We start from the raw sequence: 130,039 nt of genomic DNA, 5'->3' as shown, positions 1-130,039 counted from the left end.
CGAGCGACTTCCTATCTACTGTATTGCTAAATTTACTTCGTTCGTAAACGAACCTAAAGAATTTTTATGTCCTGGCGCAGTTGGGAGGGAAAAACACAGCGGGCGGTTCAATCCTAGAAGTGTCTACTCGAAAGTAAAACCCAAGTGTTCAATGGCACTTTCTTTCGAGAAACTTGTGATAGGGTTAAGTAAAAATTAGAAGCGGAAAATCTTTCATACGTTATTTAAAAACATGGGAGACGTTTTCATTCCCTTATGTTGTTGGAAATAACAATTCTTTGCTTTGGTTTTCCAGCTGACCCCGGACATGGAAGTGGATTTGTTACACAGTGCCTTTGTAAAGGGGATTTAAGCTCTGTGAATATTAATTTATAGTGATATAAGAAATTAGGGATTCAGCGAGATAATTTAAATGGTGCCGAGATCTCGTTGCCTGGAAAATTAGCCCTATCTTAAATCAGCTTTCAGTATTTTACTTCCTCCAGAAAGGAGGGGAATACTGCAACATTATGGGCTCCCTCTCTCTTTCTCGTTCAGTGAGTTCAAACTCCCATTGGATTGATTACGTTTTCTGGTTTTAATGTTCTTCTGTGTGCCTGGCTAAATTATATGTGTATTCTTCAGTGGAGGCAAAGATGTCTGTTTTTAATTTTTTTTTTTTTAAAAAAGAAATACAGATTTCCATTTTTGATTAGAAAGCACTGATCCAAGCAGGATCACCAGCTTAGAAGCAGAACGTTTTAGAAGGGTGTTTTGGAGCAAAAAAGAAAAAAGGGGAGGAGGAAAAGATTCCTTTTTTAACAAAAGAAGAAAAAGGTAAACCAAATTCTCTCCCCCCCCCATGAAATTCTCCTGCTCCAGCCAGTGAGGCTGTATCTCACAAAACTAGCCACCGAGACTGATGGCTTGTCTCTTTTATTTAGTTCTTCTGTTTAATGGGATTACTCTAACCTTGCTGCAGGGAAGGGCTTGAAGACACCGAGCAGAAGAGATCATTAATTGGATAAGGCACATTAAAAAAAACAATTGATTTCAATACGGCTATTCAGCAATAGACCCCTTTAGATTCAGTGGGACTTATTTCCAAATAAGTCTGTAATTTTACACACTCTTAATGGCGAGCCCAACTGAGGTATGGGGCTCACTATTACGGTTTGCGACAGAATGTGATGTCAACTCAGCATAGACGCCAAAGGCCTGCCCGAATAGGGGAGGGGGCAAACCTGCCTGCAGGTGGACTCAGTGAGGAAGAAGGCAGCCCAGCCCTTCTGACATGGCAGCCACCAAAAAAAGCTCTCTCTCGGATCTTCACCAAACATGCCTTCTAGAGTGCAGGGAAAGAGAAGGGCCTCCCACTCCAGTAGGATTTTAAGGTCCTCGCAGGCCAAGAGACTTGAAGGTCCCGATGAAGTCTCCCTAAAGCTGGACCAGACTTTATTTAAAGTGTTAACTCTTTAGTTTGCGGCTTTATATTCCTTCCTTTCTTTAACTCAGAAACAAGCTTAGTGCACCAATGTGCACTTCATATTTTTAACATGCAGGCCACAGAATTAAATAGTGGTGTATTATGTGGAAGAACTGGCTGGATAACTCATTGGTTTAGGTCTCTGGGTGAGGAACCAAAGATTGGGAGTTTGATTCCCCACTGTGGTTTCTATGAGTAAAGTCAGCCTGTGTAGCCTCAGGCAAGCTTCACAATTTGGGGGGGGGGAGAGAATGCCCCCAGAAGAAGGGAACGGTAAACCACTTCTCAGTACTTGCTACCTAGAAAACTCTGAAAAAGGTCACTGTAAATTAGAAATAACTGGATGGTACATCACCATCATCTATGGAACACATGCACGTTTTTGTTGAAGTTGTCATCACTTTGGAATCCCACATTTTTCAAAAAGAGAGGTTTGGCTGTTCTACTGCAATCAATGTCACGTTCCTTAAATTGACAGGTTCCTCCATATACAGTCTTCTTTCTGTAGAATGTACATTAGCCAAGGGTGTATCTCATCAAAATTCCAGCTACATGCCATTGTTTGAGAGGATGTCACACTGATTTCATAGGGCTGTAATACCAGCTGTGTGTGTACAGCAGGACTGCACAATAGAGGAGTTATATTTTTACAAAAAACATACCCAATTTCTTTCTTTGATTGCTGCTGTGTAGCAAAAGCTTAGGTTAAGCTGTGAAACTTATACGGCCTAATCTTTTTGTTACACATCCACAAGACATGGGGCTCCATCGAGGACCCCTGCTTAAGGGGAAAACATTTAAAATATGAAGCCCCAAGTTGCAAGAAGCCTCCTACTCAGACAGAGAGTTCCCAGTAGCTCCTTCCTGTAGAACAAGCCCTAGGACACCTTCATGTTTCAATTCTAATGTGATCCTACGGATGCTCATTTATAGGTCAGTACTAGTGACTTCGATGGGTTTCACTTCAGTGAGGATTGAGGCAGTTCCTTTTTCTTTCTTTCTTTCTTTCTTTCTTTCTTTCTTTCTTTCTTTCTTTCTTTCTTTCTTTCTTTCTTTCTTTCTTTCTTTCTTTCTTTCTTTCTTTCTTTCTTTCTTTCTTTCTTTCTTTCTTTCTTTCTTTCTTTCTTTCAAACATGCCTTAGGGGAAAACTCTCTTTCCACGGTGATACAGTAAAGATGACCTCGGTGAAAAGCGACATTTACTTTGCGGCTCTGGTTCATTTCGGTTCTGTTTCTCCGGCCCCTTTGTGGACAGACGTCGGGAGGGCCCCCAGCTCCTACAATAAAGGGACACTGAGTCATAACACCGATGCTTACCACGCCGCAAAGGTGGCGGACGAGCCAAGTCTCTTGATCGTGGGGAATGGGGAGGGGGAGAGGCGATGTGCGCTGGGGGAGGAGGGGGATGTTCTGCAGATGTTCTGCCGCGAAGCAAACGCGCATGTAACGCGGCGCTGGGAGGAAAGGGGGGAGAGGACGGGGAGGGCTCTTCCTCCCCGTATTTGTGATTTGGGTGCAATAGGACGTGTCCCACTCATGTCCTCCACCCACCACCCGCTTCTCTTGATCACCGTAAAGAAAGTTCGTTGGGCTTGGCTTCCTGAGCATCATCTTCTCCACTGCTCCTCGTGCGCCCCCCCCCCGCCGGTTTCCACCTCCCCCGAGTCACACGCCATCCCAATTGCTGCCTGTGAGTGACAGCGAGCCGGCGTGCTGGCTTCTTCTTGCCCCTTTAAAAATCCGAATCCAAGGGTAATGATTTATCAGGCCGGTATTATCAAGGAAATGCCATCCGAAAGGCACCTTGCTATGCACTGACGCAAACCCAGTCTTTCCCACGGAGGTATAGAAAGCTTTGCTCGCGCCGGAGCTCAACACAGTCCGCCAGTTTGGCCTCTCCTGCAGCTTTTTACCTCCCCACAGGTTCCACCCGATGCTCTTTTAGATATGGTAAGTGGAGGGGGCGCCCTCTCTTTTCTAGCTCTTTTGAGGAGGTTCGGGTTGGGGAAAAGATATTGTACTCGTTAACCAATCGACTTTGCCCTATGTTGAACTTAAAGGTAACATTCAGTTGGGAAATGTGTGTTGATGCTGGAAAAGGTCCGCCGGAGGATGCGGGTGGGGCAGAAGTCTGGAAGGCGCAGAGCGCTGTCCAGGGTCCTGAAAGTCTAGAATACCTTCCCCCTTATACGAAGGCGGCACAGAGAAGGGGAAAAGGGCATGCAGAAGTGTTCAGTTTTTCAACTCAAGGGTAAAACTGCTGCTCACTTCAAGCTGCATTTACTGATTCTGTGAGGTCTGAGGAGTGGGGTTCGAAAAGCAGTCGCGCAGACCATACCTTGTGTAGGTTTCCTTTTGTCCACTTCCATTTTCCCGTAGAAACAGATTGTTCCTTTTCATTTGAAATCGAGCAGGATGTCTGTCCAAGAAACTTTATACGATTCTATCACTGTAACGCCATGCCTTGTTTGGGGTTTTTAAAGCATGATAATCAGTGGACGGATCAGCGGAAACTCATAAAAGAGACTGGAAGAGTGTGGACAAAGGCTGGGCGCTGTGACGGGTAATAGGTAGCATGAAGTCATACTTAAAGGAGAGCATTGAAACCAGTTCCCAAGAAGGTAGCCCCTTGCATTTGAGGAAGTGGACTGCAGCCTAAGAAACGCTGCACCAAATGAATCTGGTTCTAATGGAAATTGGCGGACCTTGACTAACTCCCGTCTCTTTGATTTCGGTAGATCTACTCTTAAGTATGACTGAATCTGAATCCAACCCATTCAAACCGGTTTATTGGAAGCAGCATATTGGAATATTAGGGAATACGTTTCCCAACGTTTGCTGTAGCAGACAATGATGTCTGCGATTTTTTCTTCACTCTTAATGGAAAATTGGGCGAGTGAGGGGACATTATTGAGAATAAAGGATTCGATACTATCGAGTTCCGTTGTCTCTCGCTAGTTGCAGGGAAGGGAGCCCGGCTCCCCTCTCCTCAATACCCCTCCCCAGTCCAAAGCCAGTCCTCAATACCCCTCCCCAGTGCGCTGCTGAATGACAGGAGGGAAATGAGGCGTAAAATTAAAGATTCTTTCTGTAAGGGAGCTGGAGGAAGGGAAAAACATCCTACGGTCTTGATGAAAAAAATCAAGGAGGTTTGCAAAAGGAGAGCTGGGAGCGATAGTGTCCCTAACGCCAGAACGGTAGGTCTGCAGGCGCAAGCGCGGTTGTCTCTGCACGGTACCAAAACCCACGCAAGAAAAGGGGGATCTTTAAAACCGAACCCACGGCAGTGCCTTCCAGGTGACTTTAAGCAGTCCGACCTTCACGCTCGCCGTTAATGCTAAGATATCCTAATGTTGTCTGCCCTGCCCGCCATCCACCCTTTGGGCTCCTTTCCTTTTTAATGCGCCTCTGCTCTTTTAGGATTACCCCGGTCAAAAGGAGATGAGCCAACAGCTGGTCCGCAGCCCGGAGACGGTTGCCACGGGGCCCCTGGAAAGTTCAGGAATGATCCGAAATAGCCCCGAGAGCGAGCAGCCGCCGAACCCGCCCTCCCAAGTCCCGTCCCAGCTGGCCCAAGTGGCCTCCGCCCTCTCCGGTGACGGCCAAACTTTGCGCTCCCCCGAGGAAGCCGGAGCCAACGACTCCGAGAGGACCAAAGTGGGCGTCTGCAAACTGGGCCCCGTGCCAGCCAGCGTCCCCTCCGGCAAAGACGCGACCGAGCCGTCTCCGCTCCCGAATGCCCCCGCCGCCGGCCCCGGCGCGCCGGCCCGCCGGGCCCCTTGCAAAATCCCCCCCTTGCAAAGCACGGACGAGGCAGCCCCGCCGGGCCTCGGCAAGAGCACCTTGGAGCAGAACGACGCCAAGGGCACCTGGATCAACATGAGCCAGAGCACGGTGGTGCTGGGCACCGACGGGATCACTTCTGTTCTGCCGGGCAGTGGCAGGGTCACTGAGGTAAGTTGTCGCCCCCGCCGTGCCGCCCTCCCTATAAGGCCCTTGTCGCACCCGGATCCAAGGCACAACCTGTCCGAAGGTAGGTGGATCTCAGCTGCAAAAATCGATTCCCGAGAGGGCGACAGAGCTTTCCAAAACCAGTAGGCGGGAGAAAAAGCCAATATTTGAAAATATTGGCCTTCAAAGGGGTCGGACTACATCTTCCATCATCCCCACCCAGCGTCGCCATGCTGTTCGGGTATGCTAGGAGCTGTAGCCCAACCCTTCTGGAAGGCACCAGGCTGGGGAACTGGATGCTACCAATGAAAACCAGGGAGAATCATGATCCCTGTCTTTGGGTCCTGTTTCTCCTCCAAAGAATCCAAAGGCAGACAGGCCAGTCCCCAGTGTTGTCCTCACAGGATCCCTGTGAGGCAGATTAGGGGCAGAGTTAGGGACTGACCTGAAATCACGCCCGTGGGCTTTATGGCCAAAAGTAGAGGACGAAACCCGGCCTCTCTCCCCGGCCATCCCGCCTTAGTCCGTTGCCCTAACCACTACACACGGTTCTGAACAGATCTCTTCCGGTTCAGGAAATTAAGCACAAGTTAAAAAAAAAAGGAAAGAAATTCCTTCAGTGGATAAAGAGGTCATTATTTAGCACTAGAGCTCCTGAAGGAAATTCGGTGGCATCAAATGGAGGGTCTAACTTGCGCCAAAATATTTCATTATATCTGGAAGGCACACTTCCCTGGGAGCAAGTCTGTCGGTGTAACGCTGGGGGCTCGCTTCGGAGCAAACATTCTTAAGATGATGCTCTGCCGATGGTTGGCACTCACATTTTGTTTTTATTTCTGTCCATTTAACAGTATATATGTCCTGTTACAAGTGTGTGTGTATCTCACGATCCGTTACTTCTTCAGGCTTTGTGGGTAATCATAAGGCAGCAAAAACAAAACAAAACAAAACAAAAAACCCACCCACCCCCACACACAAACCCGAGAAGGCGGGAGAATCCAAGTCATAATCGAACGCGGCTTCCTGTCTTGCCGCTGCTTTGTCTGCATTCTGTGCGCAGCTTATTAACCTAATTAACCCCCCCCCTCTTTCTCCGGCACGTGCTTGTGAGAAAAGACTGTTAGGGGGCTAAATTCGGCTGCTAGCGCCGGGTAGATTAAACCCACGGACATGTGATTTCCGCAGACAACGTTCATATAAGTCCCATTCATTCCTTGGGTCTTCTCTAGTTAGGAATCGTCAGTGGGATTTAGCCCGTAAAAGGCCAGCAAATTCCATTTCTTTGCTTTTCCACGTCAGTTTCCTCCCCAATGCCTCTGTAGCGGTGGTTTCTCCACGTCCCCCCTTTCTTAGGGGCTGTGATCGCCGATCACTATAAGGGGGGGGGCAAGGAAGACCCTTTTGGCAGTCTTCTTGCCAGGCAATCAAAATAACCACAAAACCCACCCAAGCAGAGAGCCAAGTGTACGAGGCCCTTTTCTCCCCAAACCCCACCGGGTAAGGCTCTGCGATCAATCACTCCCTCTCAGACAGTTCAATCGTCACACTGGGTCAGTGAGCAAGTGCCGGGCTCGGTGGCGCGTCGGGGGAAAGACCGGCGCACCTGATCCCCTGCCGGGCCAACCCCTGAGAGGCGCCTCCTGAGAAACAATATGGACGAGCCGGGCAAACTAGCCACAGCATCACCTCCTTCCGCCCTGGATATAGCCAGCAGCGCTCTCTCCCCCGCCCTCTAGATGGATGAGAAGACAGTTCTTATAATCCCCAGCAGTTGTTCGCGCCTGCGGCGAATGTAGGGGACAAGGTTGCTCTGTGGCATCTGGGAATTTAAATTCTCGCATGGGTTTGTGTGTGGGAGCGTGCTTGTTCTTCATGTATTCATTTATTTTCCCTTTATTTTTATTATGTGTACCACGCCTTTCTCTCCAGTAGGGCTCAAGGCGGCTTATTGTGTTTATTTAAATATATGCAGACAGAGGCGCAGATTCTCTTTTAAGGGTTTTTTTTTTAATTACACAAAACATAACACTTAAAACAATGCTTCTCATTCCAACACAATTTTTTGTTGACGTTCACGGTGCCTTTTATGTTCCGTATTAACGCAACCAAGTTGCAAGTTCCGAGGATTTTCTTTCCACTTGGTCACAGCTGTTCAGATGTCACTGAACGTGGTAGTTAAGACTCAAGGCACAGGCTGTGTTTAGCACATGTACAGTGTGAACACGTGTTGCAGCAGCGTGTGCACGTGCGTGATGCCCGCAAAATGCGCTCCTCCTCATCTCCCCCTCCCCTCCCCAAAAAAGACCGGGGAACATCCTTGCATTCTTGTGCTCCAAGGTGAAAGCCACGTAAGCCGAACGATATCGCCAGTAAAGTCTTCATTAAAGCCAATAAGTCCTTGTTACTCTTCGCTGAAGAACTGGTGAGAACTGGCGCCTTCAGCCTCTCAAATGTAGACGCAGAAAGACTTCTCAGTGTGTTTTTTCTCCTGTGGTTTTTTTTAAAAAAATATCTATATGAAGGCAGAAAGTCTACAGTCAAGAAATAGGTTTTTGTTTGTATTATTTCCATGGTTATTACTTGCATTTGTTGTCACTATTAAAATTGAATTCGAATGTACGTTTCCGCAGGATTACAGACCGGTTTGAAGCTCCTGTCCACCCTTCCTTTGGGAATTTGTACAAGGACCACGGGGCTTAAAAAAAAACCTTCTGTAATCCGGTGGAAATATCACTTGTGAAAACAGTGCTTATTGCTTAGGACGGCCCCTGAATGCGGTGGTGGTGGGCGCCCCGACGTGCCCCTCAGCTCCAGCCGGCCTTTCGCAAAGACCCAAGACCTAGAATACGCAACACAGGACAATTAAATATAAACACCAGGATTTAATACGATTTAAATCTCACTGAGCAAGGGAACCTACCTGGTATAAATTCTAGCAGTTCCCAAGAATTAAACCGGGGATCGCGAGACGCTGTTTTCATCTTCATCTTCATGGCTTCCACGGTGGGCCACGGAGGCGAAGTAACAAGGCTGCAGATCTTTAAATTCAGCTGTTGCGGGATCTTTCCCATTTATTCCTGCCTGAAACGAGAAACCCTGCCAACTGCAACGAATAGCCCCCGATGGCGGCTTTGTTTCAGCGCATTTCCCCCCAATTCTGTTGTCTTTGAGGGCACAGGGTCTCCATTCTCGCCTGAATCCTTTCTCCAGTTTTAAGCAGTGTCCTTCTTTGCGGCGGAATTTACCTTTCAGGGCCGAAAAGAAGAGGCGTGAATATGGGTCCCGCCGTGCTGGTGGGGTGTCCCGTTTTGATATTTCAATGTTATTGCTGCAGTTGGCAATGTCGGCGGGGAGGGACGGAGCAGGATCCGGCCAAGGGGGAAGAAGGCTTTGATCCTTCTTATGCCGTCCGGGCGACCTCCTTCCTTCCTTCCCTCCCTCCCTCCCTCTCTCCCTCACCACCCGGCTGTAACATCCCCGAGAAGGAAGCTGCCATTCACTGCCAGGATCTTGCCTCCAGCTCCATGCGCTGCCTGCAGGGAGGGTCGAACTCCCCCTCCCCGTAGAGGTTGCTGGCTGGCTACGGCTGGAAAAAGACACCGGAGCATCATCCTCACGGTGTTTCATCCTGGCGGGTCGAAGGAAAGGTGATTGGAGGCGTTCCCTGCTGCACGCTTGCAAATCCCAGAGGGAGGGGCACCAACGTCGCTCCCAAAACGGGGGTAGTGTTGGGCAGTGGTTAGAGATTTGGACTGAGACTTGAAAGAACCGGAAAAGGCAGAATATAAAGGTAGTGATCTACACGGGGATTTTTCAAGCTCCAGCTGAGACCTCCAAACCTTCCCCTCCGCCCTTTTAGCTGCATCCCCTTCGCAGCTCCCCTTAGCTTTTGGCGGTTTCACTGGCACTTCGGTCGGATCCTGCAGGAAGATCGCCTTTCCTTTCCCTTCCACTCCTCCTTCCCTCTGATGGGCTCAAGGCAGGGTACAGCGCTCTACTCTGCAATTGCCTTCACAACAGCCCTGTGAGGTGGGGCAGCCTGAGAGAAAGGGGGCGTGGCCCAAAGTTGTGCAATGAGTTTTGAAACCAGAACATCACAAGTTCCCATACAGGGTCCTGATCGCTGCACCTACCGTTGATACAAGAAGGCAAAGCGATTCGCTACCCTTCGTGTGGGCCAAGCCATCAGAGCGGGCTGAAGTAACGTGAGTGACAGAAAACGATGCCAGGCATCCATAGCCCCAGATCAAACAAGGGAAGTCGCAGATGCCAGGTTGCATAACTGGGCGCCCCCGAAATTAATGCCGAAGCTACACATAAGCTTCAAATAGAGCAACGAATGGGCCCCGAAAGGGAGGAAAGGGCCACAGGGAAAGACGGATGCCCTTCACCACAGCACCGTAAATCCATATTTGAGCAACTAGAACGGTCCACGGCGCATTTCCGTCTTCACGCAAGAGCTCCCTCTATTGGCCCTGTGTAAAAGTGCGAGAGCCACAGTGGTGGCGTGGATAAAGGGCGGGACTAGAACTCAGGAGGCCTGGGTTCAAATCCTTGCGCAGCTACGGAAACTCACTGGGGGCGTGTAGAACAGTTAAACCCGCTCCTTAAATATTTCACCTTGAAAGCCCTATTAAGGTCGATCTTAATCCCTTCCGACTTGATGGCACATAGGCAAATACAGAACCCTCAGCATGTTTGCCACTTTCTTAAAGTGCTTCTCCATAAAGCACAAAATCCAGCGAGAACTGGCCATATGGCATTTGGAGCTAATGGTGTGTGTGTAAGTCAGGGGTGGTAAATGGCCAGGGGGACAATTCACGTGCGCCAGCCCAGTGCTTAAAAAGCCCTGTGGACAGCACACCCGGCGTAATTAGGCAGTACAGTACCTCTTCAGCTGTCCCTTGGCTTGCTTTGGTTGTGTAATTACGCACAACCAAAGCAAGCCAAGGGACAACTTAGACGCGGGTCTCTTGCCTCTCTGTAGTGCCTCCTCCTTTCAGAGTATATTTACACGTGGGACTTGAACAAAATATAAAATGTACTGTTGGCCGACATCGTTCAGAAAAAGGTCGTATGATCTAACCGCCCGCAACAATCATGGAACCACTAAAAAAATAATCAAGTAGATAGCTAGCTTTCAGTGATAGCTTTTGGGCACGCTGTGGATCCAAGGTGGCTTACAGTATTAAAAGAAACAGAGTTAAATGCTAAAAAAATTATTACACTGTTTAAAATGTATTAAGCAGTCGTCCTATTAAAACTCAAATAAGAGCATTATTAAAAGCTCGTGTAAAACTACAGAATAAAATAATCCCCTACACGTTCCACGTTCACATCTAGAAAGCTAGGCAGGAGTTTACGGTCTGAAACTAGCCGTATTTCCAATATGATCCGCAATACGTCCGACGTTTTGAGCCAGGGCTCAAAGTTTTGTAAGCGGTCTGAGTGGGAATGGGTATCATGCGCAGGCACAACACTGCCAATGAAATATCGAGGTCCTTGGCTTTACCCCTTCCCTTTGCAAAATGATGAGATGTAATTCGTTCGGTAATGTACACATTACAGACCTAAGACGGTGGTTTCCTGCTATAGGACTAACCTCAACTGTTGGATTCAGCCGTTGACTTAATAAGACTGATTTCTTCAATGGATCTGCTCTAGAGGATGCCTAAGCTATTGCTTTCAGGTCAACCTAAATCTTGTTTGCTCTTCTCTCTCTCCAGCAGACGGATGATGACCAAGGGGACGAAAATAAAGCCCGGGGAAACTGGTCTAGCAAGCTGGACTTCATCCTCTCCATGGTGGGTTATGCGGTAGGACTGGGCAATGTCTGGAGATTCCCGTACCTGGCCTTTAAGAATGGGGGAGGTATGGATTTTCCTCTCTTTTTACATGCACCCTGCTGCACCTCAGAAAGAGATTCACATCCCAAGGCCCTGATCCACCAGCCAGTTTAAACAGAGCTCTTTGCTTGATCCGCTAAAATTCGCCTCCCTTGGCTTTTGAATCGGGCTTCCAACAAAAAAATCGAGGGAAGGGGTGGGGAGGGGAGGAAGGCATTATATGAGAAGAAAGAGTATTCAGCTATCAAATTGCACTCCCCTCGCTGCTCTAGAAAATCGTGACCACATATAAATCCACGATCCTCAATAGACTCGCATGATAATGTTGATCTAGATGTTTTCATAGTCAAGATCACTTGTATGACTGCATGCCTATTAACACTCGGTAGCAAGCCTTCTCTTGAAAGAAAAAAAATAGATTTAATGAACTGCTTCCACGTGTTCGTATGGGTGAACAGACCAATCTAATCCGCATTAGTGACTGCAGAAAGAGAAGAGATGCGGAATATACAGCAAGTGTGAGATTTTACCTATGAAACGTAAATTAGGAACAAAATTTAGCGTAACGCCCTCTACGTTTTCAGAGAAGTTCAACACCACTTTCCCAAAATAAAAAAATAAAAACGATAACAAGCTTGCCGCAATATATTTAGTTGCGTGTCTTTTGATTGGACGAGGCCGTCACCAATCAGCATTAAGATGCCAAGTATGCATTCTTGAAATTTATGAGTCTCAAGACAATAAATACACTTCCTTCCCAAGCCACAGAGCCAGGAGAAGAGTAGATAGGTTAGAAGCAATGATCTTGTAGACACAGTTACTTGGGAGTAGACCATGCCGTGCAAACCTCCCAGGTCTTTATTCTTCTTAAGGGAAACTATCTAGGAACAAAGGAGAACAAAACGAGAGTCAATTAGAGCAAGGGAAATACGGAAATCATTTCGAAGAAGAAAGACAGCGCAAATAAAATAAAAATAAAGCAACCATCAGCAATCAATCCATGCTGACCCTATTTTTAACGGGCACCTGCCGGACTGTCTTGTAAAAATCCAGGAAAAAAAGACAGCTTACGTTAGGTGAGAACTTTGTAGAGGATGCCAAAATCAAAACGATTTTCATCCACTTCGGAAATGAAGGAAATGTAACAAAGTATTTTGTTGTTATAGTCACAAACAGCAATAGCGAAATTCTCCTTTAAATAATTCGACTAGTTTATTATATAGTTGCCGTTATTTTCGTCTTTGATTTTTATGACTAAACATGCAGAAGCCCGGTTTTTTTCTTCCAAAGCAGTATATTTATTATAAATCCACCAGAAGCCATCGTATACATGATAGTTTTCATTAATAAAGGAGCGACTTTTGGTTCTGTCCTAATCCATTGTGTAAACGGCCATCTCCTGCCCGCCCGCCGCCTCCGCATCATTTTATTTTGTAATTAATCAGTTTATTATGGGAGTCTCCATCGAAACCACTGTCCGTATTGTCTAATTCTATTCGCACAGTGGTCAGTATCCTCAGTTCTCCTTTAGTCATTTTTGTTGTTATTTGGGGTGAGGACATAGTATTGTTGTTTCGGTGTATAGGGAAATCAGTTCAGTTTTGCCTTAAAAGATTTGGTGTCTCAAAATCTGCGGAGAGAATCATGATTTCCGAACAGGCAATATTTTTTTGGGGGGGGGGCAGGCAGGGGCCTAATTCAAGGACTAACTCCTGTCCTGGGGACTGAGTGGAAAATTCCAACCAAACAGCACCAGGGATGAGGCATCTAAAAACATCCGCCCCAATGAAGTACGTAGTTGAAACCAGCTCTCAACTCACCTTAAGAAACAAGCAGTGTGTCTGGCAGATTTCTGCCATGGACATTTTGAGACTTTTCTTCATAATTTTTCTACCCTATGTTAGAGGAAGTGAATTTTATTCACGAAAACTTACACTGAATGTTTCATTTTTAGTGGTCTAAATACTGTAAAGGCATCACTTCTACTTTTAGAAGAAAATATTTGCTGCAATTTATTCCCAACAAGGGGAACAACTTCAGAGCTGCAATCCTATACATTCACCTCGGCTGTACTGAATGGCAGTGGGCCTTACTTCAGAGTAGACACGTATAAGTTTGCATTGAGACTCTGGTTATTCTAAAACACCGTGTTTCCAGCCTGCGTTAACGGGGCATAGGATGATGTGTTTGTTATTCACAGTAATCTCGTAGGTGCCTTCACAGAATCCGCTCTGCTATTGTTTGTCTAACCTGGTGCTAAATTTGGTTTAGAGCTGGAAACCTTCTCGAAATTCCGGGTTTCTGGATATATTCTCAGTGTAAGATGACCGATGGAAACCCTAGATTCGTAATTAACCCGAAGCGTCCCTATCTGGAAGTAAATCTTATTTTTCTTCCCAAAGGACGCTAATTCGGGAGAAGGGGAGGTGCAGTTTCTAGGAGGTTGTTGTTCTGTACGGGGTCAGTGCCAGTGGTTTGGAAATCAAAAGGCTTCTCATTCAGTGAGAATTTCGCCCGGCTTCGATGCCAGCATCGAAATTCTCAGCCAAACAGAATTTGGCACCAGTCTCGGCGCGAAGATCCCAGCTGGCCTGGGCTTGATACGGCGCCGTATCGTGGATCGATTAATCGACCTGTTCGGGCCCTCGATCGAGGCCGCTCGCCCTCAGGAAACGACTGTGGGACGCGTTTATAACAAGAACGCCTCATGCTGGAAGAAAAGGAGCCTTACCAACGCCCAGCAAAAGATTCCGCTGCTTCCAGCTTAGCCTGCTTCTTTTTATTTTTTTAATGCTGATTTCCCTCTCGCCACACTCCGGGAAACCCCCGAGACGCAGTTGTAGGTGATAATGGAGGGGATGATTGGTCCTAATTCAATTAGCTGCACCACCTGCTGCAAAGCTGGCAGCTTTTCCCGCTCGAAACTGGCCGCCTTGTTTGACGCGGCGAAGAAGCAAATCCGTGATTCCACCCTCATAGCCACGGAGAAAAGGCGGCCCGGAGGCGGCCCGGGAGGGGTCGACCTAAAAGGGGCGGCCCTTTTTGAGAGAGCTACAATATGTCAGAAAAGCAAAGTCCCGTGGAGTGTAAGAAGGCTTCCTTGTTTACGCTGTTCATGGATTTATTCCCATTTACATATCTCCCAGAATACATATCTCCCACCGTATGCGATCATGCGAGCACATAGAATATATAAAAATACGACAGAAAACCCATCACAAGATACAGGTGTGAGTGACCAGCAGTGCACTTGATCAGTAAAGCCAATTTGGGAAAATCTGGGTGAAAAAAACACACATTTTTTTAGCTGCTGCCAAAAACTCGGAATCGTTAATCCATGCCCCGTGTCCAGGGGCAAGGTGTTTAAATCCCACTAAAAGTAGATGCACTTTTTCCTCGAATAAGGATGATTAGGATCCGCCTGAAAAAGATGTCTGTGCAGTACCAATAGGGTGAAGGTTTTATGGGGACAAATTGACAAGCCTTTTCTGGGGCAAAATATTCTTGTCTTTTGTCAAGGAAACAGAACTGTTCCTAATAGTAATTCCCAAATAGTAATTCCCAAAGGAGTTGGCATTGTTTTTGTCAGGATGACCATCGCAGGGGTTGGGTAATACTTTTGCACTAAACAAAACAAGGATCAATAGCAAAGCAAGTGAAGGCGGGATGTTTTCTCCCAGGCTGTCTCTAAGATTTCTCTTCTCCCTTTCCCATTAGGTGCATTTCTTATTCCCTACTTGACAATGTTGGCTCTGGCTGGAGTCCCTATATTTTTCTTGGAAGTTTCTCTGGGGCAATTTGCTAGTCAGGGACCTGTATCTGTTTGGAAAGCCATCCCTGCCTTACAAGGTGAGCTGTGTCTTCTTCCTGTGCAGTCTGAAGGGAAGAGCCTGGCTTGACAGCAGTCTAAAAGAGAGAGCTGGAAGGGTTTCTCTTCTGTGGGTGAGGCTCTGCAGTCCTGCACTGACCTTGAAATGACCTTACAATGACAGATGGAGTAGCAATGCAGTGCTTTTTATGCTTTAGTGACTCTTTGCTGCATTTCCCAGCAGGAGAGCATTCTGCAGCTGCAGTGTTTCTCCTGTATCACCTACATGTTTATAATGCTTCCCTGCAGAGCTGAGTAACTCATGCTCCTTGAAGATGCTTTTCTTGGATACAGACATTCTGGAATTCCTAGTAAAACCCATCTACAGGGTGGTGGTGGAAGGCCCACTTCGGGAACCAAGGGCCTTTTCTTCACAGTTTCAAAATGAAATAGCAACAAAACAGAACATTTCAGAAACATTGACCCCAGGCTTTTAAAAAATTGCATAATATAAAACAATCTTATATAGGGTATCCTAAAGGATAACGTCAACTGGTTTCAAACATGGGATGATGAGTGGGATGAGCACTCCTCTGTCCAAACTAAGTGAGAGTTCTGGATTTTGTGCCATCTTCCCACCTTCCAAGGAAACATGTTCTGCTGTTACCTGAGAGTGGCAGCTAATGTAGGGTTAGGAAGATTTTGGCCTGCCAGATGTTTTGGGCTTCAGCTCTTAGAAGCCCGAGACAGCACAGCTAGTGGTAAGGGATTACGGTTGCCTGTCCTTGATTTAACCATTAGAGCCTAAGATCCACTTTCCTTCAGAATAATCCTCGTTAAACTTAGTGACGCTTCCCCCAGGATAAAAAAAGATAGCACTGAGCTGCATGGCATGTTGAACAACTTGTTATTCAAGGAAAACTGAGTTTATTGGGGGGGGGGGGCAGGGACATGAAATGATCTTAAGAGAACAATCAATTTGCATTATATGGTTAAACCTATGCATGTGCCTATATCTCACAGCTTTCTGGTCATTATATACATATGGATATATTTTACAGGCAGATATTATCTAATTTCCCCTTTTTCTCTTTTCTCTCCAGGCTGTGGAATTGCTATGCTGATTATCTCTGTCCTAATAGCCATATATTATAATATTATATTATGCTACACACTTTTCTACCTTTTTGCATCCCTTGCATCTGTGTTACCTTGGGCTTCCTGTACCAATCCGTGGAACACACCAGATTGTAGAGATAAAAACAAACTTTTGTTAGGTAAGTTGGCACACAAGTTTTTTTCGTCATGTGCTTTAGATTTTTTTTATACCTCTAGGTCAGTGGTTTCCAACCTTTTTTGGGTCATGACCCCATTTTATAATAGCCAAGTAACCTAAGGACCCCCTCCCCATAAAAAGGCTTTCTAAATGGGGCAAAAGCTGCCCTTGTCAGAAAGCAGAGGCACCTTTCTCCCCTGTTTCTCATACATACACACTAACTTTAATATCCCGCTCATAGAGATCAAGGAAGAAATTATTTAACAAAGGCTACAAGACATATAAGGCAACCTGCGACCCTTCACAAACACTTTGTTACCCCCCTTGGAGGTTGTAACCCCCAGATTGTGAAGCACTGTTCTATGTTAGCTAAGGTTTTATAAACCTGACAAATCAGTATGATGCATCTAACAGTTCTGCCTTAAAGTAACAGTTCTGCCCTTATAGGAGAGCATTCTCATAAGTACACCTTTGTATTATTGAAATTGTGGCATTGAAATGGACATTTATCAGATCCGAAATGATCAAAATAATTAACCTGTATAGAAAATGCTATCTCCATTTCACAGATGCATACTAGACTTGCAAAACTGAGGCCTGGGCAAAAGAACACCCCAACCAGCAAAAAACCATTATTACACATGTAGTGGATTTATTATACGAAGTTTTAGCCTTACCGATGGACCAATTATTGTATAGCCTAAATGGAAAGCGATCTAGGTAGAGAAGTGACTGGATAAGAGACTAATTGTTGATACTGTAAAAGATATTAACTGAGAAGTTACACAGAATAATATTTAAAAAGATAAAGCAGGGATAGTAATTCCACCCCTTCCCACTGCTTAATGAGAATTATTCCCCAGTATTTCAGTATACAGTGCATGCTACATTTTTACATACACATCAGACCTCTGTGGATTACCCTTTCAAACGTTCATTTCTCGTTTTGAAATATGGCCTTTTCTGGCTTAAATATCAGGGGTGGGGAGGGAACAAATGGTGCATCATGTGTCATGGAAACTTTTTATTAGGGGCAGAGTCTGAGGATCTATCATAAATATAAGTTGGGCCTTAGGGAGCTACCTGTGGACCACAGGCTGCACAATTCCCATTGTTGCTGTAAGAAGTGTGTTTAGTTTGCAGTCTTGATAACTGAATATTGATTTGCAGCGTATTATATTTTCAGGACAGATGCTTTAAAAATTAATAATACACTCCTGTGCCATTAGAAATTAGGTATTGAAAAGATTTTGGCAACTAGGCACACTGTTCTCATTTGTGCTACACAAACACAGTAGCTGAAATCCTGTTGCACAGTGTAGAACAACTAGAGGACACCCACTGAATCAGAGGCATTAGGTGAATTAACTTCTCCATTGGTTCTGTTGATTCAGTGGGCCTTCTTTAGTTATTGCTAAGTATGCCAAGCAACAGGATTGCAGCCAGTGAGCAGCTAATTATATTTTTCCCCTCTTTTGTACATTGTGTGAAGGTAACAGGATTACTATCTTATCTGCATCCAATAGCTGTCTTCGCCTTTGGTAATAAACTAGTCGCATTTTGTTCATGGCAATAATTGTTACACTGGATAAGAAGATACCTTTTTCTTCTTCTTTAATACCTGGTGTGGTAGGATGGCCTTCTCTCACTACATTAGAGCCTGATTTCAGAAAAGGGATGTTAAAAACTCTCATGCCCTATTCAGGCATTCAACAAAAGAGTTAATTTTAACTTGTGAGCAGAAAAAGCAGACTAGTCCCACCTCCTCCATCTTAGCTGCCACAGATGGAGAGGTAATTTGAAGAAGATTGGTCCTTCAGAGTAATCACTTTCTCTGTGGAATTGGGAACTCCATTTTTCTGGTTTTCTGATCATCTGCAGCACCCCCTTGAATACAGACCAGTCCTTTTCAGATTTACATCTTTATACATAGAGAGATATGATGGAGGGAAAGAGCAAGGCTAGTATGCGCCCTCATGGATTTTCGTAAATCCTTTTATTGAACACTGATCTAGGACTTCAGTATCCTTTTGTTTTTGGTTTATCTGAAGCCTACCTGGATTCCCATCCCACCCTTTGTTCATATCAGTTTGTGGGACTTGGTATTTTTCTTCCCATATAACATTTGTATATTTTTCCATATATTTTTCCATAATGTACACATTTGTTTATACACTGTCCCTATATATGCATTTGTGTGCACATTTCCCCATTTAATTAAAGTGTGTTTATGTGTAAACTTTGGTTGCATACATATTACTTTTTTGGATTTTTTACATCTTTGCATCATTTTGCACATGTGAAATATGCTTCAATACTTCACCAATGTGCGTTGCTGGTCAAGGTGCACATTTCCTAATGAGTCTTGGGAAGTGCGAAATGGCTAATTTTGGAAAAAATATAAAACATCACCAAAATCCTTTTCATCTCTATTTGGAAATCAGAAGAAAAATAAGAAGATAATTACCTTGTGCTGAGGTTGTGCATGTTAAGTGTTAGTGTACTGCAACCTAAATGGTACTTTGCTTGTACAGAGCTTCTACACTTGTGATCCTATGAACAAAATTCTTAGCACAAAATTCTAAGCCAATGGAAAAATGAGGAAATGGTTCAACTCAATACTGCTTGTCTGTTTTAAACTGTATACAGTAGTATTAATTTTTTCATATACTAGAGAAATCTTAATTTAGTCAACAGCTAGTTAGCACCAAGTGTATCAGAAACCAAGGGATGTGGTGGCGCTGTGGGTTAAAATGCAGAAGCCTCTGTGCTGCAGGGTCAGAAGACCAGCAGTTTTAAGATCAAATCCATGCGACGGAGTGAGCTCCCGTTGCTTGTCCTAGCTCCTGCCAACCTAGCAGTTTGAAATCATGTAAAAATGCGAGTAGATAAATAGGTACCACCTTGGTGGGAAGGTAATGGCATTCTGTGTCTAGTTGCGATGGCCACATGACCACGGAAGCTGTCTTTGGACAAACGCTGGATCTATGGCTTGGAAATGGGGATGAGCACCGGGCACTAGAGTTGGACATGACTGGACTAAATGTTAAGGGGAACCTTTACCTTTACCTATATCAGATCAGGTTAAATCACCTCACAAACCTACCACCATATATCTCTATCAGATGATTTTCTTTGTTAGGACAAAGTAATAATGAGGATGCATCTGTCCCTTTCCTTTTGGGCAGCCACCCTAAATAAGGCTGTCTCTTACATAGTATATTTGTTCAGTTGAACGCCAGATCATTTGAAAAGTACCAATTTAAGTGTTCATATTAAGTATATTTATTACAAAGCCCCAGAAGGAATCTTGTTCTCAGGGCCACATATAATGGACATATAGAATGCAATGCTCAGTATTCTCTACATATTCATGGACATGTATTTACACAATTCTATACATTCCATCAAGGACACCAACTCACTGAATGTAGATTATCAGGGTGCTCCCCCCACCACAAGGCTGCAATCATAGGCACCCTTACTTGAACTCACTGAGACTTCCTTCTAAATATTTAGAGTTACATTTTCATTTTCTTATATGCACAAACATCCTGCTTTTATTTCCATCATCAGTAACAGTAAGCTTCCAATGCATCACTAAGACATTCACCACTGATGTCCTATATTGTCCTTTTTTTGACCTGTGTGCCTCCTTAGTTTTTAATATCTTCAGCTGTAAGTTGTGGATGTCACAGCGACTGATTGTTCAAGTAAATAGGTTGGTATTAGTTTCATATGATTCTCAATTGGCTAGAAAGTCTTAGATATGCTTTTACAAATGCATATTCAGTTTAATAGAGAGGGAAAGGATCTCAGATCCAAACCCATGATGATGTAGAGTATCTACTCCTACAGGGTCCCTGGTACATATTCAACTATTTATTCACTTGCAAGTATGATGCCTGGTACGATTCCTGTATCTTTAAGGATGGGATTATAGAAGTGAGACTTCTCTCAACATAAACCTTTAGTGAAGAGAGAAACTGCAGCTGGTAGATTCCCTCTCCTCTCAACAGAACTTGTAATGGCTCAGGATATCTTACAAGCACATTAATCTAGTGGATGCCACACTCGCCTTCTGAGGTGGATAGTCTTGTAGATTCTTTTGGAATCAGTAAGCCCTGGTATGGCAATATATTTTGCCTCTAACATCCAGAAGTCTGTATCCCTTTCCAATGTGCTGTTTCACAGATAAATATCCCAGCAATACATCAGAAGCAGAAAAACCCACTGCAGTATCTAATACAAAACAGATCTGTGGGTATAGCACAAACCCTTTGTGCCTATTGATTTATTGTTTGTATTTTGGGAAATACAAAGCGGATGCAAAGACTTCACAACATGTCATGGTATGTTTTATGACTTCCTGCCAGAAAGGAATTGTAACTGAACAGGTCCATAGAATCTGAATTAGGATCCCTCCATTTTTAGAACATCTCCAGTATTTGTGATCAGCTGGAAGGTTCAGCTAGTAGGATTCATTGTGTGTCCAAGATTCATTGTGTGCATATTTAACAGGCAAGTGCCTGAGTATCTGGTCCACATTCTTGGCAAGTTTTGATATTTAACTTAGATATATGAGGGAATTTGAAAGCTGTTATTTGGAAATCACCTCCTCTCTTACTTCCCGTCCCATGTGGTCATTCCTCCCCCCCCACCATCTTTTGTGTATTTGATTTTGTCTGTGTAGCTGAATTATGTGTTGTAACATCAAGCCCACTTGGTTTCTGCTGAGAATGAGGAGAAGGTAACACAAGGGAGGTGCAGATGAGTTTGGGGGAATAATTTATGTCATTTCACTACATTACTAATTAAAACTTTAAGATTTCCTGGGATCCAGTGTCAATGGGATGTTTATTAGTCAATTTCTTGTATACGATTCTGCCTAAATTGATATATGTTGGAATGCATAAGCGTTCTTTTCAAGTAGTTAGACAACTGAATAATTTTCATTGTAAATTTCTTCCTTTCCTGTCATAGTCCATAGCTTTAAAAAAAGATGTCAGCTGAATCTCTGGAATGTTCGCATCCCAGAAATTCCATGAATGGAATTTGCACTACAGGTCTCTATCACATTTGTAAAACAGAAAACTTGAATATCTGCCTTATATTTTCCTGTGCAGTTTTGTATTTATCATGCAAAAGCCAGTGCTGTTCAATGTCAGTGACAAGACACTTGGTTAAGCAAGCCATATGGCATTTCCTCTTAAAAACATTCAACAGTTATATGTACTATGAAGAGTTAGTTATCTCTAAACAAGACTTGATCAGTGAAAATACATCAATTGTGTATGTTCTGTAGGTGAGCCTCAAAATCTTTAGCACATCTTAAACAAAAGAAATGATACGTTCTTCCAAAATCAGGCAAAAGCTGGAAAGAATATAGTCAAAGTGGCTGGTGGGCACTGGGCATTTCTAGACTTATAGAGGGACTACTCCCTGTCCCTGCACTAAGCAAAAAGCCAATTGTACCATTTTACTGCTTCAGCCGATGCATAATGCTTATTGATTTGGAGCAGAGTATGTTCAGATCTGTTCATGCTTCTGCCTGCTGCAATATTTATTGTGAAGGTGTACAACCTTGTAAAGATAACGCAGTGAAGACTACACTATTGTCTTGCATTTGCTGGTATGATTGCTTATAGCTCAAGTTCTTGTTCAGATTTGCATTCCAGTCTGGAATATGCCAATTGAAAAATGTAATTTCATAGTTTTAAAGAACTTCATACACACTTGAGAGTTAGAAAAGTGTATGGAAACATTAAAAACAATAGTAACAGTAACAATAGTAATAATTTACATTAGGAGTTGAAAAAGCGCAGTTGGCTTGCCTAAGTTTCAAATTTATATATTTTTTCTTATTAACAACTAGCCATGTAAATGTAATTTGATGGTAGCATCTTCCACTTCAGTGTTGTAATTATTTTCTGCCTATCCTTCAGGGTTTGATGGATAGCACTGCATACAAAGATTTGTTTGTCCTCTACTGCAAACTGACTGCGCCCTCTGCTGATCTGAATGGTCAAATGCAGGGAAAGCAATATCTCTAGAAAGCTAAACTGTAAAAATCTTGCTGCACTGCAGCAAAACTGACCTTAACTGTCATCCTGTGATCTTGCTCATGCTACAGCATGGTCTAAACAAGGCAGATCCCGTATATCCTACACAGTTGCCCATGATCTGCACTAGTGTAGATTTTAGAACTGCTCAATTCTGAGATGTGTTCATTTATACAAATTCATTTAAGCCGCAGTACTACAGCCTCTTATCTAGGAGTAAGTGCCACTGAATCCACTGGTGCTTGCTTTGGAAACGATTTGCACAGGATTGTGTTATAAGCAGATTTTAAAGACTTTCAAGAGAAGTCAAGTAACAATAACTTTGCACAATTATTTCAAATGTTTTCTTTTGAAGGGATTCCTGCTTCTACCAAAATATGCTACTGTGTTTGATGTGATACATCAGCATTATACAGAATTTGAGAACAAAAAGAAAAAGATTGAATGCAATATATGAAGAATGTAGATGCCTTCATTCATGAAGGTTTTTTTTTTAAAGGAAAGTCTAATTCCTGCAGCTTATTTGGGAACCCCCTTAAAAAAAAAAGAAGCCCAATTATTCCATATTTTTGACATGCAAAAATTAAAAACAATAATCCAAGCCCATGATTTTCCCCTCAGATCCTCATATTCAATTTTTGCAGTACATACCACACAGAGTTAGGCACATTAAAATCAATTTCAGTGAATTTTAAATGCATCTATTTCTGTTTTCAATTGTGATGGCCTTTAGAGTTTAAGTATATTATACTTTATAAGTAAGAAGACTATTTGTATACAAGATATCAGGCAGTAAGATGTATGGTGCCAGGGATAAAAAGCGTCTACAGCTTTTTCAACTTCTAGTTTCCAAATAATGTTCAGGGGATTCTAGAAGTGAGCAGAACAGTAGGAGAGCTGAATGATAGCATACTACTACACTCTCTGCTGGCTAACTTGAAGTATAACACCTTGCTTGTGAAAGATCTGTGTATACCTCCATGTAGAAAGCTAGTGGGTTGCGATGGCAATTGCCTGTCATTGTTGACCATATTGGGCTACAAGGACCTATCATCTCACCCAATAAAGGCAACTTCCTGTGCTCTGATTTTTAAGACATAATTTCAAAACACCTCCATCAGTTAATAGAAATGTTGTCTGTACTGAACTAGGTGGCTTGGGAAGGTTGGTTAATTCCTCCGAATAAATAATAAAGCTCCTGATCTGCCCATTTGTCTCAATAGATGTGCATGTTGACAAAATTGTTAGCATTAAACAACCAACCAGAAGTAGCAATGATGGCCATAAAAATGCTCAAAGCATATCTGAGTGATAACCCTCATTAGGCTAAAGACAAATCATGAAATTGTGAGCAATTTTTGGAGTTCTCCAAAAAAGAGTTGTTTTTGTCAGGTATGAAAGTAATGTGTATAAACAAAGTAAAAGAGGGAGAGGCTTACATTCAAAGCATGTAGCCATCCCCATCTAGCTACAGTCCTAAAATGGAACATAGGAGAAAACTATAAGCATCACATATCACATGCTGAAATGATTTCCTGTTATATCTGGGACATTCCCAAGAGGTGCTAGCAGGGAGAAATCAAGCAAGCCACAATGGTTGATCCCTCATTCTGTGAAACACTAAATCCAGATGTTGAAGATAATTCTGAGTGACAGCTGAATTTAATTTTTTTAAAGTGGGGGAATCAAACATTTTTGTAGCTTTCCTATCCCAGCATATATTAGGAGAGTCATAGCCTTATTGGACAAGGAGATATAAGATACATCTGATGGCTTTCTTTCAGGATGGAAAAAGAGATACAGCTAGTCCCAGCAAAAAATGTTTGGAGCCTTTCTCTGTCAGACATCATGAGTTCAACGTCAGGGGAGGGCAAAGGTGTAGTTCTTGAGTAGGGTGAGAAAGCTTTAGATCCTTCTAAGTTCCATACATGCTCTTAACAAGGGTACATAATAGCTTAGGACATATTAGAAGCTCTGTCATCAGATCCTTGCAAACTAAGAGGTAGGTTTCAATAGAGCTTACTCTGAAGTTTATCAGATTTATAGAATTGCACTTTACGGGTGAAGTCCTGTTCAAGCAGGCATAACATAAAGTTATCTATATCTAAATGTATGAGGTGTCATGCATGGCAACAAGGCCTTGCACACTTCAATTGAGCAATTGGTTGTGCAATTCCCATAGTCAGTGTTGCTCAATGTGCTGTTGGAAGTGCTTTATGGATACCACTTCTGCCTTGGAACTTCCATAATTACTCCCGGTGTAATATGGAGTTATGCTTATAGCTAAGCAACAGGATTTTGTCCTATGATTTGAGATATTAAAACAAATCTCATAAAGCATATTTTTAAAAATTAAAATCTGAAAAGGTCTAACCACTGAATTTCTATTGTGGGAGGGAGGGATATCCTAGTTAAGAGCCCCAAATTATCATCTTACTACACAGTTATTCATAATTACTTCTTTTTTGAGACATGTCTTCTTACACTTGCATATTACATACATGTTTTTATTTTTTATTTTTTAAAGAAATGGCTAATGTTTTGGCATTAGGGCACATATATCTTTTAAAATTCTCTTGAAGAATGAATTTGCTGATTGACAGTTTTCATGCAGAGTAGTAGTATGGCATGGCAAATTCCCTTCTACACAAATGCAGAAGCCCAAAAAAACTGAAATCTTGCTAAACCTAGCTTTAGATGAAATGGAGCACATAATACTTCTATAGCAGCTCAACAGTGTTGATTCAGTGCATTTTGTCCCACGGCAACTTTGTTCTTCATCCATAAGGCAGAACACATAAAAACAGGGACTCAAGTTTTGCAGGTTTGTTTACTCCCAAGTATTATTTCGTACACTTCCAGTTCAAGTGATAAATCAATAATCCAAGAAATATGGATATATTTTTGTGCATTCCTGTGACTCGATAAAGTTTAGCCATATAATTCATATATAGTTCAGGGTGACTGGACTATTCCTATGGATTTTTGAAAGTAGATTCGTTACTTATTAGAATATAGTTTACAAGTTGTTTCATCTGCCTTGAATGCCTTCAGATGGAAAAGCAGGGCACTCATTCAAAATAATAACATCCAAAGTGGACTTCTAGTTTAGTTTCCAGAATTGTAGTTGGTAAGTGTAACTTACAAGCTATGCACAGACTAAATATTTAATTTAGTGAATCTTTCTTTTTCTTTCTTTCTTTCTTTCTTTCTTTCTTTCTTTCTTTCTTTCTTTCTTTCTTTCTTTCTTTCTTTCTTTCTTTCTTTCTTTCTTTCGACAAACCAAGTACACAAATAGTTTATTAACAGCAGTATAAAATGACTAGTCGTACCTTCACAGATTGGTATTTAATGGTTTGCCAGTCATTTTACAGTGTAAAGTGACAAGTCATTGTCGTATAAATTTTGCAGCAAAGCATTAGAACGAATACTGTTAGGCTGCACACAGAAGCTGCGTTGAAATAATGGCTATTTAAAACTTTGTAGGAATAACAGCTGGAAATAAATCCCAGTTGCCTGCTTCCGAAAGCACGACTATTACAATATTTGGAACTGTAGGTCCAGCCTGTGGATGTTCAATAGGCAAAAGAAATGGGTTCTTCATGCTGCTGCATTATAGGCAGCAACTATCCCTCAACTGCCCCTTCAGTTGAGCAGTAGCTGTATGGCTACTGATAATTCAGGACAAATGACAAAGTCATTGTATAAAAGCTAAATGTTTTGAGATAGGCTTATGCTTTTATATAACACATGCAGCCAGTCAGGAAATTCTCCACTGGAATGACAGAGGCCCGGTTACATGATTTTGTCCCTATTTACTTCAGTAAAAGGCCCACTGAAGGCTTACATCTGGATAAATATGAATAAGATTGGGTTAAATCCAAGGATTTCATTTTTGCTCAGTTGTGGGTTTCATTGTTCTTACATTAATGAAATAACTCTCCAAGTGCTAAATTAAAAACATAGCACTCTGAGACAAATTACTTTCATCAGTTGATAGGAAGACTCAAATGTGATTAATGCTGAGAGGGAAACTGTACCTTCCTGTTCAACAGAACACAGACACTTAATTAAATTTTAGGCAGTCAAATAAAACACAGTATACTTTAGATGCAAAATGATACTTGCTCACTGTTATTCATCAAAAGTCTGCAGGTGTATTTTAGCTCAGAATGTTCATCTTTTGCTTTGTGTCTTTTATCAGATTCCTGCATCATTGCTGACCATCCCAAATTACAAATAAAGAACTCTACTTTCTGTATGAGTGCCTATCCAAACTTGACCATGGTGAACTACACCAGCCGTGTCAACAAAACCTTTGTCAGTGGCAGTGAAGAATACTTCAAGTAAGATTTTTTTTAAAAAGTTGTATAACAAATAATTTAAGATGAAGTCCAAGTGGAAAAGCTATTGGGTAACTGAGTAAATTCAGTTTATATAAAGTGTGTAGACATATATGTATCTGAAGATTTTCCTTTAATGAAACGCTAATGTACTCACCAACCCTTAGCTGATTAACAGTACATTAAGCACACATAACCACCATTTTCCTTTTACACATTTTATTTTCAGACCAACCAGAGATTCAATTTGATAAAAGTATAGCACAGTACAGTATGTATTATTAGCCAAACAAAAACTGCACTTACCAATCCTATTGACCCTTTCTGTATTATTCATGCATTCAGTACCTATGTCACTTATTTATACATGTATGGGACGTGGTGGCGCTGTGGGCTAAACCGCAGAAGCCTGTGCTGCAGGGTCAGAAGACCAAGCAGTCGTAAGATCGAATCCACGCGATGGAGTGAGCTCCCGTCACTTGTCCCAGCTCCCGCCAACCTAGCGGTTCGAAAGCATGCAAATGCAAGTGGATAAATAGGGACCACTTCGGTGGGAAAGTAACAGTGTTCTGTGTCTAAGTCGCACTGGCCATGTGACCACGGAAGATTGTCTTCGGACAAAACGCTGGCTCTATGGCTTGGAAACGGGGATGAGCACTGCCCCCTAGAGTCGAACACGACTGGACAAAAATTGTCAAGGGGAACCTTTACCTTTACCTTTTTATTTCATATGTAGGGTCTTCATTAATGAGCTAATTATTGGTAATATGATGACAAATGTAATTTGGTGGAATCAGACCTGTCATTGAACACATCCCATGAAAACAGCATGTAGTTCAAGAAAGAGACAAGAAGTTCAACTGCTATGATGTGATCTCTGGATCTGGGTTCAAATCCTATTGAATTCTCTTTTATTCTTAGTACCCTAAAGGTAATGCAGAGATGCATGCTTCTCACTTTTTGGACTATAATTCCAAGAATTCTCAAGCTAGCATGATCATTGGCTATGCCAGCTATGGGATTCTGAAAGCAGTCCAAAAAGGAAATCATTTCCCATCTCTGATTAATACCAGATCCCATAAATTTGTCTCAGAGGATTGTTGTAAGAAGTGAGGTACTACAGGAATAATGCTATATTACTTTGTCTGATCATAGTTTTGGAGATTGACTAGACTGCAGAGGTAAACAAAAGGGCAGAAAGGGAAAAATAAAGGAGTCACACTTATTCCATGGTTTATAACCTAACATAAGTTCTTGGTTACCCATCCCCTAATAGGTTATCTGAGTTTTCTCACAAAGAAGAATATAGCTCAGTGAGTTGTGTACCTGCCTACAAAGTTGAAAGTCATTAGCTGAAGGTTGATTCTCTAGTATTCCTTGTGGAAGAATAGTCAGCCTGTGTACGTAGCTTTGAGAAGGCTGCACAGTCTCAGAGCATCCTTAAGAAGAAAAAGATGGCAAATTTTTGAATAATTCATACCTAGAAAACCCTGGAAAGGTACGCCATAAAGCAGAATTGTCTTGGAAGCATGTCATTACTAAATACCTTTAGTGGGCCACCAGATCACTATAAAATGCAAGCTTTTTGAGTCTTTTAGAACTTTGCACCAGGCTGGCTGTTAGAAACCTGGAATGGGAGGAAACTACTTCAATCCATAGCAGAGACTGCTGCTCACAATTTTGATTGCACTGTAGTGGCCCAATAAAGGTTAATAATCAGCTCTCGTTTTCTTAAATTTTTACTCATGGATGGCATGGCTAAATGTCTTTTTAAATATAACATTAAAACAACATCAGATAAGACTAGGGACCGGCCAATCAACCAACCAACTAACCAACCAACCAAAACCCCCTGAATAATGTCAGCAAACCAAAAAAGCTGCAGCATGATTTAAATGTCCTGAGGAAACAAAGAGTCTGCCTAGTGCTGAAAAGACATCAGCGTAAGACTGAGATCATGTCAGATAGACTAAATTTTATACACCTAGAGCTTTGCAAAGGTGCCTCTTAGGATTTTCCAGTGTGTCCCTGAATGGGTCAAATTGTAGAATATTCTAAACCACTTGGAACCACTTTCCTAGATGATATTGCAACAATGCAATAGTATATAAAAATTGCTTCTTTGCCACAACACTACCACTTAATAGACCTGGTACTGAGCTCTTACATGTCATGATGCTCTCTGCACTACTACTTTCTCAGCTTGGCCTCAGTTTACCCTTAGCTGTGACGTGTAACAAGGTGTTTGATAGACTCTTCTTAGCAGGAGAATGAAGAAAATCATCCAGAGCCTGATCGTATCCTTCATTATCTTTTACACACAGATCAGATTTTAATAGACCTCCCAGCCACCCTTGCACAGGAGAAGAGAGCAGCTGTATGCCTAAATCTCAACAGGAAATGATCAAACCTGACAGGAGAATAGATGTAAAATCCCCCAGTTTTCTGACCATCTTTGTTCAGTTGAAAAAGCAATTTATATAAAGGCACCAGTTTGTTCACAACACAGTTGGGACTTGAATCTAGGTCACCTAGATTGAACTTCTCTCTGCAACTGTATTCGGTCCTAGCGGTAATTTGCTTTGTGGGTACAATCCACATTCTCTGAGAGTAATGATAACTTTTCGATTGACTTTAGGGTTTATGAAGTGTATCCTGTATTTGTTAACCATAATTTGAATGTAAAAAAGGTGAATTTTGATGTAATCATAGAAAATGAAAGTTATATTTGACCTGATACAGAGGTCTGCACTTGAGGACTGCAGATTGCAGTGGCTCACATTGACATTTTGACTCTTAGGTACCATGTGTTGAAGATTTCTGCAGGGATTGAATATCCTGGTGAAATCAGGTGGCCTTTGGCACTGTCTCTGTTTCTGGCTTGGGTAATTGTCTATGCCTCCCTGGCTAAAGGAATAAAGACATCAGGAAAAGTAAGTGAATACCTTTCTTTAGAACAGGCATAGGTCCAAATGCCTGATTATTACTTGTGTTGTATTGTGTATATAATAATTGCCAATCTGTTGAAGAGTGAGATATCAAGATGGCACTTGTCAGTTGGCATAGTATTAGAAGAAAAGTTGGTAAGGGAAACATTTATCATTGATATTGGTATTTGTTCATGCGTACTTCTTCTTCTTCTTCTTCTTCTTCTTCTTCTTCTTCTTCTTCTTCTTCTTCTTCTTCTTCTTCTTCTTCTTCTTCTTCTTCTTCTTCTTCTTCTTCTTCTTCTTCTTCTTCTTCTTCTTCTTCTTCTTCTTCTTCTTCTTCTTCTTCTTCTTCTTCTTCTTCTTCTTCTTCTTCTTCTTCTTCTTCTTCTTCTTCTTCTTCTTCTTCTTCTTCTTCTTCTTCTTCTTCTTCTTCTTCTTCTTCTTCTTCTTCTTCTTATCTCTTGTGTTTCCTCTTCCATGGTGTTTTCAGGATTAAAGCACAATGGATTAAAGATATAGGACTGCATTCAAATCATATGGACCTGCATTCAAAGAGGTTAATGTATGTTAGTATGTATGATCACATCTATGTAAAGTATGATTGGATAATATTCAAAATATTCAGGGATAGTAAGCCACTAGGAAAGCAAGGTTAGATAATACCTTTATTAGACCATTAAAATCTCATGTGCAGAGGCTAGCTTTCAAGTCCACACAAATCTTGTCAGGCTGGTCATTTCTGAGCTGGGGGTGGTGTAGAAAAAACAACAATGTTCCAAAAGCTATGTGCAGGTGAGGCTCTTTGTTTAAAGCAAGTACCAAAGTGGATGCTGCAGTATCCATTCAAAGATGGAAGGTAAGTCAATGGGACTAACTCCAAAGTAAGCACACATATAGATGACAGTCTCAGTAATACTGATGGCAATATAAATTGGCCATCTTTTTCCACAAGAAGTCTGTTCTATGTTCTATCGAGAGGTAGTTGGTGACACCTGTAAAGAACCAGTGAATTAATACCATATTCCTAGGCAACTGTTAGATTGACTGTTCCATCTTTGGCTGGAGCAGACCATATAATTTCCTTTTTCTGGGTAGCTGAACATGATGTTGCCTAGTGTAGTAAGTCACATAGAATAGGCTCACTGAACCAGTGGGAAATTGGTGAGTCAGCTCTGTCTTTGTTGTTTAGTCGTTAAGTCATGTCTGAATCTTCGTGACCCCATGGATCACAGCACGCCAGCTCTGTCTTAAGTTCCATTGATTCAGATGGGCCTACTCTAGTTGCATCTTACTTTATTGTAATGAGTTGCAGTTAGAGGGTGCCTATTTGAATTAATGAAACTTGTGGAGCAGCTGACTTGCCAAATTCCCATGGATTCAGTGGGCCTATTCTAGTGTGATTTACTACACTAAGCAACAGAATTTCAGCCAATGTGACAGAAATATTGTTGCCCTATATTTGTATAGTCATTCAGCTATTTCCTCCATTCACATGCTTTTGTGTTTTAGTAACGTATGAGGATAAACAATGATGGGGTAAAATAAATGTCTTAGGACTAGTCTTAGTTGTTATCTATTTGTTATAATCATGCAGCCATTGCCTACATCCTTGAGAGGAATATTACCAGCATGGTTGTTAATCACCATGCATAATCTACATGGATAGAGAATTTCAACTGTGGGAGCAGAAGCAGCTACCTCAATTGTACACAGCCATTTGGGGTCTTAGAAGATCCAGTTCCATATAATTGTCTGTAGTTCCAGATCACTTCCACTACAGCAAATATTTACCTTGCTTTTCATCAATTTGGTGGCCAAATATATATGTGAGTATATACTGTAAAAGATCAATCTGCATGGGATATGCATTATAGTAGGTTCATATTAAATATGTCCAAACCTTTATTGGTTTGTGGTTCTGTGTTGAGAGCAATATTTTAACAAATAATCTTACTGTCAAAGTAGATTTCTCAGCTTCCCATTGCACAGTTTCATTGGCTTGCTCTATGTAGTGTTTTATTGTAATTAGAGAATCAATCATGTTTCTTGTTGATTCAACCCCACTAATTCTTTGGTTTTGTGTGGTCTCTTTAGGTGGTGTACTTTACTGCCACATTCCCTTATGTAGTGCTTATAATCTTACTTATCAGAGGAGTAACCTTACCAGGCGCCGGAGATGGAATCTGGTACTTCATCACACCTAAGTGGGAGAAACTTGTTGATGCTATGGTGGGCTTATTATTCTAGTCACACTCTAATAGAGTGCATAATTTGAGAAAATGTATAACCAAAATCACCTTGTGTAGCTATGCAAATGACATAACTTTGGGAGGCAAATTGCCTCAAGTTAAACAATCACTATAGATGCTATCAGTCTCACATGGAACCTCATTTGTATGTAACTGATAATGTCAGTGATTTCTTAATTTGGGGCAATTTCCCTCCAAATGTTGTGTTATGCCAGCATGACTAGTTAAGAGGATTTGGGCCAATGCATGTTAAGAAAGTTTGCAGATATGTATGAATAATATTGTGTCACCTATAATTTATTATACAATGGCCAGAATCCTGTTGGTGTTTTACATGTGTATAAGTTAAACTGCGGAAGTCACCATGGCAAATTACTGCTAAATAGGTGCATGCCCAGTTGTGCAAGGATCATATACCTAATAATGCAACCAGCATCTTTTTAATTAGTAACAATTCGTTGTTGTGCATTGCATTGTTTAACTGAAACACATGTAAATCACTAATAGGATTCAGGCTGCCGTTGGATTAGATTTTTATAAAGCGTCTCCTTGGATATGTTCCTTTGGTGAATTATGCCAAGTCTGCTATGAGGAAGTGCATTTATTTATATAAGCAATTCAGGATTCATATTAGTGTATCCATTAGTACGTCTCAGTGGGTTGGAGCATCTGAGCCAGGAGTTTGAATCCCTACTGTGCTTGTCAGAAGGGCCAGCCAAGAGCATCAGGAGCATATATGGCAGATGGGTTTAAGTCTCACACCACTGTGCAGCCTTGGGGAAGCAGCATGATTCCAGAGCATGGTTCCAGACAAAGGGAATGCTAAATCACTTGTGAATAGTCTATATCTAGAAAACCCTGAGAAGGTCAGGATAAGAGGGAATTGACCTTATGTTTTCAATTATTTTATATTGCACCTGGCATTTATATTCAAATGAAAAGGCAGGTTATAAATATGTGGAATAAACACTTGTGTTGGGAAAGAAAAAATTAGCCCCAAGATATAGATCTCTAACTATAATGTGTACAAGCACTGAGAGCAATATGAGATTTCCCGAAATCAGTCTATGGTAGTGCCTCAACTTTGAGAAAGTATGAAGAAAATAAACGTAGGCAACATTTGTTTTCCTTATCATTTCAAGAATGCCCTATGCAATAGATTCTCATGCAGACAAATGAATAACAAATAAAAGCCAAAACAGTTTTATTAGCAATTAATGTAATGGAGTTTTATATTCTTTTCAACATTGGAGCACAACAGTGCAGTATAACAATGGAACCAAATTGATTTTTCTATGAGTCTATGATTCAGGGAACATTCAGAGAAACATGTTCATCATGATTCATGCAGAGATCTATGTTTTCTGTATGTTCCACCCTATAGGGACTAGGGACTATGTCACGAGTGATAGACTTTTGGTCTTTCTGATATTTTGGACTTCAAATCTATTGAACTCCTTGAAGACCATACACTCTTGCTGATGATAAGGGATAATATGGTGGTTCAAAACATTTGGAAGCTAAAGTTTCCCCACCCTTTCCTTATTAACTAGATATTTATGATACCAGGGTTTGATGGCAGGCACAATTTATTTATGATTGTACATATGTAACAGTAAAATCAGAGCTTGAAAAATTAGTAGTTTTGGACTAAGGGACCAAGAATCACAATGCCACAATGGAGTGAGTAACTGTAGCATGCAAAAGCAGCTTTTTCATCTTGTGAGTAAAATACAAGAAGCCGCACACCACCGCTGTCTCAGCTATTAGCTTTTGCTAATTGAAATTGAGCCATCGTGCTACACATGGTGGCTTAAAAAGTCTCACTGCACCATTCAGACATGCATTCCTGTTTTCAGCTATTTTCTTACATTTCATAGTTGGAAGCAGCAAGCTTTCCATGGCTTAGCTGTGCCATTTTTGTATGGAATCTCTGATTATGACATTGAAGTATGGCCAAAAGTATTGTTATAGTCAAAAGAGTGCTAGCACTTAAGATGTCTGTTGAAGCTGTTGCTAATTCTCACCCCGCCGGGCTTTTTCCCCCCTTTAAGGTATGGAAAGATGCTGCCACTCAGATCTTTTTCTCTCTGTCTGCTGCATGGGGTGGTCTGATTACTTTGTCTTCCTATAACAAATTCCACAACAACCTTTACAGGTAAGCAGAGCAAGTTCAATGAAAATAGTGATTTTTTTAAATTTACTGACCAATGAAGTTGCTTCAAGAAGCATCTCAATCAAATTTAGATCTGTATCAGTCAGCATAAGGGGCTGAATGCTTGTTTTTCTTTTCTTTTTGGAAACACTGTTAGGCTTCCACTAATCACCAGTAATTCAAGATAATTAAGACATAGAGAAAAGCAAAGTAGACTGTTTGTTGTAATTTATGCAGCTTCAAAGTGCTACAGCCAAGAAGGTTAAAACCAATCCATGCATTCAAAAGACTTCAGATGGTACAACCTTGTCAAATGGTGAGGAGAGAGCCAGAGTTTGGGGCTTCCTACATGTAGGAAATTAGCTTTTCAGGGACAGCATGTTTTGAGGTTTTTCACTATCGTATTAAATATATGAACCACACTTCACTCCATAATCTAGTGCGATGCAGCGCAGGAACATCTGTACCATATGATATTTTTGAAGCTACAGGACCTGTAAGTTGTCTTGCTTGGCTAAACTGTGATTGATCCCGTGATTGCTAAAAACTGTGGCTTTGTGTGTAGAGTCACAGAGCCTAATTTTAAATCACAGTTCCCTTTAAGTGTGGAAACAGTATGCTGTCTTTCATCCAGGGTATTGAAATCCATTGGGCTCCTGAGGTTTGTTTGTCCCATTTTCTGTTCAGCAGTTACCCTAATTAAAAAGAGACCAAGAGGAGAGAAATCTAGGGAGTTGTCAAGAAAAAGACAGCAATCTAAGGAGTTGTCAGGAACCAAAAGATAGCACCTTGAAATACTGCATAAGCCTCATCTCTGCTGGAGAAAATCTGAAGATTTAGAAATAGGTCAGAATCCAGCTGTGCTGAGCACTCTGCATTAGCAAGGATAATCTGTAGTTTGTACTTCACTATTGCTATATTGCTAGTAAGGTGAGTATTCCTGCAGGTGCATTAACATGGTTCAGATTTAAAAAATGCTGTCTCTGAGGTTCTAAAGACTGAACATTTAATTAATGGCAATTGATACCTTCTTTCTAGCTGGGAAAGAACTGAGAAGTTTGGCCTCCTTCTTCCTCCCCTTTTTTGAATGTAGGTCAGTTTTACATCTGTGATTTATTTGCCTATGAGTATATTTATTCCCCCACCTGTCCTAATATTAGTAAAAGGGTTGAAAACAGCCTTACAGTTAGTTTTTAGAGTATAAATCAACAAGCTGTACAACAGTAATAAGTATGAGATTTGGAGGTGCAGGTAAGAAATGCTCCTGCTGCTACAGAGACACATCTGTCTTCATTTTTTGAGTTCATTGTTACTTTGACAATGTGGAGTGCCAAGCTCAAACCAACAAGAACTGCTTCTGTTTAGGTTCACAGTTTGTGGTTTTAGGTCTAGACTACATAAGGAGGGCATTTGATGCAGTAGATATAGTTGTTACATGCTATTAAGTTGATTCCAACTTACAGTGATGCAAGATGTTCAGGGAGTGATTTATCATTGCCAAGTAGGGATTGGCCAAGTGGGGTTTGGAACCGAGGTCCCTTGAGTCTAGTATGATACTTTTATCCACCATAGAGTATTGAGTCTCAGTAGATTTAGTACTGAGCCTGGAATGATTTGAGGGTGAATAACCTTTTGATTTTAGTTTTTCCAAGCTTGGGTGTCCATTCTTCAACCCTCAGACATTGGATGCAAAATCTCACCAAATGGGATGCTCCCAGCCTTGCAACCTAAATTTCAAGGTCCATTTTTATAGGTTTAGGAATAATCAGTAACACCTTTGTTTTTTCTTCTTCATTATCTTGCATGCTCTAGAGCTGCTGCAGCAGCTACTGCTGTGGCCTTTAAATTCATTATAGTGTATGTTTTCTGTCTGTCAGAAACACAGCATTCTGCAATTCTTTCTAAAGTGTCTTTCTGTGACAACACAAGATTGTACTTCCAGGTCTCCAACTCTGATCCTAAAATTACAAGGACTAATTGTAGGGGTTCACCCTGTGTGACATCGTTAAGTACTGGCCCCCAGTTCTCTGGCTTTGGCCCTAGAATCTCAAGGAATGGGATGTTGCTGATCCAGTAGCCCTAGTCATAAATCTTATCAGGACAGAGCCAGTGAGGTGAAAATAACCAACCTACCTTAATAGAGTTATAAAAATAAAATGCAAAGAAAAATCTGTCTTTGTTGTGTTGTAGTTGTGTTGTAGAGTGTAAAAAGGGATCCAATGTCTGTCGTCCTTAACTTCTTAGCTGGAGGGTGGGATACAAATGTGGCATATAAATGTTACCCCTCCCCAGATTTTTTCATCTGAGCAAGTAAGTTGCTCCTGTTTATATTTTCAAACCAATAGATGCTTAAAATGCTTGAAGAGAGGCTCCAAATTATGAAATTTGCCCTTTCAGATGTAAGTTTCAATATTAAAAAGTTGCAGTTAAAGAAGAATCATTTCACATGCAGAGATATATCTCTGTTTTTTTCTTCTGACATTTATTCCTGAAGACTATAATTCTAGGCAGAGGACTTGATCAGACAACTAGGTTACTGGGATGCCCCCCCCCACAAAATAATAAAGACATTGGCAAAGACCCCTCTGCCATTCAAAAGCGATAGGATTTAAACATGAAGAACAAAAGGAGGTGACACAGCCTGGATTGAATGGCCAGTAGAGACTGGCTTGAGTAAATGGTATGCCAGTCATTATGGTGCTCTGTTGCCTTAAATGTGTTCTTCTATTGATTTTGTTTACAGTTTTTAATATAATACTTGTTTAATCCTTTTTAAAAATATCTGTATATTTACTCTTTTTAGTTTTTGAATATTAGCTTTTAAATGACGTGAACAGCCTTTGGTTCCTTTTGGTGAGAAAGGTGGGATACAAATATTTTAAATAAAATAAATAAATAACATGATGTACAATTTAAATTTAAATAATGCCTAAAAAACTAGAGTAAGGGAATATGTATGTATGGCAGGGAATTTGAGAATGTGGCAAGCTTCTTCAAGAACTAAACATCCCAGCATTTTAAATTGTTTCTCACATTTCCTCTGACACAACAGGAAGCCAATGTAGTGTATTGGTATGAGCGGAGAAGGAATATTATACTTATCAGGAAGGCTAATCTGGACTGCAAGAGCAGGGGAAGTTTGTGGAATGGGTTGAGGGACTGTTTCACCCCAGAATTTCAGAGGAGGGGCTTTGTCCCATGACCCACCGTAATCTGTGTATGCCTAGGAGTCAGTACTGTATTGCCCATAGAGCTGGAGAGCCTCAAAACATATGTGAGCACAAAAAGCAGTCAGCTAGTCTCCAGAGTAGCAGTACTGTAAGGCACTGGTTCTTAACCTTGGGTTACTCAGGAGTTTTGGACTGCAACTCCCAGAAGCCTTCACCACCAACTGTGCTGGCTGGGGTTTCTAGCAGTTGCAGTTCAAAAACATCTGAGTAACAAAGGTTAAGAACCACTGCTGTAAGGCAAGTCTGACCAAGTCAGAATAGAGTGGTACTATTGTTTCCCTTTGTTTAGACCCTGCACTTCTATTTATGCAGCCTAGAACTGTATTAAAGTTTTTTGCTGGCACATCACCCGCCTGGCTAATCACTTTTCCAGCTCTCTAGTCCCTTTCCTGGGCTATCCTTAAGCACAAAACGCAAGAGCCAAACTCATTCAATTGTAAAAGAAACAATAATATATTTTATTTTATGAAACGTAATGGTTACATGGCACAATTCTTAGTTAAGCAGTTTCTTGTGTTTTATAGAACAAACTTTCTAACTGTAACAGGTTCTTTCTTAACAATATAACCAATACAGACAATTCTCTTTTGGAAACCCACACTACTATACTGGTAAATTATGTATCAACCTCCCTCCAGCCCTCTCTGACTGTTAACTCTCTCTCCACTGAAAACACTCTCCCTCAGACTCCTTTTTAACTTCCCTTGAACCCACTTGGAGATTCATGATTGGCTTAGTCCCAGCCAATCAGCTTCTTTTTGCTGACACTGAGTGAGGCTGCCCATCATGTTTGATTATAATTACCTGTTGCATTGATATCCCTTTTCCTCCAAGGGGCTCAAGATAAACTTGCATGGCTCTCTTCCCACCTAACCAGTATCCTCACAAAAACCTGTGATAGTTCAGGCTGAGAATGTATGTGATTGGTCCAAGGTTCCTGAATGAGTTTCATGGCTGAAGAGAGACCAAGTTTAAACTGCAGTCTACTAATACCCCTACATCCTTTTCACACGTACTGCTATCAGTCTAGGTGTCGCTTATCCAAAATTTGATAATTTGATTTTTCCTGGCTAAATGGAGACCTCTACATTTATCCTCGTTGAAATACATTGTTTGTTTTTGGCCCAATTCATCACTTTACTGAGGTCATCTTGAATTGTAATTATGTCTTTTAAAATATTGATTATTACTCCCAGTTTGGTGTCATCTGCAAATTTGATAAGCACTGCTCCCCTGCTCTTAGGTTCCTCTGGTATTAAGCAACACTGGCCTCAGCACAACAGTCTGCAGCACCCCACTTCTTCAGAGGATGATGAAGAAACATTGATGAGCATTCTTTGAATACAGTCTGTCAATTCACTACAAATCCACCCAACAGCAGCATCATCAAATCTTCATTTTTGTCCACAGGAATATCTTGGGGGAGCTTGCTGGAATAACAATAATAATTGTGTGCTGTCATGTCAATTATGACTTATGGCAACCCTTTTCAAGGGTTTATTCAGTAAACAGTACTCAGAAGTGATTTACCACTGAAATCAAGATATAGTACACCCACAGCTTTTCCCAAACCAAACTTGTAACTCTTTCTCTCCTCACCTCCGCAAAGAGATAAGATTCACCTGGCATCATTTGTTCTTGAGAAATTCATACCAGCTCTTAGTACCAATGGAAACTGCATTATTTTGTAAGTGCTCATCCCCTGATACCTTACTATGTGTTCTCATTTTGTTGTTGTTGCTAGGGTCAGTGTCAAACTGACTGGCTGTTAGGTGCTTAGATCCTCTCCCCCATTTTTGAAGATGGAAACATTGGCTCTATAGCAGAGGTCCCCAACCCCCGGTCCACGGCCTGATGCGGTCCGTGGCCTGAGCTGGACTTGGCCGCCGAGACAGACCTCTGCCCCCTGCACTCACTCACCCCTGCACACCCTGTTTGCAGCTACGTGTGTGGTCCAGCACACCCGTGTGAGCGCTGCGCTGCTGTTTGTGCATGTGCAAGAGTGCGCCCACACCCAGACAAGCACTGTGCCACCATTTGCACATGCACACGAGTGCACCCGTGCCCATGCGAGAGCATGCACGCCCTTGTTTGTGCACGTGTGTGGGCATGGGGCATGTCCTGCCTTCCACAGCTGGTCTGTGGACCGAAAAAAATTGGGAACTGCTGCTCTATAGAGTCTTGGCCTGTTCTCTATGAGCTCTCAAAGATTATATACAGAGACTCAGATATTGCTCCTGTAAGTTCCTTTAGTACTCTTGAATGTATTTTTTTTCTGGCTTTGAAGTTTTCTGACACAGTCTCTTTATCTATATTGTGCTGCAGCCCACCTTTCACTGATTACCAGTCGAACACAGTTTTCCTTTGGGAATAGCTGTTGAGCAGTTTTGCCTTCTCTCTGTCACCTATTAGCATTTCTTTCTCTTTTCCACACAGCAAACCTATTGCTTCTTTGTTTTTCTTCTTGGTGTAAACATAGCCAACCCACCTTTTTATTATTTTAAAGATAAAAACTCTCTTCCAAGCCTGAATTCATTCTGAGCTTTAGGCCTTCTGACCTTTTCCATATAAATATTAGCTACTTGTTTGTACTGTTCTTAGTCAATTTTCCTCTCCTTCCATTTCTTATACCTGCTCCTTCTAAATCTCTGATCATCCAGAAGCTCATTATGCAGCCAACCTTGTTTATTTTGATACTGCCTCATTAGAATTGTTTGATAATGTCTTTGATATATTCATTTAAAAACTGTCCTTTCTCTTTGAGAATATCTGTCCATGATATGTTACAGAGACTCCGGGAGGCAGTGGAAGACTGGAGGGCCTGGCGTGCTCTGGTCCAAGGAGTCACAAAGAGTTGGACACCACTGAACGACTAAACAACAAAATTTCCTTAAACTTATTGACCTCAGGTTTCTTAAAGTCTAGAATGCATATTATACTATTCTCAGTTTTCCTTTCCTTTAGTATTATAAATCCCAAGACAGTGTGGTCAATTTCATTTAGAGTTCCCTCTATTTTCATCTTGTTAACCAGTTCATACTGTTGTTGATTCCATCTTCTGGAAGATGACATTGTCAACAGGCATTTGGAAAATTGGTTGTACAGTACATTATTCTCAGAGTTAGACTTGAAGCAGATAGCAAGATGAAAACTCCCATTACTATCATGTACATATCTCTGCTTTTGGTATAATGGGTAATCTAACCCCAAAAGGCATTATAAAAATCTTCAGTCTGGCTTGGAAATCAATAGCAAACCCTCCACAGGGATGCTACTGTTGTTTTTGTCTTTGTTTTCTTTTTATCAAAATATTATTAATCAGCCTACCACGTTCTGAGTCATACATCTGCTTATAGATGTAACATAATGCTACATCTCCTCCCTTGCATTTTAATCTATTCCTCTTAAATAGATAATATCCCCCAGATATTGCCCATGAGTCTAAGACACTATATCCCTGTCACAAATTTTATCCTAACAAGTTTCAGTAATGCTTATTAAATCTTATTTGCCTGCCTGTGTTAAGAATTCATCTTATTTCCCGTGCTCTGTGTATTGGTAGAGAGAGACATCTGAAACCATGGGTAATTTTGGTCAAGCTGTTATTGTTTTTCTTTCTCCATTGGTGGTGGTGTACCACTGTCCAGTTTCTCAGACATTGCTGAAACTACTGGCTCCAGTACTCGGTGTTTCCTTTTTCTTTCAAATATTGTCTCCCTTCCCAGCAGAATTCAGGTTAAAGACCTTCTTATGAGTTTTGCAAGATGCATATTAAAGATGTTCTTCATAATTCCTGTCATGTACAACCTATCTCTTGCTAGAAATGGTTCAGTTTGGAAGTGTGGGCCATGATCCAAACAGGCAAAACTTTCACAGCACCATCTGCATAGCCAGTTGTTCTTCTTTATCTTCTCGGCCCTTGATCTTCAATAAGTAGAGGTGATGTAATAACCACTTGTGCCCTAAATTCTATCTTCCTACCTAGTGTCTCTTAGCCACTTGGTATATCGGGAAGGCGGTGTCCAGCAACATTGTTTCTGAATGGATCAGAATAATGAGATTAAAGTCAGTTGGCTTTATGAATCTTCACAATCTCCCCATCAGGCTATGGATCCTTGCACCAGGAAGCCAGCACACCTGTCAGTCTCCACATTCTTGTCTCTGTCCCTCTTAAGAGGAAGTCATCTGCCACTGCGACACATCTTCTTCCTGATAGGAATCCTTCCATCTACAGAGTCCTGCATGGTTACTTCCATGCTTTCTGTTGCTTCTGTTAAAGTGGCTCAAAATCCGATCCATGGGGAGGGCCTGCAATTGATCCTGTAGCTGCAAAAGAAAACATGGGATAGCCCTTCTCTGGGTTGCATGCTTCCAAGTGCTTGCCACCTCCCTTTGATGTTCTTCCTTCTTCCTAGAGCTGTGTGTCCTTTATTGCTTTTCCAGATGAGCCTGCTCTGCTGTGTCCAAAACCACTTAATTTCCCCTGATGAGCTAAAGTGTGGATAGGCAGGCCTTAGGCTGTTGGATCTTCTCTTTTAGCTATGAAACCAGCTTGCACTTGCTGCAGGTATAGCCACCTACAGAAAAACGTAGAAGAATGGAGTTGGAAGGGGATTATGAGGTCATCAAGTCCAACTCCCTGATCAATGCAGAAATCCAAATCAAAAAATCAAAATATATATGGTAGATGGTTGTCTAATTTTCTCTTGCAACCTTCCTGAAGTACTTTGTTCCATTCCTGTACTGCTCTAACAGGAAGTTTTTCCTGATGTTCAACTGAAATTTGGCTTCCTGTAACTTGAGCCCATTAATATGTGACCTGCACTGTGAGATGATAAAGAACAGATTCTGTTCCATCTCTGTATGACAATCTTTCAAGTGTTTGAAAAGTGGTCTCACATTTCCCCTCGGTCTTCTTGGCTCAAGGCTAAACATGCCCAGTTCTTTCAGTCTTTCCTCATACAGCTTGATTTCCAATCATCAGAATATCCGTATTGCCTTCCTCTGAACTTGTTCCAGTTTGTTGGAATCATTCTTAATTATGGTGTCCAAAACTGTACATAGTACTCTAGGTGAGGTCTAACTAGTTCTAAATAGAAGAGAATTAGTAACTGTGCATTTGGTCTGTTTTTCCTAGGAGTAGAACTTTGCACTTATCCCTATTAAATTTCAATTGTTGTTTTCAACCCAGTGCTTAAGCTTATCAAGATATTTTTGAATTTTGTTTCTGTCTTCAACTGTATTATCTATTCAATCCAATGTTGTGTCATTAGCAATGTTGATAAGCATTGTATTTGCATTGTATTTGCGAAAGCTTTCATGGCCGGGATTTAATGGTTGATGCCGGCCACAGAGACTGGCAAAACATTAGGAAGAAGAACCTTCAGAACACGGCCAAAGAGCCCGAAAAACCCACAACAACCATTGATAAGCATTCCCTGCATCCCTTTGTCCAAGTCATTAATAATGCTGAAGAGCACTGGGTCCAGGGCTGAGCCTTGTGGTACCTCACTTGTTGCCTCCTCCCAGTCTGAGAAGGAGGCATTGATAAGCACTGTCTGAGTATAATTCTGTAACCGACTGTGTATCTAGCTGGCAGTTGTTCTATCCAGCTCACACCTGGTTAGCTTGCTAATCAGAATGTCATGGGGCACTTCATCTAGAGCGTTGCTGAATGTCTACAGCCCTCCCACTGTCTATCATGGAGGCTACAGTCAAATAATGAGGTAAGATTTGTCTGGCAGGATTAGTTCTTGACAAGGTCATGTTGGCTTCTAGTTATTATTGCATTGTTTTCAAAGTGATTGCAATATAATGCTTTATAACCTGCTCCAAAACTTTCCATAAGATTGATATCAGACTTGCCTGTAATTCCCAGGTTCCTCCTTTTTGCCCTTTTTGAAGATATAGATGTCACAATTCCATGTGGCCCCTGATTATTTCACCAAACTAGGAGCTCACTCTATGTGCCCCTCAGCTGCCACCAGTTGATTTCATCAACAATCCCTATTATTAATAATAAATATCCACCCTCAACCATTTTTTCTATGTTGCTTTCCCCATCAACGTAGTTGCAAAATACACAATACATGTATATCAAGAAAAATATGATAGGCATCCTTTGTATACTTTTAATGTCTTAGAACTGTGGAGCTGGAAGGGACCCTATTGATCATCAATTCCAACCCCTTGCACAAGAGTCTAGGGGGCAACCAGTGTATTGTGATGTTATTCCTCTCCTTCATAACACATGCCTCAGTTCTGTCACTTCTTTGTGGGTGATTTTAAAGATGAGAGTGGTGATGTGTCTGAAAAAGCTTCACACTTTATTTCATAACTAACTGGCTTCTTTCCACCTCTTCCCAATGTATTTATTTTCAGAAGGCATTCACTTTTGCTTTAGGTTTTTAAAAAACAGATGATAGCATTTTATCTCTACAGTGAATTGCTAAAATTAGGCTAATCTTTAAGAACTGCTTCCATGACAATTCAGATTTTGCAAATAGACTGTTTCCTAAGCATTTGATAACATTATTTCTTTAGTAGACTCATTCTCAGATGGTATTTTTCTATCATGGAATGATAAATTCTACTTTGTTTTCTGTTATTTAATGATAGTTTATTTAACAATTGCTGTGTATTTATTAGTTATGTTTATCTCCTGTCCTTCCTCTAGTGCAGGGATACCCAACCGTTTTAGCCCCACGGACCAGCTGGGGAAGGTGGGTCACTCCCCACTCTCGTGCGCATGTGCAAATGGCAGCACAGCGCTTCTGTGGGTGCTCATTCACTCGGGCACATGTGCCAGTGGTGGCGCAGTGCTCAGGGTGCTGTCTCTCTTGTGTGTATGCAGAGTGCTTGTGTAGGCGCTGGCATGCGTTTGCAAGCACAAAGCAGCTGTGCGGGGATGAGTGAGTGCAGAGGGGGGGTGGGAGGACCTCTGTTTTTTGGGGTTTTTTTTGGACTTATATACCACCCCATAGCGCTACAAGCACTCTCCGGGCGGTTTACAATTTTAATTATACAGGCTACACATTGCCCCCCCAGCAAGCTGGGTACTCATTTTACCGACCTCGGAAGGATGGAAGGCTGAGTCAACCTTGAGCCGGCTACCTGGGATTTGAACCCCAGGTCGTGAGCACAGTTTTAGCTGCAGTACAGCGTTTTAACCACTGCGCCACGAGGCTCAGTGAACACAAGGCAGTGGGGAGCCATTGCTTTACTCTTGCCCACTTAATTTTTGCAATAAGCCCATTAGATAGATTAGGTTGACCATGAGTGGCCTGGGTCACCCAATGAGTTGCATGGGAATTGGAATCCGGTATCTCCTGAACTCCAGTGCAGCACTTTGACCATGGTGTTACACAGCAAAAGAAGTCTTAGGCAGTAACACTTAGGGTTTTTTTCGTATTTTTATTATAAGTACTTTATACCTTGATTTTCAGGCTAAAAACCACCATCTTCTACCAAGCATACAACAAATTACGTTGAAGCAAAATAGAAAAATAAGGGTGTAGAAAAGCATTCACATAATTACACTGGAAAGGGTGACTTTAATGATAATGATAGAGCTTTGCTATTATTTCCACCACTTTATATAATTATATGCTGCTTTTCTCCCCATAGGAGATCTAAGGTGGCTCACAACAATTAAAATTATACAGTAATAACAAGTTTAAAATGCTTTATTAAAAACAATTATACATTAACCAAGATTAAAACAAAGTTTTTTAAAAAATCTAAATCTCATAAACAGAATGTTCCCTAGACCCCACTTAATGCTTAAAATCCTGCATGAAAAGGAAGGTCTTTGTTTGATGAAAGAAGGACAAAAGGAAGGGGGCCAAAACAATTTGCAATGGGGTAAGACAGAGCTGGGCTCCCCCAAAAAGTCTGAAGACCAGGTTCCTTGTCTAGATTAATCTAGAACTCGAATAGGCATTTTTCTTTCCACCAAAACCAATGGGAGGGAAACTAATAAGTTTTATCTTCTTCACTCCATGTTTTCCCTGACTGGTGGAAGCTACTAGAACTTGGGCAGAAAAATAGCCATTTCATTATCATGCTTTCCCCTACCCACAAACACACATAGGACTGCTTTGTGTATTGTCTTCCTAAAAACTACAATGAAACGATCCATACAAGTTCCCTTGGGGAGTAAGTAATTAATGCTATACTTGGGAGTTGTTGAGTCTCATTAGATTTGTTTTCTAATGATTGTTAACCTTTTTGTGCTTGTGGCAATGATCGATAGCTTCTTGGTTGTTCCATGCATGTTGATTAAGCTGTCACTGGCAGTTTTCTTGACAGCAGATTGTAGATCTTCCAGTTTACAGTCATTGAGCCTTTCGAGTTTGACTCCTAGTGCTGGCTGTGCAATCCTAAATACTGTATACTAATTTAAGTACTTACAAGCTAGTGAATCTGGACTGAAACTGAAAAGCACATTTTAACTTCTCTTGTCACTGAATTTGCCATACAAAATGAGAAACAACGTCTAATATGCTCACAAGTCAATGATTATACTATTTTATTGTAGGGTTGATTTGAGCCATGACCAATTTAAATTCCACGGGTGGGAAACTGAAGGACCTAGAATTATCTGTTCCAGTTCATTCTTATGACAAGCCTGTTGTGCTAAGAGATAGTAGCTTTTCTGAGGCATCTCCATTAACTTTATGGCAAGGAGTTCGACTCAAGTGTTCCTCGTCTCAGTTTACCACTCTCTCCATGGAATCCTCTAATTTCAGGAAATTAATTAGCTGTGTCAGTGTTTACAGTGTTCAAATTTGGATGCACTGTGGTACATCAGCCAACACTTGGATCTGAGAGCCAATACAGAACTAGTACGGGCAGTGCTCTCTTTGCTGTTGCCTTCATGCTTTGAGGGGCCTGTGAAGTAAACATACTTGTTTTCTTCCTCCCATTTCTGTATATAAGTACCAAAAATATATTGAAAAGGATCTGAGCAGGGAGCTTAATTTTTCTGAATTAAACATGGCTGTACTGACTGGGTTGTTCATGGTGCTCCAGTCCAGGAAGGAACTTTTACAGGCTGTGAAAAAGGTTACTTATTTATTTATTTTATTTTATTTATTTTTGGATTTATATACCGCCCCATAGTGCTACAAGCACTCTCCGGGTGGTTTACAATTTCATTATACAGGCTACACATTGCCCCCCCAGCAAGCTGGGTACTCATTTTACCGACCTCAGAAGGATGGAAGGCTGAGTCAACCTTGAGCCGGCTACCTGGGATTTGAACCCCAGGTCGTGAGCACAGTTTTAGCTGCAGTACAGCGTTTTAACCACTGCGCCACGAGGCTCATTAACCTTATTTGCCCACTGAGAAAACTATCATCTACTCTCACTGAAGCATATTCAGATGTTAGTGAATCATGACATATTAACCTAGTTTGATCCTGAGTTCATCCTTGTCGATAGTTTGATCTTCATCTTGTACTTGTTCTCCTGTTTTGGAAATAATTTTAAACCTGTATAATTAATTACTGCTTCTAAATGTGATTGCTATCTAGATAGGTAAATCTAGAATCCAAAGGACCAAGCTAAATATTATTAGGTCAGTATGTCTGCAATTAGATCTGTATGTTAAAATGAGCGGATGTGGGAGCAAGCTGAACTATTCTTTTGGCATGGATCCTCCTAAAATTGTTCTGCCTCGGTCTTTTGCCCACCTCCAAAGGGCTCTGAGGTCAGTAATAAACTCTCAGGAAAATAAAGCTCTTTTGGGAGTAGGGATGTTGGAAAAGTTGAGTGTTCTTTTCCTCCTCACTCATGCTGGAATATAAATTGGGTTGCTTCACTCTGCTTTATCTGAGTTGGTGCAGTCCAAATCAGGATATCCAGTTTATTCCCCAGTTATCATTACCAGGTGAAGGCAACATCATAGTGTTGTTACGTGCAGCTGTATGTAAGTCAGTTTCTTTCCTTTCTTCCTCTTCAGGAAACTTTCATTTATCCAGAATCTTATGTACTACAAAATTATCCAAGTGTTGAGGAAAACCTCAGATCATTCCATTTTATCCTAGCCAGAGTACAATGAGAAACCCATTGCTATACATGAGCTGAGATCAAAAGAAAATAATCTGGCCTTTAAAATAAGCCGACACAACTCCGGCAATTTTGATTAGCGGAGGCCCACTTAAACCTTCTTTCAGTGCCATGGTAGAGCTGAGTTCACATACCACCATCAAAGTACAGGAGCTGCTTCACTTGTTCAGGCCTCATCCTGCTCTGGTCACATTTAGCAGAAGGTAACACACAAATAAATCTAATGAGATCATTCCTTTACACACTGATAGATGCTACTCAGATATTTGAATATGTAAATCTGGGCATAGTTTACAAAACTGAAGTAGCAGTGATGTCGCCTTATCCTCACATCATCCCTCCACAGAAAATAGAAACCTTGGACTAGATGAGGAAGGAAACGAATGTTATGAGTAGCTTTTACCTCATATATTGACTTAGCCTGACCTTGGAAACTGATTTTTTTGAACTGCAGCTCCTATCCGGATGTTCTTGGAGTTGTACTCCTGGACACTGCACTTTAAGAAGGAGGGCAACAAGGATGATCATGGAACATAAATCCAAGCCCCGTGAGGAAACACTGAAAGGACAGGGCATGTTTAGCTTTGAGAAAATAAGACCAAGGGTGGAGGGATATGATAGCATTTTTCAAATACTTGAAAGATAATCATGCAGTGGAGGGGTCTTTTCCAACTCAATTATTCTATGATTCTATGTACTCTTAAAAAGTAAGTTTTCCAAGCTCTGATTTCAGTACAACAAAACTGGTTTAATATAATTTTAAACAATCTGCTTCTCAGGGTATTTTATCTGTATACATCAGACAGATCATTTCAGTTTTGCAACACTGTTCTGTAGCAAACTTCATTTTAAAATTCTGTAGAAGTAATAGACTTTCCTAGTGAATATCTTTCTGTCTGAAGTTGATCCAGAGCCAAAAGAAAAAAAAAGTTTGCCTCAGAACAAGGTAAAAACACAGCAATCTGCTTCTGTAGTTAACATTATCAAGGCTCAGCAGGAAGGAAAAATAATAATAGATCACATTATCTTGCTTAAGGGGAGTCTCCCTTAGAGGCTCTGGAAGAACTGCAGGGTGCATTTCTTGGCAGGCTCCTGCGTTGCTTTTCATCATCTAATAAACAAGTGGCATTGAAATGGAAAACCTTTTGATATTATTTTGGAGAAAAGCTCTCCATTTATACTTCTGAGCCATGACTTTATCAGGACATGTATGGATTAATAAACATATAGACGTGTTTGTAGTTTTAGAAGTGGTAGCCATGTTAGTCCATGCTAGCATATCAAGCAAAAACAAAGCAAAAATGAAAAAATAAAGACAAAAATGTCGTAGCACCTTAAAGACTAATTGCTGTATTTTAATTAATTTTAATTAATTCCAGAAGTGGACTTGTCCACAAAAGCTCACATTTAAACACAGTAGTTAGTCTTTAAGGTCTCACAATGTTTTTGTCTTCTTTATTTGTTCATTTTTGTTTTGTGTTTGCCTGACATATACTGTACACATGTGTGCATGTACTGTACACATAGACATGGTTTCTCCTTTTTGTAAACAGCCTGAAGCAGCATTAAAAACTTGTTCTTTTTATCCACTGATTTCTTTTGAAAAGCTTATACTCAGAAACTATTTTCAGAACTGACTTGTAATAAGTACACAGATTCTTTTGGCTGTTCATATGGCATTTCTTAGGTGCAAGGCCCTAGTTCACATGGTAGGTGGAATTGCTTCAGGCACCTATAAAAAGTTTCAGTTCTGGCAGTTGCTATAGGCCTCCATGGAAAACTCTCTTCAGCCTTCCCATTATCAAAAGTGATGATGTCACCTCCCCGATGACCATTCGCTCAGAAGTGACTTCCTTGTTCCTTCTAGAAGCCAAACATACTGTGTGATGGAGGAGGAAGAAATATTATCTCTGTAGCTGTGGTTAGAATAGATACTCGAAGGATTAAAAGGGGATATCTGTAGTGGCATTCAGAACAGACTGAAATTTTGTACACATGCAGTTCATTCACATTCTGCCATGCTAGTTAACAGTCAGAAAGGAAATATAGAAATGCTTTGATTTTCAAAAGAGAGACTCAACTTAGTCATCAGGTTGGATAAAGAATTTTGATGAATGTTCACTACCCATAAACATTATAACGCTGCAGTATTTATCATCATCATCATCTTATCATCATCATCTTCCAGCAGAGCTGGAAGGGACCCTATGGATGATTGAATCCAGCCCCTATCAAGAAGGCACAGTGAGGAACTGATCTCCCAGATTTGAAACTCTTTAAAACTGATAACTAACCAACATTCTATGGGTGGCATGCAGTTAGTTAAAAGTATTAAAGAATTAATTGACTCAAAGAAAAAACTCATAAAGGAAAAAAAAATCTATGTCCATCATCTAACCTGGTAATAATCTAAAGCCAAGTGAGTTTTTACACCTGCATAAATGCACTGGTGTAACTTTGAAGAAGTAAATAGCTGCTAGTTAGTGTGTCATTTGTGTGTCTCATTGTGACTTGTGGTTCATTGAAGTCCATGAATCAACTTTTGGAAAAATATGAATAATGAATTGATTTGATTTGGTTTTGAAGTTTGGGAGCCTGAGAATGCTCCCCCCAGATATCTAGAGTCACCAAAATTGCAGAGAAGCTTCCATTGAATCTCCTCTATACACCCTCCAAGTTTGGTGAACTTTGGATTTTGGATGTCTGAGTTATACACCCTCAAAAAGGTCCCACCAAAAAAGTGCTGTTTAGCACAGTGGTCCCCAATCTTTTTGACACCATGGACTGGTTTAGCGTGCGTGTGGAATTTATGCATCTCTCTGCGTGTGTATGCATGTGGGAGTAAATCTGTGTGTGTGTGGGTGAGCGGGGAGCATGTGTGTGTGTGGAGGTATGTGTGCATACGGTGAGCATGCATCTGTCTCTGTGTGCATGTGGGGGGCTGTGCGTGCACCTGTGCATGTGTGTGTGGAGGACATGCGTGTATCCATGCATGCATGGGGGGGCCATGTGTGTGTCTGTGTGTGCAGATCTGCCTCTGCAGCTCAGTCCTGCCAAGACCAGGGATTGGGTACTTCTGCTTTAGCAGCTAGCTTGAGGAAATTCCAGCAGTGGTTCATGCCAGAGAATCATCAGGAGGTAGCTCACAAAAGCAGTTTGTTCTTGAAGCAAACTCTATGAATGGGACAAGGGATAGTGATTTATATCTGTGTAGGGATTGTCATAGCTAACTAGGAGTGTTGCAAGATAGTGCTAGCATTCTATCACTGTCTTCTATATCTATTATTTCAATATTTATATAGTAATAATGTTCATCTCTTACCTTGCCTCCATGAAACTCACTTTTATCCCCATCACTTTTATCCTCAGAAGAACCCTGTAAGGTAGGTCTGACTGAGAAAGATAGACCGGCCAAAAGTCACCAAGTAGATTTTACGGCCAAGAGGGAATTTGAATTTACATCTCCCAACTCTCAGTCCAGTGGTCTATCCGGTATATAATATCAGCTATCATGTAAAGCATACATTTAGACATATATGGGCAAATTAAAAAATGATCATGTCACACTTGCTGAAATCCTGTGGCTTACTATAGTAAGCCACACTAGAATAGGCCCATTTAATCAGTGGGATTTGGTGTGTCATCTCTTCTGGGAGTTCAGTTTATTCAGATGGGCCTACTGTAGTTGCAACTTCTTTTGGCATAGTAAGTTGCAACTAAAGTAGGCCTGTTCAATTCAACAGAACTCACAGAGGATATGACTTATCAAAACTCCACTGTTTCAGTGGACCTGTTCTAGTATGACTTACAAAGCTAAGCAACAAGGTTTCAGCCACAGTAACAAACATTACAGAATGATAATGTCCAGGAAAGATTGGCATGAAGTTTGTCATCCTAAGGGCATGTATGAGAGGGGTGGCAACTCCAACACACATTTAGTTCATGAAGGTTGTATATAGGAGATGTTATGAATATATCTGTGAAGATTCTCAGTCATCCAGGTGAGGTTATCTGGAAGTTGAGTCATGGCAACTGGACTTCTTTCTTATTAGGTTGAAATGTTTTGCTAGTCATCTGAAACATTTCAACCTAATAAGAATGAAGTCCAATTGCCCTGACCCAGCTTCCAGACAGATGTTATGAAATGCAGTGGAATCAGAGTTATTTTCCATAGAGTAAAGGCTTCAGGCCAGCATTCTGTTTAATTTACTAGACACAAAATGACAACCAAGCAAATGGTTTTCTTCATGCAGCATGTTGTCCATTCTTCAATAGGTTCCATAGCCATTGTCCGACTAGGTACATGACAGACACTTTAGAAAATTGAGTATATTGTCTGCATGATTGGCAATCCATGCATGATAAATCAAACAGGAGATTTCTACAAACTATTATGACAGAAACAGCCTTCATATTGTTGCTGTCAACTATACAATATAAATGTAAAATTAGATTTACCACATCTGGTAAAATACAGTTGTACATACTTTACTTGATGTTTATAAGATGTGTGGTATTAATGGAGCAAGTTAAACTATTTCAGTCAATGGCATAGTTTCCCAGTTAGCACTAGAGCAGTTCTGTTTTTGATCAGGAACCAGTTAGAACTAGGCCATAAAGTCTTGGAGCCAGGCCTTTTTCCAGACAAGCAAAATTTAGATGTGAGTCTGTCAGGTGGAATTCCTACAATGGAGAAAGTAGTTCAGAAAATTGCAGTAGCACATCCCTAATAAACAAATATAGAAAATAACTAAATAAATAGTCACATTTATTTTGTGCATTAGAGTAAACTGGCAAATATATTTTATTTTCCTCAACTTCTGCAGGGACACCTTGATAGTAACTTGCACCAACAGTGCCACGAGTATATTTGCAGGCTTTGTCATCTTCTCTGTTATTGGATTCATGGCAAATGAACTTAAAGTTGACATTGAAGATGTTGCTGACCAAGGTATGGTTTGTTTTTCATATTGGCCTTGTTTATGAATTTTGCAACAATAGATATTTGTTTTTGTTTTGACCTGAGTGCAAATTGACTTGCAAATGTACATTAATTGGAACACATATAGCAGCAGTTTGGAATTGTACTACCAAATGTTATTGCATATTGGCACTGATAGGTACATTGAAACTGCAGTCCTTTTACTGAGCTATAGTTCTGAATATGAGTAGGATCTGCCTGTCTATTAAGACATTCTATAGCTTCATATGCATTTATATGAACCTATGCATGTGGATTATGGTTTATCACATTATCTTTTCTAAATCTTCTTTCCTGAACCTCATAGTTTATTATTTCAGTTTCGGAGTCTAGAATAAATAGCACAGATATGTTTGAAAATGTTGTTCCCAGTGAACCATGTCTCAAGAGCCTACTTAGAGGGCTAGAGCTAAGCTGTTTGGGCTATAAGCTGTTCTGCTTGTATTGTATATTATTTTGAAGAAGCATTGTTATCAGGAGCTTTGCCATGAGTTTCAAGAAATACAAATAAATAACCATCTATAAGGCATACATCTGAATCCATTAATTAAATGTCATACCCTTTCTTACCTCTGGCTTTCTCTTTGCTATTCTGTCAGCCACCACTGACAAAATTTAAATTGTAAGCTCCACAAGTAAAACAACTGATGTTTGGGGGCTTATGTCACTCTGTAAAGCACCATGTGCATTGCTAGAACAGTACAAATATTTAGAAAAAGCAGCAGCAACCAGTCATAGCAGCAGCTGCAGTGTCCAGACTTGAACTGAGGCCTGAGGTAAGTGAGTACATGGGAGGCTAGCTGCCCCCTTTCCAGCAACCAAAGACTTTTTTTTTATTTAAAACTGCGTTTGGCCACAGACTTGCAGTTGTGGAAGATGGTAGGTGTTGGCTTTTCTTTCTTTTTTTTCTTTCACTATGTTTTTAAATTAAGTTTAAATTGTTCTAATTAAATGCTTGTTCTTAATACCATAATGTATTTCATTGTGTTTTAATAGTATAACTCAGTGGCTGGAATTGTAGTGTTGGCACTGTAACTTTCAGAGCAAAAGTAGGCCTTTACTATTGCACAATGAGTCACATGATTCAATAGGAAAACCCTATACTTAATGTGTGGCATTTTGCTGCTGAGATTTACACAGCTGGCATTATATTGGTGAGATTTGGGGCACTGTAATTAACATTCTGATCTACCTTGGGTTCTGGACTGGGAGAAATGCAAAACATTTGTTAATTAATTAGTCCTCACTGATTGTTCAAAACCATGTCCGCAATAGATGAGGTGGTCAGGGATATCAGGACCTTGGATAGTGTACTCTGCAAGAGGTGCTGGCTGTGAGATTCTCTCACAGAACGAGCTTCAGAGGAAACACTTCCTCCCTCACTGGAATTTCTGTCTCCCTTTTCTCCTCAATTGGGACCCTGAGGATGTTTGAACAGGCACATGTTTTGGGCTGTAAATCTTGTAAACCTGGGCCAACATGTTCAAAACTCATATTTTAGCCATAGCTCTCCTTATTGGTGTTTACAATACACAGTTGTTCACATGTGAAAGACCTTCTCACAGTTTTGGATTGGTAATACACTATTAACATCTTCTCATAAGTCACATCTTTTGGAACAACCAAAAGAGGTAAAGGAAGCATTTTGGATATGTGATTGTCTCCTGCTGGAATGACCTCTGGCGAGTCTTGTGTTATTATAGGCCATACAAATTATTCATTTAATGAAATGGAAGAATGAGATGATCCATTTTAGACAGTTATCCTGTCTATTGGCTACAATGTCCATAGGCCAAATTACATGTTAAGGGAAGTATTGTATTTTCTGCCACTGCTCTCCAGAGACATAGTTCCTTTCTGTTCTCCAGAGACATAGTTCCTTCAAAACCATATGCCTGATAAATCAGAAGTTCACAATCACAAAAGAAAAACTGGCTAGTTTACAAAATATGGAATAGGGCAAGCTTGTTCTATACAGTTGTGCTTGAATGTATAGTGTAATTACATTGAATGACTTCATATAATAATGAACTGGATTGCTTTTGCATGTAAGGGGCCAATTCCACATGACATACAGTATACTTTGTCAAGGCTATGCCATATACATCTTTGCTTCTTCCTAACAACCATTACCTATTATGTCATATTCTGACTATAACATAAACCACCTTGCAAGAGATGCTTAGTGGGCAGGTTATAAATACTCCAAGTAATGTACTGTAATATGTTTTGCATAAATTTGCCTAACTTGTCATGGTTAATTTCAGTTAATTGATGATATGCCAGAGAAATCTCGGTCAAGTGCCTGATCACATGCCCGACTCTGAAGCTAAAATGCACCCTGTGACTTCACAAATTAGATGCAATTAGCTATGGCAAGTTATGCAAACCTTATACAATAACAACATAATTTTGGCCAGTATAATGCAAAATAATAAAATAAACAGTATAACAATTAATAGCTCTGTACTTTTGCCTAAGGCTCTTTTTCCCCCCTTTCTCATATGAAAGAAGGTTGTAATTTGCAAAATGTGCATACAGCAAGCAACATGTAAAGATGGGAGCATTTTTTTTCAGTGTGCAAGTTCTTGTTTTTAAAGACACCATTTGAACTATTCCTTAAATTTGGAGTTAACTCTGTTTTTTTTTTTAAAAAAAGGATATTTCTATTGTGATAGTATTGAAATCTAGTGGTGGCTTTTATATGTTTGGTTGTTCTTGGCCACAACTCTCACCTACCCATGAGATTAAATCATAAGATCTCAATCAAGGAGATTTGCAATTTCATTTTCTGCAATTAAATTTTCCCAGAGGGTATGATGAATTCTAGAGACTCATTATTTTGATTCCATAATTTAATTTCCTAGTGCAGGCAGCTAATGCAAACAGCCTTCTTATCTATAGCAGTCAAGAAGAAATCTTTAATCAAGAGATGAAAGAGCATGCTCATGAATATATAAGGTCCCTTAAGTCTTCTTGCCCAGAAAGAAATGCCAGTTGACAGTGGATTTTAAAAGGCACCACTTACACTGCATCACACCAATAAACATATTGTCATCTAGCAATATTTTTAAAGCTTGTCAAGAATTTCCTAAATATTTTGTGAAGTAAATTGAAATGAACTGCAGAAATGTATTAGCACTGCAACTGTATTGTAACACAGGGCAACAAGGTGATGGAGAGAAATCAGAGCATGCTTGATGAAATGGCAGTGAAAAAACCTTGTCACTCAGAAAGTGTTTCTGCTCTGTTGTGGTTTAGAAGAACAAGAAGAACAGAACAGAATAAAAAAGAGTGACTCCAAGGGACACTCGGGGAGGGAGGGAGATTAACTCCAAAATATGTCCTGTTATAATATTAGTCAGAAGATCCGGCAGTCGTAAGATCGAAACCACGCAACGGAATGAGCACCCGTCGCTTGTCCCAGCTCCCGCCAACCTAGCGGTTCGAAAGCATGCAAATGCGAGTAGATAAATAGGGACCACCTCGGTGGGAAGGTAAACAGCATTCCGTGTCTAAATCACACTGGCCATGTGACCACGGAAAGATTGTCTTCGGACAAAAATGCTGGCTCTATGGCTTGAAGAGCGGGATAAGCGCCGCCCCCTAGAGTCGGACACGACTGGACAAAAATTGTCAAGGGGAACCTTTACCTTTTAAATATGTATAGCAAAATCTTTAGTCCTCCTATAATCAACTTTATCACCCCTTCTACATGCACATTTAGTCCCCTGCCCCACCAGTAGTCGGTTCTGGAACAAGGTTTATCATCACAACACTGTGAACATCACAAATTCTGTGGCCATATAACACCCTGATCAATAAGAAGGTAGGAATTGGCGTCAGAATTTTGTCACCCTTAAATGGAAGTGGAAAATAATATTATTTTATTTCACTAAAGGAAGCACAATGTGGTGCTTATCTATATTATACTATATTGTGGATGATGTAGCTCACTTATATTAATTGTTCCTTGTCAATAATTTGTGTAACAATATCCATGTCTTGTGTTCTCTTTTCTAGGTCCTGGAATTGCCTTTGTAGTTTATCCTGAAGCCTTAACCAGGCTTCCTCTTTCACCATTTTGGGCTATAATCTTCTTCTTGATGCTTCTAACTCTTGGCTTAGACACCATGGTAAACTTGGCTTTTTCCCCCATCTTACTGACGTTTATTATACAACCACATGATAGATCTTGGGTTAAAATGAATTATCTTAGATTAAAACTGTATTATATCTGGCTGCAGGAGTCTAGCACACTTCTAAGGTTTTCAGGCAAAAAAGAAAAATGTGAAGAATGCCTGCCTAGTCAGCAGTGTGTCATACTGAGTTCAGTAGGAATTAATCTTATGTAAGAATATATTGGATTGGAGTAGAGCTCATGTTCAGTTCAAGAGTGCAAGGTGCCAGAAATATCAACACAAAGTCTTGCACCACCTTAAAGACCAGCATTTTTTATTTGACATACATTTTTTTGTAGATTATAGTCCACTTCCTCAAATGTGTGAAACTGAGCTGGTGGACTACAGTCTATAAAAGCTTACGTCAAATGAATCTTGCTAGTCTTTGAGGTACCACAGAGATTTTTTGTTGATTTTGCTGCAATAAATTTAACCAGGCCATTAAGCTGGAAAAGTTACAATCTTCAGTGCACAGATCAGTGACAGCAAGACCCCTACAGAATAGTATAATGAATAAATTTGAGTTGATTATATTGCTGCTCAAGGATGGAGAGCTGAGTTAATGAGTTTGAAATGTAGCAAGAGTGAGCTGGCTGGATTCAAAAATCAGGGCCGAGACTTTCAATTGAAGGCAGATGATGTGCAACATGGAACTATACAAAGGGTCGTTGGAATGAGCTTGCTGCATCAGTAAAAACGACTTGTAGGGAAACCATATGATCAGGAGGTAAACTTTTGTCATTGTACGAAACTGGAGTCCCAACACAGAGAGAGGTTAGAGACATCAAGGATGATCAGTTTTCAAGAGGTGGGGCGCAAGGGAGTATCAGTGGACCACTAACACTTCGGTATATGTTCTAGCAGAATAGATTTCTCAACAGAGATCAAGATCCCTAGTGTCTTAGCTGGAGCTTCGTTTGGCTTTTTCCTGTAATGTTGTCTTACCTGCTATTTCTTCCCAGTTTGCCACAATTGAGACAATAGTGACATCAGTTGCGGATGAATTCCCAAAGTACTTACGTACTCACAAGCCTCTGTTCACTCTTGGATGCTGTGCGTCTTTCTTCATCATGGGCTTTCCTATGATCACTCAGGTAAACCACTGACTTCATACGTACACATTATGTACTATGTTTTCTCCCAGGGGTAGAGTAGTAGTAATAGCATCATGAGAATATTCACTTTCAAAACTAAATGTATAGGTTGAAATGAAAGTTTAAAAGTGGATTTTCTTAACAGTCCCATCCTAAGAGTCCCATCCTAAGAGTCCCATCCTGGCCTGGCCTGGCCTCAGAAGCCAGAGGTACATTGCTGAAAGGCTCTATGGGTATAAATCTATTGTCACCAGGAAGCCCCCAAACAGGGCTTCAGTGGGTGGGAGTAGGATTGGAGACAAAGACACTCCATTCCCTCAAAAGGCCCAAAGATCAAGCCCTTCTGCTAAGCCTTCCTGGAACTGGCATAGTTAATTCCTCCCTGACTTTAAAAAAACTTGGTTAAGTCCATCCTGTTCAGGCTTTGGAAATGGCAGGTAATCTTTTCCCCTCCACCCAGATATTTCCAATTACTCTCTTTGGTATGAAAAGTGATACATAACTGAAAAGACATGAAAAATTTACAATGTATAATTCTACGTTTTTTCAGTGTTTTTGGTGAAGAGTTGCAGGGGAGGAAGGCTTTGTGGTGACAAAGCAGCAGTAACCAGCAGCTGCTCATGTCTGACACCATTAGTTGGGTTCCCCTAAGAGACTATCTCTGAGAATCTTTTGCATTTCTCTTAGTTATTATTATTATTTTTTTTTAATTTTAGGGTGGGATGTACATGTTGCAGCTCGTGGACACCTATGCAGCATCTTACTCACTTGTTATAATAGCCATCTTTGAGCTTGTCGGTATCTCATATATTTATGGTAAGAAAAGATGTTAAGGTACATTATGTGTTGATCACAAACAAACGGGCAGTATGTGAAAATAGGTTACTGACACACATAACTATTAAAGCTTTGTAAAACGAAGGGTGCTACATTGATATTCAGAATGCAAATTCAGCTATATAGAATAAGTTATTTGAAATTGTACTTAAATAATTTTTAAAAATATTTCTGTTTGGATAACCACCACTGAAATGGTTACATTAGTAGTCATTTATGTTAGAGAGCAATTTGTTATAGTTAATAGGAGTCAGAGTTCTGAAGACAAGCTGGTAGCTGAGCTAGGAAACAGGGAATAGCTGAGGGGACTCAGTCAATGCCTGAGTGACAAGTAGCCAAGTATTGTCAATAGATTTATAGGCCCCTCTGGAATACTGCTGATGCCTTGTGTCAGCTGATGACTGCTGATCTGGTAGTTGCAATAACACTACCCAGAGGGATGGTGCTGAAGGACTACAAAGAGTGGATCAATAGCATCTTCCTCTGGCAAGGCCCTCGAGCGACCTAGAGAGTAAGGTCATGAGAGGGCCAGTTATATGAGACTGCACCACTGAGGATGAAGATTTCACTCTCCACAAAAACCGCTGGTGTATTTGCTCACAATTAGCCATTCACATGGGGGGGGGCAAGTCATGTTCAGAAGCCTACTGATGCACATAGTTTGTTTCCATAGAAACAAACGGAAGGCATATGTGCCCTTGAAGGATTTAGAACCAAATAAGCTGCTGACAGATCTCTGAGTCAGAAGTGGGGAACAGCCATAGCAGGACTATACTGTCTGTAGATTGGTGATGAACTATGCCTTTCCCTCGTCTGTTCATGCCTTTTAACAAAAGCCACTGCCATAGTCCAAATCACTGCACCAGATGTTGTTTATGAAATGGGTGATTGTGTACTGCTATATGTCTCAAGAAGGAAGCATTAAAGTGTCAGGCATTCCTCTTTACATCTTCTAGTTTGACTTACTGTAAATGAATAGAATGCTCACTGGATATATTGTGAGACATTTCATCTTTAAGACCTCCTTATGAGATTTGTATTGCCCCTTTGTGCTGTTTTATTGTAATAGAAATGCATTACGAACTGAGCTGGCAGTGGAGAGAGTTCTCATAAAGCAGCATTTTTTACAAGCTGAGAAACTTGTGCTTAGAGAAGACTCAGACTGCATTCCGTTTCTGCCACTAGCAAAGTGTTCCATGCACTTTGCAAGCTATTTCCCAGCACTACTGAGGGATTGTTGAGAGCCAGTTATCTGATTTGTTTACATGTTCAAGTGGTAGAAGTAGATGAAAGAGAGTCAAAAGATGTGGAGCTCCTGACACTTCCCTTTTTTTGCACTGAAAAAGAACATGAAGGAAGCTCCAATAGAGGATGAAAGGATGATATGCATGATTCTGTAAAAACAACACAGACACTGCAGTCCTGGAGAGATTTGGCCTGTCCTTTTCTAAGATCATCCACGCACCCCGGAAACATCTCTCTTGTCCCATATTTCATCTCTTATTTCTTCCCTTTCTCTCCACAATCCTAAAACATTCACTTCAGTTCTGCTGTTTTGGCCTACCCTTTTCAACCTGTTTGGTCTTTCCAACTAATGTCAGTCCCCTTCACCCCACCTCTCTGGTTATGACAATAGATTAGCTTGTCGCAGCCGGATCCAAATGTCTATATTCTGCCCTTATCTTATTCTGCTGTCATCTTTTCTGTGGCTCAAAAATGTAGAAAGCTGCTTTATACCAAGACATATTGTTGATCCATGCAATTCAGCTTGATCTACAGCAACATTTAACATGGGGCTCTTTCCCATATTTTGTCTAGTGATCAAAAAGATAAAGTTTGTGACTTCCAGCATGCCAAGCATGTGCTCTGCCCTCTTAGTGCCAGTTTCTGCATCACTGTTTCTCTTCCTGAAAGAGAAGAAGAGCTTCATGGTGCAGTGGTTAAACCGCTGTACTGCAGCAAAAACTGTGCTCATGACCTGGGGTTCAAATCCCAGGTAGCCGGCTCAAGGTTGACTCAGCCTTCTATCCTTCTGAGGTTGGTAAAATGAGTACCCAGCCCACTGGGGGGGGGGGCAATGTGTAGCCTGCATAATAAACTTGTAAAATGCCCAGAGAGTGCTTGAATGACTATGAGGTGGTATATAAGCAGCACGCTTTGCTTTTGCTTTGCTTTTCCTATAAATTGATTGCTCATTCAATATTTTAATGGGGGGAGGGGGAGGGGAAACAGCTTCTCCATTTTGCCTCCCTCTGTTAGACTCCTTTAAGCATGTTGGTCTTGGTTGTCTGCTATACTTTCTCTGTATTGCCTTGTATAAATAAGCCCAGAGACCTCTGGGTAGTGTGGGCAGCATATAAATTGAATAAATAAATAAATAAATAAATAAATAAATAAATAAATAAATAAATAAATAAATAAATAAATAAATAAATAAATAAATAAATAAATAAATAAATAAATAAGAACCTTGAAGTTTCTCTCTACTGAGGACATCTAACTGTATCCTTTGATCCAGATTTCTTCAGTTTTGTGGGCCAATATTGCTGCCTGGTTTCTGATTCATATATCCACTTTCATACCTTCCTGCTGATGTACTCTCAGCACTCAAGACTACTAATCTTTCTTCACAATCCCTCCTCTGACCAGTCATCAGCCAGAACTGAACTAATCCAGAAATATTTTTGAGATGTATATATCAAAACTGGACTTCCCTAAAACAAACCACATCTATAGTTTTGAGATTGGCAGGACTAGTGTCTAATTACATGTCATTATTTAACCAGATCTCTTTCATATCAGCGCTTGGAGGCAGGAATGTTGAAGCAATGTTGTTGTTGTTTAGTCGTTAAGTTGTGTTTGACTCTTCATGACCCCATGGACCAGAGCATGCCAGTACCGTCTGTCTTCCACTGCCACCCGGAGTTTGGTCAAATTCATGTCCATCCATCTCATTCTTTGTTGTCCCCTTCTCCCCTTGCCTTCGCACTTTCCCAACATCAGGGGCTTTTCCAGGGAGTCTTCTCTTCTCACAAGATGGCCAAAGTATTGGAGCTTCAGGATGTCCTTCCAGTGAACACTCAGAGTTGATTTCTTTCAGAATGGATAGGTTTGTTCTGTTTGCAATCCAGGGGACTCTCAAGAGTCTCCTCCAGCAGCACAATTCAAAAGCATCAATTCTTTGGTGGTCAGCCTTCTTTATGGTCCAGCTCTCACTTCCATACATCAATACTGTAAACACCGTAGCTTTGGCTATGCGGACCTTTGTCAGCAAGGTGATGTCTCTGCTTTTAAGATGTTGTCTAGGTTTGCCATTGCTTTCCACCCAAGAAGCAGGCGTCTTTTAATTTTGTGGCTTCTGTCACCATCTGCACTGATCAGGGAGCCCAAGAAAGTAAAACCTGTCACTGCCTCCATATCTTCCCCTTTGATGATGGGGCCATGATCTTATTTTTTTTAATGTTGTGCTTCAGACCATTTTTGACGCTCTCCTCTTCCATCCTCATTAACATGTTCTTTAATTCCTCCTCACTTTCTGCCATCAAAATGGTATCAGCATATCTGAGGTTGTTGATATTTCTTCTGGCAATCTTAATTCCGCCTTGGAATTCCTCCAGTCCAGCCTTTTGCATGATGTATTCTGCATATAAGTTAAATAAGCAGGGGGACAATATACAGCCTTGTTGTACTCCTTTCCAAATTTTGAACCAATAAGTTTTTCCATATCCAGTTCAAACTGTTGCTTCTTGTCCCACATATAGATTTCTCAGGAGGTAGATAAGGTGGTCAGGCACTCCCATTTCTGTAAACACTTGCCACATAGGCTTTTGCATAGTCAATGAAGCAGAAGCAGATGTTTTTCTGGAATTCTCTGGCTTCCTCTATAATCCAGCGCATGTTAGCAATTTGGTCTTTAGTTCCTCTGCCCCTTCAAAATCCAGCTTGTACTTCTGGGAGTTCTCGGTCCACGTACTGCTGAAGCCTACCTTGTAGGATTTTGAGCATAATCTTGCTAGTGTGTGAAATGAGTGCAATTGTACAGTAGTTGGAGCATTCTTTGGCACTGCCCATCTTTGGGATTGGGATGTAGACTGATCTTTTCCAATCCTTTGGCCACTGCTGAGTTTTCCAAACTTGCTGGCACATTGAGTGTAGCACCTTAACAGCATCATCTTTTAAGATTTTAAATACTTCAACTGGAATGCCATCACTTCCACTGGCCTTGTTGTTAGCCATGCTTTCTAAGGCCCACTTCACTTCGCTCTGGCTCAAGGTCAGCAACCACACTATCTGGGTTGTCCGGGACATCCAAATCTTTCTGGTATAATTCCTCTATGTATTCTTGCCACCTCTTCTTGATGTCTTCTGCTTCTGTTAGGTCCCTACCCTTTTTGTTCTTTACCATGTCCATCTTTGCACAAAATGTTCCTTTAACATCTCCAATTTTCTTGAACAGATCTCTGGTTTTTCCCTTTCAATTATTTTCCTGTATATCTTTGCACTGTTCATTTAAGAAGTCTCTTTTGTCTCTCCTTGTTATTCTTTGGAAGTCTGCATTCCATTTTCTGTAGCTATCTCCCTTGCATTTTGTTTCCATTGTTTTCTCTGCTGTTTGTAAGGCCTCGTTGGACAACCACTTTGCTTTCTTGCATTTCCTTTTCTCTGGGATATTTTTTTTCTTTGCTCCTTCCTATACAATGTTACGAGCTTCCATCCATAGTTCTTCGGGTACTCTGTCCACCAAATCCAATTCCTTAAATCTGTTCTTCACTTCCACTGTGTATTCATAAGGGATTTGGTTTATTTTATATCTGACTAGCCCAGTGGCTTTTCCTACTTTCTTCAGTTTAAGCTTGAGTTTTGCTATAAGAAACTGATGATCATGGGGCCCTCCTCTCTTTCACTGCCTCCCAGAGTTTGGTCAAATCAAAGCAATCTATGTGGATGTGCCTGGAAGTGAAAGGACAGTCCGATGCTGCAAATAAAAATACTGCATAGGAACCTAGAATGTAAGATCTATGAACCTTGGGAAGATGGATGTGGTCAAACAGGAGATGGCAAGAATAAACATTGACATCTTGGGCGTCAGTGAACTAAAATGGACAGGAATGGGCAAATTCAATTCAGATGATTATCATATCTACTATTGTGGGCAAGAATCCCATAGAAGGAATGGAGTAGCCCTCATAGTGAACAAAAGAGTGGTAAAAGCCGTAATGGGATATAATCTCAAAAATGATAGAATGATGTCAATATGAATCCAAGGCAGACCTTTCAACATCACAATAATCCAAATTTATGCAACAACCACCAATGCTGAGGAGACTGAAACTGACCAATTCTATGAAGACTTACAACACCTTCTAGTACTGACACCAAAGAAAGATATTTTTCTCATTCTAGGGGACTGGAATGCTAAAGTAGGGAGTCAAGAGATAAAAGGAACAACAGAAAAGTTTGGCCTTGGAGTTTAAAACAAAGCAGGGCCAAGGCTAATAGAGTTTTGTCAAGAGAACAAGCTGGTCATCACAAACACTCTTTCCCAACAACACAAGAGGCGACTCTATACATGGAAATCACCAGATGGGCAATACCGTAATTGGATTGATTATATTCTCTGCAGCCAAAGATGGAGAAGCTCAATACAGTCAGCAAAAACAAGACCTGGAGCTGATTGTGGCTCTGATCATCAGCTTCTCATAGCAAAATTCAAGCTTAAACTGAAGAGAGTAGGAAAAACCACTGGGCTACTCAGGTATAATTCTAAACCAAAACCCTTATGAATACACAGTGGAAGTGAAGAACAGATTTAAGGAACTGTTCAAGTAATGAAATAAATATGTGTATATTTCTGTGCAGTCTCTATTCCCACATCTTTAAGATGCATTACAGTCATGTTTCTTGAGTATTCAATTGTGCTAAAAATGTGTATTTTTAAATAGGAGGTGGTATAAGCTGAGCTTTATTGACAACAATACAGGTTTAAACCATTGTGTTAGCTCTAAAAATTGTGAGCTGCAGTGAAATACTAAGAACTGGCAACCGTGGTTGTAAATGTACATGGGGTGAAATTCTGTGCCTTGTTTTATTTCTCCTCCTCCTTTCACTACGTGAGATCCCCAGGTAGCCCTTTTTTTTGTAGGTAAAATTATTCTTTATATCCACCCCTATTGCCTTTACAACTCAGCTATGTTCAACCATCAGAATGAGATGTGAGAATAAATACTGATCTTTTGCTTTTATTGTGTGATTTTTGCAACACTTGATAGAATTTACTTTAGAAATACACACTGTAGGTACGCAGGCAGAAAAAACTCAGAAACCTGGTTTCTTTATAAGCCACAAAGTTGCCTTTTCTTGTGCAGAAAACGAATATATTTTATCAGCAATTATATGTTACAATCTTCACAGTTTTTCCTTCATTTATCTGGCCCACACTGGACAACAGCTTGTGACTGGTTGCCACAGAAACAAAGATTAAGCAAGGTCAACATTTACAAATAGAAATGTGTGACAGAAATGTGCATTAGAGTGAGCTAAGAAAAAAATAAATCAGCAGAGAATGTGGTACATGTTAATCTAAAGAAGAATACAAACATGCATACAGTTACTCTACAAACAAAAGTTACAAAATGACATACTTCCAAGTTTTAATGATTTAAAGATAACTTTAAGTGGACAGAAAGAAGTGTACATATCTCTTGTCCCAGTGTCATGACTGGTCAAACAGCCTATGTAGGCTTTTGAATTCATAGAAGACCCTTCAACACCTGTTTAACCAGAGGCAAAATTACTATGTATGTATATGTCATGAGCAGCAGTAATTCTTTCACACTTCTGTCACTTTTCTGAAAAAACAGTCTCCCTTGCAAGGCCTGTATGACAATCAGTCACGGTAATTATTAATTGTTGTGTCCAGGCTGACTGAAGTAGCAGTAAACAAAGTCAATATGAACAGGATACTAGCCTTTATTTTTTAAATGTAAAATAATGGGAGGTCTGATCATTTACAATATCAGCTTTGGGAAGATTATTTTCACCAGAGCTTTGGTGTGAGAGAAAGGCTTTTCTAAAAAGCAGTCTTGCAACTCATGATGTTCACTGTCCTGTTCCTTATCAAACTCTCCCCATCCCGTGATTTTTAACCTTTAAAAAGAAGAATTGCACAGTGCGAAATGCTTGTTTAATTTAGTGTGGTTTGCCATGAATCCCATATGGGAGAATTGGCTTGGGGTTGTTCTTGAATACAACATACACATTTTGGCTGCATTTTGTTGGTGTCTTCCAAATTTCCCACATTGCTCACTTAATTTGATGTTGGCTTGCTTTTATTTTTGTTAGCGTGTTAACAACATTGTGAAACAATGCATTCCAGACTGAAAGGCATTTTTCATGCTGCTTGAGGAAGTATCCCAAGTTTTAGAAGGCACCAGCTACCCTTGCAGGTTCTCTCCTTCCCCTTTTCCCAACTACTAGTTTCTGTTTGTGTCTTAACTGAGACAATTAACTGTTTAGCACTTGAGTAACACCTTTCTCTGTGAATTTTAAAAAAAACCAAGGAGCAGCTTGTTTTTGTACTTGGCAATTGTTTCCATGGGGGAATAAATCTTTCTTCAGCTCTTGTTACATGTTCTGCTCATTGAGCTCATTGAGATTTTTAAATTAGGGAAGTGTGTGCACGGATTGGGTGGGTTTGGGCGGGGGAACTGGTTTTCCTTTCCAAAGATCATTTCATTAGTTCTGCATTATAATCTTACCAAAGACTGGCATGCATTCCACATGCAGCACACAAATGTTCCATTGCTATTTCCTCCTGATTAAGAATGAATGATTGCCAAGGCTCTATTAAGGCTTCACATTGCCTGTCATAATCGTTCTACATAATCCTTATTTGCTTTATTCTGAAATGCAAAGCAATGCTCAAAGAACCGCCAAGCCACAGCGTATCGGAGAGAACTGTGTTTCAGGTTTAAAGTAAATTGCTTTCATCAGTCCCCCCCCCCCCCACATTCCACCTCTGACAGAATAATCAAAACTAGCTTTATTTTCATGTTTCAGTTAGAGACAATGAATGTTCAGGCAGCTTCTTTCTGAAGTCATAGGGAGAGGAAATGTAAGATTGCACTGTTGCTGATTTGTGTTTCTATTTTATATTGCATCACTTAGAGTGAAATCTTGTTTTTGGATCCAGCTAGAATAGGTCCATTAAATTGAATCAATGGGACATACAAAGTCAACTCTTATGTAAATTCCATTGATTCACTAGGTCTACTCTCATTGAACTTATTTGATTGAACAGAGCTCATAATGTCTGTAAACTCCAATCCTATTCATTTCCATATTTTCATAAATGGAGGTGGATTGATTTCCTTACTCATATGACTTATTGCTGTTTTTTTTTAATTTCTGGTGTGTCTGTGCTCTTTTTCCATTGTAAAAAGGAAGAACATAGAGACCGAAGGGGACTTGTTGGCCATCTAACCCAACTTCCTACTTGATGTAAGAAATTTGTAGTTGAAGCATTCCCAATAGGTAGCTGTCCAGAAAAGGTCTGTGAAGATGTCAGAGGAGCACCATTAGTAATGAAAAATTGAGATCTCTAAATGGTTGTAAATGTTGGAGATGGAAAGCGTTGTCTTTCTGAAGTTGCTCTTGAAGCTGCTATAAGCAGTTGGAAATCTCTGCCATATCACATATATTATACTATCTAAAGGCATTTCCATTAGTGACTATCAGTATAGTCCTATACATGGCTACACAGAACTAAGCACTATTGAATTCCTAGGTTAAGTGTGTATATGCTTGCAACCCAATCGTTAAATTCCATGTATTCTTACACAGAAATAAGTGTCATAGTGTTTAATAGGACTTGTTCTCAGGAAAATATGTATACATTTGTAACCTTAGAATACCTTTATGTCTTCCTCACATCTCTTCAGACTATTGCTGAGATGACATTAAATGGTTATCACTGAAAAGGACTTTACCAATATTCCATTCTGTGTAGCTATTTTAATTTGTAAATATGGAAATTCAAGTACCATATTTAGCACTAGTATGAAATGGATGCTAAGTGCTTTACTGGTAGCAGGGCTACTCTTTACACCAGCATGTGTTAGGAATGCTAACACACGCAGGTGTAAATGTTGTGTTTCTTATTTTATTACAGAAGGGCACAATGTGATTTTAGGCAAACTGAAGGGCCTTATGTTGCATAGATTCATGGTGAGTGAAACAGAATTATCCCACCATTTTCTTGGGTCTTAGATAAATGGCAAAGATATACAGTATCAGGCTTATATCCATTTAATTATAATAGCTTCATTAGGAAAATACCACAGGCTGTTAGCAGCAATTTCTCTTAGCCATTCTCAAGTGCCCTCAAAACCACAAAGTACTGTAGACCTGTGAAAAGGTGCTTTGTGGTTTCACTAGGGTGAGGGGAGCTCTCCACCCTGAAATTTTGAGGTGTGGATGGAGCAGTATGGATGGAATCGTTTTTAGTAAAATCCATTCCTCCAAACTGCTGTTGCCAAAATTCTCTAGCTAGCATATTCACTAGGAATGCTTTCAAAGTTCTGCCAGAAATGAAAGCACTTGGCCTCTTCCCTCTTCTCCACCAAGTGTAGAAATGCAGTGATTTCCTGGATGAAAGGGATGAGCATCCTCTGGGAGGCTGCCTTGTTTATACACTGGGCAGAGAGGATGCAACGAACCCTGCACAGAGTAGGCTGATAGAAAAGGTGCCATCTGCTTCTTCCTCCTCCTCCTGGCTACCCTATGAGAAGCCTGGATGAACTTCTTTGTCATCTGTGGGGTTAAATAACCCAACTGGCATTGCCTGCTTGTGGGTGCTTTTCACAGATAAGTTAGATAAAACTATGCTATTCTGGTCTTGTACTGTATCCCAGTATTCAGTGTTTATGCTAGATGGCAGATTCTGAGAGCTTTGCCCCCACCCCAAAGTAACTTCTCTAATCTCTGATCCAGATGCAGTTTATCTGCATCCTAGAAAGCATCATGGACAAAGAAGCTTTCAAAATGTACATACAAAGAAGCTCTGACAATTTGCAAGTGAACATTTCATGTGGCTCATTCAGCTCTTGTTCAAATCACTTCTCCCATGTGTACAGTATCTGCCTGTCTTCACTCAGATTTCTCCTTCAAATAAATACTAATTGGTTTCATGCTTTGGTGTGTTTGCCTTGCATGATAGACCTTGTAGGAACTAGTTTGATATACTTGTAACAGCACAATCTTGAATACAATGTCCAACTTACTAGGCAGATCCAAGGCCAGCTGCTCTCTCAGTTCTTTCATTGATTCAAAATACGGCTTCAAAAAGTTCATTTTATGGATTATAACTTCCATGTTAGCTTGGTTTCTCAGCCCTGAGCACTAGAAAAGTAACATTTCCATGCTGAACTACAGTAATTCAGGTTTCCAACATAACTGTAACTGGCACATAGGCTAATTTATATGCAATGTCCATTATGTGATAATTTATTATTGCATGTAATATCACTTTGGTATTGCACAATTCTTAGGTGTGCCATCTTTTCTTCTGTGAATGTCGCTGTGCTTTTAATAGGTACTCTGTCTATATCAGGGTGGGCATCTTGCCCATCTCCGGATTTCAGAAAGCCACCACAATGTCACGAACCTGCTCCCTATCCTCCTGGGTTTTTTTTTTGAACTTTTTTCATTAAAAGGGCACTTGTACCCTTGGCAAGGGGGGCAGTTGTACCACATCTTTGGCCTATCCTGAGTTATAAGGGTTCCTAGAAAAGGGGCTATTTCCTGGGCTTGTGTGACCAGCCCTAACCTTCTAATCACCGTTACCCTATCCTTTCTCTGGGTTTACCTTAAGTCTAAATCGTAAGAGTGCAAAAATTCTATCTCAGATGGATGTGCTACTAAAGTATTTTGGGGTGGCTTGGTTCTAAAATGGCAATGAAAATACCTGCTCCTGATTGAGATTAAAACTGCTAGAACCCATATATTAATATAAATCAAGACAGCTGCCTTCCTGTTTTGGACAGACTTTGAGGGATGGCTAAGGGAACTATTATAATGAGTGCCTGAGGTTTAACACTCTACCAGCGAGTTGGACAAACTTACAGTCATGTGAAAAAGAAAGTACACCTTCTTTGAATTCTATAGTTTTACATATCAGGACATAATAAAAATCATCTTGTCCTTAGCAGGTCTGAAAATTAGGTAAATACATGACACAGTGTCATGATTTATTTTACAAAAATAAAGCCAAAATGGAGAAGCCATGTTTGAAAAACGAAGTACACCTTATGATTCAATAACCTGCAATAACTTGAAGTAACCATTTTCTAATATGACTTTATTAGTCTCTCTCATTGTTGTGGAGGAATTTTGGCCCACTCTTCTTTACAATGTTGCTTCATTTCATTGAGATTTGTTGACATTTGTTTATGCACTACTCTCATAAGGTCTCACCACAACATTTCCATCAGGTTGAGGCCTGGACTGGGCCATTGCAGCATCTTGATTCTTTTCTTTTTCAGTCATTATTTTGTAGATTTGTTGGTGTGCTTGGGATCATTGTCTTCTCAGCCAAGCTTTAGCTGTTGGAGAGATAGCCTTTCATTTGACTCTAGAATACTTTGGTATACAGAGGAGTTCATGGTCAACACAATGACTGTAAGTTGCCCAGGTCCTGTGCTGCAAAACAAGCCCAAATCATCACACCACCACTACTGTGCTTGACCGTTGGTATGTGGTGTTTGTGCTGTGCAAACATATTACTGTGCGTTATGGCCAAGCATCTCCACTTTGATCTCGTCTATCCAAGGGACACTGTTCCAGAAGCTTATCCAGACACAGCTTTGCAAATCTAAGTCATGTTCTTTCTAAAGAGAAGAGCCCTTCTCCTGGCAACCCTTTCAAACAAACCATACTTGTTCAATCTTTTTCTAATTGTACTGTCATGAACTTTAACATGCTAACTAGAGTCTGAGATGTAACTTCTGGGTTTTTTGCAATTTCTCTGAGTATTGCACTGACTGGTGTTGGGGTAGATTTGCTTGGACATCCACTCTGGAGAAAATTTGCTACTGTCTTGTTGCCCCCCCCAGGTCCCGAAATGAAGACGCGAGACAGTGTTATGGATTAAATACGGGCCACACTTTATTAAATCAATTCCAATTATATATATCGTTAGCCTCACCAAATGAGGGGGGCTGTGGTAGTACGGGGAAAGAAATGTAGGACATCCACAATACCCTTATCAGTCAATGGGCGAGTCCCGGGCCCCAGGTTCCAGCAGTCTTGACAACAGCAGGAACCTGGCTAGCCTCTAATAAACACCCCAGACCTCGAGCCATCTTTATTTGATGACTATTGGTCCGAAAGTGGCCCAGCGCACCTCCCACCACCGGCCCTGTAATCGCACAATCCACAGAGCCGGGATGCGCTGTTGGCTTACCATAATTATCAAAGGGACATACCGAGACAGCCTGTTTTCCCCCGCATTACCCACCAGTGTGACCACCCATCAAATGCCAGCAAACCCTTCTCCAGTGTGGGATAGGCAAAAAATCCCTCCATCCAATAGCCAATCAGCATAAAGGTCAAAAATTACTATCCAGCCCCATAAAGGAGACCAAAATCACACTAGAAAGAGGGAGGGTAGGTGCCCGAACAAGTAAAGAAGATGCGTTGAGCGTGAGTGTTCCTTTTACAACTAACCGCTCACCCTCCCCTGCTCAACACGTGACCAGAGCTAGCCTCGTGTCCTCCGGAACCGGGAAGGGCAAATGCCGGTCACACAGTTCAAGGACATTACAACGTCCTTCCTGCAGCCGGAACCAATGTTTTCCACTTTTGAATAATCTTCCTCAGTGTAGAATGATGGACTTTAAATTGTTTGGAAATCACCTTATAACATCCTCAGATCAATGGGCAGCAAAATTGCTTCTCTACAATCATTGCTCATGTGTTTCCTCCTTGGTATTGTGTTAACACACCTGAATGCTCTAGACCAGCAAATGGCTAAAATTTCAGCTTTTATAGAGATGGTCACACTTGCTGTGGATCAGTTACTGAAGGGCATTTGGCTAGCAGCACCTGGCAGCTCCTTAGCCTCTTAATTCTTATGGAAGCAGTCAGGGTGCACTTAGATTTTCACAAATGGCTTATCCGTTTTGGCTTTATTTTTGTTAAATAAATCATGACATGGTGTAATATGTCATGTGGTGTAGTTTGTCTGACGTTGTATTTACCTAATTTTAAGACCTGCTAAGGACTAGGTGATTTTTATTATATCCTGATATGTAAAACCATAGAATTCAAAGATACATTCTTTTTCACGTGATTGTAAGTCACATCAGTTTCAACTGCTTTATTTTAGGAATAACTAATTCTGGACCCAAACCATTATTTGGTGTTGCTTTATTGGAATTATAACATTTCTGTGTCTTTGGATGTTTAGTCATAAACAGAACAGGTGGGCAGGGGTGACCAAAGTACATCTTCTTCCCTACTGTTGGTGTGATTCTTCTTTAACATGATAAATTGTACCCATCTATCCATTGCACGGTATGGATAGGAAAGAACTGACAAAGAGTAGTTTTATGGATTACAATACCCAGAATATAACAGCTAGCAATTGAGAACATCTGGCTCGCCAAATGCTTTGTACTACAGCTCAGATACCACTAACCATTAGCCGTGCTGATGAGTTGATGGAAATCAGTGACTAACAGCTCTGGAGAGCCAAACTGTTCACATTTTCATGAAGTCTGAATAGGGCTACCTGAGGCAGAATCCTGTTTGTTTCATCCACTTGTGTGGTGAGCATTATAACCGTTTTTGAGTTATTAGTACAAAGTATTCCACAACTCATGGTACAAACTTGTTCATTTCAGAGATCTAATCTCTGGCTTGAGGAATGGCCAGCTGGAGACCATACAGCCTTGGACTGGCAAAGCACTGTACTCTGCTGGGAAGCAACAGGAGGATAGTGGCCTCGTTGTTGTGCTTTGAGTCAGAATAAATATAAAATTCTGAAGTGCACATTAGAGCAGGAAATTCAGCCTCAATTTGTCACTACTGCAAGGATAAGTTACATATCCTATTTTATGTTGAGGTGGGATGTTTTTTCTTATTTGAGACTGAATTATTAATAGATGTGGTGGTGTTTCAGAGTTATATAGGTTCCTGTTAGGAAACATCTGTTACTGAGCACAGGCTCTTGCACTAAACAGGTGTGAAGAATAGCAGTGACAAGTTAGGGAAACAAAAAGCAGGCAGCACAGTTGTCATTGGGTGCAAAATGGTGTGCCAGCACTGAGGAGAGGAAGCTGCATCAGATCAATATTAGTTTCTTTTTTCTACTAAGACAGAAGGTGCCTGCTGGGTGTACAGAACAAGTGCAAAAAACTAGACAATGTGGCAGTCTTGCGCTAAATAAAAGAAGCAACTGACTGAGATAATGTGAGAATTATGGACCTGTTTATTGCCATCGGGGGAAATTATTCTGTTGCTACTGGGGAGGACTACTGAGGACAGATCTGTTGCTGGCGTTTCATGTAGAGATTTGTTTTTGGGAATTTATTAAGTTAATAGTATCTAATCTCAATTTCAAGTCTCTCCCCCCGCCCCCTTTCTGACAGGGAATCTGAGACTTTATTCTTACAAAGATCTTACTCTCTTTTTATTTCCAGTTCTTATGACTTCAGATAGCATAATTCAGCTTAGATGAGGTTTGCTCTGTGTAGGATTGTAGGACTGAAACCACTGAATTTCTTGATTATCCAGGACAATAATGTTATTTGCCATCTCCCTCAGACTGGAGGGAGTTTCTTCTTGGTGCAGGGAAAAGGAAATCTTGGAATATCTTGAGCACCTGTGCATGTATGCCAGAGATAGGCTATATGTGACCCTGGGGCCCAAATACAGCTCTGAGCATTCTCACACTCCCTGCAACTAATTTTTTTTTTTATTTAAAAACAAACAAACACAATTTGGCTCAGAAATTCCCTTTGTATCCTCTAGGGGATGTAGACTGCAGTTTCGTGGGGCTCAGCAACTTTCAATGCCCAAATAAATATTTAGGTTTTTTTTTTAAGTCTTGGTCACTAGAAGGTGGAAAGGAGCTTCTTCAGTATCCCATTTCCCCTTTTTTTAAGAAAAAAATATGAAAGCTGCTGATGTAGGTCTGGCTGTTGAGGATCCAGGAATGGATGTGTGCAGCCCCTCAACCTCTGAAGGTTACCAGTACACACACACATAAAGACACACAGACACAGACACACAGACACAGACACAGACACACACACGCCACCGCCACCACCACCAACAGCAACAACAACAACAACAACAACAACTCCTCCCTGTGTGTCATGGTAGAGTGAGTGGGAATTCCTACTGGGGCCACCGTGGATATTTTCCCCAGCTGCTACCCTACATGTTTGCCTGGGTGGAACTGCAGAAATAATGAGCAATTACAATGATCACCATCCCACTTGTCTATGTACATCGGTCAGGCATCACAATATAGCTGTACTCTACAAAAGCTTAGGGTCGTAACCAATTTGTTTATCTTTAAGTGCCACAGGATTCTAGTTCTTTTTGCTCCAAGAGATGAATGTTAGTTTCTTTGGAAACTGATTCCACTAGTTATCGCAGAATCACTAAGAGCCCGACTTTAATAAAGAAATCTGTATTTTGGAAACACAGGCTGGATTTTTAAAGTTTGCTTTCAAGGGAGCAATGTGGCAAAGAGTGCTGCCATGTAGCCTTCATTCATTTCAATGAAGCTTCTCTGTCTCTTCCTCGCCATAAAAACAGCCATTTCTGCAGGAAGAAAATGAGGAAAATAAGTGTCTAATGCTATGCAACTACAGCCAGTAAACTCCTCTTGGCTTCCTTCTTCGTCTTCCAACAGATTAAGGATACAAAAGCCAGAAATACATTTAATATTTATGTATAGTAAATGCATACGTAAAAGTAAACAATTTGTTAGGGCACCTTTCAACACATAATGACCTATATTATGCCATATGGTTAGCATGTCTCTTGAAGAGCTGGACTGACACGTTGGCATGGCTGTTCCCATAATTGGACACAAGGGAGATCACAATGGCTCCTTTGTAAGCTACAGCCTGCTCTCTTTTGCATTTTTTTCATTTACATTTGTTTATTTTACAGGCTTGCAAAGATTTTGTGAAGACATAGAGATGATGATTGGATTCCAGCCAAGCATATTCTGGAGAGTCTGTTGGGCTTTTGTGACCCCAACTATTTTAACAGTAAGGATCAGAGCAACTTTGGGGGGAGGGGGGCTTACCAGGCAAAAATAGCCATTTCCACGAGTCAATTCCTTCCTCCCCCTTCTCTAATGATTATGCAATAAGGTCTATAAAATGTGTTAGATAATTATGTTCTTTCCCAAAAAGGAATAATCAGGAAGCTAGACTGCTGACTTTTAAAACACGATCATGTTGCTCAGCCACGTTTTCATTAGTTGGCCTATTCTGACATGACCCTCATTTTCCCCTATGGATGTTGTTATCCCTGTCAGTTATGATTATTGGCTTCTGTAATTCTGTATAATAACATGCATATAAATTAGGGATGGGGAAACTATGACCTGCCCAATGTTTTGGACTTTCTCTCTCACAAATTCCAGCACAGCCAATAGGAAGACATTGGCAGTGGAAGAGATGGTTTGCCTGCTCCTGGTGCAAACAAAGCATGCATTTTTTTTTACTAGCAAGTACATTCAATGTGGGTAATTAGGTACCAAGAAATTGTCTAGTAGAAACCTTGCTTACAATGCACTGCAATGAAGAACTTGGCACACCACCCTGTTTATTTTCAGAGGGATGCAGGTCAGAGAAATTTCAGTGAATTGTGTCCAGTGCTCTCACTCATGAAAAAGAGAGAGAGAGTATTTTGTGTCCAACTTTGAGTCCAACAATGCCATCAAATATATGTTTATACAAAGCAAACAGTATCAACCTCCCTTCTTTTTGATATATACACTATATGATTGTTGTGGGTTTTTCAGGCTCTTTGGCTGTGTTCTGAAGGTTGTTCTCCCTAACGTTTCACCAGTCTCTGTGGCCAGCATCTTCAGAGGACAGGAGTACATTTTCATGTTACAGTGACACAGTCCTCCTCTGAAGTAGTCAAAGTTCTGGAAAATTTGTGGAGAATGTGCCAGGTTTTACAGGACTAATGCTCCCATGAGCTCTCCATATTTTCTGCATTGGAAAGGGCCAATGGGACCTATCGTCCAGCAACATGTGGTCTAAAGGCCTCATACAGTACTGCAGGAGTTGTGTCATGGTGAAATCTCACACTTCATTTTGTTGGGTACAGTACTTTGTAAAGCATTACCTTTGAAGATCCAGGTCTGACAAGGCATTTGTATGCACAAAAGCACCTCACGGCCAAGAGTGTTCACAGAAAAATGTTCAAGGTTGAGGTAAAGATAAACATGAAAACTATAAGTAGATTTAGGATGGGATGTGGCCTTGCTTCCTCCAGCGAATACCCATGCTCGTGGCATTGGATATGAAGGATACAGTCCATTAAAGTATGTTGTCATGTTTAAAAGAATGGTGGCATGAAGCTTTTTTATTTATTTACTTTTGTATGCCAGTAGAGCTGCCACTTTTCTTTGGAGCTACCCCATATTTGAAAATGGTCAGTACACTCACCTGCCAAGTGTTTATTTCTCCCTAGAAGGATAGTTCTCTTTCTGAAATTTAGTCACTGTGACTCTCTGTTTCAGGAATATGGCTTTGCTTTTCTGTATATAACATATGTATTCCAAAGCAAAATATAAGATAATTGTTCAGAAAACGCAAGCAAATCATCTATGGGCAGTTAAGGAGCAGTTTCCTTGTAGTACCACTAAGTGTCACTCTGTATCAGGAGCTTCAGTTTTCCCATGAAATCTGAGCTGTAAGGCAGTGTTGTAGGAGGAGTGTATACAGAAAAGGAAGGGAAATCCATATCATGCTTTTATAGTTGTCATAGTCAATTTGTGAACTAATAACCAATAAGGCACCTATATTAATAGGTGAGAATGCAGCAATCGTATCTATGTAGTAGCAGTAGTTGTAATAATAATAATATTAGTAATAATAGCAGCTAGAATCCTATATTCTTCCTTATATTTCACTTATCCTTTATTAATGAAGTTTTAAGGAAGAAAAATATACATGCATGTTTAAAAAGATTGAAAGCTACTTTCAAAATCTGAAAAGCAGAAAAAAAATCTATATGTTTGCTTTGCCTAGAATCTGACTTTTTGGAAAGGAATAACCTACAATTCTTTCTAGTTGTGGTCTTGTTCATCATCCAAACAACTATTATTAGTGCTGAGTTTAAAAAAAACACCCAACAATTACATCCTCCCCCCCCCCACAACCTGGACATCTTTATTGAATGTAGAAGAATTTTAACTATGTTAGAAGTTGATGGAAAGCTTAGAATGCTTGTACTGTATTTTTTTTCCAAAAGTACAGTATTCTTCATCATTGCTATTCTAGGTGGAACACAGAGCACATTTTAGGGATCTGCAGAGACACGTGCACATTCTGTAATGTGTTTTGTCCCTCCTCTCCTCAAAATATCTTTCCTTTCCTTATGGAAACTGAAACGGTGTATCTTTTGAACAACTTGTTAAAGGGGAAAAACAAGGCAAGCTGGAAATAATGCACATTAACTTCATGGCTAATTTGAGTCCAGATAAAATAAGAAATTGAATCTCAGAGCTTTTGAAATATCTAACTCTAATTCTAGATATATTTGAATGCATATAAATGGGGAGAAAGTAGAGAATGCAGCCAAATACTGTATAGGAAAGCAGCCTAGTATAGGAAAGGCAAAAGTGAAATGGCGTGGAAATATACACAGAAGTTATGGAAAAAAAAACCCTTCCAATTCTTTTTATTAGTTCCATGAAGTTAATGCACTTCTGTTAACACACCCCCAGAAATCTGAAAGATGCTATCACATGCATGTGTTTTGCTCTCTCTCTCTGTGTGTGTGTGTGTGTGTGTGCGCGCACACACACACACACACAAAGACTGAAGTCTGATCATGAACTTGCTCTAAGTCCTAACCATTTGCAGCTCATGGCCAAAGCTGGTATAATAGGACAGTCAGGCCCTATCAGGCAAGTGCTGGATAACAATTGGCTGAGTTGCAAGGCAAAGAAGGATTCCCATGGGAATAAGGATATGACGACACTGGAAAGCTGAATCAGAGCAATTTGATTCACAGCCTGTATTGCATTTGAAGTTGCAGCCAGTGCTCACACAGGGGATGCGGATTGATTTGAGCATTCACTTTCCATAGGGGATACAATGTAATTCACATTCCAGCCCACAGCACCCCCTTCTTTCCTTCCTTCCTTTCTTTCTCTGATCCCACCTCTGCTGATCTGACAGGGGACTGACAGGGTTGTAAGTACAGAACATAATGATAGCAATAAACCAGTGATAAAGTGAGAGAGTGATCTAGCTTTAATCTCATATATGTAAGCAATGTTTTTAAAAAATTAAAAATCAGAGGATGATCGAGAGAGAGTAACACTCCTGAACATCACACCCAACTTCCTACATCACCAAAACACCACCTATACCCCCTCCTTTCTTTACAAGACTATCACAACTAGCTACACAGAAAAATAATATTTTGGAATCATTCTTGCTTGAAAAAGCAGGGGAGGGGGAAAGAAGCAGAAGGCGGGGGGAGAGCTGCTTTTCGAGCAAAAAGTGATTTGAACCAGCCTTTGAGTCATGCAGTCAGTAAAAAAAATACTTCACTTGTTTCATAAGTGGAGCGAATTCCATTGTATTTGCAGCCTAAGCAGAAAGGAGCAGCTCTTTGATAAGGCACATTCTACTCTTCCAGTACTCTGCACCTACTCCAAAATAAAACGGATTGTAGCAGACTCCACTTCTCCTTGCACCCAGCCAGGGCCACTTCATAGGTATGACTGAATCAGGTGGTAGGCAGCATATGTATAGGCAGCTGCTTGCCCTGCTTGTCAAGTCTTTCCTTGTCTATTAGCTACCTGTCTGTCTCCCACAGTTTTTAGCAGCATGAAAGAGGCAATAGGTGGTAGCCATTTTATATTCAATTGCCTGCATGCACATTGAATACCTTCAACTGCCAGGCCTTGCCTACCTCACTGCACTGGCCTCAGTTTATGTGTGCAACAATTATCAGGCAGGATGGGTCAGAGAAAGATGACAGAGAACTCAAAGGAGCTTTCTCCTTTCTTGTCCAACAAGGAAGGATCTTTTCATTCCCTTCCCTGCCTCCATTGGATAGGCAAATTATCATAAGATGATGACGATGATTAATTTTATTGAAATGCAGTGATTGCATCTTTTCCCCACCTTTTGCAAAAAATCAAGGCAGCAGTGGGAGGCTGTGAATTTAAGCCAAAAAAAAAAAGGGGGGGGGATGCTGGTTAACTCTTTCCATTCCAGCCATTTCTCTTCTGCTCCAGTCCATAGACTGCTCAAAGTTACAGCTGCCATTCCACCCATGAGGAAATGGATCTAGGTAGGAGTGATGGTATGGGGACATACGAGTAGGTTTTGGAATACAAAAGAAAGTGTTTTTCATTATGATTGTTGAATATGCAGTGTTATGTACAAGAGGGGGGAAATGGCAGACAGTTTGTTTCCTTCTTTCTTTTGGCTTCCTTCATTAATATTAATATTTGATGCATTGGAATGATTTAAGATTATAGTTTAAATTGATCCACGTATCCTGAAGTAAAAATAGCCACTTTTGTGTTTCATTTGTGGTAACAACACCATAACTCTTCTGTATGGAATTATTCTGTGGGTAGGCAGTTCGCATACATTGCTGAATTATGCACCAATGTAAGCAGAGGCACTGCTTTTTATACAGTAAGTGCAACAGACTAACAAGATAATTACATTAAGCTATACTGCCAATAGACTGTGTGTGCAATAAAGCTTTCTTTTACTAGAAGTACAAGATTCTGGTGCCATTCCCTCATGTAAATTTGACTTCATTCTGTTGATTTCTGCAGAGCTGTGCTTGATTTACAAAGGTGCCACAGAGATTCAAATACATTCATTATTGTATATTGTTTTCTATGCATGCATAAATACACATTTTTCACAGAAACAAAATTCTGTGTCATGCATATGTTGGTGGTACTGAAGTGTATTGATGATTAAAAGTATTTGTTTGCTTGTTTTTTTCCAGTTCATCCTTTGCTTCAGCTTCTACCAGTGGGAACCAATGACTTATGGCACCTACCACTATCCTGGATGGTCTATGGTACTAGGATGGCTGATGCTGGCTTGCTCAGTTATCTGGATTCCCATTATGTTTGTTATAAAAATGCATATAGCTCCTGGAAAATTTATTGAGGTAAATTTTATCTCCCTGCCCCCCAAAAGATACAGGATAGAATTTGCACCAAAAAAAAAAAAAAAAAAACACCAAAGTTGGCCATCATGGATGGTGGAGGTGGAATCCCCAGTCCTTTTCACTATAATAGTAGGACCCTGTTCAGCCAGCCTGGTCATTAAATAACTTATAGTATGAGCACTTTTACACCACCAATAATCAGTGAACAACACTGCTTGAATAACATGAACATTTGTATATGTGGTGCAATCTGCATTACTCCACAAGCAGGGCTTTATGCTCAGCATACTCTCAAAAGGAGGCTAGGCATGATGTTGAAATCATCACAGCCTCTCCATGAAGCTTGTACATCCAATGGGAGAAGAGAGTTTGCAGACATTCAAATATAGCTCTAATAGGTGAGACAATTAGTATGATTGGGCAATCATTTGTGGTCTCATGATACAACGGTGGGCAAGATACGCCCATGTGCCACTCTTTCTTAGACTATTAGGACAATGTTGGAGAATGCCACACTGTGGGTGATTTTCAGTGCTAGTGTCACGCTGGACCGATACTGCTTTGGAGAATAAGGGTTTTGGAGAGCAAGGGTTCCTCCCACATTACTCAGGGTTTCGCAAATATACCAGCAAGACAAAGTTTATTTAATGGTAAATCTGTTTATTTTTATTGGATTTCAAGGTAGCTCTAAGATGAAGAGGAATTCCATTGACCATGCCTGTAACAATGGGTGGATAGATTTATAAAATTAGTTCCTCCTAGAAAATGCCCCTGGAATGACTTCTCAGCAGTTTAAGTCATAGTTTCTGCTTAGAAATGTCTGCTTTGAAGTTTTAATATTAATCAATCAATCAATCAATCAATCAATCAATCAATCAATTAAATGTATATGCACCTCCTTAGTGCAATGCACTCTTGGTGCAATACACTACTCTGGGAAGTTGGTAGTCAGCTAAAACATAATGAAAGCAAATCAAATAAAAACAACGTAAAACGAGACATTGACAATAAGACCAAGGGCAAAATGGCAGAATAAAATCTGGCATGGAGCATATAAAAAAGCATAGCAGCAGAGGAATAGTTAGAGGTTGTATCTGCCGTCAGTGTACATCTGACTGCCACAGTCCATATGTTTTGTACACTGGCATAACTATGGCTGTTACCTTTCAATGTTTTTTTTATTACTAGATGTGTTTTTGGAACCTGTTTGTGTCAGGTCAGGGAATCTGACATCTGGACCTCTCCCTAAGAGTCCTACAGAACTTTATAGACCTCTAGGAGAAAATCTTAAGCCTGTGTTTATCACAGCTGGCATTTATACTCAAATGGTAAAGGCCAGCATGACCCAGAGGAATATTTTGCACCTTGTACAATTTCTTTCTTTCTTCTCCTTTAACCCCCAAGCAAGACATATATACTGAATGTCCAAGGAAGGCTCCATTTTTCTTCTTTTTATTGAACAGTCACATGCAAGCAGATATAAATGTGTTACGTTGTTCTTTATCTATTGAATTCTCTATTGAATATCCCAAAAACTTTGAAAACTTGATGAACTAAATAGAAAAGATAAGTAAGTACTCTAACAAAACTTTAAAGTGCTCTAATAAAATTAATATGATGCTTAGCAGTGGAGTAATAAGACTGTAACTAAAGTGTTACAAATACTTAATAATAAAGAAGTATTACAAGGGCATACTCTCTAAGTTATAAAAAATTAACTCTCAGTTAAGTCCCATCTATGAAAATAGCTTCAGACTATGTAGTTAATAGACTAAACTAGAGCATAAGCAATTATAACTGTAGTGATTTTGGTAAACTATTGTTCAAGCTTCAATTTTGAAGCAGTTTTATTTTCAGCACTACTTTTGCTACACCTCCCTTAATTATTTAAACATTCTATCATACAAAATTTCACATCTTGGCATCTTGAATTCCCATTAAATGTTTCCTTTGATCTTGCTAAGCATAAAAGTATGCAGGGTTTGTAGTGCTGAGAATGGAAGTGCAAAGTTCTACCTCCAGTGCAAGAAGCCATTTTTCTTAAGAGTTGTACTGTATTTTATTGAGGACAATCTGTTGGGGGATCAGTGGTAACAGCTGAATATAGCATGAAGGCAAAGCTCGAGAAAGTTGCTTTTTTCAGACCACAAGTCTCTGAACTCATCAGCTCAGCAGAATCCATCAACAGGAAGGTTCTGAGAGCAGCATCCCACAAAAAGAGAGAGAGAGAGAGAGAAAAGAAAAAAGAAAAAAAGAAAAAGAAAAATTTTCATGCTATGGGTGACAGCCAAAAAACAGCAACAATACCTTTCTTCTCTGTCTCTCTTTCTGCCCCTTCTATTTTTTTTTTTAAACCCTATATTTCCTACCTCTTCTGGTTCCTTCATCCTTCCTTTTTTATTCTGCCCAGTGGCCTGCTAGGAAAAGAACAGATGATTCTTGCCAGAGGCCTGTCTGATCCTTTGCAGAGGCCTTTTGACATTAGTCTGAGGACTGCTGGTTGCTGGTTGCCCATCCTTAATCTGCTTTCATAGCTTATAAAATATAAGAATATGTATGATGAAAAAAACATACTGGTTGAATATTTGCCGTACAAATTAAGTCGCACTAGCTCAAAATAAATATTTGAAAGATTCTGTGTTTTAACACCATGAAGTCAAAGTGGTAGATTGTGATGGGCAGAATGAATACTTAATAGTCTGAATTGTTGAAAAAAATGTACATAATGTGTTTGGGCTATTCTGAAGAGATCTATATGTGTGATAACAAATAATGAAACAATAATACATCCTTAGGTCAAGATCTTTTCGGGGAAAATGAAGATGCAACCAGTGATCAGATCCCTACTTTGGTTGGATGTGTTAAACATATACATGCATGTCCGAGTGATTTTGTAACCAATGTGTGAACCACAGAATATCATAGAATCATTGAGTCTATAAGGCTATTGAGTCCAAACCCCTGCTCAATGTAGGTGATATGAAAATTAAAAGCTTTGTTCATTCCCAGTAATGTATTACTTTTTGGTCATCTGTACTTCTGGGAAATTTGCTAAACAAAAATACAGCATCCCACTGTTCAGACAAGTGGGCTAAATAATTGAGCACATATCCTTAGTCTGTGATGTTGGTGTCTGATGCCTGTGTCTAGGAGTTGTTTTAATGTGCTTACTGGGGAAGACTGGATAGAGAGTGAGAGTTGGTAGGGAAGACTAGATAATTGAAATCAGGACTTTTTATTCTTTGTTCATATTGCATCACATTTAACACTGATTAGCAGAATATTTTAATAGTGTTGTGTAGAGTGACTAGCACCAGAAAGTTCAACAGATTCTGATCTATTTTCCTTCTTCAATTCTAGAGGCTCAAGTTGGTCTGCTCTCCACAGCCAGATTGGGGGCCATTTTTGGCTCAACATCGTGGTGAACGTTACCAGAATATGATAGACCCCCTGGGAACATCTTCTCTTGGACTTAAACTGCCACCAAAAGATTTTGAACTGGAGACACCATGCTAGTAATCCTCCGATTTCTAGCCATGTTGTACAGTCCATTCCTTCCTTCCTTCTTTCCTTTCATTCTTTTGTTTGTTCGTTCTTTCTTTCAGTGCCTGAAAGTGGTTGGTTAAGAAGTAAGACATATTGTTGCATGCCTGTAGTAAAGAACTAGATAGACCACTTTAAGTACTGGGTTTTTGTCTTTGTGTACAGTTATGCCCAAGAAGGGATACTTTGAATGTGGAACAGTGACAATCAAACAGTTGCACGGGAAAATTGTTCTTGAGAGTGCTGCGCTGATTCTGTTCTTAGGACTAATTCACACAATATAATTTCATATATTGTTTTGGCAGCCATATGAGTGGAATACAAGTTGCTAGCACCATCTGGATGGCCCGTGAGTCCTGCCCTCTGTTTCAGTTTTGTTGAGACATAGTTGGATTGGTCTGCTGGGTACACATAATGCTATAGAGATAACAGGATAGAAGCTATCCTTACTATCTTCTTGATGTTTTTAAAAATATGTCTTTCATGTCACAGAGTCAACCTTGCACAAAAGTTTCCATAGCCTCCCTTTTTATGACATGTTATAGATGCTGAAGACAGGGCTAAATTGACAATGTACAAGAGTAAACTAAGTCACAAACAGAGTAGACTTTGTTGATTTACAATTTGATGTCTTCCATAGTTGGGACTAGCAATTAAATTTAGTCCTCTGTTTCCCTGACTATGGAAAAAGTTTCAATATCTCAGGCTCCTGCTCCACGCTTATTGATTTTTAAAGGACCTGAAATTATATGTAGGAAACATCTGGGGCAGATACCTTTATATATAAAACTGAAACTACAAAACTGAAGACTACAAACAAGCAGCTTCATTGCTATTTGAATAAATACATTTCTATATATTTACCTCAAGTTACAGTCAATCCAGTATCTTTATGAAATCTATGATTGCAATTGGATATTTACACAAAAATATCAGGGTAATAGTCTGTAGCTGACAATTCAGGAGGGCAATTCTGAAGCCAGTTCTCTTAGGCCCAAGTCTTTCCCATGCTTAAATTCTACTAATGAAAATGTTGAAATTTGATCCTAAAACACCATCTCTGAAAGCTTGTGTTCTGCATAGATGTATTCTGCACCTCTTCTTCTGCTCTCTATAGTTAGTATATTTGTCATGTACATACAGAGTTGTTGTTGGGTAGGTGAAACAATAGAACTCTGCAAGATGAGGCTTGAGAATTGTTTATGGGACTAGATTCTACCTCTGTAATGCCAGATCTAAATCCAGGAGGCCTCTATAGAAACTGAATAAAGTCCTCCACTATTTAAACCATAGAAGCCAAGCCTGGCCCATGGATTGTGCCAACATGTCTTCCATTCAGTGGCTGCTACTTACAATGGCACAAGCTGAGCAGCTTTTTGTGCATGCAAGGAGACAGCCTTTCAACCCAGTGCACTAATATAATATGCAACTTGGCAGTGGTGTGGAGGAAGATTAATGAGCATTTCAGGCTTTTAAACAGTACATGTTTGAAGAGAAAAATAAGAGCATGATGGTATGTATTTGAGATAAAGCTGTATCTCTTTTCTGAAATCTGATACAAAAGAGGGCCAAGCTGAGACAGATGGGCACCTCCGTTTTAATTGATTTCATGCTTTTTAATTACTAATCTACTAGGTTTTCCCCGTTTCCCCTTAAAAATGTTTCAGTTCTTCCAAATAGTTGTAATGTCTTCATTTTATTGGCAAACTGAAGAGGGGAAAAAACATGAGCCCTAGTTCTAAGTTTGTCCAAGATAAGTTTTCCTTGCTTTATTCACTTCCGTTTACAATCTCTCCTTCTCAAGAAGCCATCATATAATTTGTGCCTAATTTTATATTGCTACAGTAGTTGTATATCCTGGCTTCCATATAACAAACAGTTGTGAGCATTTATCTGTGTAGTTCAGCTGTGTGATTTGCCCATGCTATTTTCTTACAAAGTTCTTTATATACAGCCTTTCGATGTATTCTTCTCTTTCAGCCAGCTGGGTGAGCGAAGTAGCAGAGCCCTGATATTAGCCTGTATAAATATAGTTATTATTATTATTCTATACAATGCATAACTTCACAATGACAAATTATTCCTCAAAACAGCAATCCTGAGGTGTACATACTTTCCTTTTATTCCCTCACTCCCACACCATAGTCATTTCAAACCACCATCACAAGTTGCAGCAGTAGAGGGACAATGTATTATAAAAAAGAAAAAGTAAGATTTTAGCTTCTTGGCACAGCATCCATAAACAAGTTTGCATTGTGTTATTGCACACAGTACACCCCATAGCACTGAACTGCCATATGAGCAGTGATATACAAGTGTTAATCTGAAAATAGTTTTTTAACCTATTGAGTAGCTTGAAAATAGAGCTTGTAAGACTCCATACAAATAATCCCGTTTATTATAAATGCACTATACAATGAGGGAGAAAAATATATCGTTAATAATTGGCAGTTATTAGTATTCTCTTGTATCATACCCATACATATATGAGGTTTTTAAAAAGTGACCAGTGTTCATGTAGTGTGTACTAGTGCTGTTTTATGTCCCTATAAAATATCTAGCAACCAATGTAGAGATGGTGAGTTTTAGAGTAGTTTTGCTTGTTTCTTTCCCCCTCCTGGTGTTTGTAATATCCAATCTAACTGTACTTCCTTTCAGGGGACTGATCATAGCATATCATATCTTTCCTTTTGTCTGTTTGTCTTCACATTACAGGGTCTCAGGTAAATCTTTAGTTTGAAAATTTGTAGATGTGTCGTTTTCATCTTTTTGGAGGGAAAAGTTTTAAAAAATGGAAGCTAAAATGACTAAACTTTAATGTACATTTTAAAAAAAATTATATCTAAATAATTACATTATTTTCATATAAAATATACAAGTTTTGGGGGCATGTTCCAGTCAAAGTTAAGCCTGGGCCATTCATTTTACTGGGAAACTTTTAAACCTTGCTTAAATGGTTTGCATTAAATGAGACAAAGAATTCAGTGTGCTTAATTTTGGCTGGAAGGTTTGCCTAGAATCATTTTGCTGAACTTTCTCTTCCATAGGGCAAACTGTGTTGCCAGTTCTTTGTTGCTACTGGATGACTGTCAGTCCTTGGGCAGTGGACAGAAGCACAGTCAAACAAATTGACATCAATTGGAATGTGAGATAGATTTTTTAAATGTAATTTTAAAAATGCAAGCCCCGCCCCTACTTTAAGCACAATCTGCTGGAATCTTCTCTACAAATGCTTCAGTGGAATAAAGGGGCATGTGCAAGATCCCTTTCATTCCACTGAGCAGGTGTTTTTTTCCGCATGTTGTGTGTGCCTTTAAGGATCTTCCTAGATCCTGATGTAGCTTGAGTTGTTAAGAATGTGCACTTTTCATGAGCTTACCAGCCTTAATTCAATGCTGGGGGCATCTTTGCCAGATGATTCAATGGGGAACTCCTATTTTAGATTTGGCCTGGGATTTATTTTTTGTCTGAGCCATGCTTTGAAGATCCACACCTTGTTCAGGGCATAATGCAATTTTGTAAATATGAGTTGGAAATTAACTTTTCAAACATCAGTGTCTGGAGAAGAAAACTGTCACATTCTTGAAATGAATGATCAGCATAGATTTTGATTAAGTGGTTGATAAAATGAACTTTAGCTCAACTAGTGCTATGTGGTAGTAGGAATCCGTTTATATCACAGAGCTTTATATCATGCAATTTCTATTTTTTTCCTGTTTTCTTTACTTATTTTCAGGGCCTAGCCCAAATTTAGCCACTTAATATGTGCAAATTCAATTTCTATAGTATTTTATGATGATTAAAAACAACAATTGGTTAATCATATACTTTTCTTAAAGGGCATTCAAAGTAAAATATTATGAAATAAAAAATAAATGTTATAATTAATTTAATTGTGAGAGGAAGGCAGCTAATTCGTAGAGTAGAAGATTTTATTTTCCTTTAGACTTTATTACAAGTAAATCCAACAGTTACAGTAATAACAATATAAACTGGTAGCTGTTATGGTACAAAAGACAACATGTACCAATCTTGTTTTCCCTTACATGCTAACTTAACTGCAGACTTACAGGACAAATTACTGAAGCGTATGGTTAGTCATCATAGCTGACATTATCTCTGTAAAGGGTTAATCCCAGAATGAAATCAGACAATCATTGACAAGCATTTCAGAATTAATCTGGGTATCTGAATATGAGTATTTTCTTTGTTGCAATGATTCCAGTAACCTCAAAATTGATTTTTTTACAAGTTTTATTTGTACTTAGCTTCTAGGTTCCATATTTTGAAAATATATTCCATATTTTGAAAATATATTGAATGCAGTCATATAGTTGTGAGGAAAAATTGTAGCCACTAATACTTAAAATCCAAAAGTTTTACCGTTATGCAAAACTCTATGCACATATGCTTAAATACAATGCAGTCTTACAACTATGAAAAGCTGCAGACATGCAAATACAAAACTTCAATTGGTTGTTGTGGGTTTTTTGGACTCTTTGGCTGTGTTCTGAAGGTTGTTCTTCCTGATGTTTCACCAGTCTCTGTGGCCGACATCTTCAGAGGACTGGAGTAGGAACACAGTCCATGCTCGAGTTCCTACTCCAGTCCTCTGAAGATGCTGGCCACAGAGACTGGCAAAACGTCAGGAAGAACAACCTTCAGACCACAGCCAGAGAGCCTCAAAAACCCACAACAAGCACCAGACCCCAGCCGTGAAAGCCTTCGAGAAAACTTCAATTGTATGTAGAATAGAATTCATATAGAATAAAGGGGTTTATAGCCCAAAAGGGCAGAGACTACATTTCTAAAATATATCAAAGTTCTTAAAAATCTAAAAGCAGTGTAAGGCATAGAAAAGTATTCAATCTTTTAAAAGAAAAATATATGTAAAAAAAATTATTTAGTTCCAAGCATATTAAGACACAAAGGAAAACATTTCTAAACAGAGCTCACCTGTGCTATTTTTACAGTCTAAGTGAAATCTATTGTTTACTCTCCAGAGCTGCTTTCTTGTCTCCTTGGATAAGATGTCTCTCACAACTGGCACTTGCTGATTCTTCTGATTCAGAGGTGAAAAATCACTGGTTATTTATACTCTTATATTACTTAATTTGCTAAGCAGTGGTTACCCCATCTTTTAGCGACAGCTGTTTACTTTTTCTCCTCTCAGTGTCTAAAACAGCTTTAAAGCATCTATGTAAGCATCCTCACATAACCGTTTTCAAAACAATTGTTTTCAGCTGTCATGTGTTTATTATTTTTATATCTTTTCAATAGTAAAACAAAATAGGTGGTTGCCAAAGAACTCTTTTGATCTCAGTAACCTTGCTTTTCTGGAGCCCTTTATATGTTTTCATGTCACAAGATTAAAAATACTATATTTTTAGGGCAGTTTTAGGGCAATTTTTTTTTTTTTAAAAAAAAAGCCCTCTCCCAATAATTGCTCTAACACTCTTAAGCAGACAAGGTATTAAACCTTGATGGGGGCTTATCATTTCCCCCTATATATTTGGTAGGAAACAAACCAACTGTTCATGAATGCTGAGGAAGGGTTGTAATTCAATGATAGAATTAATGCTTTAGATGCAGAAGATTCCAGGTGAAATCTCTAGCAAATAGACCCCTGGAAAAGAATCCTTTTGGAGATACACTGCTAGTTATATAAATAGCACTATATTAGATGGGCCACTAGTCTCAATCAGTGGCTGAAATCCTGTTGCTTTGCATACTGCATTGCACTATATTAAGCCCATTGAATGAGTGAGGATTTGGTGAGTCATCTCTTCTGCCTGTTTCATTGAATCAGATGGGCCTACTTTAGTGCAATTTATGGTGCTAACTATTGGGATTTCAGACTGGTATAAGGCACCTTTAAGTTTCCATGTTACAGTATCTGTTGTTCTAGGCAAGTGTTTTCCTTCTTACGGAATATAACTGTCTGCTTCAGCACACCCTGCTACTCTTTATTTGAAACCACAGCAGTGCAAATGCAAACTGGAGCAGAGGTGGGAGACCTCAAGCTCAGGGACCGAATCTGGCCCTTCTGGGTTCAAGTCCAGCCCTCTGTGGTCTCCAGAAGGTCATGTCTTCTTCTGCATGACACTACTGTTTGGTGGGTTTTCCAGCTTTTATATTGATAGTTGCCATTCTAACAAGTTGAAATGTGTCTTCTATGACTTGGTTGCTACAGTAAGAGGTTCAAGCTAAAATGTACTGGTTCTTTTTTTTTTTGTCACACTCTCCTTCACAGCTTGAATGTGCCCCCTTACCAGAACTTTTCTGACATTGAATCTGGTCCACAAACTGAATGATATTATACTCCACCCATCCACTGGAGAGTAGACACTGTTTCCTAGGATGTCAAATAAGACACAAGCCTGCCAAAATTAAATATTTTTTGCAGGTATGTGCCAGACTCTCTCCAGCTGACATCCATCGGACTTCAGTGTGTTTAAGTTTGCCTAAATTCTTCCCAGATATTCTGCAACCTTCTCAGCTGCTTTTCTGAAAGAGAGTCTGGCTTCAGTCTTCCACTCATCCAAGAGGATTGCCTTACTAAACCTGCTCATATAATAAGATTTTCTTAAGATATGTTTCTTGGAACTGAAATGAACTGCAATGCTGACCTCAAAATATGGATGACGGAATTAGGGCTGATTTTACAACCACCTGGCATACGCTTGGCGTGAGAAGCCATTGTTTATGGGTTGCCTGCCAGTTGTGCTCAGCTGACACCACATGCAGGATTTGGCATTTGTTGGCAATAAACTCCCAATGTGTGGGGGCGCATGCTAAAATCTGGATCCTGTTTGTTGTTGCAGCTGTAGGCTACAAGCTCTTCACAAACAAGGACCCAATGTGAAAAAACTTTTCAATGGTTTTTCTGAACTTCTGTGGCTCTGATGGTCTTATAAGTTACTGCTAGCCACATAAATCTATAAAAACATTTTTTTTAGATTAAATGCCTGGTCTGGAGAACTACAAAACGTGTAATCTAGAGCAAGCATATGATGTAGAATACTTCTGTCTTTTAGGGGAAAATATATCTCTTTAAATTCTTCCTATTTTACAAATGGTAGTAATTTTCTATTGAATCTGATGGCAAAACTCCTCTTGACATGAAAGCTTCAGTTGAGGGTGCTCAACAAGAACAGTCTAATTTTAGTTTCTCTCTAGTGCCTACAGTATAAAAATCTATAAATTTTTAAAAAAGAAAAGCAGTCTTTGCTGTTCCCATCATTTCTGTGGTAAGCGAAAGCATTCGTTCATCTTAAAACTGAAGTATAGTATTTGATTCTAATTTGTTATGTAATAATAAAACATATTTCACAGCTGTTCAGATTACCTAGTAGTGACTGCACATATTCTATGAGCACTTCCTAGAGACCATCAAAGTATTTTAGTAAACTGTAATTTTAAAATATATAAAAGAGATTTTTAAAAGCCATATTTATAGAAAGGTGACATATCTATTTCTATAGCCATTGACCTTATAGGGGAAAAATTGATAATCTAATAGTGAATTGTCTATATGGCACCTTGAGTTTAACAAATGAGGCTAAGTTTTGAATAAGCCAGATGTACTGTTGTATACATTTAAAATCAGATTTAATGCAGAATATTCCACCTTAAAATTCTTTAGAGCCACCTATATAGAATGTCTGTGTTCAGCCCGGCAGTCTTTGTTTTTAAAAGGTGAGTTTACAAAAAAAGAACTTTAGCCAGAAAGCAAAACAAAAGCAAAAAGACTTGGGATATGTTTAGGCTAGCATTTCATTTGAGTTAGGCTGTTGTTTCTATTATGTTCTGCTCCAGTGATTGGACTGATAATGCTTCTGCACTGGACAAAAATAAAGAATAATGTCCTGTACTGTACTTTATAGTTTTGTTTAAACTATAAGATGTCGTTCAGCATTAATAAGCTTTTCCTTTCAATTCCCTCTTATCTTTTTTTTATATATAAGTAATTATGTGGTTTATGGGTTTATAGTGGACTCTTACTAGAAGCATTGCTTATTTCACACAGATGCTATTTTCCCCCTTTCCCATTAAAATGAACCTTTTGCAGGTTTTCTATCTCAAATGGGCAAAAAATGAGAATAAAATGTTGATGCTTGCAGTCACAGCCCTGGTGGTGTTCCTTTGCTACAGGGAGAGGTTAATCCACCAGATGCCATTGCTTGTGCTGCTCTGGCAGAACCTGTGTTCTTCGAAAATTTGACTTGAATAGGATTTCCCTACCACCACCACCGCTTGGAAGATGTACAGTGGTAATATTTCTTGGGCTGCTCCCAGGAAATATTTCAGTGAAAGTCCTTAAACATTGCCACTGACCATTTGGGTGACTCAGTGTTTTCCTAACCTGCAGTGAAAGCTATTGCGTGCAATCAACTCTGCATACTGAGCTGCCTGGAACTTACCATTCCACTCTAAACTTCAGCGAAAGGGGAGGAAAAATGTACATAATTAAGGTATTAATGGTTTCTGCCTTGGTGACACCATCAGGCAGCCAATAACCAAAGAAAGAGTGCGTGAGTGAGGGTGCTTTAGCGGGGCTGAATTTAAAATATGAAAGCTGGGCTGGACCGTGTTGCTTGAAATAGTATGATTTCGCCCACCATGTTTTAAATACATCTTCAGGTAACCATTTGCCTTATAGGTGTATTTCATTGTTAGAAATAATTCGTGTTTGACTAGAATATATTGTTGTCTGTCACTTAGAGTATATAGTGTACTTCGTGTCTTTTAGGCACTTTATCGTGGACCTATCATGGAATAGGTTAATTATTAATTACTTGCGTAATGTCATAAATATTTACAGGCATTCTATAGGGGTACTGCTGCCTATGGATAAAGATATGTACCCTAATCAGGACGTTATATTTTCACCACATATAAGCTAATGGGAAAAATACATTATGTTTCAAAGAATGCATATCATATATCTATATCTGTCTATGTATCATGCAGAGCACCTACGATAATATATTATACACTATTCATTTAATAAATCATTCTTCTTGAGGCCCTACCTCAACTTTTGTATTTATGTGTACAAATGCAATTTACTGTATTATATATTTGGCTATTATATTCTGATGTTACAAATTAAAATTTATCCTCCAATGTATGAGTTCACACAAAAAAACCTAAATAAATGTCCAGTCTTTAAAGGATATGAATTGTGACTGAGTGTACTAGATGCTTTTAAAGAAAATATTTTTTTTTCAAAAACCTTCATATTCTGCATGCTACAGACATCATTATTCAGTGGTAATAACATTCACGCACTTCTTAGAAAATCTGAGTAGTGACCAAAAAATGAAAAAGAAAACCTTCCAGTGCTCTGGGGGAAATGAAATATCAATTAGATGGTTAGAGTCTTAACGATTAGAATGCTCTGCAACATGCTGAATAATTAATTACTTATCAAAGAACTGATTGGATTTGTTAGATCTTTTTATTGCATTAAATCAATCACACAGAATATTAAATAAAAATAGAGGGAAGAAACAACATGAATGACACATTCATGGTGGTGCAGAAAGGGAAAACCAGAGTACCCACAGGATGAGCCACACTCTCTTTGGGAATTAAGCATCCCTGGAACCAGTAGATCTAAAGCTTGAGTAAATATGACTAGTAACGTGCTAAAGAAGGCACACTTTGGTCACTTCAGAAGTTAAAACGGGGCCACAATAAAATGCAAATCAGATCAGACTGCCCTTTATTTTAATAGAAGAAAGTTAAGGATGAGCTTTAAGCATACTTCCTTTTGGCTGGATCTAACTCTTCCACTTAAATTTTGACCCTTATCTGCACAGGAGACATTTTAGTCCGCAAGAACCATGTTTTGCAGAAGAATTTACACAGAAAAAATCATAGACAGTAGTAGTTTTGGGACCTGAATGAATTCTAAACAATGTCCCCAGTTTCAGGACCAAACAACTTATTAAATTGTCCATCATTAGAAACCAAGCAAGAAAATGACACTTAATCATGAGACCATGGCATGATATAGAGACATGTATAAGCCACCCGAAAAGACATTTGCATTATGCAGGGATGTAAACATAAAAACCAAACTACACATTACATACATACTCTGTTTGTAGCCCCAGCTACAGCTTTCTTGTTAGAGACAGAGCACATGGATACACACACAATTTGCGTAGGAGCTGAAGTGTAGGAATGTGGTTACAGTAAACTCCTTACAATTTCCCTTTTGGTGTCCCATACTAGCTATGCAAGGGAGACAACCCATATGGAGATTGTAATACAAGAGGAAATAGCCATCCCTATTGGTAATTTCCAGATGTGTTGGTCTATAACTCCCATCAGCTAATGGAAATTATATTGTAGGGTGTGACTACATTGATTTACAATGTGGGAAATGCCCTGGGATTGAGACAACATGGTTCTCATTGTTTTCTGTTGACCACACAACACAAAAGTCAATGCAAATCAGCATGGAATCCCCATCTATTGTTTTTTTCCTCCAACGCTGAGGCTCCTTTTTTTGACAAGCAATGGTTCAGGCACTGCAATTGCTTAAACTAGCACAGAAAAGTGTTTTGGCAGGGTGGAGAGCACCTTCAAGTACCTTGTCCCTTTCCTCTTGGCTCATGAGGGAGGACAAGCCGGATCCAGCCCTGCACTATTCACTTGCTCAGCTGGGACACAACCCCCAGCCTTTTGTGTTTATTTTTCAGCAAATGCTCTAACGGAGTGATGATGATTAGGTGACAAGAGAAGGAGGAATGGTGTAGCAGCTGGGAAGAGCAATGTTTAAATACCAGGAAGGTCAGATTTTTGCCAATAATACTGCTTCTTTATTTGTTCTTGTACCAGCATCTAGAGACACACACAGAATGAGAAGAGGAAATTGCCGTTCATCCCTCATTTACCACTAATTAAGGTAGTTCTCATTTAGCCAGGCCTTATGCATATCAGCAGGGCTATAGGAGAGCTATGTTAGCAAGCTGCAAACAAGGCTGTTTGCCAGTTTTCTGTTTTCTCCCTCCTGACTCCCTGTGTGGCCAATTAAAATGAATTTACCCAGGTGTGACTTCATAGTGGATCAATAGCAATCGCAAAAAACTCATTGTGAAGCGATTTCGTCGTCAAGCGGGCTCATCATCAAGGGGGGCACCACTGTATTCTTTTCAACCCTAATTGTTTGCTCTTTGTTGCCCATCTTTTCCAATCAATCTTTTAACATAATAACTTGTTTCTTCCTTAATAAATTCTCCAAATTCATTTCAAATTTCTTGGAAATTTCTCCAACTGGATATAATGGAGAAGTTAATGGGATAAATATTTTTCTATTATTGTTCCAAATTAGTAACATATTCTATTTTTGAAGGATTTCTTATTTTTTTAAACAATGATCTTATTATTTATTTAAAAAATATCCTCAGGTTTCCCACCAATTCCTGCAATTCCAAATTTAACCATATTCAGTTATTAACCTGAGATATAATTTCAGGCATATGTCTCATTTGATTAGTTGTACAATATAACTTTTTGTAAAATCAACTAATTCTCCCTGTTTTTGAGAGTTATACCATATATTCTTATTAATCCTTAATAATCCTTGTCCGCTCTTTTATTATTCTTTGTTACAATTTAATTAACACCTTTTCCCAAGGAAACATAATTGAAGGGTTCTGTTACCCTTTTCTCTAGAAAAAAGAAGCACTGATTGTATAAAATACAGACATATTGGCAAATATAAATGGCAAATAGATGGGCACAACATCCAACAGGTCAAGACCTGTAAATATTTAGGGGTTGTTTTTCAGACAACTGGCCTGTGGAAAGCCCCAATTGCCCATGTCATTGAAAATGCTCAAGGAATCATTATTGCCATTCTGTACTTCTTCTCCTCAAAACAGATATATAGAGCTACCATCTATATGAAAAGTATTCCAAGGCAGATACTGGCCCAACTTCTGTATGGTTCAGGCTATGTTACCAAAGAAACTATTAGGAAGCAGATCTGGGATACAACTGAACTGAGCATGGGTCCCATTTTACTCAGTGGTTGGGAATCAGAGCAAAATCTTTATTCCAGCAGATTACCTTTCTAATTTAGAATTTGTGAGCCACTGGAGAACTTTTACCTAGGCCCACTGAAATGCTCTAACTTTCGCCTTTTTTAGAGGGAAACTACTCATGTGACTAGCACTTTTGCCCCTGCCCATCTGGTATGGTGGCAACTGTGGGACGTGTCCTATTCTACTGCACATTTTATAAAGGTTCACAAAATCTATTTTCCCCCCAATTTTAAAACATTACCCACGTAGACTGATAAATGTTATACCTCTTTCTGACTCTTCTGATTCCTCAAGCGAAATTACAAGGTTGCAAAATTACAAAATTCTGTGCACTTTATACAATAGAAATCCTAACTAAATCACTGCAGTAATCAGATTAGGAACTAATGCTTAATTGTAATCTGAATTACAGTCTGCTTTGTATCAATTGTAAATATGATATGCTTTGTTACTGTATTTTAGTCTTGCACATCTAGCATGGCTGACCTATGGTTGTAATAGTAATAAAGTTAAAGAGTACAAACATAATGAGTTATATTTCTGTTATTGTGTAGGGAAAGCCTAATGCAACAAATTTTATGGACTGAGTACTTAATTTATTCATCACTAATTTTGTTGGTTGTAGTTTTTAATTAATTCCAAATAATTCTCATTTTTGAAAAATATGTCACAATTATCCCCAAAGTATCCAAATGGGATTATAAAACATAACCCATTTTCAAAGCATTAAACATATTTCAGTGCAGCCTATGCTTTTTTAAATATGAGAATCATTTATAATTCTGTTCTTATATTACAAAACATTATCATCCATTTAATTGTTTTACTCCTGCCCTTCCATTTCTGTTCTTCTTTCCCATGCTCCATATTCAGAGTTAAATTCCACATGGGCTTATTTAGTAGGACAAACAGCTTTCTCTGCCACCTATTTTAATGAGACCTGCTTTCTTATATGAATCATTTACAGTGATAAAAAGAAGACAAATAGCAGGTTGATGAGTGACAGAGAAAAATGTGTCTAAACTGTCCAGGATGCTATGCATCAGAAAGGTAGTTGAGAAGGATTAATGGATGTTATTATATATGATTAATTTTTTTCCTCATGGTTTTTAAATGAGCAGTAAGATGTCTAGCACTATAAGGATGGGTATCTAAATATATCAACTAGCAAAAAAGTCCAGTACCTGAGATGACAATATCACATGTATAAAGCGTGCTGCTTATATACCACCCCATAACGCTTCAAGCACTCTCTGGGCGGTTTACAAGTTAATTATGCAGGCTACACCCCCCCCCCGCCAGTGAGCTGGGTACTCATTTTACCGACCTCGGAAGGATAGACAGCTGAGTCAACCTTGAGCCAGCTACCTGGGACTGAATCCCAGGTTGTGAGCACAGTTTTAGTTGCAGTACAGCAGTTTAACCACTGCACCACGAGGCTCTATATGAATCTTACAGACAGTATTTTCTCTGCTGAAGTCACCAATAAAACCCTTTCCTTTTGATAGGGAGCAGGAATGTATCACATGAATATACTAGAACATATTAAAATATCAAACTTCTAAAGAAGTGCTCGAAGCAGTATATTCAGTGATCTTAACCAGGTTGGGATTTGAGCATTGGTTGTTTCAGTCTAAATCAAGCACTCCAGTTACACACCACAATACTTAGGGGTTGATTAGCTAGCTATCTGTCTATTGGTAGTCAAACTGGTTTTCATTCACTAATATAAGAAATATACAATTCTTCCAAAAAATAAAAATAAAAGAAAGAAAGAAAGAAAGAAAGAAAAAGAAAGAAAGAAAGAAAGAAAGAAAGAAAGAAAGAAAGAAAGAAAGTTCTGCTTTTTGAATGTGGGACATTGTGCTTCTTTATCCATGATTCAAAATGGCCCAATATTTGCTGCACCATATTATGCTCCTGTAGCCAGCAGGAAAAGGATGGCAAACATTAAAAAGGCAGTTTGAATGTTGATAACACCAATGGCAACAGTCAAGATGGTCTACAGAATACCTTCTTGTGTTCACTATCATTCACAAAATGACACCACACAAGGGAAAATCCCGGAAGCTAACTCATTTTTTCATAAGTTAACCATCTCGCATCAAATATAAAGCAATTATCATTGCTGTTTGTTTATTTGTTTGTTTTTGACAAGTGTGACTGGTAGTTTCAGACTGTCCTTTGCTATGTAAACTTGGCATCCTTCTTCTTGCTGACAATGTGGGTATGTGCAGGGATATCAGTCCATTTACTGGCAATTTAAATTATAGATACAGAAGCATAATATCCCACATTCATTAACTGAAAGGTTGTTTGAAGAATTTAATTTCTTGGTTTTTTAAAATGTAAGTATACATAGACTATACATAGATTCCAACAAAACTGTGTCTCATATTCTCATATCCTCATATTAATCAAATAGGATTAATTACTCAGTGCTAAGCAATTTCAGAAGATGAGCACATGATCTGTACCATGGTTTCTGGGAGAGAACAGAAGAAAGAACAGTTGGTATGTGGCTATAGTGCCTTTGTGCCAAAATATGTTGAAAGACTGTTTTGGACTTAATGAAATGGTGAAGCAAAATTGTGAGTAAGAGCAACACATACAATGGAGAAACGTGTACATTCTTTTACTTGTCAGGAAATCTTATGTCACCATGCCTGTTCTGAAAAATGCAGAGTTAGACAAGCTGAAAAAGAAAAGCTATATCAGACCAAAAGCTCTAGGAACATGTGTGCATGTTTTCCCAAAGATATCCCATCACCTTTTGAAAAAAGAAAGAAAGAAAGAAAGAAAGAAAGAAAGAAAGAAAGAAAGAAAGAAAGAAAGAAAGAAAGAAAGAAAGAAAGAAAGAAAGAAAGAAAGAAAGAAAGAAAGAAAGAAAGAAAGAAAGAAAGAAAGAAAGAAAAAGAAAAAGGATTTATTTATTTATTTATTATTTGAATTTATATCCTGCATCATCTGGCAACCAGGCCACTCTGGGTGGCTAACAACAATATAAGGAGAGAAAAAAATTAAAAACATGATAAAAAATAAGTTAATACATAGCAAATCAGAAATTAAAACAGATGGCAGTAAGGTGGTGGAAAGGGTGATAGAGAGGATAGCCAAAAAAATGGTAAAAAGGGAAGGCAAGATCCTAGTGCTCTGGGAAAGCCTGGCAGAAGAGGCAAGTCTTCAATGCTCTTTTGAATCCATCCAGTGAGAGTGCCAGGCAGATCTCAATAGGCAGGTTGTTCCATAGGCGGGGGGCAACCACTGAGAAGGCCCGGTTTCTAATTCTTTCCCTCTGTGCCTCCTTCACGGTCAAGGCCCTCAACTGCCCTGCCTGTGAGGAACGGGTATTACAGACAGATCTGGCTGGGAACAGGTTTTCTGATAGGTACCTAGGACTTAAACCTTTTACAACTTTAAATGTTATCATCATAACCTTGAAGTTGATGCAGAAATGAACCGGTAAGCCGATGAAGGGCGGCCAGAGTGGGGGAGATGTGCTGAAATTTCTTCACCCCGGTTATTAATCTGGCCACTGAATTCTGGATCAGTCTAAGTCTCCGCATCATCCTTAAGGGTAGCCCCACATAGAGAGCACTGCAGTAGTCTATTCTTGAGATTACGAAGGCATGAATCAGCATCGTGAGTGCCCCCACGTCTAGATAGGGACGCAGCTGGGCAATCCTCCAGAGATGGAAATGGGCTGCCCAGACCACAGATGCCACCTGGGTTTCCATGATGAGATCCGGGTCCAGGCAGATGCCCAAGCTGCAAACCTCACTCTTCATGGAGAGGGTCACTCCACCAAAGGAGAGGGAGTTTCCCAACCCACTGACGCCGGGGCCGCCCACACGCAAGATTTCTGTCTTGTCTGGATTCAACCTCAGTCTATTTGCCCTCATCCACCCCAGAATGGTCCCCAAGCAGTGTTCAAGGGACAGAACAGCATCCACTGCAGTAGAAGAAAAGGAGAGGTAGAGCTGGGTGTCATCAGCATACTGATGGCACCGAGCCCCACAACTTCGGATGACCTCACCCAACAGCCTCATATAGATATTAAATAGCATTGGTGAGATGACTGACCCCTGCAGAACCCCACAATTGAGGATTCACGGGGTGGAAATAATCTCACCAAGCTGCACTCTCTGGGGATGGTCCTCCAAGAAGGAACGGAGCCACGCCAATGTGAGATCACCGATTCCCAATTTCACCTAAAGACATGTGTGTCCTTATCATATCTTTCTCTCTCGGCGCTTGGCTGCTGGGAAATGGACATTAGCAGATCTGTGTGATGTAGGTGTGGCCATATATACATCACATTACCATTATAGCTTATACGTACACTGACTACATGGGGGAAAATATGAACAACCTTTTATTGTGAGTACTTGTTTAATGAGTCCGTTGAAAGTTAGGTCACTCCTCACTGTCTTTGATAGTTTATTTGTTTATTCTAGTAATTGAAAATTGATTCCAAGGTGATTACAACAATTTAAAATAAGATATGCGAAACAAGGTGCTGAAGTAATCCATAGGAGGTAGAACAAAAGACATCTAGCAGATTGTTATGGTTTTCCTGGCAGATTTATAGGAGTGAGGCTATCAGTGTGAATTGGCCTGAGGCTATGCCTAGCCAGCACTCTGACTTGTCAAAAGAGTAGGGATAGCTGATGGATATTCAAGAGAGGCAGCTCCATGAGAGCAAAGAGAGACTAAAAAGATGGTGCTGTAGTTGATGAAATGGCTCACCTAGATCCCTTGTCCAACCAGTAAGAAGGGCAGAACTGGGATGAGGAACATGATTTGTTGCATTCATAACTATGAAATTGGAGCGATAATAATAGAGATATACTTGGTTAATGGAATGCTCACCTCCATGGATCCCTGCCTATTTCTCCTCTGGGGAGAAATAGGCATGTGAAAGCACCTATGGATGCTTTACATGTGGCAGGGCTGAGGGTGGGACTATGCTGGATCTTTATTAAGCTGGTCCACCTCCAGCCACAATTAGCAACCCACCCACCTGCCCTGGGTTCAGTGTGGCTTATGTGGTCACTTCAGGGCCAGACAGGAATTTGGGGCCTGTCTTACCAAATTTGTATAAACTATCAACGGTCATATTTTTGCCTATCCCATACGGGTCACCCATTAAGGGTCACTTGATGGTGGATTGCTTTAAATACGTCACATCGTCAGTAGTGTGGAATGGGAAATCAGTTTCTGTGAGCTCCCACTAGGCACACCAGGTGCTATTGCGCACAGCATTGCAGCAACTAGGATCCTGAGATTCACTTGCCATCATGAGGGGTGCGTAGGGGGGGGCAGCCCAGCTGCTGCTCATCTAATTTCAAGGACTGGGTGGCTGGTGGCTGGGGAGGGACTCCCCGTTTAAGCGGGCTGAGACCATGCTGCTCTGGGGACAACTCAGACCATGGTTTGGAACTGAGCTGTTGATGTGAGGGAAGGAGTGAGAGGTACCTCTGGAGCCTGTTCCAGGTTTCCACACTACATTCAGGCACCTCTGCAAGTTGAGGGTGGTTAAAATGTTTAGTTAATAAAGTGGCCCTAGTTAATTCCAACACCTGTGTCCCTCTTATTATTCTGGGAGTGGGTGGGCAAAAAGAAATCTATTAGGAGTGTTTTGTAATGTGTTACCTACAAGCTGTGGTCTGCTTGAGTCAAGAAGAACAGTTTGCAGTTTTGAGTCATGACAGAAACTGGGGTGGTTTGGAGTCCTGTGAGCTTTGTGATATAGGCAGTGTGAGCTATGGGAGCAGCACAATAACCAGTGTAGTGGATAGGGCAATGGTTTCCAACCTTGGGTCCCCAGATGTTTTTGGGCTGAAATTCCCAGAAGACCTTAACAGCACAACTAGTGGAGAAGACTTCTGAGAGTGGCAGTCCATGAACATCTGGGGAACGAAGATTAGGAACCACTAGAATAGAGTGATGGACTAGGGCATCCAGGTTCAAATGGAGTTTTGGGTCATCATCAGCCATGGAAACTTACTGTGGAGTGAGAACGGTAAAAGTATTACTTAAGTATCTTGTTTACTTTTAAAACCCTGTTTGGCTTGTTATACCTGCCTGCAACTTGCCAGCATAGAAGATCAACAAGCATTGTAGGGTTCTTGCTGTCTCTCTAAAGATCTATTTATGTGGCAGCAAGAGATGTTGGCTGTCTTTTGGAAGGTTTATTCCATGCTTCCATCTATATTCACGCAGCATATTTGAAATAAACACAAATATTAAAAATGTTCCCATTGGCCTCTTTCCAAATGGAACTAATTGGTCTCCTTAGAACCTGTCATTGCATGCAGAAATGAGGTAGACTCTGCTGTATTCAGAACTATACAGAAATAGATTTAGTGCTTGGAAGAGAACAGGGTTGGTCCTGATGTTGGGAAATATATGGTGTAACTGGGGAATTATTTCTGAGACAGCCTCTGACTTCCTTACTATGTTCATACCAAGGTTCCAACGTTGTATATACTGTAGCTGTGGCACTATTCTTGTCTTCAGAAAATTCTTTTCACTTGGACTTGGCTTCTATGGAATATATGGATCAATCTGTTCATACAGAGTTTTGACCAGGCCTCTTGGAGCTTACACCACAGATATTGTGTTATGTGCAGATGCAATGTCAGCAGCATACTTGACACTCTTCTGTAAGCATACTTTTCAGGGAATGTTTACCTGTAGTCTTTGTCTTCAAGGCTTCTCTCCTTGAGGAACCCCATAAGAAGCTCCCAAGGAACCCTAGAGTCAAAAATTCAAAGAGGGAGAATCCTGAAGTGCATCTCCCATGATCCTCTTGTGAGTATGCTTATGCTGGATGAAGCATTCTGGGAACTGCAGTTAAAATAAAATTTCAAGTTCTGGGAAGGATTCCTTGTAACACATTTTGAAAAGCATTGTCATTTCATCTGTGGTTTGGACAAGCACTGTTAATTTCTCTCAACTATAGTTAGTTGATTGGCAACAAGTGTAGTTGAGGCATAAACAATGGACTTCTAACACTATATGTTTGCTATTAAAGTACAGTTTATGTTGGTCCCTACAGTGTCTCCCCTATGAGTTTTATAAATCTGCTTTCAAGAGATGATCCTTAGATGACCTACTGCTACATCAAGTTTCTAGCTCCTCTGAAGTTAAGTGGCTGGTGAAACAGTATCTGTAGTAATTTTTTTAAAAGTGCACAGTGAGTATCTTCTAACCATTTCAATTGTTTTGTTTCCTGTGCTGTTTTAATTGTTAAAAATAATACTTTAAAATGGTTTAAAAAGTTCCTGCTGTCATGCCTTTTGGAAATGTTATCTTTGAATGGTTCAGTATGAGTCTCAGAATGAATTCCAGCCTTGGTAAAACCATACTTCCCTCTGAACCTGAGGCTGAACTGCTACCCCTAGTATTAGCCACAAAGAAACTAGTGAAAACTATGACTATGACAAATTTCATCCGGAAGATCCTGAAGACGTCAGCTCTTTTTGTTTGTGAAGTTTACTTCAGAAGTTTGCAGGAGCCCTTATCACACCGGCATTAATGAACTCACAATTCTTTGTTAGGGAATATATGACGTGCTGCTTGTAAATTGGATTTTCATGTTCCATGATATCTTAGTTTCTTTCCTTTCCCTTTCTTTTTTTGAAACTCATTTTAGTTATTTGCCTCTGCATTTCCAGCAAACTGTCAGTTTCAGTTAGGGTTGCCAAGCCAATTATTCAAAGTCAAAGTGTGTGACGTGAAATTTGGAATATATGCCAGGAAACTAATGCTCCCTTTTCATTTGTAAATCCGAAAAGTTCCTCAGAGTAAAGAAGACTAGAAGAGACACAAATGTCCTGATCCCCATGTTCTGTGCACCATAGCCAAACAAAACTTGTTATTATGAACATGAAAATAGCATTTTCATTGTCAATGGCTCTGTCGGATGGTGGATTCTGGGAACTGTAGTCCAGTAAGTCAAACTCTCTGGTTGCCCTTGCAAACCATGGATCCATTACGCCACCATTTTCTTGCTGGAATTTCATGGGGTGGCAATAGTGAATAGAAGTTTTAATGACCGCGTCTTTGCCATCTTAAATTGTGGATATCAAGCTTGCTTGGAGGGTAACCTTAGGAACAAGATCTCTTGAACCTTACTCAGAGGCAAGTGTGTATTGAAATACAGCCTTAATAGGTCTTTAGCTCCTCTAATAATTCAGGTTCCATTCATTTCAGTAGAAATTTACTTGCAGGTTTAAAAACACCGATTGTCTTCTGTGCACCTCTATGGAACGCTGGCTGATACATTCCATGTACGCAGGTTTCATATTACTGAGTAGCATTTGGTAACAGCTGCTGCATTTGTGCACACCTAATTCTTGTTGAAGCCGACAAGGCATAATTCTTCCAAAACACAGATGATTTGAGCAAGCTAACTTTGGTTTCATTCCTCTAACAATCTTCAGTCCTTGGGTAGTTGCAACAAAAACTCAGGTTGTGCTCCTTGTGCACAGTTGGTAGAGCGTTATTCCCATGTCACCCAGCAGAACGCAACATCCTATTGCTCAGAGAGTGGAAGGAGCGCTTGAAAAATGGGCTCTTCGTGTCCTTTCACGGCATTCCCCAAGTGTGTTTGGACATCGACATGCAAAAGGGGATAGGGCTGTGGCATCTTTTGTGACCGAGGAGAGGGCACTTCAGCAGGTGCAGAGTGGTCACCTGCTGAGTTTCCCTCTTCCGTACAACTAGTAGAGGGGCACGAACACACCCCTCTTTTGCATCTGGACACTCTAATGTGTGCATCAACACTACTTCCAAATTGGGGGGGGGGCAATAACTGGGCGGATATAGACAAACGCGTGTCGACCAGCAGTTGCAGCCACAGATGCTGGGCGAGACCGTCCATATGAGACAGTCGTCTGTGCAGTTCTCTTCAGCCTGGGAAGTTTGGCCTCACCTGCCAACTTCACAGCATATTTCGAGGGGGAGACCAAAGTAGGAAGAGTCCTGTTGCACCCTGAAGACTAGCGCATTTATGACGAGACGCGTTTTCGTAGACTAGAGTGTGCTTCATCGGGCGCATGGGATGTAACCCTCATTTATGTAAGACGCAAACGAGCGCTCACATTGGGGACTAGAGAAGGATGATTGTTCTGGTTGCCTTAAAGAATAGAACGATACTATTCCGCCCCCCCCCCCTTTTTTTCTCTTGGGCTCCCGCATCGCTCAAGAAAGATGTCAGCAGCAGACTCCTTCCTCTGACTAAGTTGGTCAGACGTTGATAGCATCCTTCCTCCTCAGTTTGATTTTATTTATTTATTTGATTTTCCAGAGATGCCTCTTAACCCCCCCCCCCCGCTTTGGGCAAGGGGTGGGGGTGATCGCGGTTTATAGACCGATCCATTAGGCTTCCAGAAACGGGGGGGCGCGCCCGCGCGCGCGCATCCCCCCCCCCCCACGGGCGAGCTGACAAGAGCCGCTCTCCTCGAGGCTGCCCACGGCTCGGTACGGGAGGCGGCCGGGGCGTGGACGGCGAGCAAGGCGAACAAAGCGGGCGCGTCAGGCGGGGGGGTGGGGGTGGGGAGGCGGGCGGCGCGGAGCCCCACGGGAAGCGGCCGTCTGGGCCGGGCACCATCCCCACGGAGAGCACGTGGGCTCTTCCAGGGTAGCAGGTCTGGTGGCGGCGGCGGCGGCGGCGGCGGCGGCGGTGCTGTTGCGCGCGCTTCTCTTCCTCCCATCCCCGCTCGCGTCGCTGCTGCTGCTGCTGCTGCTGCTGCCCAAAGCCCTGGCAAAACAAGCACTTCAAGTTTGAAGGCTCTGATGCTCGGCAGCGAGCGGGAGGCAGCCTTCGCCCGGCGGGATCTCTGCGGGGAAGACAGCGCGAGCAGCCCAGATGGAGGCGATCGTCGGCGTTTGGGTTTGCCTGGCGGCGGCGAGGACAGGTGAGCCCCAGCGATGGGGAGGCGGCGGCGGCGGCGGCGGCGGCCAAGCAGGAGGCGGCCGGGGTGAGGGTGAGGACGGGGGATCCCCGCCCCAGGGAAGGGGCGGATGGGCGACGCCGCGAAGAGGCACCTGGTGCAAGGACAGGAGGCACGAGGGAGAGACGAGGTGCCAAGAGGGACCGCTCCGCGCACATATTTGTGTGTGTGTGTGTGTGTGTGTGTGGCAAAGACAATAGGGAGTGGGAACGCTGTGGAGAACCCAACCTCCCCGTCCCCCCCCGCCCCAGCCAACCTTTAAAATAATAATGATGATGATGTTGATGTTTCGCGGTGTCTTTCTCCTCCCCACCCAGTGGGACCCCGGCCCCGCGTGACTCTCCCCGGGAGAGTTGAGCCCCGGAGCGAGCAGGGCGGCGTTCCGGAGCGGGAGAAGCAGGAGAGCCGCCCTCCAGGGGATCGCGGGCGAGGGGCGAGGGAGGGCTTTGGGGTCGCCTCGGCTGAGCCGGACTCAGGACGACCCGAGGCGGAGGAGAAACAGAGGCGGCGGCGGCGCTGGATCGTGCGGGCTCTGGCTACGAAGGGAGACGCGCCCTTCGCGGACGCAGCCCCTTCCCTCCCTCCCTCCCTCCCTCGGTCTCTCCAGCCCTTTCTCCTTTCCTTTGCCGGTCAGCGCAACTCGGAAACTTTGCCGAGGAATGGCCGGGGACTCTCTCCGGACGGGGGAGGGCCGGCTCCGGCGGCTCCGGCGCCCGCCCAGCCCTTCTGCGGGAGGAAAGCGCCGCCGCCTGTACCGGCCGCCGGCGGAAGGCAGGCGAGGCAAGTCGCGGCGGGCTGGTGGGGCTGTTGGTCAGGCGTTGCCCACCTCTCTTCCCCGCCTCGGGGGCTGCTCGCCCGACCCCCCCCCCCCACCGCACTGCACCGCCTGCCTTCTGGCCTAGAGCTTCTTGCCCGGCATCTGATCATCGCCCAAGGCAAGCCCCGGCGCCGGATTGCGCTTGCCATCCTGTGAACCTGCGGTGGGGTGGAGGGAGGGAAGGGAAAAGGGGAGGGGGAAAGAGAAGAGGTGAGAAAAAGGCGACCCCCGCCTTTCCTCGGAGAGCATCACGACTCGAGATGAGCATCGCCCTGTCTCCCTGACTTTGGCCGTTACCCTTTGATTTCGGTGAGGGTGACGCTCTGCTCCTGAAGAAGCGGAGTTGCCTGCGCGCCAGCCTTTGCACCTGGGTGGCTCTCGTTTATTGTCTCGCCTCGGCGGCGGACCTGCCGCTTGCTCGACTTTATTACGGAACCAGCAGAGCTGTTCCCGGAGGGTGTGTGTGTGTGTGGGGGGGGGAGTAAGGAAAGGTGGGCTGGAAATCGGGAAAGCCGAGGCAGCAGCGACCCTCGCCAGTGCAGACGGCCTTGACTTAGAAGAACGTGTCGGTCATGTGAGGAAATCCGACAACTCAACACTCCAGGGAGCTCTGTTTGATAGGCAGGCTTTGCAAATCTTCTCCTTTGTGTGTGTGTGTGTGTGAGAGAGAGAGAGAGAGAGAGAGAGAGATGCTCTCAATTGCTCTCTCCTCTCCTCCTCCTTACCGTCCACTAACTGATTTTTTTTTAAACTCAGGGAGAACCTAGTACAGTATTTCATCCCCTTCCTCCACAAACCAAACCACCACCCCCAACAAAGAATCAGTAATGAAAAGTTTAGGCAATTTTATCAGGCATCTATCTCACTTTTTGTTTGCTTGCGGAAGATCGAAAGACTTTGAAGTACCAGGAGGGGAAAGTGTTAGGTGAAACCCACTTTAGAGGAAACCAAATGCCCTGTCTCTAAAGATTCCTTTGATCAAACAAGGGCTTCTCGAAGCATTTAATTTCACATGATGGTGGAGTGTTCTGCTGAGCGCTGCCGTTCACAGCAGTAATTTGGCAGAGTTATAATACACACACACAGGGAAGGGGAAACTGTCTTTGACGCTAATATAAGAATGCAGTTTAACTCACTGGAGAAGACTGCTTTTTAAGGGCAACTTGATCATAATGTCAGAAACCTGCAGAATGAAGGGATAGATCGTGTGAGGTGCTCTCTTTATGACTTTCCTTTTCCAAGTATGTGCCGGCAGGGCCACCTTAATTAAGAAGGACAGCTTAATAGGGACAGTTCTCTTGTGTGTGCATAGTTAGGAAGAGCTTGGGAAATATCTTTAAAAATGTTCAAGCTGAACAAAAAAGTCTCATTGTGCGGAGAATATATGTGGGAGTAGTCAGGGTTTTTCTTTCTTTTGTTTTCCTTACCTTGGAGATCTATATTTAGAACGCTAGTTTTAGATTATTTTCAAGGAATTTTATCCATATAAGTAGCCTAATTATCTCTTCCATAGTTAAAATTGCTGCATTGTATGCTGTTACCTCTTCTCCCTATGTTATTCTAAAGCTTGTGGCACTAAAAGCATGCTTATTAAGTTTCACTGAATTTAATACATTCACATCCTAGTGTAAATCACCTTTTAAGACCAAGTTGATGTTATTTCAAATGAACAAAATAACTGTATAATAGATAACCCAACACCTATATGGTTTAATGATAGTCTATATTTTATGCCATAAGGTTTAGGTTAATTTAAATCTAACCAGAAGGAATTTATAATATCTTGCACCCTTGGGGTGGCTGCTACAGTAAGTTTTAGTTCTTGTAACCTACATTCACATTGCTGCACTTGTAAACTCACTTTGATGTTGAACAACCCTTATATTCCAGTGTGGATCTTAAAACCAGTCAAATGAGAATGAAGTACGTCAGGAAAAAAATGAAAGAAAAATAAAACAAAAATAAGACAAAAATGTTGTGGCATCTTAAAGACTAACTGCTGTATTTTAATGTGAGCTTTCATGGACGAGTCCAGAATAAAGTAACTTGCTTTCCTAGTGGACAGAGAGTAAGAAAAATGTCTGTAAAACAACTTATATCAAAAGCACATCAAAACATTTTGCAGGATATTTTGATACGCCTGTGGGGGGTGACATCCACACTGTTTGGGCACAATTCAGCCAAGACAAGATTAAATGGTTTAAACACCCATTCATTTCAGTGGGGAAAAGTAAAGGCTGAACACAGCCCCCTTATTGAAATCACTGACATTTAAAAGTGCATAACCTTGAACACAGTGCGTCTGTCCTTGTCTGATCCATCTCATTTGGTCACACTTGGATCCCGTGAACTGGATTTAACTGGGCTTTAACTCATAGTACTGTTTGTCAAGAAGTTGTGTAGACATTGCAGTTTCATGAAATTTTCGTTCTCATAAATTCTGTTATGCTTTCACGAGACTTAGGAGGCAAGGCATTGAGAATGTTCTTAGTCTTTGGGAATCCTTGGCCCTTTCATCTTCCATCCAACCAAGATGATAGGTCTCATCGTAGTTCTTGATAGCAAATATGACACAAGGATGGTTAACTCTGTCATGTGCATTGAAATTCTTCCTAAATTAGTTATTTCAAGAGATTTTTCTATGATCATTAACTCTCTAGCTTAACCTCGTGGAGTAGCTACAGTTCCTTTAGCATTAATGGGTCAAAATCTTCTTCCTTCTTCACAGAATAATATAAATTGGGGTAAAATTAAGAAATACTAGAAAGTCAGGATGTGGCTTCTTGAATTCCACTGGAATGAACTATAAAACCCAATGATTTGTACTATTTTTAGAGGAAATGATTTTCCGTTCGGTAGCTCTTTCTAATTTATAGGGAAGAAATGGCTTGCCTTGTCCATTTGTTTTGTATAAGACAGTAGATGCAAATGAAGCAGCTGTCTGTGCTTTTCCTTAAGATCTGAAAAGGAGACTTTGAGACCCCAGGAGGAAAACAGTTCTGGTTATACAACAGAAGCTGCAATTTTTGTGTTGATTAATTATTAATTTCAAAAACCCCAAGGTTTTGCGTGTCTGCATGCAATATCAAGAGCTAGTACAAGGGAACTGAACAGATATGAAAAGCAGAATATTAGTATCCTGTTGAAGAACTTATCTGATGCTGGGATTGTTGCTGTTCATAACCAGGGAAAGGCAGAGGTTGGGGATCATTATCTTTATAGCTCAGAAGGCCTGACATTGTTACAAAAGGATGCTTTAGATGTTACAGTTTGCTTGATGGGAGAGCAAACATTGAGTTGGAAACAATACATGAAGTGTGTAGTGTGTGCTTGGGGTATTTTGTCCACTGTAGTTAAGATCTACATAAATAATGGTACAAAGCAACTTTTAGACAAGCAAATGTGCCTTACATGATTTGCCTTTTTAAAAAAGAAAGAGGGAATTTATTTTCCCATTATTTTCTGATCTATTCTTTGAGGAGTTCCTTTAGTTCTAGATTTAGCAAAGAGGAATTGTTCTCTTATTCAGTTATCTCAGCAGAAAGAAATCTGTCTTCACCGTGGGATAAAAAAAGTGTATCCAGGAATTATTTTGGACGGGAGCTGTTTCCACATGGTTGGAAGTACTTTTAAATGATTAAACCATTTTGGTGGATGCTGACTGTAAGACCCCAGGACCTACAGGGAGGGGTAGGTGATTCTGTCAAAACAAAGATTTCTTATAAGATGGTACCCCCCTCTTTTTTTTGGACAAAAATGTGCACAAGCTCTTCCCTCTTTCTTTCTTTCTTTTTCTACGTTTCTTTGAGCCCTGCTTCCTTTATACAGTATTTATTTATTCTAAGCAGTTTGCTTCCCCACATTTTAGCCAGAACGTTTCCTTGGAAGTGTTAAAAACAGCACCAGTACAGTTCTGATCTAAAACACATCACAGTAAGGACCAAAGAGGTAGGAAGATGGGGAAGACAGAGCTCGGACACCAGTTCTTAGAGTTAAACCTTCTCCGTAACCAGTAGGGACAGAAACTGCTTTGAGGAAGAGCCAGAAGCAGCAGGTATCTTAGTGCAGCTGAAAGATTAGCTCTTGTTATCTTTCTTCTTGTATCTTTTCATCTCTTTGTCTCTCTTCCTTCATGCCTGTTGGTTGCTATCCATTGCTTCTTAGCACCTTGCTTTCTCTGTAACCGTGGTTTCAGTGGTTGTGCTCCTGAGTATCTCCTCATGGAATTCCTCTGCCCTCTACCTTGAGAGCTGTATCTAGTGATAGGTGACTGAGAATTCAACCTCATTTATGTCAAAACATCATATACACAAAGGCATGTTTATGGCCTGCATTTTCTCGAAACCAATATGTAATTGTGGTTTTGGCGCCAGTTAGGTAGTACGCCAGTTCATCAGTTATTTTATTATTAAATTTGTATGTTGAGGGGAGGAACAGCAATAATGCCTTAGGCCAACTCTAAAGCTCAGTCTTCTGTGCATAAATGAGATTAAAAGAAGAGTTCTTTTCCTGAGGTTTTGGGAGGCATTCAGAAATAATGATTTTATCTTGGTGGTGCAGACAGGAGAATTTCTATATGTTAAGTGGAAAACATAGGGCCTTAGCTTGCTGGTAAATATCTGAAGTCTCCAAAATGGATTCTGTATCTGGTTGTTCATATACTGTATATTATATAGTGTATATTACTTGTCTAATTTTTGTGTATGTGTGGTTTTGACATCTAAATTGTATAGTTCACACTTTTCCCATCCTGACATAGAAATCAATCTCTGTATTGGAAAAAGCAGATATATCCAGCGCACCTATAAAATGTAACCGTACGTTTAATGTGTCTTTCCAAAATGAGTGATCGACTTGTGTTATGGTCAGTTCATTTGCCTCCCTTTTTCTCATCATAGAAGTTGATTTCTTTGTTGTAAAAATCAACATGTGATTGGAGTCGTGCTTTTGTTGAAATAACATTTTGTACACTGTGCAAAAAATATTGCTGTTCTTATATGAACAGATGTTCTAATATGTAAAGAAAATAAAACACTGGCTGAAATCCAATAGTAAGTCACAACGAGAGTAGACCATTTGAATCAGTAGGGATTTGGCAAGTGAACTCCTCTATAAGTTCCATTGATTCAGTGGTTCTACCCTAGTTGTGACCTGCTACTGGATTTCAACCACTTTATAGTTGCATAGATTTTATAAAATAGAGTCGCTACCTCACAATCCAGTATAAGGAAAAGAGCCCTCAACAACTTAAAGATAAGAGGTTATAGTAATTAGTTATACACAGGAATATCTGTATCATTTCCGCTGTAGTTGGATGTTTATGTTTGATTTGTAGTTCAATTAGATCAATGGGGATTTTACTGTTCATTTCATGGCTTGGATTTCCCACTAATTTCTGGTGTAATTTTCTAAGGATTTCATTGGGGAAAAAAGCAGGAGTAGGACTGATTTCTATAATGTATTCTAATCCAGACTCATGTCATATTACATAATTCATTGTGTTGGTACTCTTTTTTCAAGATTTAGCTTCATTAATGTGTTCTTTTGTCAGTTGATTCTGGGAAAAAAGTGTGATGTTTAATCACCTTTAGAGCAGTTTTATGAGTCTGCTGCTGTCCTTTTTGGCAGACCAAACAGATGCAGAAACAGCTTTGAGGCTGACCTATGGGCATGAATAGAATCATATCATATTATAGAATCATAGAATAATGGATTTGGAAGGGGCCTTTAAGGCAGTCAACTCCCTGCTCAGTGCCAATTCTCAGTTTCTCCCTTATTATGTTAACTTTAAAAGAGTGGTCTGCCACTGTCAGAGGTTCATGAAATATTGTATAATCAGTATGCTGCAATACTAACTAAATATTGCATAACCAGTATGCTTTTACATCAAGGATGGGGAACAAGTGGCTCTCCATGTCTTGTTGGATTACAGCTCCCAGCAGCCCTCATCATTCGCTGTTCTAAGCCGGGTGGGGATTGCAACCCTGCAGTTTCTGAAGCAGCGCGAATTCTCCATTCCTGCCTTGGATCATACAGTGTGGCTCTGGTCTGACAGAAATATGAACTCTGTGACCACATCTGCAGATTTCATTAAAGCCTCCTCTGTAATGTCCATGAGCTGCAAGGAGCTGGAGACTCACATTCTACACCTCTATCCTATTATGTTTGTTTAACATTTTACAAGCATAATGCTCTGGCCTATTGCAGAGTTTGTGAATAGCCAGCCACTTTGGAAGCTGGTGTTAAATAAAACGGAAATAAATATTATTTATTTATTAAGGAAACCCATTTAAGATATAGCGGAAATAAAGGTTTTCTGAATATTAAAAGATTTAATCTAATTGATGCAGCACATCAGCAGTGGTCATCTCACTTCCTCAGTCCCTCTGTCAAGAAGCAGAGAGAAGTGTTCAGTTTGCTGATATCCCTGAAGTGGCTCGGTTATTGAGCCACTGCACAATGCTGGGAATTGACAGTGGAGGAAGCCTTGACACCTTAAGGCAGTGGTCCCCAAACTTGGGCCTCCAGATGTTCTTGGACTTCAACTCCCAGAAATCCTGGCCAGCAGAGGTGGTGGCAAAGGCTTCTGGGAGTTGTAGTTCAACAACATCTGGAGGCCCAACATTGAGGACCACTGCCTTAAGGAATGCTTCTTGATCTGTTCCTAGCAATTTCACATGCTAGAAATGGACCAAACTAGAATCTACCCATACTGAAAAAGTAGATGCCCTTGAGAGGGGCCCAGAAAGGTGCCAGTATGGACACTCTGGGGACATATTGTTTCACTCTAGGAGTTACACTGTTTGATTGCTGGAAAAGTGTGTGAACCAACTTGTCTCTGTGGTACACCAAACGGCAGGACAAATAACCATTTGACTGAGCCCTAAGTTTATACTTTGCTCATAAGGGATGGCATAACACGTACAGGTCCGAAGTGGCTACCTGGGCTGTTACAAAAAGTCGATGTATGTGCTATGAGTCAGTTGGTTATTGGCTGATAAATGAACAGTGCAGTTCTTATAGCTAACAAGCATGTAAAGGCTAAATCCTGCAGTTCCTCAAGGGACTTACTCCCTAGAAACAATGTATAGGATTGCAACTCCTCGCCTCAAGTATCACCCATCACCCTTCAGCTTTCTGGAAACCCAGGGATACATAGGCGGCACTCTCTTTCAGCCTCGGCCGCCACTGTGCAAGACAATGACAATCTTAATCTGCCTCTGGAACTCCTTCCCATGGGAAGCCAGGCTGGCTTCATCTTTACTGTCCTTCCACAAGCAGGCAGAGACTTTTCTCTTCAGGCAGGCTTTCTCTTGGTGACTAGATGTCGGAGAGTGTTTTTTTCAATGGAGTGTTGTGCTCTGTTGCCTTTAAATATTTTTAATATTGACTTTATTTACAGTTGTTATTATAATACTTGTCTAGTTCTTTTTAAATATTTGTAGACTTAACTGCTTTTAGCTTTTAAATATTATCATTTTAATAATGTAAGTAGCATTGGGTCCTTTAAGGAGAAAGGCAGGGGGAAAATATTTTAAATAAATAAACAAGAGTTGCACTTATAATTTTTATAATTGAATACAGCTATTTACATAACAAAGACGGGCAATAAATTTTTGTAGATTAGAATTCTCAGATGTAGCTATGCTGACTGTGGGATTCTGGCAGTTATAGGCCAAGAAGCAACTTTCCCCATCTCTGGTGTATGGAAGCTGTTAGAGCAGTGGTTCTAAACTTTTTTGAAAGAAACGCCCCCTTGAGCCATTGAGGAAGTTATCATCGCCCCCCTCCCTGAGGTGATGATATCTTACCTACCTACCTACCTACCTACCTACCTACCTACCTACCTACCTACCTACCTACCTACCTACCTACCTACCTACCTACCTACCTACCTACCTACCTAGTGTCCCTCCCCACCCGGGTGCGAGGCAGCGCTTCACGGGGCGAGGATGAGAACCCAAGAGACCCTTTCCTTCTACCCGATCCACACTCACTGCTCCCCTAAAGGAGAAAGGTGAGACGTGGCAGGTAGAAAGAGCTGGATCATCTGGCGGCAGCAGCAGCACCGGATCTACTGCCAGCACTGCGGCTGCAGTCGCCTTCACAGATTTGGCTCACTCCAGCGCCCCCCCTACCGCCCCCTTCTATTCTTTTGCCCCCACACCGCGCCTTTTCGTTCTACCGCCCCCCTGAAAAATGAAATTGCCCCCTGGGGGGCATTATTGCCCACGTTAAGAACCACTGTGTTAGAGCACTATATAAATGTTGTGCTACAGTTGCTCTGTACTTGGGTTTCATTTTCCAGAAAATGTTCTAAACAGCAGTCTAATGATAAGAGGAAAAAACTGAAATTTCCCACAACTCATAAATTATCAGGTGTCTCTTGGCTAGTAAGACTGAGAGATGAGAGGCTCTAGCATACAGAAGTTTGAATGATGGGCAGTGGGTTATAGTGTGGTTGGAAAAAGTTGTGGATCCCTTTTTCCTCCCTATGGTTTTTGGCTCAAGATCAGTTTTGTGTCTTACCAATATGCCTTTTTGTCCTGGAGACCATTTGAACAGTTTGGTTTTAAACACCCTCCCCTGAAAGCCCATTGTTTTCTTAAGAGAAAAAGAATGATGGAGTTTCATCTATATTGTTCTAGTGTTATCTAAAAATTGGAACGAGAATTTTTTAAGCCAATAAAATTGTTGAAATGATTTTCAGTGTAGGGAATTGTGGGCTGCCTATGGTTTGCAGGAAAATTGTAGTTTGATACAGGAAAACTTATGCGTATCACTTTTCCTGTACATTACTTTGCTTATCTCGAGTGTTGTAGGAAAGTGCCGAAACAGACATTGATGTCTGTTCTTATTGCCTTAGCCAAGTGAGAGGTGAAAAGAGCTGAGTTGGGGATAGTATCACCACAGCTGCTTGTGCAGGGAATGAAAAGCTTGCTGCCAATTCAAGGATAGACTGACTGTTGATAGCTGTTTGCTTTGTTTTGGCTTGCTTTCCATCTTCTTCTTTTTGCCCCAAAGAGACAGTTGCACTGCCCTATAGCATTTGGAATAGCTGATCCAGTACTAAAGGTTAGAAAACCAAAGAACAGGTCTTCAAGAGTCTGAGACTATAACCCAGAGCTATTAGTTGGTGGCAAATGCACACGTACATCTAAGTATCTTTTGTATTTGCTGAACAGATGAGTGGTGTCAGCTTTGACAGTGCTGTTGCCTGCCTGCTTGGATGAGGTCTTTCTTGCCTTGAATCCTTGTTATGTATGTATGTTGGAGTTCTCCGGTTTGTGCACAGTTACGTCTTAGAGCAAGTACAAGAGAACAGGTTTGTTGGTGCAGATGTGTTACAGGACCACCTTGGTGCTGGGCATGAGAATTATTGCCATGCACAGTTCTCTAGAGGATGTGGGACCTTAACTAGAAGAGCTGCAAATATCACAGAGTTGAAAAAGACAACTTTTGCATTTACTATCTTGCAAAACGTGCCAGTTTGCTATGCTGGGAGCTTGGTATGTCTTAAGTGGGAAAAATACAAGGGTCCATTTGGGATGTTATCAGGAAAAAGCATGCAATGTGCATCGTGTACTGGAGCATCAAATGATTGTTTGAAATTGTTCTGGTGCAGTGGTGCATTCTTGTCTTTTGGGAAAGCTGGAGCTAGAAAAGGCACGGCATCATGCTTTTAATATCTGTAAAATTTAGACTATCTAGTGAATCCTAGTAAATGAGAGATATGGCTAATATTATACAGACTAAAGTGCCTTAGTGGGATGGTTTAAGACTTTCACATCTCAGTAATAGAAAGTGTCATTAAACATAGTAATTACTTGTCCAAAATATCATGAAATTCTCTATCCAGTATTTGTGTCTGTCATCATGATGGCCACCTTTCTAGTTCTCAAAAGTTTACTTACTTACTTACTTACTTACTTACTTACTTACTTACTTACTTACTTACTTACTTACTTACTTACTTACTTACTTACTTACTTACTTACTTACTTACTTACTTACTTACTATTTATTTATACATAAGTATGCATATTACATACATACATACATACATACATACATACATACATACATACATACATACATACATACATACATACATACATACATACATACATACATACATACAGTGATGCCCCGCTTGACGATTACCCTGTTTGATGCTGAAATTGCTTAATGATGACGTTTTTGCGATTGCTACAGTGATCGCAAAATGATGTTTCAATGGGGAAAATCCGCTTTACAACGATCGGTTCCCTGCTTCGGGAACCGATTTTTCGCTTCACGACAATCTTTACAGCTGATCCTCGGGTTTTCAACATGGCCGCCTGCTGTTTTCCGGATCTATTTCCGGAAGACAGAGATTGAAAATGGCTTCCCCTATGGCGGTTCTTCACTGGACGATGAGGTATTTCTCCCATTGGAACGCATTAACCAGTTTTTAATGCATTTCAGTGGGTTTTTTTACTTTCGCTTGACGACGATTTCGCTTAACAGCGATTTGAATGGAACGAATTATTGTTGTCAAGTGAGGCACCACTGTACATATGTACGTCAGTCATACATGCATACACGCACGCACGCACGCACGCACGCACGCACGCACGCACGCACGCACGCACGCACGTACGTACATACATACATACATACATACATACATACATACATACATACATACATACATACATACATACTGCCGGATTAGTGCAAAGCTCTATTCCGGGTGGTTAACAAACAAATGAAGTTAATGCAAATTATATAGCAATAAAAAATAAGTAATAAACAAAAAATAGAAACCAAATGCAAAAATAGGCGATACCTTTACAGACCACTAAAAAATCATCATACAATAAATGAGTTTTTGTGGATTAAAACACCACTTCATCAGGTCTGTAGCAGTCTGAAGAACTTTAAGTCCAAAACTTAAAGTCTGAACATACATGGCAAGATGGATTTAGCCAGGAAAGTTGCTCATAGATGTTAAGTCCAGCAGTTCTTAGCAAGATGGATTTCACTAGGCTTGTCTACTAGATGAAAGTCAGGAGTCTGGTTGCTGTTTTACAGTTAAAATGTAGGCAGCTGTGGAATAAATCTAACAATATGTAGTTCTCCAAACAAAGAAGCACAGGCCCTGCATGCACACACACCACATCTTTCAATTTAGCCTTTGATCAAAACAGATACATTTCTGCTTGGCAGGGATATGCATGACTCAGAACACCTGAGTCCTTCATATGAGAATTGGGATGGTAATTTAGTAAACTCAGTAGTAAACTCATTGCACAATTGGGGTGGAATTAAAGCCAGAATATTACCTTTTGGTTGCAGTCCTGCTCTGCTGATGTTGAGAGTGCATGTGTCTTCTTCTTGGTACGGGAGTGGCAGCTATTTCTTGGTATCCTCAATTCCATTGAAGTAAACGGGTAGCCATGTGGTCCAAACAAAATATTTTGTTTTGGACCACACGGCTACCCTTTACTTCAAAAACTAGAAAGATAAGAGCAAAATAAATAAATAAAACAGTATAATTAAAAACCTAACAACATAATACAGGCAGTAGCTGTAAGGTGCTTGGGAGGCTTGGGAGGTAGAGCAGTCTGTGGAGAAGAGCTGAATGCAGAGAGTTTCCCTTCCATTGGCAGAAAAAGAAAACAAAGCTGGAGCAGTGGTAGTTTTTGTTCCTGGCTTATGTTTCCCTGAGATTGACAGACACCTGGGACTGGCCATAATGAAGAAGGGAGCTGCAAACAGGTTGTTGGTGGTGAGGGGTGATGCTGCCCCTTCTGCCATCGCTTGGCACCTGGCACCTCCTTCCATCTGTCCCTTCCCTTTGGCCTGAGCTACAACTTTGGGCTCAGTATTTTGCCTCTCAGCAGTGGGAAGAAAAAAAGGGAAGAGGAGAGTGTTCTCTCCTTGGAGTCACACTACCTTCCTCCCTCAGTTACTCCTACTCACTCCTTTGGCCCACAGCAGCTAACTCCTAATCTTCCTCCTGGAACCCTGGCAATCCCTGGGACCAGCAGCTGGCAGCTAGAGGCTCTCTCCTTGAGTTTGGCAGCCGTGCTTCTTATCAGCCCCTGTTCTGTCCTGTGTGTTGAAAGGCAGGGAAAGAGCTGGAATGACCACACCAGGGCAAGTGGACCTCCCTCTCTTCCTGCAAGGTGGAAATAATCTTGTTCAACACTTGTTTACCATGTTATATTTTTGGCATTAATCATGGTGCGTGATTGTGTTCGGACTAATACAATTAAAAATGAGAAGAGGAAGCCTCAAAACAAACCAAAACTGAAAGGATGGGGCATTTGTATCATCTGATGGAGTCAAAACAATTTTGTTACTTGTAGGAGAAGTGTTGTACGAGATTGTACAGACTCTGTAGCTATTATAGCTCGCTTAAAAATTAAAACTGACTTTACTATCTCTTCTTTTTTAAACCAGTTGTAGGCTTTGGCACAGACCCTGGCTTACAAATTGATATTATCACAGAACTGGATCTCGTCAACATGACTATTGGAGTTACACAAGTATCTGGACTACATAATGCCAGCAAAGCCTTTTTATTTCAAGGTAAGGTGAACACATGTGTGAGTGACTCATAATTTGGATTAGATGAAAATGTGGGAGTTCAATTTTATTTGAAGCAGTTCATTTGATGACTATTACCTTCTCATGTGAAACACGAGTCTTCCTTCTTTTCTTTTTCAAATTTCTGAGATATTTTGCATTGCCATAGAATATCCTGTTGATGTTGTCGAATGGTTTAGTTTCCAATTTTAACAGGAAATATTTTGATGTATTGAAATAAGTATCCTTAGTTATTCTGGTCAATTTCCTAGTAAAGATCCTTCCTTAGAAATATGTATTCCTTTAGCTACTCTGTAACAAGGAAACAAGTATACAATATTGTCCCTTTGTTTGCTCCTGTATTTGATTAGAAGTGGTTTTCTGGGACTGTCCTCTTTTCCACAGACTTGTACAGAAGTTACAAGTGTATTGTGCCACATAGCAGGCTTTCCCCGCAAGTATTTGGGCATTACAATAAAGCTGGTGCAATAAAGCAGCAGAGTTTTACTGCTCCATAGTACCTACCATTCCAATATTGTTTGGGCATTAGTGGCCAGAATTGAATAGAATAACTACGGTATATTGGTGTTAAGCCCATTGGTATAAATTTCAGTGGCAGGTTGCTACTAGCTAAGAATTGGGTATTTCCTGTTGCGTGCCAAGTCATGTGACTGGTATGGAATAGGAAGTACAAGGCCAAACATCTTAAGTGGCAGCATTTCACCATTGAGTTTCACCCTGATGGACTTAACATGGTCTGGCATAAGGAAAAAGATTCTGGCCAGTGTTGCATTTCTTTGCAGTCTTATACTGGTTGGTTAGCAGCTTAAGTATAAACTGATACATCACATAGTTGAACATCGTGTTGCTTCAAGATTCCTGTGACAACTAGAAATAGTCTTGCATGGTGTCATATATATAAAGTGCCAGTTCAAGAATTTCTCAAGCTGCAGACAAAGCACACCTGAGGCTGCTAATATATATAAACATACTTGGAGAAAGAAGACAGTTTTATCAGCTGCTGTTAGACTCATCATATCCTTTCTATGATCTCTAGATACAACTGGGAGAATGTATTACATCAAGGTGGGAAATCTTTTTGGTCTGAGAGCCAGATTTTATTTTGAAAAGGGTCCGAGGGCTGCATTTCAGCAATGACTGGAGGTTAAGAGCGTAGGCAAGACCTAAGAATACTGCCACTTATACTTGTTACCAGTCTAGACATTTTCCCACCAGGCATAGAAAGCATGTCTCCTCTCTGCATGTCGAATAAGAAATAAGCTCAAAGCATGTCAAGCATCATTCAATTTTATTCATGTCTGCTCAGACATAAGCCTTAGTGAACAGGTTTCTGGTATCCATAGCACAAATGGAAGCATGTGTACTCAGGCTTAAGTGCCAGTTGAAGAATTTTGCAAGTTGCAAAATACACCTTAGGCTGCAAAGCAGAACTAATTTCCATAAAATACTTCTTGGGCTGAAAAAGCTCCATGCAACAGCTTCCCTGGGCTTTAAATAGTCTGTTATCTCTCATCACTCATTGGACATAATGAAAGAAAACAATTGGGGTGAGACAGGGAAATGGCCTGTGAGCTGGAGGTTGCCTTTCCTTGGTTTACATGATGCTATCCTTACTGTGGAGTATAATGTTACCTTACCTGCTCTCTGTAGTCTGTCTGTCTTAGCCTTCTTTTATAGTCTAAAGTTAGTGGTTTGACTGGCACTTCCATGTTAAAGGGGGAGATATTTTTGCTTCACTCATCATGTGACTAAAACAGCTCTAATATTTGTTCTGGAAGTTATCTGTGAACAAAAGTCTGTTTATATAGGCAAATTTGTATTTGTTTAGTATGTGGATGTACTACAAATATTTTTGAAATCCCCAATTATTTCTATTCTCTGAATGCGGACAAGCTCGGAGAAGGAAATTGGGGATGGGTGGATCTCCTGCTGTGCTTGAGATGTCTGAAGTAAAAAATAGATCATGATGAGAATTGAAGCAGAGCTGGGTTTCTGCTTCTAGGGAATAAGAGGGAGGAGAATATCCTCCATTAAATGTTTGAGTGTGAAACAGTGTTTGCCATCAACATGGTGCTTTTGGGTAAAAAATATTTCATATGTATTATCTTGGTAATCACAATAACAGTTCTGTAAAATACACCAGTGTCTACTTATCCAAATAGTGTACATATTCATTTGACAAGGAACCCCTTTGCTAGGTGAAGTGAGCTTTGGCCTGAAGACTCCATGCTCGTATTCTGCCACAGGTCTACACCATGAAAACTGGCTGCAGTTGTTTACTTATGGGACATTGTGGGGTTCACTTCTGAATAGATATTCGTTAGCCGATATGTTAACTGTAAAATATATAATTAGAAATGCCTTTGTAGAGCTGTATGGTAGCTTTTCTTTTCACTTCAGTCCCCTTGTACTGAGTGCGATTTGAACTAAGAAGCAGCTTGTGTTAAATGGGCTTTGAATTAACATATGTGATTGGCATGATGCGTATGTGATGCGTATGAGAACTATTGCATTTGAGTATGCGTGGTGCATGCCAAAGTTAGTGTTGTCTGGGACTAAAGATATTTGTTTGTAGCATTCTTGAACTTGATGTCTGTGATTGTGCTATTTCATTGCTGATAATGGGTTTAGTTAGATCATGTAAGTGTGTTTAATAAGCAATTGCTTACCAATTTACTAAGATTCTTAGGAAAACTAAAATTTCAGTCTTCTGAAGCACGGTGTGAAGTTAATCCAGCTTCCTTGAATCAAATACTATCAAGATATGTTGGATTTCAACTCTCACCATTCCCAGCTAGCATCAGCTCGGTGGCTGGGAGAGGTGGGAGCTTCAAGACACCTGGAGGGCAGAAGGCTGGGAAATGTTTTAGTTGATTGTGCATTGAACCAATGCACAGAACTATACCAATCTGGAATCATGCAGCAGTGTATTAGAAAACTTTTCCATGGAAAATAGGGGTTGTGCTTATGAAATGAAGACATATACATGGTGAAAGATTCACCCTTGACGTAACTTCAAAATCCCTCACAGAAACAATGGTATTGTAGATTTTATTCTAGAACAAGAAGAACATCAATGTTAGAGATTGGCATCAAGTACTGTTCCACAGTTTGGTGACTGGTCCCTAGATAGGCTTTTGGTTTGATCTTTTTGGGGCATTATCTCATATTCTTGATATCAATGTCCATATGAAACCAGGGGAATGACTTTGAAATATTTTAATGTGAAATGCATGTCCAGAGTGGCTGAAGAAAGGCATTGTTAAAGGTAAAGGGTCCCCTTGACATTTAGTCCAGGCATTGTTAGGGGATGCTATTTACATAAGTAACCTAAAATTTTTGAAAAGGACAATGATTTTTACTCATCACACTTTATTTTCTTCCATATTGCTGATGTTTATACTAGTAGCTCTTTCTGACAATTGCCAGAGACATGTATACCAATTCATCTTTCTCCAAGGATGGATTCACAGTCTGCAAATATCCATGCATGGGTACTGAGCTATTGAAAGAGGAACTCCGAGTGAGAATGTCTCTTAAGTAGCTAAAGCACTAGGAAGGGGACTTGGGTTCTAATTTTAACTGTCCAGTTGTGTAGTGCTTCTATTGTATGTGTTTTACACATAACAGGAGGTGGCAGCACTTCATAGCCTTTTCCCTCAGCCCTTAAACTGGAGTTTGGCTAGCACTGCAAAATCAGAAGTAAGAAATTCGTTGAAAGCATTCCTATTCTTTGGAGAACCATGAAGAGGAAATGCTCTGTAACAAGAGCTATCCAGTGCGCTCTCCACAGCCTTAATGAACTACACAAGCCCCAGTGCTCTTCAGGGACTCCTGTCTTCCTGCCTTTTTATTGTTTCCTGTCAGCCTTTCTGGGTGTTTTAAACCAGTGGAAAAGTACCTCTGTGATTTTGGAAGTTGGTCTCAGACAATAACTCTAATTGCTCAGTTAACACTTTATGTTTGTATGCATAGCTACACCACTGTAAAGAGTCTAGGTAGTACTTGTGACGAGGAAGATAATACCTAGCATTTTAATCTGAATTTTATTCAGTGCATTTCATATGCACATTATCACAGTGATAAAGACACAGTAGTAAGAGACTGCAGGGGACTTAAAGCTTCTCTTTTGCATCGAGCTCCTGGACAAGCACATGGGTCTCATGGCCATTATCTTCTACACAATGGGAAGGTGTATTGCAGTATTATTTACAGTACAGTGGTGCCTTGACTTACAAACGTCCCTGCTTATGACCATTCCGAGTTATGACCAGCTCCGGCTGCAAAATTTTGCTTCTACTTGCGGCTGGAGCTTCCAGTTACGAATAGAAAAAGGCAGGGGAAAAAGGCAGGCAATTCAGATTTCTAACTGTAGGTGGTGACGAGGCTGCTTCTTTGTAGCTCTTTCGCCCCAGCAATTCGAACAGCGATGGCAAACCTATGGCACGCTTGCTACAGCTGGCACGCGGAACCTTTTCCGCCAGCATGCCAGCGATAAGTTGCCAGACAGCTACTCCCCCCCTCTGTGCAGCCAAACCTGAGAAGGCAGCTGCAGCCACAGTGCTGGCACTTCAGCAGATGAATCTGGAGCAGCTGGCACTGGCAGTGGATCTGGAGTGGGGTCCCGAGGCACCTCCGTGCCGGGATTCCCCCTTCTGCTGCCATTTCTGGTTCCGCAGCTGCCACTTTCTGCTGCTATTGCAGCCCACTGCTCATTGGTTTTGCCCCCCCCCCAGTTCGGGCACGCAAGCCCAAAAAGGTTTGCCACCACTGAGTTAGGGAGTGTGTGATTGGAGAAGGCTGCCTGATAAGGTATGGTGCTGTTTTCTGCTTTTTAAAAACTGTTCTGGGTGTTTTTGCAGCGTGAAACACTGCAAGAGTGGGGGTTATGTTTCTGTGCTGTGCTGGGTCTTGGAGGGTTTGTTTGTTTTTTGGTTCCCCCATTTCCAATGGGTGTTGGGGGGTTTGGTTGCTTTTTGGAGTGTTTTTTCCCCATTTCCTATGGGTCTTGGGGGGGTTTGGTTGTTTTTTGTCTGCCCCATTTCCAATAGGTCTTGGGGTTTTTGGTTGCTTTTTGGTTTTTTTCCCCCATTTCCGATGGGTCTTGCATGCATCCCCTGCTTTTTCCTTTGTTCTGTGTGCATTTCCGAACTGCTCCATTTGTTTTCTGTGCATTTCTTAACTGCTTCCTTTGTTCTCTGTGCTTTTCCGACCTGGTGCCTTTGTTCTTTGTGCATTTCCAATCTGCTCTGTTTGTTTTCTGTGCATTTCCAATGGGTCTTGCAGGCTTGATTGCTTCTCTTCCCCCCCCCCCAAAGCTGGAAGGGATTAATCGTGTTTCCAATGAGTCTTGCAGTGATTTATAATTTTTTGGTGATTTTTTTTCCTTCGGCCGGAACAGATTAATTGCATTTCGATGCATTTCAATGGGAAATGGTGCTTTGACTTATGATCATTTTGACTTACGCCTGTCTTCTGGGACCAATTAAGTTTGTAAGTCGAAGCAGCACTGTATACTATTTTTAGAGTATACTACTTCATTGATATGCAGCTTTTATATAAAAGAATCACAGTCTTTCTCTGTTTTATTTTTGGTGAAGGTTTTCCTCTTTCATTGTGATGCATAAGTGAGCACCCTACACAGGCAATATTTGAAGCATGGAGTTTGTGGTTCACAGCTGAATCTCTTAGCTGCCAGCTGAATTAGCTCTTTGGATGACTTGAGCAACTAAAATAGTAATAAGTCTGAACAGGCTATCACCAGATACGTCTGGTTCCCTTTCTAAACCAGATCTGTCTTCTGTTACTTCTTCCCATCCTTGCTTCTCCATCTGCTACACATACTGCTTTATAAATTTTGCCAGCATGGCAGCACTTCACAGAGGTGTTCATTAAAAGAGATGACAACCTTTACTAAACTGTGAAGCTCCACAGCTCCCTGTCTTTAGTATTGCACTCTCCCTTCTAATATACAAGGAAGCAGAAAGCAAAACACATTCCAGCCTTTTCAGATTTCCTCTTGTCCAGCTGTCTACCTAAAATTGTCCTGACAAGTAAGAATATAGGTCAGCATCCTGTTGGTCAAATGCAGTTCAGAAAGAAATCATGTAATCATCCTCCCTGCTCCAGTGGGCTCCCTGTTGTGTGACCAGTTGTGTGACCAATCTCACAACCAGTGCAAAAATGGGTGCACAGTGGAAAGCCTGCCAGAGGTTTGAAATACACTGAATACATTTTTCTTTCCAGTCAACATTTTGGCAATAGGATGGTAGTGATGATGGTTCTCTTTGTGTCACTTGAACAAGAACTTCATGTCAAGAATGACAAACAAACTCTCTGCCTAGAAGCAATCTCTGTGGCCAGCTGCTTGCCATCTAGACCAGGGACTGTTTCACTCTCTTCCTGTCAATTCCTGGAATTAAAAACTAGCTCTGCCTCCCCTGAAACACTTTAAAAGGCCACACACTCCTTTTTCTGCTAACTCGCAAAGGCCACATTGTATTTCAGATCATTTAAACTGCTCATGGAATTAACATGAATGCTTTGTTTGGAATTGTTTTAATATTGCTGCTTTGTTCCGATTCTTTGATACCGATCTTTTAGTACTTTGATGTTCATGTTTTATGCTGTGTGTCTTACAAAAGTGTTTTTATTTTAATGGAATATGTGCTAAGTATGCGTTGTTTTTGTCTTGCCTTTTTGTGAACTGCTTTCAACGAGCAGAGTGTAGAAAAACAATATACAAATAAAGGGATTGATTAATCTTGAATAGTTTTGCTGCAATACAGCACTGCTTTGTACAGCACCGACTATACATCATGCATAGTCAGTGATTTTCAAGACACTTTCAATCTTGCAGGAAACGTGTGATCTAACCATGTATTCAAGTTTTTGTACAAACAAATAATGTTTAGATTATGAATAATATTTGATGACATGCATTTATGGAGATTGATTTCTAGATCCAGAGTTGGATCTGCTGACAATGTAAAACCTGTAATAGCACTAGTTCTATGTCACTGTTTATTTTACTCAGCATAATATAATATATATTTTATTTTATTTATTTTTATTTAACTTATATGTCGCCCACACTATCCAAAGGTTTCTGGGCAGCTTACAACAATTAATATAAAAGAAGAAGCAAAAATGGCTTTGAAGTCCTTCTTAGGAAAAATGTAGAACACTTTGACATATCTTCTGCAGTAATATTACAAAAATAGTTCCTTTGAATTTTTAGATGTCAGCATTTTTCTTTATGGTGTAAAAACAGTAGTTATGCTTTGTCAGATACATAGCTTTTCATGCTTTTAGTTACTGGATTTTAGAGTTACTGGATTTTAGGACTAATTTTAAAATTTTGAAAAGTAGCATACAACAGTTCTGTGTAGCATCACACTATTATTAACTTTTAAGAATAGGGTGGTTTTTTTTATCTGACATGATCTTGTGCCTAGTCTTGGCATCTTCAGATGAAACTTCAGAGTCCTTCCACATTTCATCTCCTTCAAGAGTCGCCATTCCCTAAGCTTTCCACTGACCTGCTAGCTTCCTGTGTGAGAGCACTTTCTTTCCTTTTTGATGGCTAGGTATGGGGGAACATTCAGTAAGGTGTGCTGCCACCCACCTCAAGTGAATGAACTCAGGTCCAAATTTAGTGCTTCCAGGTTTGTTGAAACCTCATCAAACCCACCACATTTTCCGGGACATTGCAGATAAATGTCCAGGTATATATAGATGCCACTATATGATAAACACTATAATGTGCAGATGTATCTTGTATATGGAAGCCTTGCTAATTTCATTCAGTGGACATAAACCTAGTGTAACAATGACTGCTTTGCATACCACACCAGACCTTTGTCTTCGAGGTAGCCCACTGCAAAGGTTGAGACTGCTGCTGGGAGAAGGTGACCATGTGCCCCACATCTAGCAGCTGAATATGCACATGTTCTCTTTCGGATGCAGCGATTTATAAGTATATTTCCATCTAGCTATATGCCTTTTGCTGTATGCCTTTTGGGATGGGGTACGTAAGGGACAGAAGGCTCACAAGGCAACCAGAGAATGGAAATAAAATGTGTTTCAGAAGCAGGTCTGTTTTTCTGTGAGAACAGAAACTCTCACTGCATGAAATTTAAGGTTCAGGAAAAGACAGCTTGCTAATAAAGGTGTGGTGGTTGATAAATCCAGAACTAATAGCCTAGTATACAAAGGGTTTGCATACATTACACACATTACTCCGTGTGGTTAGCAGCTGCATGAGACCTGGGCAGTTTCCCTGTATCTTGGTAAACAAAGACAGTTATGATGAATGTTTAAAACAGGGATGGGCAACTTGGAGAGTTCCGGATGTTGGTGGGCTGCAAATGGCAGCCTTTTTCACCGGTGGTTTATGCTGGTTAGGGCTGAATGAAGTTTTAGTTCACTAACATCTGAAGTCCCAGAAGTTGCTAACTCTTTTCCTAAGACAGAGGAAACTTGTCTTGGCTTTCTCTCCCTCATAAGTCATCCGTTCATTACTAACAAAATTCCTAGCTGAAGCAAGAGTGCAGAAAGAAAGCTGCTAAGGAGGAAGATTTAGGCTTCTCATGGGATCAGAAAGCAATGTTCACTTAAAAAGCAACTCTGCCTAAGGTTTGCTCTTTTCTCCGTCATACTCCACCCCAGCCCTTTGCCTCTCATTTTTACTGACAGATGTGTTGCCTTGGCAGGGGGAGGGGGAGGCTCAGCCTGCTTTTTTGCATGATGAAGGGGCATTTCCAGACATGTCCCATCTCCAGTTTAAGGCTGCTCTCAGATGGACTGGCTGTTTTGACTTCTGAACCTCTTGAGATAGTTCCAACTGTCTCCTTATTTTCAACCTTTTCTCCTTTTTATTTTGTTGCCATTGTGGCTTTGAGGCCCAGGATCAAAAATTCGTATTTGAATATAGTCTTCAGCCTTGAACACGATTAGTTCCTCTATTTAGATTTCTACTAGGCATGAACCTTGGATGGAACTCAGTATTATTCTCTTTTAATTTTCATAATCGTGTGCCTTGTACCTTACGTGCTTGAGATTAAGATATGGAGAAGGAGGAGAATTAACATCTTCTAATTTCTTAAACAAATCTACTGCACTGTACTTGGTCCTCTCCTCAGTTTTTCCTCACAACAGCTCTGTGCCGTAAGTCCTACTGAGACATCAGTAGGCCTAAGACCACCCACCAAGTTTTATGGCGTAGTGTGGGCTTGAACTTGGATCTACCGAATCTAGTTTGACATCTCTAAATTACACTGGAACTGCAAGGATTTTCTTTCTCCTTTTTAATCTTTAGGCTACCCTATGACATGATTAGTCATTTTAGAACTACCATTAGTTTCTGGTCTTGGAGGATGTTTAACTAAAACTAAAAAAATACAGTCACATGTTTTTTATACAACATAGCTACTGTATTTCACCTGATGCCTTAAAATGATTTTTTTTTCATGCTGGAATTTGTAGTAGTTTTCAGTAGCAGTTAAATCATAGCTCATTTGACTGCTATAATATTTGTATCTAAGAGCTTCCCTGCCTTCTGGTTCATGGCCAATAATTGCCTTTCTTCTGTAATCATTGTATGCTTTACATTTTACTTACACATGTAATTTTCACTTGCATTTTTCTTCACTAGAATCGACTGACTCTAGTTTCCTGTCAATATTTCTTGTGTAGCATATTCTCCTCTTCCTGTGTCATCTTTCATCTTAGAAAGTATTCATTGTTTTACTATTTTGAATTCAAAATAAGCTTCAGACTCAGTGTTTCTTTAATAGCCGTGGGTCATCTCTAGTTACATCCTTTTGCCCACTGCAGCAAATAAAGCGACACATTTCCAAATCTCACTATTTTTATATATAGCAGAATGTGGATTGCAATCAGTCAGTCTCTGCAAATACAAGGTTTTCTTTCCTTATGGAAGACTTATCTCTCAGTAGAATACACGTACAGGAAAATGCAAAATGAATTCAATGTGCATCTTTTAAAACAGCACTAGTGCTTCTCTCACCAACTGGCCAATGCTGAGAGACTTTGCAGCTACTGATAGTGCCTGAGTCATAGCTTGACATGTGGCAAAAAATGGAGCTGCTCCTCAGGCAAGAACAGCATTGCTGCATGGCCAGTGATGGCTGGGCCTCCACTGTTGCCAGCCTCCTAGGTGATGCCTGGCAACGTTGTTCTTGTAAGCAGTGGATTAGTTTCAGTGACTCTGTTTTTGCCACCTGTTGAGCAGGTGAGAGGCAGCCCAACCCGAGAGCTGTCACTAGTGGTGAGAAGCCTCCCAGCACTGGCTGGCTCAAAGCTGCTCCATCTCATGCTTTAATGCAAGGGAATTGCATTAAAGCAGGATGTGTAAAACAGGCAGTTTTGTGCCTATTTTCATAACCCCCAGTAAAATATTTACTGTTGGTTGTCTGAGAAATGCTGTTCCTGCGAAAGTCTTGCTGACTTCAATTTTTGTCTGCAGACTACTTTCTTGTCTCTTGTTGGCTGAAAACAGGGAAGGGAGTTTGCCTTTACACCAGAGATGGGGTGAATGATTGTCTTGACTACAACTTCCTCAGTTGTGCAGCTAGTATGGCCAGAGATCATGCTGTCTGTAGGACTTTTGGAAGTAAAGTCCAAAAATAAACCAACAAACAAACCCAGGCATCTTTCCCCATTTCTGTTTTCCATGAAACAGCCCCTCTCAAGAGAAAAGGTGGCTTATCCTAAATTTATTGATGTTATTCAGTCTCAAAATTATATAGCCTTATACTGTGATTGCTCCAGAAGAGATATCAACATTTAGAACAGATTATCCATATTCAGTGCACACCTGGCATGAAAGTGAGAGTAAAAAAACCTATATGTGTTTACTCGAACCTGGTGGAATATTTACCCCCTCCCCACAAATCTCACTGCATTGCACATTTACACAGTTTGCACTTACACCCTCTTGATCCAGAAAGTAAATTATGCTTGTTAACCCATCCTAGCCTGATCTTTATTTTGCCTCCTTTTCCTTTTCCTCTTTTTACATGGAGATGAGCAATGTTTGTGAGTCATATTATTGATGTACATGGCAGTACAATGGAATGTACAGTAGTTCATGACATACTTAAGCTCCAGCTGAAAGCTGTGGGATTGTTGAAATATCACAA

The 130,039-nt window shown here is 40.6% G+C and overlaps 2 protein-coding genes across 5 annotated transcripts in view; both read left to right on the top strand.

Moving 5' to 3' along the window:
* The first annotated feature begins 15,005 nt into the window (after positions 1-15,005).
* SLC6A5 (solute carrier family 6 member 5) lies at positions 15,006-92,621 on the top strand. Its single transcript, XM_020782878.3, has 13 exons — positions 15,006-15,111; positions 16,174-16,347; positions 26,613-26,754; positions 29,552-29,684; positions 31,776-31,910; positions 33,985-34,088; positions 52,213-52,337; positions 56,391-56,503; positions 57,511-57,642; positions 58,359-58,458; positions 74,665-74,765; positions 79,726-79,893; positions 83,254-92,621. Exons 1-13 carry the CDS (start codon positions 15,006-15,008, stop codon positions 83,407-83,409), a joined length of 1,689 nt encoding a protein of 562 aa, XP_020638537.3. The 3' UTR covers positions 83,410-92,621.
* A 12,461-nt stretch (positions 92,622-105,082) lies between these two features.
* The window catches only part of NELL1 (neural EGFL like 1), a 670,736-nt gene continuing 645,779 nt past the window's right edge, over positions 105,083-130,039 (top strand). The window contains exons 1-2 of one of the 4 annotated variants that reach the window (XM_072985884.2): positions 105,083-105,424; positions 118,728-118,856. In XM_072985884.2, coding sequence (XP_072841985.1) covers positions 105,376-105,424; positions 118,728-118,856 — 178 coding nt within the window. In that variant the 5' untranslated portion in view covers positions 105,083-105,375. The remainder of the gene's footprint in view (positions 105,425-118,727; positions 118,857-130,039) is intronic. The other 3 variants (XM_072985883.2, XM_072985886.2, XM_072985885.2) reach the window with 3 other exon arrangements.

The sequence above is a fragment of the Pogona vitticeps genome, chromosome 1 (genome assembly GCF_051106095.1).
Source record: "Pogona vitticeps strain Pit_001003342236 chromosome 1, PviZW2.1, whole genome shotgun sequence".
In the NCBI taxonomy this organism is placed as follows: Eukaryota; Metazoa; Chordata; class Lepidosauria; order Squamata; family Agamidae; genus Pogona; species Pogona vitticeps.
This window is presented reverse-complemented; position numbering and strand designations above follow the sequence as displayed.

Bases quoted from the DNA above. Each gene is read 5' to 3' on its own strand.
- SLC6A5 (XM_020782878.3), top strand. From the start codon at position 15,006: ATGTTGGCTCTGGCTGGAGTCCCTATATTTTTCTTGGAAGTTTCTCTG. The intron at 26,755-29,551 runs GTAAGATTTTTT...TTTGACTCTTAG, and splicing joins GGCAGTGAAGAATACTTCAA to GTACCATGTGTTGAAGATTT. The intron at 34,089-52,212 runs GTAAGCAGAGCA...CAACTTCTGCAG, and splicing joins TTCCACAACAACCTTTACAG to GGACACCTTGATAGTAACTT.